Genomic DNA, 144179 nt, shown 5'->3' with positions numbered 1-144179 from the left:
CACTTCTACTTAATCACATTCACCTTCACCTATCCCTTAGTCTGTTGGACACCACACAAGATGGTCAACCGTCTTTCTTCATTCCTTTCTCCTACTTTGGATAGAACCTCATTCAATGGCAGGCCCTTCCATTCTTTTATGTTGTCTTCCTATCGCTTTCTCTGTCTGCCTCTTCTTCTTTTTCCTGGTACTGTTCCCTTAAGGAAGGTCTTTGCGAGCCCCGAAGAGCTTGTAACCATAGAGTTTTAGTTTTAAGTTTTTTTTTTTTATTTATTTTACAATAGTTAGCAGGTCGTGTTATACGACTTATTTATGATTCCTACCAGATCTATCTATATATATATATATGGCAGTAAAGTTAAAAAAGCTCGTCCCGGGTCCTAATATCCATAGGGACCCAGTATTTCAACCCCTAAATCCTCCGTTTGTTCTTGTGGGAAAATTCTTCGTGCTCTGTAGAATCTTTTTTCAATAATAACTTCGTAGATTTCTGCTGTACTGTTACTGCCTAGTATTCCAAATGTACGCCAGTCTTTCATAACCTTATTGGGTGCAGGCGTGTCGAACTGGTGAATCCACAAGGTCTACACATGTGACATTACCCCCCCCCCCTTTTTTTTTTCCCACCCTAGCTGGACATAGCTTCCACTTAACAAAATGAAATATTGATACTCTGGTCAGGCACGGATGGTCAACCCAAGGTCCAGCTTATTCTTAACACCGCCTCTGGGTCAGTGAATCACTGTGAATGCCATTGCATGACCCCAACACAGTGGGAAGTTTAGAATGCAGATTGAAACAAACTAGACGACGCGGTAGTCAGACAATGGTGTGACTAAAATAGGATCTATTTGTGTTCTCATTCACATTTCATTGGATCCCAGTCTACACTATTCATAGCACAGTCCTTTCTGTTGGTATTTTAGTTTCCATGCTTTCATTTCTTGCTGTCACCTCTAATTAATTTAGTTTTCGTCAAGAATCAACAGATTCAACGGTGATTTGACTTTGAGAGAGAGAGAGAGAGACAGAGAGGATACAAAAGATACATATCAACAATTCATCCTCGTCAGCACGGTGTAACCAGAAGCATTAGAAAAAACAAAAAGTGTCCAATCAACAGTGGTTTCGGTTTAAATTTTCAAATCTGTTTTTAACATGACAGACCCTGCTTCAGCCAGTCTAGATATGTCTTGTACACATTTAAATAGAAACTAGAACAGCGTGACAAGACATTTCAATGTAACTCAAGTACTGTTTCATCACCCCAGCAGCACAAGCAAGCATCTGAACGAGAGGGGGAAAAAAAGAATGTGTGTGTACGTTTAAGAGGCTGTTGTTTTTTTTTATCTCCGCGAAGCCGTTCAAGTCGGAACAAGTCCATTCATGCACAATGCCTCGAAGTAACGTCTGCTAGACGAACTAGGGACTTCCCCATCTAATTTTAGCAATGATGACATCAAAAACCAGTCAGCGCGCGAGCTTCCCTCAGTTACTTGATATAGTCTAGCTCGAAGACCTTCTCTCGTGGTGGTGTTTTTTTTTTTTTCAAACAATTATTTCGGCGTTCAGATCTGTTTGTGTCACGCTGTTCACCGCGGCAACAATACGAATCGCTTCAAGTATTCCCCTCCTCCGCTCCTGGCGTGTCTATTTCAAGGGCCGGTTTAAAGCACAACTTATCACAACGGATTGACCAAACTCCACAATTTCTCAGAGAACAGGCTGTAGAGTCTAGGACTAGTTTCAATGTTCTACATTAAGTTTCTAAGTCCCGGTATTGTCCACATGTGATGCAATGAAGTGACCACGTTGGATCAGCTGCTATCACCCTGACGTTTGGATTACTGTAGGACATAACGGGTTTTTCTAGCACTAAGCTCTATAATTAACCTCTTGTCAGAATAGCTCAGTGAAAAGAGAGAGAGAGAGAGAGAGGGAGCACTCGATCTAGAACCTTGGTCCAATACCTTTAGGCGTTCCCTGGTATAAAAGCCAGTAGCCAATATTAACCACAACAGTTGAACAGCATCATTCGAATTGAAAACGTGTTTTATGTTTGAATAAAAACTTGCGAAGTGAAGTAAGTGGATATGAGAATTTCTTACCATCCTGATCTATTCTTTTAGAAGGATAACACCAGAGCCTCTAGACGGTAAGTAAAGGTTTAGAATTAGATGGTAGATCTATAGTGATAGTGTAGATGTATAATAAATAGTAATCTAAAACTAATTACTCTAAATCTATAGCCTCTAGATTTAGAATGTAACTAAACTTCTAGATCTAGAGTTTTCCTTAAAAAAAAAAAATAAACAATGTCACTGTGGTGGGTTAGATTTACATCTAGATGAATTAAATCTACTTGATTTTATTCTGGTATCGTTTATATTTTTTTTATGATATAGGAAGCTTACATGGTTTGTATTGAATCTGGATCTAGACAGCACGAAGTGTCATAGACTATATTTAGATCTAGTTTAGCAGTAAAACTTTGCGTTTTAGTCTGTATATCTGGCTATCTAGTCAAAACCGTGTGAAAATGACAACTGGACCACTACGGCTGAATGAGGGACCACATTCCATGCATTTCTGAAATTGTTTTGAAGACATCCAAAGCAGACACCAAGGAAATACCAAAGCTCCCGACAGGTCTAACAATGTCCACTCAAAACATCACTGAGCTCCGTGGAGCTTTATGTCCTCAGACTGACCCCGTCTTCTGTGGGCCAAGCTTTTGTATTGCAAAATGTCTTTTGTTAGTAGCAATGCAAACCTTTTATTATTATTTTTAACGGGGGAGGGAGAGCGCATGCAGGAATGTCATCTCCTTTAACTAGTAGAAACTGATGTTGTGTCCCTTGAAAAGATTTATAGGCTTATAACTTCTTCATTTTATTGAAAAAAATGTATGTTGATGAACCATAAATCTATAAAATGTGTATTTCAAATGGTTTGCATATGTATGTGCAAATATTTGTGTATTATATTTTAACAATGCGCTTATATTTTATACTTCACAGATTCATTACAGTATTGCTTCAGTCAAGTTTACATTCCACACTACAATGGGACGTAAGGCCGGAACTCACGGGACACCTATCGAAAGCGCCATGGAAAAATATCACAGTGACATCGGCAGTCGCCTGTCTGGTGTTTTTGTTCCTCAGACCAACAGCGACCTGTCCGAAGACTTCTGTCAGTTGACTCTGGACACCAGGCACAGAAACAGCATTAAGGTGAAGCGTGCAGAGGCGCCAGTGAGCACTCCACTCACTACGTACAAGTCCTCCTCCTCTGGAGTGAGCACCTCATCCAGCACTCACAGTGAACACGAATCTGCAACTAAAGACAAAACAAGGCTGGTGGACAAACTCACTCGTGCCCTGTTTCAGAAAAAGCACATGTGCGCTCGTTGCCAGCGTCGGAGCCGAAGCTGTTTGCCCAACAAAAGCTTTACACACAGAGAGAAGCGCTACACTTGTGCTACCTGTCGCCAGCAGTCCCATGCCGTAAGACATTTGTTTGGGCAATCGGTCAACAAACTTTCCTCCAGTTATAACAAACAATCAACGACATCGAAAGGGTTATCTGAGGTTACCGCGGCATCCACAGAACACCCCCAGCACCGAACACAAAACACAGACTCCGGATACGACACTGTGACTTCATGCTCTACCGTGTCCTCAGCCAGCTCCGCCTTTACAAACACTTTCAATTCCAGCAAAGGGAATTCCCAACAGTGCGAACCCGACAGTCAATCTCAGATCTACAAAGCCCCAGAAATAACCAAACCCAGAAACGTCCCCAATATCACAAACTCTCCGCACTTTCATCTCAAAGGCCTGGCTCAAGACGGGCAACTCTGCCTCGACCCTAACCCAAAAGAACAGAAGCTAGGAAACGCCTATGACGGCTACCTCCCTGACATTGACTACGAGAGGCTAGAGAAGTATTTGCTGACCCCAACTTCAACACCTCTGCAAGACGCTACCAATTTTGAAGGGCGTACTTTTCATGAGCACCCCACCAAGGACACAATGGTGAAGGCATGCTACACCTGCAGTGCTACCAACAAAATCTGCTTCAGACTACCCTGGGAAGGAGGTTGGTTGTGTGAGGACTGTTTGGATCGAGTTCACTAACTGCTTTTACAAACAGTATAAATGAGACACATTCAATGGATTAACAACTTCAAAATACACTAGAAATAGTCTAAATGAAACATTCAAAGGATTAACAACTTCAAGATACAATCATTCACTATTTCTGAGATTATTAACATTTGTCTTTAATCTCTTGACTTTGTAATAAGTGAGACACAGGTGTACATCAGTGTATTTAGTGGATGTATGGGGAATGTAGATAACCAACTAGTTTTGTTATGTGAGCTATTGAATTATCAACAAACTTTGGGTTGAGTTACAACCTGTCACTTCTGTACTTATTCTGTCTATTTCCTTGTGCTTTTTATAGAGTTATTTGGTTACACATTTGAAAGTATTAAGAGGAATGGTGGCAAGTTATTAACAAAATTGTATTTACAATAAGATTCATTAACAGAGATCGTTAATACTATTGTTATATAGCCCACATTAAACTTACGAGATGCCCTCTGACTTTCGTTTGAACTAGCCAGAGATCTAGATCTAAGTGCAGACTTTTGGGTAACAACTAACTAGCTAGAGATCTAGATCTAAGTGCAGACTTTTGGGTAACAACTAACTAGCTAGAGATCTAGATCTAAGTGCAGACTTTTGGGTAACAACTAACTAGCTAGAGATCTAGATTTAAGTGCAGACTTTTGGGTAACAACTAACTAGCCAGAGATCTAGATCTAAGTGCAGACTTTTGGGTAACAACTAACTAGCTAGAGATCTAGATTTAAGTGCAGACTTTTGGGTAACAACTAACTAGCTAGAGATCTAGATTTAAGTGCAGACTTTTGGGTAACAACTAACTAGCCAGAGATCTAGATCTAAATGCAGACTTTTGGGTAACAACTAACTAGCCAGAGATCTAGATTTAAGTGCAAATCGTGACTGCAGAATGTTTCAAGGGGAAACTACTCCATTATTTCTTGTTATTGCTTGCACCTTTGAAGAGCTTTAATTAATTGACTTGACCCCCCCCCTTCCCCGCTCTCCCATTTAAATGATCTCGATCAGATTGTGGATGAAAGCAAGCACTTTCTGTAATTAAGATCGATATGAAATGTTTTGAAACATATGGTGTTATTTATAATGGTATCATTGAGCTATACGCCGGAAGGAGAATACAGATAGATTTAACTCTGAACGCCAGACTTTTTTTTTAGAAAAACATCGACATCTAGCTGAAAAATGTCACCAAAATTTCCTGAAATACATTGAGCATATTTGATTATGTACTTTTTATTATAGGTAGCTGTTACGTAGTACCTGATGCCTACACTTAAACTTTTGATTATTACCAAGTATAATTGTTGATTTAATGTTATAGAAAGAAATGTACCACCAAGGGAAGCAACTCATTCGCACTCCCACATAAGCAGTTACCTTACCGAGACCAAGGGGCGCCACTCCTACAGATTTTTTTTTACCTTAGGCGTTCCAAGCATACCACACGGTCCAATCCCTCTCCTTTATATCTGCAAGCTGTGTGCAGAATTAAATAAGAGCGACTTCACATTATCTCCCCCTAGATCTATTAGTACACAATCGAGGTGGGGTGCAAGCTTGTGGATGTGTCAGTATTACTGCAGACTAGTCAACCCTTGAACTAAACGCAAGTATTTCTTTTAATAAGATGTTGTTTTTTTTTATTCTAGAGCCTAGCAATAACTTGTCTGCGAAATGCAAACAACGTAATGATGTCATAATGATTTTTTTTTTTGAGTGAGACTTCTTTTCTCTAAATTGTAAATCAAAGTAATTGACTTGTGCTATGCATGATTAGCGCTCTGATGTGTACATCCTATGTCTTAAGACAAGCACACACAATGTCTATTGATGACACATTGATTGTATCCAATCAACAGGTGCAATACGTCCACTGGATGGACACACACAATCTTCTGTTCAATTAGTGTCACAGATTGTGTTTTATTGTGTATATAGTTATAATGTACAAAGACTTTTTGTGTAAATAGTTTGTTGACCCAAACATGCAAATGATCATGTTCTAAATAAAATGTTCTTTTGAAAAGTAAAAAAAAAACAACTGAAGTGTTGAGTTGCTTTCAAATATATGTTGTTGTTGTTGGTGTTGTCATTGTTTATCCTGCCTGGAATGTATAGACGCCTAAGGAGAAATCATAAAGAGTTTTGTACTGACTGTGGAATTGAGAAATAACTGCACGTGAAGGAATCTGACAGAAGATAAAGAACTTTGGGTGCACAACGGCTTACGTGTAGGACAATCGTTGTCGTGAACTTGCTTGATGAATGATAGTTGATATATCTAAGAAATCACGTATATAATGAATGATATTGGTCGTGTTCCTGATATTGTGTTTCATATGGACAAAAAAAAAGGGGGTGGGGGATATATAACGTATTATAAGCATTGTCCACTTCACTGATGATAGCGTTATAGTCACAATAGTCTAATATAGGCTACATTTCATTGACTTCATTCTGAAAAAATTCTACAACCGTTCTTGCCAGCGCTATCTAATTGTTACGAGCAATGAGATTGTTAATCCTATAAAAAAAAAACAACAGAATCATCTCTAGTAGACTATGAGGACTTTAATCTTCATTCAAAAAACAATAAAAAGTCAATAACCTTGTTTACATTTATTACTTCATTTCCGAATCCATTTCTATCTTTCCTCTTTCAACAGGCATTCGCACCATTTCACACTATGCTGCGCACGTAACACTAATAATTTTCTGCCGCATCAATTTAAGCTTTTTTTTTTAAATGTTAGTAATTTTATTGTATTCAAAGATGTCACACAAAATAGAAAGGAACCCCAAACTTCCCCTCTCCCAATGATTAAACTATATGGTAAGTGATGCTAAACATAAATACTATGACAAAAATTATAACCAAATGTGTATAATCAGGCTAAATAAACTAGAAATATTTGATAAGACTTAGTTAAAAAATGCCGCAGGAAAAAAAGTTTTCGATAAGATTCATTCACATTCTATTGTGTATACACTGTACGGTTTAAAGAAATTGTTGCATAACTTTGTGCAAGCGTTAATGTCAGAGCTGATAATCCCTACAGAAAGAAATGAAAGTGCTGTGTCACTGACCTATGTTTGAATGGATGTTATATCAACTACACAGTAGGTTAACAAGTCAATATTTCGTTCGACTAGAAGTCTAAATCTTTACTTACTTTTTCATGTACTTTGTAACCACGTATTGTGAGGGGGCCTCACTTGTGACTTTTTACATCACAGCATCTGTTACGGACTTACGGTTCTGTGGTGCTAGTAGGAAAGATTATCATCGTCGAACTCCATTTATAAGAGGGCTTGAGGGGCTCAAATCATCATCAAACTTTATCTGTGTGAGGGTTTGAGAGGCTTATATCATTATCAAACTCTTAATGTGTGGGAAGGCCCGAAAGACTCAAATCATCACCAAACTCTGTGTGAGGTCATGAGAGGGCTTCATCAACCTAGCTAACCAACCATACTATTATGTTAACCAACCATAGTGTTGTAACCCTGCCTTGCACCACTGCTTGAGATGCGCACTAGCGCACTGTTGAACGTAAACAGGAAGACACTAGAATGGAGAGAAGAACAGTGCATCAGGGACTGTGAAGAGTCTGAATGTTTGGGAAACTAAGAGGCCAACTTTTGTGCTGCCTGAAGGTTGTAGTACGGACCTGGAGCGAAGCGGGGAAGGCTGTCGTTGGTCCACATTCGGGTTAAGTAGCAAAGGACTGGTATACTTAGTAGTAAGACTCTGAGGAAGCTGAAGGATGTTATGTGTTTGCCCTAGTGAATAAACCCAACTATTTATTTCCTGTAAAACTGTGTAGAGTTGCCTGCCTTTTTGTTGAGGGCCTAACCTCGAGTTGCAACAATACTATTAGGTACGAAATTGAAAACGAAACAAATAATACTTTTTTTTACTTGTGTTTTTGACCATCGTCCACCTTCTACATTCCTCCATCCACGAAGAAAGTGTGAGCTAATAGAAGACACTGACCACATGACACCCTCCCTCGTTAACCGTCTGGTAAAGAAACAGAGAACCTTGACATCATCTGCCCCGTAGATCGCAAGATCCTATAGGGGTACTTTACTTTTTTATTTTTACAAATCAGAAGCAATAATAATAAAATATATTAACACACTTGTCAGACACTTATCACACATTGGCCAAAAGAAGGGAAGGGAGATAACATAAAAAATATACCTGTAGATGAGTCACTAGAAACTCAATCTTGTTAGCTTCCTTTTCCTAGATCTCCTTGAGACTGGTCATGTTTTATCGGGCCTCCTTGAGACTGGTCATGTTTTATCGGGCCCTATTCTGAGAGACATTCGATCCCAAATGTTGATATTACCGCTTTAAATGCAGAAATAAGTTATTCTGCAGATTATCTATGTACTGTGCATATTAACTAGGGCAATCCTTTAATGTGCTAAAAATTGTTTCATTTTCACACTAACTAGAGTCCTAGATAATGTACAAATTACCTAGATAAATTGTACATTACCTACTATGCACTCTTCAACTAAATGGATTTTACACTTGTTACCGCTAAATTACAGAAATCGGATATTCTAAAGGTGATTTAGGTACTGCGAAGATTAACTAGGGTTCTCCGTTTCATTCATCACATTACCTAAATAAGGAGGCTGCCATCTGCGCACTGGACAGTCTTTCGGATGGTTTTGATGGTCCCGGGTTCAAACCCTGCCCGTTACCCCCCCCCGCCCCCGTCTTCCTGCGGGAGGTTTGAGCAAGGATGAAATTATCTTCAAGTCTAAAGGAACATCCGCAACATGTCAAATAGGATTTTTTAAAAATCATGTGTAAAGACCTAAATAAGTTGTACATTAACTACTATGCACTGGAAAATTGGATTCTTAGTGGTGTTATTTAAATATTCATTGACGTTTAAAGAATCAAGTGAATACAAACATCAAATTAATATCAAATCAACAATAAACCAACAATTAACTTAAAAATTGAAATACAAAGAATCAAACGATTTAGATCTAATACTATCAAAGGAATGAATTTCCGAAAGATATGACAAAAAAATATTTACTTATTAGTGCCATCTACAGATTAGTGACACTTTGAATTACATAGCAGGTTCTTACATTGAGATTTGCACTCATATTTTCTAAAAACCTGACCACTACCGAAATAGTGTTTTATTACTTCAGGAACATCATTAAAAATCTCTCTGATCTCTCTTTGTAAACATTGTATTCAGACTTTGCAAACATTTGTTTTAAAAGACCCGTTATAGTACCAAGTTTATAAAAGCCATATCCAGTTTTGCTAAGAACCACAGCACAAAATCAAGAGGGTATCAGTCTTTACAAAGCGTATACCCATTCACTCTGTCTGCCAGTTTGGCCAAACGTTTGTTCACGTGATTTCTTCCACATCCATTCTCGGATCTAGATGAAACTTTGCACAAAGAAAATCTTAATGGACCTCTGGCGGACAATGGATATGCTTGACGTGAATGTGACAAAATATGCAGGTCACAGCTGGGGCTGCGTAGCAACGGGAAATACTGCATTCCTCATTAATCCTCGGACTCGAAGACAATACTTAATATTATTATTATTCATTACAAGACATGAACCTATAAAAAAAAAATAACCAATTAGTCAATTAATTACTGGTAATTAATTATTTTGCTTGATATCATGGAGGGAAATTAATCTTTCTGTATTCACAGGTTCGGCTAAATATGTAGGGCTTCGTCCTAATAGAGAATTGAACATCTTTTTTCTCCCACATCCATTCTTGGATCAAGCTGAAACTTTCAACAATTACTTATTGTGCCTGAAAAAACATTAATCAATTAAAATTAACCAATTAGTCAATTAATGATTGGTAAATAATTATTTTGTTTGATGTTGATTAAGGGAAAGAACTTCTACATTATTGAGAAATAGCTAATACGCAGTGTAGTTGTATCAACCAATTAGTTTGGATCTGTCATGTAATTTAGTTTGTAATAGATTTAGACCAACAGCAATAAATCTGTGCGACTAGAAATATTTGTACTAATTGTTTTTGTTTAGCGCTATTTCATGCATTTAACTTTCTCACTGTGCTATCATCCTATCACTTTCTCACTACGCTATGATCCTATCACTTTCTCACTACGCTGTGATCCTATCACTTGTCTGGGGGGGGGAGAATGTTGCCTTAATCGTTTGTTTTTTTTTTAAAGCATTTATTTTAAAAAATGGGAAACGACCTGAATTCGAACTCATTGACTCAAGCTTCCTCAAGCCGACATTCTAACCACTTTATTAGCGAGATGTGTCTGAAAATAGAAGATTGTTTCGTTAGTATTGTTTATTTGAAACTTACTTTAAAGCGGAGACCTATAAAAGCGACTAATTCAGCTTCATTCAAGTACAATCTTTCTTTCCCTTGTTCGAGATACTAAACAAAATAATTATTTACCAATAACTAATTGGTTAATTTTTATTATTGATTCTTGTGATGTCAGGTAAAATTTGCACAATTTCAGCTTGATCTGAGGTTAGGTGTTGAAGAAATAACGTGTAGGCCTACAAACATTTAACCAGACTGACAGAGTGAGTTGACATAAGCTTTGTAAAAAAAAGGGTTAGGGTTAAAAATATTTTACAAGTTTCTCTACTTCTGGTACTTTCATTCTTACAGAGTCACCTTATAGACATTTAGATCTTTTGCACTGAAATCTATAAACCTTTTCTTTTCAACTTTTCTTAGCCTCGTTACGCCGTTCCTATTTTTATTTTTTTTTTTGATTGATCCATAGTCTTTTGTCAGAAGTTACACACTACATTCTTACCACACACTTTCTGTTTAGGATCTACGTCACCACAAATGACGTAAACAAACATAGAGCACACGATGTACACACGTGAGCACATGGTGCTGCTTTTGACAAAACACTATAAGAGAAAACAACTTCTCAACTTCAACGGTAAGGAAAACATTAATGTACACTTGATAACTCTTGATTCCGCACATTAACGGAGCAAATTGGTTGATTCGCAGATTATCTAAGTAATGAGTACATTGTCGGATACGAGCTTTAGCGGTAAACATTGACACTGCCATGCGTACATAGAAACAGTAGAATACATCCTCGACGATTATAGGTGCTCCATAATAATTTCAAAGGTACGACAGGCCTTGAGAACGATAGAAATAGAGCACTGGCGGATCCAGAATTTTTTTTCTGGGGGGTGGGGGAGGACGATTTTTCCTAACCATTAAACTCTAACCCTATGTACACACACACACACACATATGTATATATGAATTTATAGCAGTGTTTCTCAACCTTCCACGGAGAATAATTACGCTGGCGCTCTTCCTCTTGGACAGCTAGGGGAACTGGGGGAGCGCTGGGGTTCGGGACGGAGACAAGGAAACCTTGACAATAGTGACCTGTCTGATCACTTCCCAATAGAAAATGGCGTGAAGCAGGGCTGTGTACTTGCTCCTACTCTATTCGCTATCTTCTTTGGCGTAATGCTGGGTCAAATGAAGCAGCGATTGCACGAAGGCATCTACACCAGGTTTCGTTCGGACGGCAATGTGTTCAATCTCCGGCGTCTACTATCCCATACAAAAACAAAGAAGATGGTTATAACGAAGCTTCTCTATGCCGATGATTGCGCCCTGCTAGCTCACAATGAACATGATCTCTAGAACGCGGCCAACGAATTTGAATACACTGCCGCCTCTTTCTGTTTATCTATAAACCTCGGGAAAACAGAAGTCATGTTCCAGAAGTCACCCAATAAATCCTACTCAGCCCCAAGGATCACCGTAAACGGACAGACCTTTAACGTGGTAGACCACTTCACATATCTAGGTAGTATTGTATCAAATGACGCCTTACTTTCAATGGAAGTTGATAACCGTCTGGCCAGAGCCAGTAGCGCTTTTGGACGCCTTTTGGACGCCTTCAGGCTAGAATTTGGCGGAATAAATCGCTCCGCCTGCCTACAAAAATCAATGTCTACCAGACGGTGGTTCTCTCAACCCTTCTATATGGATCTGAGACATGGATACTATGCAGAAAGCAACTAAGACTACTTGAGCGCTTTCACCAAAGATGCTTGCGCTCCATCATGGACATACGGTGGCAAGACCGCACTACAAACAGCGATGTCCTTGCGAACTCCGGTATGGACAGTATAGACTATAGAGGGACTTCTTATGGTCCGACAGTTACGCTGGGCAGGGCACGTATTCCATATAGGAGACGAACGTATGCCAAATGCAGTCTTTTTTTTTTTTCGTTTTTTGTTTTGACGACTTAACAGAGGCGCCCTATGCTCCCCTGGGATTGCACAGGATTAAGTCAGTAAGTACATATTCTTCTGTGCTGATACATTAAATGTCTTCTGCCTACATGCTGATTAGGATTTGTCTTGGTATGTTTTGTATCAGATTAATAATGTATATTAGAAACAGTGTTGAGAACACCATTTTGTATGAACACCGTGTGACTTCTTTTTCCTTGCATGCAAACCAAAGCTTTTCTAGTGTGTATGTGTATACCTATTGTGCAGGCGGCCGAATGCAGAGGGCGGCCAAATCATATTTCCAAGTTTACCTTTTTTTTTTAATTTTTAGTTGATTAAAAAAATGACTATAATATTTTAATATTTTATATAAATTCTAATAATTCCATTATCCTTTGAAAAAAAAAATCCAAACCATATTCGTACATAAGAAGCTATTTTGCAAACTTTTAGAGAAAAAATGGAGCGACGCGCGAGAAATTCCAACGGGTTTATTCATTGGCACCTGTTCATTTTTTACCTTGAATTTTCGCTGGTTGTCTGTAACCCAAAAAGGTCAAGCCACCCGCGGCCAAATGATGGAAAATTCCTAGATACGCCCCTGATCATCTGCAAGGCAGCAGTTGTTTACTTTCGGAGTTGTCTCTCCTAGATGTCCAAGCTAGACTACGGATCCATAATATATGGAGCAGCAAGGAAGTCGTACCTAAAAATACTGGAACCAATACAAAATGCTGCCTTGCGTCTCTGTATCGGCGCGTTTCGTACATCACCTATTCCAAGTCTCCATGTGGAGGCTGGAGAACTCCCCATGGATATAAGAATGAAAAAGCTTGCAATGCAGTATATAGTCAAGCTAAAATCCAACCCCACGAACCCTGCTTTCGACTCCATATTTAACCCCACAGAGGTAGAATTATACAATCGAAGGCCTAACGTCATACAGCCGTTGGGCCTTCGAATGAGAGAACCCATCCAAAACTTACCCCCACCCATTGACCAAATCTCTAAAATAGAAACCCCTCAGAATCCTCCTTGGCTAATGAATAAACCCAAATTAAATGTATCCCTCTTTAATTTCAAAAAAGATAATACAGACCCAAGCATACTACAAGTCCACTTTAGGGAACTGCAGGAGAGCTACGGAGATTGTGGCACCATCTACACAGACGGATCCAAAATGGATGGAAAGGTCGCGTGTGCCTGCTCCTTTTGGAACAAAACAATCTCCCGTAGACTCCCCGATGGCTGCTCCATCTTTACGGCCGAATTACATGCAATATCGCTTGCACTTATGGCCGTCAAAGCATCAGAAAGGAGGAAATTTATAATCTGCTCCGACTCCAAATCTGCATTGCAAGCTTTGGGGCGGATGAAGACTGACATCCCATTGGTACATAAGAGCCTGAAGCTGTTGGACCAAATAACAGCCGACTGTAGGGATGTCACCTTCATCTGGGTCCCCTCCCATGTTGGCATTGAGGGAAACGAAACCGCAGACAGAGAAGCAAAGAGAGCCCTAAATCATGCGGTGTCAGGAACCCAAATTCCCTGCTTGGACCTGAGACAAAGTATTGCCTCTGCCACCTATCGAGAGTGGCAGAACCGATGGGAGGCTGAGACTCACAGTAAACTCAGGCAGATTGTGGCGGATATCAGGTGGCGGCCCACATCCACTGGCGGATCCAAGGGGGGGTGCGGTAGGGGCGATCGCTTGCTAATAGAATCAATTTAATATCTATATCGTGTATTATTGATTTTTTAACCGATCTTTATATTATGTCGTTCCCTGTTTGCCGATTGGTGGGAGGAGGGGGCGAATACCTCTATTGCCCTTCCCACCTAAACCCTTTGAGTGGGGGGGGGCGTTTTTTTATGGAGAAATCATAGTTTGTGAACAAAATTAGTTGAATTAATATTGTGACAAGTCAAAAACTCGCTGTCAGAGTCACTCAAATTTATCACAGCATTAATTATTATTTTTCATTATTTATTTATTTTATTTTAATTATTTCCCCATCCTACCCCTAAATTATTCACCCGCCACACCTTTTTCCGCTCCAGGCTAGACTTCGTTGACCACATTGGAGATAGCTAAGGCGCGTCCTTTCATTTATCTTCCCTTGACCGGGGCAAAGATACGCACAGACTCTTTGATCTTATCGGCAGGATGTCTGACAGCCGCAGTGGACACCACCTTGTGTGGAATGCAAGTCACTCCCCCCCCTTCTCCTATGTCTCTCTTTGATCTAGGAGACCACGAGGACAAACACGCCCATTGACCTCCCAATGTGCGAATCCCATCGCTTGTCGGAATTCACCCACGTGTAAGATAATTCTAAGTCTAGGACATTTCCTGTTTCCGCTCACATTTTCCAGGCCTTTGTATATAAGGTAAATTAAATCGAGTCAGACTCTCTCTTTCTCATTCGAGCTGAGCTATCGAGTCTGGACTGTATCATTTATTCTCCCTCCTAGAGGAATACCTGGTGGTAAGCCGAACTTAATCAAAAGTTCCATCTTAATTACTTTTGTGCTATTTCCACTGGATATTATCATGTGTATTTTGCTTATTTCATTTGTATTTAATTAGTGCATTGTGTATTTCTCACTGGCGTAAGTAGAGAACATAAACATGTCCTATGTATGTATTTATGAATTGCATTAATCTATTAATGCTACGTTGCTCAATTGATCGTTGATGCAACCATGTATATATTTGTACATCTTATTTTATTTCCTTTATCTCGGTTGACCGCCTTGATAATTTTACTAGCGCACTAATACTGCGTCTGAGATATGAGTTATCTCCCCTTTACTCATTTTACTCTAATGAGAGTTGCGCCGCTTGAACGGACACCCTCTCCATTCAAGCGCGCTCCATTGTTCTCGACCCACGGTCATATGTAAACAAATCGTCTGGGTCGCTGACCACCGTCCATTCCCCCCCCCCTCTTTCTCTATCCACCTGTGTTGTTTATTTGAGATTATTATTTCCCCTTCTATGTACATTTCTATATATTCTATCTGCCATCTATTCTCCAAATCCCATTTGTCATCATCTCCCCATTGTGCTCTAAAGCAATTTTACCAATCTGACGAATGCACCTCAGTCGAGGGCATCGACGAGATGCATGAGAGACATGTCCTAACTTGTCTTTATTTATCCGCAGCCTCCCTCAGGTGTCTGCCTATTTGTTTGATATCAAGAATCACCTACTATCTTTGTGCTTAGTGCTATTCAGCACTGCACTAGCTCACTGACCTGCCCCTATTTATGTGCTTAGTGCTATTCAGCACTGCACTTGCCTACTGAGATCTACTCAACTCTACTACTTGGCGCTATCGGCATTGCCCGCCTATTCGACAGCCCACCTGTCAAGCTATTAGGTGCGACGTCCTTATAGATTCAGATCTGTGTGAGACGTCATAGCTACGCCAACCCTCTGCAACTCACTGGACCTATCCTGTCAACTACGCTGCCCACGGCAGATCAGCTCTGCCCGCAGTAACCTTGTGCCCACGGTAGCCGGCCGCCCGCCCTACTGTGCCCACTACAGATATTAGATTTTGGGGATTGAGACTCCACAAGAACTATATCACCGGCGTCCCTCTATCCGCTAGAGCGCCACCACCAGCTGCAGAACCTCAAGCCAGGACACAGCCAGCTGCGACATCAACAGGACAACCAGCTAAGTCAGAGGACAAAGTGACATGCTCTCTTATTAAGTGCTAGAGTGATGATCAAAATACCTTACTAATTAGAGATAGATGCAAACCCTCCCCCTTTTTATTGTTATATGTATATTTATGTAAATAAATATTCTTCATTTTTAACTCTATCTATCTTTCATTGCTTTGTCTCGTTGCGTGTCTGCTCCCGATTCATATGCTGATAAGTGGGGGTGTGATAGGTTTAAAAATAATCATCCCCTAGACATAAAACGCGCCAAACACACATCACATTTCCCCACCTGTCACAAATATACACATTTTATATTATGTCGCTCCCTTTCTGGTATTTTGGCCGATTCGGTGGGGTGAGGGGGGCGATTGCATGTACTGCCCTCCCCACTATAGCCCCCTGAGTGCTGGGGGGGCGGTCCTATTTTTTGTGGAGAATCATAGTTTGTGAACAAAATAAGTTGAATTAATATATACATTTTATATTATGTCGCTCCCTTTCTGGTATTTTGGCCAATTCGGTGGGATGAGGGGGGGGGGGGCGATTGCATGTACAGCCCTCTCCACTCTAGTCCTCTGAGTGCTGGGGGGGGCGGTCCTATTTTTGTGGAGAATCATATAGTTTGTGAACAAAATTAGTTGAATATTATATATAATATAAACTACGTATTGATATGTGACCCATTGTCGTACCACAATTTAATCTCAAATAGTATCATTAGTAAATTTAAATGAAAAAGGGCTGTACCGGGTGGAAGGGGCGATACATGCAATCGCATTTCCCCCAACATAATTTATATACACTATAAATTAAATTATTATATTGAGTCGCCCAACCCCTATTCTTTAATGCCAAATGCAATCTTTAGCAGAAATTATTAAAGGAGCGAGGATTAATCGTTTTCACTCTACCGCTCCTCCCATTTCAAGACAGAGTTTATTTAATTTCACATGAATTTATCATAATTATTTTAAGTAAGACTTTGCATTGGAAAAGTTAGAATTCAAACGAATTTTTTCAGTATTAGAGCCATGATTGAGATGAGTTATAAACTCAAATAATATGTTCATAGTCGCCTTTTCCCAACCTTTACTCAATCTGATATTTTTCTAGTTAAATAATTTTGGGACTATAACTCACAATGTATCCTTCAATTTTATCGAATACTATTTATTGAATAATTTTTTTTTCGGCGGCGATCCCCAAAGCCAAAATCTAAATATGTGGGATATCTTATTGTGACGATCACACTTGCCGGGGATTATATTATCAAACTTGACAATTCAATGAAATGAAGAAAGAAACATCTCTCTGTATTTTCTTCAAACTTCTTTAATAATTTCTTCAACTTTCACATCAAATTAACTTCTTAATTCAATAACAACTTGACACTTCATAAATAAAACTTAAAGATACATAAAACTTCACTTAGTATAACTTCAACTTCAACTACTAAAACTTTACTTAATGGACCCGCTAATATCACAAAACTTATTACTAATCGAGGACTGAGCGAGGACCCCGTCTAACTGACTTTCCCTCAATTTATACCTTTCTTAATCGTATGTTCCAGAATCATGGAACCTTCTCAGATAATTATTTTAGTAACTTTGACCTTCTAGAAGCTGACGTGTGCTAGTTTTTCCCTTAACCTCTTTCTTTGATTGGATATCTAAAATTAACTTGTTTACGCTGGACACTTGCACTGGTTTGAACTTGCTTCTAGAAACTGGTCGAAATAGGTCACAGACTCGACTCGTGACATTACCCCCTTGCCTTTTTAGCATTTTGTATGCAATATAAAATGCGTAAAATAACATATATGCACACACAAATCTAAAAGAATTGTTCCTATAAAGTACAGAACTGATAATTCAAATAATTGTTGCATTACATTTACATTATTCAAAATTCAAAATATTGTACATATTCAGCATATATAATTAATATTATAGAAAATACATCTTAGTTCCATACATCACTTGTTTCTACATGATATTTGAGCATGAACTTTCTAACTTTTGTAACTCAAGAAAATATCAAAATTATACAACTTCACAATACTGAAAAATACATGTCATCTCATCATATTACTTGCAAATACAGAATATCTGAGTATTAACTTACTTTTCAATATATGAAATCTAAACATGTACAAAGCCAAATTACTCTTTTCGAAAACTATTATAACAACAGTATTAATGCAAATATACTAAGTAATAAACAATTGCATGACATAAGTATTAAAATAAATCTTGACCCAGCTGTAGAGTCTTGATATATAGGCAACTTTCTTCTTTCCAGATACTTGAAACAATTCTAGTCTGTCTGTACATTTCTTTTGTTCGGGCACTTGAAACAATTCTAGTCTATCCGTACATTTCTTCTTTCTTGGTTCTTTATAGTTCAAAATACGTTTAACAATATTGTCCTGTGTTTTCAGAGAGTTTTGTTCAACTCTGCCATTGAAAAATGTCACTTTTGGTTTCAATACAAACTTTCTTAGTTTAGCTACAAATGTACTTTGTTTCAATTGGTACAGAATGTCTCTCAGTTCATGAATATGTTTCATTCTAGCTTTAAGCAACATACAACTATTGTCCTTACAAGATTCTTTGCTTTTCATATGTTCAAACAAGAACTGTCCAAAATCGACACTAAATCTTTCTTTTAGTGGCAGTTTACGTTGTAAAACGATTGAAGTAGAAAACATTGATTTCGAAAGTTCATGTATGCATTGCACTAATAAATCAGTTAAGTCTTTCTGCAGTAAATCTCTATTGTGCAAAGTTAGAGAATGAACATTTGAGTTGGCAAGTATGTCAGTTTTTAAGTTAATCACATTGTCTATAAATGTTGATATGTCAGGAACATCATGAAATATCTCAGTATATTCTTCACTAGTATTCAACAGGTCTGTCTTACTTTTCAGCTTTAAATGATCGATGTCAATGTGCTTGATAGATTCAGTTTGTTTTGATGTCGTTGGTAATGGTTCATTTATATTGTCTTCATTTTCCTCTTGAATTGTTCCTAAGCATGTAACATTTTCTTCTAGTACTTTTGATAAGTTTTCATTATCTGTATCCTCATTGTATTTTTCAAACATATGAACATGAAACACTTTGACATATTTGTTATTGTTGATTTCATAAGTTACGTTTGAAATCTTTCTGATGATAGTAAATGGACCTTGCCATGTATAAATCAGCTTGTTGCTCATGTCTGGTAACCATAACTTCACTTTGTCTCCTTGTTTAAAATTTCTAAGCTTTCTGTATTCATTTAATTCTCTTTCATTTTCAATATTGACTTTAGCTTCTTGAGTTTTTTCACATGTCTCTATGACTGTAATATTTGTATCAAAATCTTGTTGAAATGTTTTCGTATCTGAGTTATTTTGTTTTGACTTAGTGACTCATTCGAAACAAATATGTTTGAATCTATATTTGATTGACTTTCTTTGGAAGTACTTATGTTACTTTGTTGCTGAGTCGTATCACGGTTGTTGCATAAATTGTCCATCAATGTTAGACGATTTTCTTTCTTAAAGTTAAATGTAAAATTGTTTAATTCATCAACATTTGAGTCATTTTTGTCTGCTATAATATTTTCAACTGGTTCATAACTTTGTTCAACTTTCATATTCTTCTCATGAACTTGGTTTCTCTTAGAATTGTTCATTTGACAAACATGACATTGACTAACATGTTTCTTAACATCTTTTGTAATGCTCGGCCAATAAAATTTGTCAAGAATTCTTTTCTTTGTCCTCGTCACACTCGCTAGTTTGGTATGTAGAAAATTGTGATTCTTTTCAATGATGTCTTGAGTATATTTCAGTGGTAAAATGATTTGTTCAACAAACTCATAGGTATCATAATTAACACTTTTCTTCACAAGTATTCCTTCTTTGAAATAAGGTACATTAAGTCCTGGCTGCTTTTCAATTGTTTGTGCCTTCTTGTACATTCTTGTCAAAGTTGTATCTTTCTTCTGGTCAGCTTTAAATTCTTCCTTATTAAATAGTTGAAGTTCAGTAGTATTCTTGTTGTACTCATAAACAATGTAGGGTCCTTCAGTAATGTTTGTCTCTTTTTCTTCAGTTTCATTTCTTTCTTCTTCTTGTATTTCTTTAAGTTTCCTTTCTTCTTCTTCTTTTCGTGCTTTAAGTTTTCTTTCTTCTTCTTCTTGTATTTCTTTAAGTTTCCTTTCTTCTTCTTCTTTTCTTTCTTTAAGTTTTCTTTCTTCTTCTTCTTGTATTTCTTTAAGTTTCCTTTCTTCTTCTTCTTTTCTTTCTTTAAGTTTTCTTTCTTCTTCTTCTTTTTCTTCTTTGCGTTTCTTCTCTTCTGCCTCTATGTCTACTTGTCTTCTTTTGTCGTCTCTAGGCATTTGTCTTTCTTCTGCCTCTTTTTCTTCTTGTCTTTTTTTTTCTTCTCTAATCCTTTTTCTTTCTTCTGCCTCTTTGTCTTCTTGTCTTCTTTTTTCTTCTCTAATTCTTTTTCTTTCTTCTGCTTCTTTGTCTTCTCTACGCCTTCTTTCTTCTACCTCTTTGTCTTCTCTACGTCTTCTTTCTTCTACCTCTTTGTCTTCTCTACGTCTTCTTTCTTCTACCTCTTTTTTTCTCTACGTCTTCTTTCTTCTGCCTCTTTTTCTTCTTTACGTCTTCTTTCTTCTGCCTTACGTTTTTGTATATCATAATTTACTTTTTGAGTGCACCATTCCTCCATTCTTTCTTGTGGCATGTTACCGTAAGCGGCTACTTTGATGTATGCTTTCCACAGGTACGAGACTTAAGCCATTGTAATAACTTAATAACTTTTCTATTTATAAGTACTGCCTACACTAGCGATGACCGACACCTGTCCACAGGTGAGAGGTTAACTATGGCTGACCTAGTTAAATATCGATCGGTGTCTCCTCTTGAGGAATGCAAGTGGTCAGTATTTGTAAACAAACTAGTGTACAACTAGCTTTAGTAACGTTGCATTCACAGCTTAGTAGATATAGCTTTCACAGCTTAGTAAATATAGCTTTCACAGCTTAGTAAATATAGCTTTCACAGCTTAATAAATATAGCTTTCACAGCTTAGTAAATATAGCTTTCACAGCTTAGTAGATATAGCTTTCACAGCTTAGTAAATATAGCTTTCACAGCTTAGTAAATATAGCTTTCACAGCTTAATAAATATAGCTTTCACAGCTTAGTAAATATAGCTTTCACAGCTTAATAAATATAGCTTTCACAGCTTGGTAAATGTAGCTTTCACAGCTTGGTAAATGTAGCTTTCACAGCTTGGTAAATGTAGCTTTCACAGCTTGGTAAATGTAGCTTTCACAGCTTGGTAAATGTAGCTTTCACAGCTTGGTAAATGTAGCTTTCACAGCTTAGTAAATATAGCTTTCACAGCTTAATAAATATAGCTTTCACAGCTTGGTAAATGTAGCTTTCACAGCTTGGTAAATGTAGCTTTCACAGCTTAGTAAATATAGCTTTCACAGCTTAGTAAATATAAAATGTAAGGTACTGACCTTAAAACAGAAGATTTTTCCCGCAGGACGTTCTCTCTGTCAACTATTATGTGACCTGTTGACTGGAAGTTTCAATCATAAAATACTTTTTCATGAAATGGCAGTAAAATACTTTCGTTGCAATGAATGTACTTCTTGTTGAAGTTTTCTGAAAGAGGCTTTGTCGTTACTAGAGGCTAAGATTTATTTGTTAGAGGCTTTTCCTTTCAAATTCGTAGTACTTACTAGAATGTGCCGACTTTATTCTTTGAAAATGCAGTATGTGATGCTTGTCTTCGTCGGTGCCTTTATTTATAGATGCCTTTGTCCCGTCGGAGGTGCCAATATATGTGACGATCACACTTGCCGGGGATTATATTATCAAACTTGACAATTCAATGAAATGAAGAAAGAAACATCTCTCTGTATTTTCTTCAAACTTCTTTAATAATTTCTTCAACTTTCACATCAAATTAACTTCTTAATTCAATAACAACTTGACACTTCATAAATAAAACTTAAAGATACATAAAACTTCACTTAGTATAACTTCAACTTCAACTACTAAAACTTTACTTAATGGACCCGCTAATATCACAAAACTTATTACTAATCGAGGACTGAGCGAGGACCCCGTCTAACTGACTTTCCCTCAATTTATACCTTTCTTAATCGTATGTTCCAGAATCATGGAACCTTCTCAGATAATTATTTTAGTAACTTTGACCTTCTAGAAGCTGACGTGTGCTAGTTTTTCCCTTAACCTCTTTCTTTGATTGGATATCCAAAATTAACTTGTTTACGCTGGACACTTGCACTGATTTGAACTTGCTTCTAGAAACTGGTCGAAATAGGTCACAGACTCGACTCGTGACACTTATCTTTTCAAGGAACAAATCGGTTTAATTTGCAATGTATTAAGGGTCTATAAATTCATATTAAAATAATTTTCAAGTACAACATTATTCAAAAGGCCTTTTTTAATAGTATGAATAATGAGCTTCGAACTCCATTGATGAATAATGAGCTATAGAAGTCAGGAGAAGGCCCTTCTGTAATGAAGAATGCAAGAAAACGCTTTTGGCGTCGGGGCTTCGCCCCGAACTCCATTGATGAATAAAGAGTTGTACTTGTCAGGAGAATGCGTTTCTGCAGTGAAGAATGCAAGAAAACGCTTTTGGCGTCGGGGCTTTGCCCCGAACTCCATTGATGAATAAAGAGCTGTACTTGTCAGGAGAATGCGTTTCTGCAGTGAGAAAAGCAAGAAAACGCTTTTGGCGTCGGGGCTTCGACCCGAACCCCACAAGAAAACCTTATAGCGCTGTCCTAGTTGTTTTGTTTTTCGCTGAAGGTTGAGAAATGCTTTTTTTAAATTTTCATATATATATATATATATATATATATATATATATATATATATATATATATATATATATATATATATATATGTATATATATATATATGTATGTATGTATGTATATATATATATATATATATATATATGTATGTATGTATGTATATGTATATATATATGTATGTATATATGTATGTGTGTGTGTGTGATTGTGTGTGTGTGTGTGTGTGTTTTTTTTTTAATGTACGCACGTTTATGCATAGGGTTAGTGTTTACTGGGCGTTAGGAATAGGGTTTGGAAAAAAATCGCCCCCCCCCCTCCAAAGTTCTGGATCCGCTAGTGCCCACATCTAAGGGTCTGACAAGGCGTGGTAGCACGACCATGTACAGACTTAGGATTGGCCACTCTTTTGTGCTGAAGAGAGAGAGGAGCCCCCACTTTGTGAGTACTGTGACTCTCGCCTCACCGTGGAACATATCCTCGTTGATTGTCCCAGATACCAGGATGTCAGGGAGAAATATTTTAGAGCCACTAACATAAAAACACTATTTGATAATGTCGACCCTGGGAAGGTACTGGGCTTTATCCGGGATGTGTCGTTATCTACGAAGATCTGATTTATGAATTTGTGAACATGTACTATTTACATTAGATTTTTACCAAATAATTAAATTTTTACTACCTTTACTATTTTAACTGTGAATAGACCTTGATTTTAATGATATGACTGTATAGAATCTGGCCCTTGTTGTTTAGAGAGAGAGTAGTCCTTAAGGGACTGCAGGCACGACATGGCCTAAATTGTGCCGATGTGCCTAAAATCAAAATAAAAAAATCAACTCTCCTAGATGAATTATTATCCCTGGTTAACGAGCTTCATCTATCGGGTTTACATGAGTTTAAGCACCCTAAAGTCTCTTTTTTTCATTATTTCCCTGGATTTAAAAAAAAGTTTAATGTTTCAGATTCAGATGTTCCTTCAGAGTTGAAGATAATTTACTTCCTAGTCCAAACCTCTCGCAGAACGACGGGGGATGGCAGTGGGCAGGCTATGAACCCAGAACCATCGAGAAGACAGTCCAGAGCGCATACCGCGGAACCTAGTTCTGGATTCACTGCATTAAATATGCATTAATCTACTCAACAAGACAACATTTAAATTATGTTACTTAAATCCATAAACTATGTTTAAATCTAATAAGTGGCATCATCTTTTAAAAAAATGTTTTTAATGAACATATTTTCAATTATATACATTGGCCTAGTTATTCCAATATTCTCGATTATAGCTCTACAAACAGGTTGATTGATACCCCTTCAAATATTAAAATTTAGCCTGTCAATATCTGCCTGATATCAAGAAGTTCAGCTCTTGTCACTAATGACACGAATGTAGAAAATAAAAATCAGACTAGAGTTTCCGCTAAATGGGAAGTGTTCCGTTTTAGAAAAAAAGTTTGGGAAGCACTGCTCTAATGAAATAGAAATACATTTCCTTTTGTAGCCGACTGAGAATAGTCACACTCCATAGCTAGAACTACTACTAGTTTTGTAGTTACTAGTCTAGTAACCAGATAGATCTATGTCATATTTATATACTATAATACTATTACTAGTCTATAACTAGATCTAGAATAGATCTATAATCTATTATATATTCTAGATAAATCTAGATCTAGTAAGTATTATGTTTATGTGAGTAGTATACTATTACTATAATTACTATTAGTCTAATTTATTCTAAATCTAGATCAGTAGATGAGCCTAGGGCCTAGACTGAGACTGAGTACATCAACTCAAGATATTTTTATAATAAAATAATCGGTTCAAGACTAGGGCAGGGGCCTTCGATGGGAAGTTTTACCGATTTTTCTGATTTAGAGTGTAGATCCTAAGATGTGTGTTATTGAAATGATTAGAGACAGGCTTAGTGGCTTAGTTGCAAAATTTGAATGTGTCTCTAAAATGTAAAATCTAAATAAGGGGTTCTTGGAGTTGTGTTTTTAAGGTCCTGCCTGTGTTACACTGAGTTACAGTATTTTGAGTATAGTCTAGATCATTTGACACTTTGTCTGAGCATATTATTATATAGTAGAGTCACTATTGCGGAGCAGGCATGTTTGCGGAACAGCTCATCGAAATTAGTTAAAATTAACTTTATTTTGAAATTTTCTGCTAAACTACTGTAACGGTACTGCACATGGTCCATTTCTCTACATTTCCAATATAAGGGTTTTCCTTTCACAGCAGAAAATTAATTTTGACTCCAGGTTAAAGTTGACAGGTGTGGAATCGTCCATTATTTTTCACGTACCAGGAGAACCGCATAGGTCAGGGCTTAAGGCTTTTTAAAAATGATAATGACAGATCACCTGCATGATACACCTATTTTTAGGTTTATAAATGGATGTGGAAAAACTTCATGTCGTAGCCATCTACCAGGAATTTAATTTTTAAAAAATTGGGAGGTGTTAACCCAGTTTTTACCTTTTTAAAGATAGTCACAATTGTGGAACACTATAGATGTCATTTATTTGACCTGCGCATTTAGCTTAATATTTACATAGTGATTTAGATTATCTGAATTTAAATATGAAATTGTATTAGTAAACATAAATTTAAAAACATTTAGACAATAATATTACATATAATATATAATTAATGATTACCAGACATCCATCAAAAAGAGGACAAATCATAATATCAAATAATATCATATAGGGCTATATAATATTAATATAACAAAAAAGAATTAAAGAGTAGTGGGAAATAAAATCTTGTAAGGAAAATCAGGGTAATGTGACGTCAATTAAATTAAAGAGGTAAAGGATTAAAAGTGACAATGTGATGTTTTAAGCTTTAATAAAATAAAATTAATGTAAAGGATAAGGAGTTCAAGTATTATATAAGACTAATAAATATATGCTTTATATAGGCTTTGTTCCGACATTTTTACAGTGTTCCGCAATTGTGACTTCTTAAAAAATCCTGTTCCGTAATTGTGACTGACCATATCTCAGTCGATTTGAATGTAAAATTTAAATATCTGTTGAAAAACTAAACAATGCGTCTATTTTTATCGGAAAATGGATGGGCAATGCCTAGATACTTTTAGTTTTTCCATAGGTCTAACCATTACGGAGAAAAAAAAATTAAAACTAAAAGTAGCAGCTAACTGTTCCACAATAGTGATTCTACTCTATACTATTTATAAGATAGCATATTCATATATTTGATATATGACTCCTCTACTATTAAATTAAATTTACCACTGATCTTGATGTCTTTAAGGTCATTTTAGAACAAGGAACAAGTGATGGTGGGTGTGGCAAACTGTGTTTGTACACGTGTATGTCCACAACATTTTGAGTGAACCTGGCACTTTGTCTTTTGTCAAGTAAGTGATGTAACTGTCAGACCTGCAAACACATGCTCAACACACTTTTAATATAATATAGGCAAAATCGAGTTGATATGAGATAAAATAAATGCACTAGACTTTAGTAATAATAATTTTAACAAAATCTAACTCACTGCAATAACTCAACCTTTCAGTCTCACGTTCTCGAGTCATATGTCCTAATTAAGACCAATTAATTAATTTAATTTTGTTAACTATTTCAATAGATCTAGATAGACAGCTCTTGCATGCTTTATTGTATATATACACAATATAATACACATTCTTTTTTATTTATCTTTAGATCTATATTTATGGCTGATTGTTATAGCTGAAAGAGTTAGTGTGCAAAACATTAATAATGAATAAAGGTTGGTTGGAATTGGAGAGTGATCCAGGTACTAGTTTGTCTGTATAACTCTATAATAAGATTATTATTGATTATTGTTGTGACCCTTTTTTTTTTCTTTTTGGTATGACTTTGGTCATTTTTGTGAAATGTTTACCATTGCAATTTATTTATTACAATTTCATTGTAAGTTCATGACATTGTATTAGTACTTAATTAGCTTCGGTCTGTAGCTTTATAATCACCGTTTTCATGAAAGCTCTTATAGATTTATTATAATGAATTTTGTCATTTCTTTTTTCTTAGGACTTTTCACTTTACTTCTTGAAGATTTTGGTGAGTTGACTCTATTCTATAATGAAATTAATAAATATTTGAATATTTAAATTTGGCATCCATGAGACTACAATGTTTACATTTTCCTTATCTCCCTTTTGACTATCCTTCCATTTCTGATCTTTAACATTGCTAAAAATGGAAGTCTTGAGTGCCAAAAAAAAATAAAATTGGCCAATTGTTCAAAATGTTTGTATGAGCCCTTCAGAATTTCACCAGGCAAAATAAGATATCAGAAAGTTTATTAATGTCATTAGACTGTTTTTAATATTACTATCAGTTTAAAGAATTGTCATTGAATGCAAAAAAAAATAAATAATTTTTGGGTTATCAATAAAAATAAAGTTGCAGGTCAGTATGTTTACTAGTATATTAAAATTTATCTTAATCACATTATGAGCTGTTTAGAATCCATCTGTTAATTTATCATCAAGGTGTGAATGGAGTTCAAGTGGAAGAAATCTATGACTTACAAAAGCCTATTGAGGGGTAAGTATTGACTAGATATCACTATGACTTATTGAAGACAATAGTAATGCATCTTTACTTCGTGAATTTTTTAAAAAGTTAGGATTTTACAAAAATTAGATATTGCATTGAAAGTGACATATATATATATATGTCTTTTTATTGCTATTCTAGTTAACAAAGCATTGCTTTAACTGCCAGTGCTGAAAGATGAACTCATAATTAATGGCTTAGTTGTAATATTCTAATTAATGCAACCCGAATTGATGAATAGCAAGATGTCATACAGCATATCAATTTTTCAAAAGAATATCCCACATTTTGCAAAGCCCTTGTAAATAGTATTGCTTATAATCTGAGGTCTGAATGTAAAATATAAATATTGAATTTTTGAATTATAGATAGAAAATAAAAGTCTGTCAACAGTACAGTGAATCTGTCACTAGCAAAGTTCAAATTCCTGCATTCTATAGAATGCTGAGGTATTATGTGGAATGCCTAGGCAAAGTAAGAAATGGAAAATCATGTTGTACTATAGAATCCTTGCATTTTGCACTTTACTGGGAACATATCCACTTGTCCAATTTAAATAATGTGTTCTTTTAGTTTATGATATGTTTGTCTTTCTTGAAATAGATATTACTTGGTTCACATCTGGATATATTTGAGTGGTTAACTGTTTAAATACTTTTGAAATTTAAAAGATTTTAAGGCCACATTTTTTGCTTATATTTAAAATGTGTTTTGATATGATAATTTAACTCATTTGTTTTGTATGGATCTTTGAAGACCAGTTTTTGGATTCATTTTCTTATTTCGCTGGATTGAGGAACGACGAAGTAGGCGGAAAACAAACACTGAAGTGGAATCATTTGTAACTGACACTGAAGCTGTTAATCAAATATTTTTTGCACAACAGGTTTGTAAATGCTAATGGGCTGGGTTTTATTATTTCATTATTGGACTTTTTATTTTTTTTTATATCAGTTGTTTTTTTTTTTAAGTGAACTGCCACTCCTCTTATGAAATTAACAACTTCAAATGTTTATAGCAACTTCTAAATCACATAGAAAAGTTGTTGTTTTTTTACTCTTTTTGTGCTTCTGACTTATTTAAAACTAAATATCAAGTGCATGTGAAGTAAGATACCATGAACTACAAACGAGATGTTTTGAGAACCATTGTTCTACATAATTATCTGTAAATTATCCAATAATGGTCATGGAGGTAGTGTTATAGAAAAAGAAAATACGATAAGAAATAAAAAAAAAAAAATTATTGTTTGTTTAAAACAAAAAAAAAATGTTCCTGTTCCTCCTGAATAGATCATTCCCAACTCTTGTGCTACTCACGCACTTCTGAGTGTCTTGTTAAACTGTGACAACAAAGTGAAACTGGGGAAAACTTTGAACTTGATCAAAGAATTTACCAACTCCATGTCCCCAGAGGTGAGTTTCTTTTTAGTACATAGCTAGTAGGCCTATTTACTTTTCTTAGGCTTTGGGCTAAATTAAAATACTACATTGAATATGTTAAGAGTTTCTTTTTCCAATTCAGGAATATAAAGATATATTATTACTTCTTATTTTCTACAATTAGGACAAAGGCTATGCCATTGCTAATATGCCAGAGTTAGCAAGAGTGCACAATAGTTTTGCCAGGTAAATATTTTTTTGTTTATTAAGAAAAATTATTTAATTGACTTGTTATGCTGATAATGTTATTTTGTCAGCTCTATTTTGTTTGTGCTATTTTGTAATCGCTATTTTGTTGGGGTACCAAGAATATAATATTTAACTGGTTATGAATCAAGAAAAAAATATTTTTAAAAAATAATTCTTTTTTTTAATTTAATGTTTAATGGTTTTTTTTTTTATTAGACCAGAAAATAGTAAACCATTACCTGAAAAACAAGCTGGACTGTCCAGTGTTAGAGCCATGGACTCTGAAACCTTTCACTTTGTTAGCTATGTTCCTATTCATGGACATCTCTTTGAATTGGATGGTTTGAAACCTCATCCTATTGATCATGGTATGGCTTATATAAATCAGAATCAATTATTTTTTTTTTTTTTAAATAAATTTTAGCTGATGTGGTCATTATATTTGTAAGAAATAGATGTTACTAAATTACTATTTTGACCTAAGGTTAGATTAATCAGAGTTTAAGTGCACATTTTTAATTAATCATTTGGTTTAAGCATTTAGTCCTTTGGTTGGATATCCACATTATTTTCTTTATTTAATTTTTTTTTTCTTAACAATAGATGCAAACTATTAAAATGATTACACAGACCAGTCCAAGATCATTTCTTAAAACTTCTGTTTATTTCTATCATTGAAATCAAAGTCTTAAAATGTATTAGGGTTTGTAGCGCTAATAAAATCTCCTAAAATTTTGTCCTGTCAAAGTGCTACTAACCCTGGTATATTATATTTATGAATTCTCTTAAGGAGAAAAAAAAACTTTTGAGAATTGAAAACTCCCTTTACTTTGTAAAAAATAAAATTCTATTCTAGGATGCTTTAGGGTAATGTAAATCTTTTTTTTTTTAAATCTGCCATCATGAGTATAGGGCTGGTCAAGTAGTTGTCATTTGTTGCTAATACCAGTAGTTGACAAAAATATCAAGTGACCTGAACAATAACTAAAAACAATTACTTTCCCCAAAAGCTAACTGAGAGGTGTGCTCAGGAATACTCTTCAATCCTAAGTTAATTCCTGCCTTCACAAGGACTCAAACCTTTTTATTTCAGCTTGATAGCTACATAAGTCATCACCCATGATATAACACCCACGTTTCTAAGAATCCTTGATATAGATTTCATTTTTAATCAAATATATTTAAATTGTTAAAAAAAAAATTCACAAACTCTAATCACAGATTTATTGAATATTTTTTTTTTAAATTAAAGGACCATGGGAAAAAGGTGAGGAATGGACAGAAAAATTTCGCAGAGTCATCACAGACAGACTAGGAATGGCCACTGGAGGGTAATGGTACAAATTCTTGAAGTATTTTTTCATTTGAAGCCAATGTGACTTCTATTTCATTATCTAAATAGTTTTTTGTTTGTTACCTTCAGAGAACCCTATCATGACATTAGGTTTAATCTAATGACTGTTGTCCCTGATAAACGTCAACTTCTGGAACAGAAACTGACAACCTTGAGAACAAACAGAAAAATTGTATTGGAGGCCCTGCAGCAGGTAACTTATTTTATTTTTTCTAAATAGTGTTAGGTATTGAAGAGTTGTGAGCCCAATGCAATGCCTAGAAAATAAAAGTTAGTTGTTTTTTTTTATATAAATAAATTGTAGGAGTAACATGAAGGTAACAAAGGAAACATAATTGTTTATCAATGTCATACTATATTTCAAAAAGTGAATTTCTCTGAAAAAATATGTTCATAGTTTGTTTTCCTGGACATAAAATATTGTCCCCTAAGTGACCATTACACTCATGTTACCTGAGCTCTTAGAATAGAATACAATAAGATGCTACAAAAAAGGCATACTTCATGCCATGAAAGTTAAAATGCAAAATGATGGACATAAGTTTACTAATATATATTGAGTTTACTAATATATATTGACTTATCTCAACACTGGCATAAATATATATATATATATATATATATATATTTTTATATATATATATATATATATATATATATCTTTTTTAACTCAAATTTGTTTATGCTGTTCAGGGTCTATAACAAAGAAGTACTTTATTTAAACAAAAAAAAAAAAAAAAAAAGCAAAATATATTTGACTTTGAAGTGAGAAAGAAGAAGTTTAAATACAGGATGGTGTACTTTTTAAACTGTCAAAGGGATATCAGTTTCTTTTGTTTTCCACAACAATACATGATAATTGAGTTTTCTTTGTCACTGCTTTGCAGTGTTTCTCAACCTTTCATTGGGAACCACTGTAAGCCATTTCAAGCTTTAATGATGTGAGAACTGTTCATCAAAATTTCATTGTGTGCCAGTTGCACAAATAAGCCTAGTCTGTGAATGGGGCATATTTAAAATTTGTTTTCAAGTCTCAAAAGGTTGAGAACCACTGGTCTAAAGAATCCTTGTTAACAAGTGTACTCCTCTTTTATCTGAATTTAATTTGATCATTTCTCTGCACTTGTAGTTTATACATACTAATTTATTGTATTTATAACTGATAGAAAGATCTGTGTTTCTCTTTTCAAAGTACTTTTTTTTATTTGAACAGTCACAAAATTTAACTTTTATTTCTTCTTTGATTTTCTCTCCAAACTAAAAACTTCTCAGCTACTGGACGCTAAGGTAAAAACTTAACAAAAACATGAAGGAATTTCGGATTTTTTTTTAATCTTCTGATAATTTTATATAAAAAAACAGAAAAAAAAACACTTTTTTTTTTTTATTATTTAGTTTGTGTTTTGTTGATACATTTGTTCACTATTGAATATGTTAGTCTGTCTGCTCTCTAGATCACTGCTTTAGTTTCTGTTTGCTTCTATGGCCTTTATTTTGCAAGTATTGTGTGTAAAGAAAATAGAGGAAATAAAAGAGCTTCCTGTAGGTGCTGCAGTTGCAAATTCCAAAGTCCTATGATCATTCCAAAAGGATCATAAATATTTTATGGAAATTATAATGTTTATTTTGAACAATTACTTTTCATATTTAAAAAATGGATGACATTATGTTTTTTTTTTTTTTAATGATAATGATGCTTCGAAAAAGACAAAAACTACTAATGACATCCTCCACCACCTCTAAGAGCCCCAGGCACACACAATTACTAAACAAGAATACTTATCATTTATTATATCATGCTATAGTACATCTTTTACAAAATAGTATTTTAGCAGCTAAATATAATTGTGAATTCATATAATATCTGTCCCAGTAGATTTTTTTTTTTTTGCTTGAAAATTAAATTTATTTGTTTTTTTTTTTATGAAAATATCTTTTAATTATTTTCTGTGTTTTAATTTAACAAAAAATGGTACAATATTAACTATATTAATCTTTGTATAGAGTGTAAATGTTATGTATTTTTAAGAAATCTGTTGTTTTTTTCCTAAAGCAAGCCTTTTTAAATTTTAGTTATCTTTATTTTCTTTTTGTCATGACATACTTTATTTGTTTCAATGCTTTACAATATAAAACAGCCTTATCATTCATGTACAAACAACAATATACTAGAGTATATTAAGTTAACAATAAAATATTTTTTTAAATAAAAAATTCGTTTGGTAAGTTAACTAATCCAACCAATGTATCTATATATATATCAGTCTGTATTTATTTCAAATTAGGGAACACAGAATTTTTGTTTGATAAGTATAAATATTAAAGATACAAAAAAAGATTTGATAAATGATGTTCATGTTATTTTTAGTTTTTCATTTGTCTCTATTGCTTTGTTCAAGTCTTGGCTCTAGCTTTGATAATGCAAGAAAGAGGGATTTAGTTTCTCAAAATTACAGTAGAACATGAATATAATGGAATGAAATCCTAGTATCCAAGAATCAATTACCATATGTCCTGACATTGATTTTCCATTTTTTATTATTATAATTGTTCTTAACATTATAAATTAGATAAGTATATGTAAAGTCATGAGAGCAGACTATGTTTTTGGTTGTATCATCAATTCTGAGGAAAATGTATAAAGTTCACTTTGTGTCCTCTGTCTTTGAGTTTATGCCTCTGTACCTCTATTTATTGTTTGTCTGCTAAAAACTTGAAAGGTCAAAGGGTTATGGTGTCTGTCACCTTTTAGTAAGTATAAATTAAGAAGTACAAAAGCACTGACAAGGTGCTGAAATGGTACCTTTACGTGTTGGCTCATCTGCACTTTCCTATCTAAGGTTGTCATTAAACATGCACTATTTCAATTCAAATATAAATGTTTTTGAACATTTTGCCACTTAACTAATCATCTAAATTTGGGATGACTTTTTCAATTCTTTGAAAACTGTTTATTGTACCTATTGTAATGACCTACTGTGTTTCCTATTTGTGACTCCTTTTCAATCCCTTGTATTTTTTTTTTGGATTTACCATACTTAGAGACTTCATTATATAAATGTTCTACTGTAAGTGAATCCAGTGACAGTTTGTTGATACCTAATGTTTCTGTTTATTTCTTGTAGTGTTTGAGAAAATGAAAATGTCAACAAATTTTCTTTTCACCTCTTTCCTGTTTTTTTTTTTTTTTTTTTTTTGAATGCTTGTCATTTTAAAAAAAAATAATATTTTGTGGCCCCATGGATGGACCTTTTGGGGTTTGCATCTTTCATGAAAACTCTTTGTAATACTGTTTTAGATTTCTTTAATATATCCCAGAGTTTAATGTTTAATAAGAATTTTAAAAATCTATTTTACAGTTTGTATGCTCTTGTCTATCAGAAAGCTGAAATCTTGACTTTAAAATGATTTTCTCTCATTTCTCTGTTTCCTCGGAACAAGTTTTGTCACTATGCTGTATATAGCTTGTAGTTGTAGAAAATGCTCTTTTGTGAGAATGTTTATTCTATTTAATAATATTGCTGTATATTTTAAGTAGTATTTTGTACTAGAATAATTACTACCCTTATCCCAAGGTAACTTAAATATTTACTACAAGTTGTAAAATTTTACACTTGCATAATATAGTAAAACACTTGTCCTTAATAAAACTTTAAGAGCCAGCATTAGGATAGTTTAAAATGATCCAGTCTGTGGTTTAGTTCTGACATACCAGTATGACGTACTTCTTCTTTGTGTGAAAATAAAATAAATTAGAATTATGTTCTCATAGCGTAGTCTCTGGCTTTAATATCAGTTGAAAATCATTAATGTGTGTTTAACTCTAGAACCTTGCCTTCAACATCTGTTTCCTGTTTGTCTAGGTCGTGTCCCCAGCCAGTTGTGATAGATCAGATACAGAGAGCAAGCCCCATGCTAGTGAAGGCAAGAAGACTGTAACATTCTCTTCAGCTCCGCCTGTGGTGGTTTCTGTTGAAGAATCACCCTCAGCATCACAGCTTGTGGTACAAACGAATAACAGCACCACAGAAACATCAGCATCCAGCACTACTTTTGTGACTTCACTGTGTCCCCAGCCTTCTATCTCCAAGTCAGAGACTGTTTTGTCCACCTCTGCTGCAGTAAGTTTAGGCAATGCCTCAAACAATGTAAACACATCTATGATAAACAGTTGTGTAAATGGTTCAGCTCACTGCAGTGATGCAATGAAGCTTCGTTCATCCTCTTCATCAGACAAACAATGCCAAATGGCAACAGGACAGAATGATAAAAAACTAGATGATTTTCAAGTGGTGAAAGAAGAAAAAGGCTCTCCCTCACAGTCAAATCTATTGCAAACAGAGACTGGTCATATCAAAGTTGCAGATGAAACCCAAACAAAGCAAGAACCAATGGATGCCACAGAAAATACTGAACTGGCTACAAAAACTGAAGCTAAACCAAACACTGTCAAAACTGAACTTACTGCTGTTTCAGACACTAAAGTCTCGGCCAGTGCAGGTGGTGGCCTGAAGTCTGATATCACTAAACCTCTGAGCATAGAGACCAAGTTTAGTACGTCCCCCTGTGCTGCTAGTAACGAAAGCACAGACACAGCTTCAGAGATAGGCAGTGGATTTAGTTCCCCTGGAAGTCTGAACACAAGTTCCTGCCAAAGTAGTCCACAGTTCTTGGAAGGTGGTGTTGCCTCAGGTAAAAGGTTAACATTATCTAACATTTTTTTTTTTCATTTATGATTTAAGAAACAGAATTAAGATTTTCATTGGATGCTATTTATATGATATGTTAAAGAGGATTATTTTATTAAACTAGGTTAATCTTAAAGTTAAAGCAATTAAATCTTCTAAACTGGTTGTAAGTATTTTGGCTGAATGCAGTCTTTATTTAGGCCTCTCTTATGCCATCTTAGACTCATTAACAGGCAGTAAGGCAAACTTGAACTCTCCCACATACACACCCACATTTTTGCTTTCACTTGTGATAGTTCATTTTATACTTTGATCCTTACTTGCTTTCTGAAATTCATTGCACAGAAACTAAAGTAGATAGTGAAGAATCTCATTCTCTACGAAAGAAAAGGAAGTCCAATCATGTCTTCACACCCAAGGTGAAATAACATTTTAATTGGAATGAAATACTATACTATTGTAATTAAATGCTTACTATAAAAGTACATTGTGACTTATATGAATATTTGAACTAATATACATTTGAGCTATTTTATACTATTGTATTTGATGACATTTATATATAATTGAACTAATCTATATATTTTTAGCTATTTATATAATATTGCTTTTCTTGCAACTTACTTTGAATGTTTCATGTACACAGGAAACTATAGTTTTAATGTCTGACTTGGTTGTATACTTTAGGATCTCCTTGATTTATTAAAGAATGTCGAGAAAGAAATAGAACATTGTGAGAGTAGCTTAAAAGAGGAGAATGAAAAACGTAAAAAATATCAGGTGATTTTTTTTTTATGTACATCATTATTTTCTCTATTAAATTTCCTGAGGTGAGTTCCTATTTTGTGTCATATACCATTCCCCTGTCCCATAGTTTGATATTCATTTGGAGTCTCACTGATGTCCTGTTCCTTGCATTCCTTTCTTATTTTCATCTAGGATCTTGTATAAATTGAAACCTTGATGCTTACTTTTCTTTTTTTTTTCCCTGCCTGTTTGTTTAAATAGCGGTAATGAAAGTTTTCTCAGTGATTTTCACTGTTGTTACCATTTTAAAGCATCTAAGTTTGTGAAGATGTCATCGTAAGACCCAGAATGTAAAAATGTAAAAGATTAATTTTAAACTCAAGTACACTTTTACCTTGTTAGCTTTCTACATGAAGTATCTATTTGGCTTGAATTAACTTGCAGGCTATAGTCATCTTGTTAGTTTTGATTAGGGACATGAAACTAATTTGAACTACCTAATTAACTTCTTAGCGTATGAGGTATGAGTTGCTGTCATGACTAATTAGTTGCACTACATATTATCTGGTTAGATGTCCTATGGATTGAATTTAAATGTAACAAGATTGGACTAAACATTAAACATTTTCTTCTGCTGTTACTGGTTTTTTTTTTTTTTTTTACAATACTTCTATTCAAGTCAGAACTTTATGGAGGGTAGGTGGGTGGGCGTAGGTTGGAACCTTGATGTTGATCCTAAAAACTGGTTTTAATGATTTTTCAAGAAATTTAACAGTTGAAGTATATTGCTAAGAAAATAATTACTAGTTGTTGTCCTCACAGGGAAAACACTAGTTTGAAGTAAAAAACTAAAATAAATTTAAATTTGGTTAGAGAATTAAATCTAGGTCTAGATTCTAACATCGGTTTTGAAAGGTCTATTGCATTCAGGTGTTTCCTAAAGATCTTAAGACCTATCATTGGAATATTTAACACCTTTGTAAATTATTGATTAACTGTTGAACTTTTTTTTGTTTCACACTATCCTGTATTCATTCAGCTAACCTGAAATATTTGTGTCCAGATTGATGCTTGCCGAAGGACACACAACTATGATACATTCATAATGACCTTCTTATCTATGCTTGCGGAGCAAGGGGTTTTGGGGGACCTGATGGAAGAAAACATGGCTATCAAGAGACCCGGACCCAAGATGACAAAGAAATCATTACTCAAAGAGTCGGAAAAGAAAAAAAGAGCTAAAATTAAGAAAAAAGGGAAAAAGTGAATTTAGTCATTAGTAAAGTCTGGCATTTTTTTCTTTTGTTTTGTTTCACAGTTTTGTTTCACAAAGTCTGATGGGTGATACATTTTTTACTGTAAAATTCTTTTGTAACTCTGAAACATTGTATTAATTGTGTATGAAGTTTTATTGCCAAAGTATTATTAAGTATGCTGACACATCTTTGAAGAAAAAGTATATAAGCTTGAATGTCTTTTATGTCTTTTGTTACAATATATTGATATGCATTTCAGTTGAATGGTTTTGATGGATCTTATGTTCAAACAAGAATAAAACTTCAGTTTATTGCTGAAACTTCTGTTTTCTTTATAACTTAGAATATAATTTACTGTTTGTTATTTAAAAACAAGTTGTTTTCATTTATTATTAATTCAGCCAGAGTTACCAGCTGTTCATAGAAGGAGCTTCATTAATTTAGAGTTACCAGCTGTTCATAGAAGGAGCTTCATTAATTTAGAGTTATCAGCTGTTCATAGAAGGAGCTTCATTAATTTAGAGTTATCAGCTGTTCATAGATGGAGCTTCATTAATTTAGAGTTAGCTGTTCATAGAAGGAGCTTCATTAATTTAGAGTTATCAGCTGTTCATAGAAGGAGCTTCATTAATTTAGAGTTATCAGCTGTTCATAGATGGAGCTTCATTAATTTAGAGTTATCAGCTGTTCATAGAAGGAGCTTCATTAATTTAGAGTTATCAGCTGTTCATAGAAGGAGCTTCATTAATTTAGAGTTATCAGCTGTTCATAGAAGGAGCTTCATTAATTTAGAGTTATCAGCTGTTCATAGAAGGAGCTTCATTAATTCAGAGTTATCAGCTGTTCATAGAAGGAGCTTCATTAATTTAGAGTTATCAGCTGTTCATAGAAGAAGCTTCATTAATTTAGAGTTATCAGCTGTTCATAGAATGAGCTTCATTAATTTAGAGTTATCAGCTGTTCATAGAAGGAACTTCATTAATTTAGAGTTATCAGCTGTTCATAGAAGGAGCTTCATTAATTCAGAGTTATCATACCCTAAAGAACTAGCCCACACTTATGACAGGGGACAGACCTGCGGGGAGGGGGGAATTTCTTAGACGTGATGATTATTGTACTTTGATCACAAAGGAATGATTATCATCAACTGACAAGATTTGAGCTTCAAGACATTAAACATACATACAAGGAAACTGGCATAGTCACTTACATTTTCCTCCTGTGTAATTTGATTGAATACATAAAATCTTGTAACTCAAAATACAATTTCAAGTGATCATTTTTATCTTGTAACAATTAACAGTAGAAACTTTTTTAAAAAATTGGTTTATACGTAGCAGGTTAACAATGAAAATAATTGGTTTCTCTCCATGAACTAAGAAACATCAACACTATGAGGTATCATCACACTGAACATCAACACTATGACGCATCATCACACTGAACATCAACATTGTCATTAATATAAATAGACATATTTGTACAAATTAATAATTACATTGCTCATTAAAAACCAAACTGAAATGTAGAATACATATTTTCATAGTAATAATTGCATTTAATAAGAGTCTGAAGAAGTCTTGTGCATTGATGAATGTTATCTTTAAGTTGTTAAAAACTTCATATTTTGTTCCAACCTTTTTTTCTGCTTTTAATTATGTTCAAAGCCATGCAGTAATTGTAAGACTGTCTTATTAATATTGTTAATTCAGTAACATTTTTATCTAAATCAAAACAAGAATGAACCTGTGAATACATAACACTGCACACTGAATTGTTAGTTGGGTATATCTTAATTATTCAGGCTGTTTATAAAGTAAAAGTAGGTATAAAGTAAATGCTAACCACAATTTACTAAAAATAACTAATGATAATTTGGTTTGAAAAGATGTAATGTTACTTTCCTGGGCATACCAGAAGCTTATCTGATAAGTCTATGTTCATCAATGTTTCCATATCTGACCCCATTCTCTCCCACTGGCCAGGTTAGCAGATCATTGTTATAGCCAGGATACGCTCTTTTCATGTGACGCGTCTCTTGGAACACTGCATTGCCTCTTCCATTGTACATGCCTACTCCCAGTCCACTGTAGGCAGAGGAATCCCTGGTCTTGATGGGATTGCCTTTGCCATCTAGCCTGCTGTGGTCATGGTCCATGCACAAATAGAGTTTATCAAGCAGATAGCCAGTCCAGTCAGCATCAGGGTTGCTCTTGTGTTTGCCACGAGAATATCTACTTTTTAAGTTTCTATTTGTAAAAGATTGAAAATTTTTTTTATTAATAGCAAGTTGGTAATTGACTGATTTACTAGCTCTATCTTGTTACTTATTTTAGTGTGTTCTCAAATACATCACAATTCAATTTTTGTTTCAGTTAACCTTTGCCCTTAACAGACTAAGAAAAATCTATACCTGTTATCATCAAAATTAAGATTGAGATTAATGATTTCAGTTTCTGTACTTTGTTCCCTAAATATTTTCTGGAAAATGAACGGTTTTCTTTGCTACATTTATAGAATTAACTAACTGGAATAACTTATCCAGTAATTTTATTTTATTTTCAAGTCTTCAATTTGACTTAGAACTTTTTTACAGCTTAAAATACATCTTCTCTATTTAGCCCCAACCTTATTTTCTAAACTAAGACTGTGATTACTTCTGATTAGTCTTAATTCTATCAAATAAAACATAAAGATTTGATGATTAAAATATGAAAAGTATAATAAATAAAGTATGAAATTCTCACATACTTAGTGTATTTATTGTACTCTTCAAAGGTCATCCAGTTGTCCAGTTTAGATTTGATGAAAGCAGTTCCTGAGCTCAACTCTTCTTCTTGTTCACTGTGTTTAACTTTAGAGGCCAAAGGGTAGACATCTGTTACAGTGTGGTATTTAAGATGTCTCCTCTTGTTAACTTTCCCAATCTGTGTGCTGCTGGTGCCCTCACTAATGCCCTTCATTCTGCTAGGAACTGTTCTGCTGACATCTTTATCAGACCTTGATGTAATGGTGTGTCCAGATTGTGTTGTCACCAATTTATGATTTTGAACCAATTGTTTTCCCAATGACATCCTATTTGAACCCAATGTCTTTGGTTGAGAACTTGCTTTGAGCTCAGCTTGAATATGCTTAGTTGGTCTATCACCAGGGTACAATAACACTGAAACATGGACAAATTTTAAACTATATTTTCATTTTTTTGTAAAACATTTATTCACAATTAATGTAGTATCCTTTCAGACCTTGTAATCTATAGGGCAGATGATGTTTCCATGGCAGTTGATAGATGATGTTTCCATGGCAGACGATGTTTCCATGGCAGATGCTTAAGGAGGGTGTCATGTAGTGCTGGGTTCAAGGGTTCCCTAAAAATTCAGAAACTCAAAATCCCAATCTAGGACCTCCTAGTTTGAAAGCCAAGCACTTTATCACTCAGCCACTGTGCCCCGTATAATTAATATAACGCACTAATTGTTAATCTAAACCCTAAAATCTATTGGAGCTTAATTGTGTTGTCAATGGTATAATTTCATTTTCAATTACACCAAAATCTTAGCAAATATCTGCCGATATTTATAATAATAAATAAAGCTATGATAACATAACATGATAATCTTTCACATGCAGTGGTCTGAGTGGGGGGAGGGGGGGGGAGAGTAGTGACAGCTAATTGGGTAGTTCAGCAATGATGAGACATATATATTTAGAGAGAAATAGTGAAATAGAGAGAGTATAATAAATATAATATTATTTATGGTATATAAAGATTGAGCAATTAATACTTGTAACATTGACATTTTAAAACACTTGAAACTCAATAACTGCCTTTCATTTGTAACTGCTTTCATTGCAGTCTAAAAGTGTAATTAATAAGATTGCTTAAAGTAATATTTTTACCTTTATTCAAAGTATCCAGTGTGAATGGTAAGCCTCTGTCTTCAAACATTTTTTTTACTTCATAATATTCTTTGAGTTTTTCCTGACGAAACTGGTTGACTTTATCAGCAGCTTCTCCACCAAGTGTGGACTCTGAGCAATGATCATCTATTGGTTTATAGCCAATCTTGATACAACCTGGTTTTTCATCAAATACAAGTCTTTCCACAGGTGAAAGCTTTTAGAAGAGATTAACAATACTTGCTTAATGCTATACAGCACAATTTGTATAGGTCATTATATATAGAAAATATTTGTTGAAATAATACTAAGGCATTATCTAAGGAAAATAAAGAAAGCTCTCTACAAAACGATCCTAAGACCAGTAGTTATGTATGCAAGTGAAACCTGGATGCTGAAACAAAAAAAAAAAGAAGAAAAATCTGCTAAATACTTGGGAAAGGAAGATCCTCAGAACAATTTATGGTTTCATACATGAGGCAACTGGATGGAGGACTAGCACCAACCATGAAATATACCAGTTATATGAAGACCCTTCCATAGTGACAGAAATAAAAAGGAACAACGGGTCACCTCAAAAGAATGCCAGAAAACAGAGAAGCAAAGATTGTTTACTGGCAAAAACCAAAAGGCAGGCATCCCAAAGGTAGACAACAAGCATGGTGGCTTGATGATGTAGAGGCAGATCTACAACAGCTAAGAGTCTGGGCATGGAGACATAAAGCCCAAGGTAGATCAGAATGGAAAGATGTTCTAGAGCCGGCCATGGCCCTCCATGGGATGTAGTGCCACTGAGATGGATGGATCTTAGAAGCTGAATATTATGGACACATCTGTAACGTACATATTTTGCTACACTTGATACTGATGAGACTGTAAACTATACATTTCTTCTATATGACTTTGATTTGTTTAGTCTTGACTTGATTAAACCCAATAGCTTCTTCATATATTATAAGAATTATTTTGAAACAGAAAATGTATACAGTTAATGTCTAGATATATATATGACTTATTTATGAAAAAAAAGTTGTTCTTTAATCTAATCCATGTACAGGGGCTGCAAATGCTCTGTTCAAGGAATAATAAAATTAACTGTTTGAAAAATAACTTTTTCTGTAAAGAAATTCATTGGCGTTTCTTTTAACTTATATGAATCATTAGTGAATTAACATTACAAAACAAACATATTCAAAACATTCATCAATGTGTGATACCCAAATTTGAAAGTATAATTAATTTCTATTGAAACCCTATTAAATCACATTGTATAGGTTTCAGCTATTTGAAAAATGTAGTCACTGTAATCAGTTTTTCCTTCTTTTTCTTTACCTTCTCATTAGTTCTAGTATTCCTGCATAATATGATGAGTTGTATGCACAGTAAACTGAAGCTTGATGCAAAAGTGAGAAGCCAAAAAAAAACTTTTATGTAGCCAAATTTTTACTGCATACTTGAACTTCTATAAACAAATTTTTTTTTTTTTTATTGTAACAATAATTAAACACTGGGAATTAGAAACTTACATTTTTTCTCATGCTACTTCTGCTAAGAATTACTCGGTTAAGTTTGCGATTATCCAACATGGATTCCATAGACTCAGGTACTCTCATCTCTTCTCTTAAATCAGGTTCTGGCACTTCTAATGTGTTTGAATTACTTGTATGAGATCTTGAATTAGTTAGATGAGATCCTGAATAAGAACTTTTGGAAGATTTCACTCGCTAATGGAAATAGAATATTTTAAGTAAAGATTTTAAAAAGTGAACTAACATTATACATAAAGAATATAAAGTATTTATATATAAAATAAAAAACATTTGAAAAATTATGTATACTTACTGTTTTCTCAAAACTATCTTTAGTATCTTCAGTTAAAATCTGAACTTTTGGTGCTGGAACAGTATTAGTGTCATCTGGGACAGACAGTTCCATCTGAAGAAAATATGTTTCACTGTTTATTTCATCATTATCATCTATGGGCTCTACATTGGCATCATTATAGTCATATTGAAAATCTGTTTCATTTGTTAAGTTCAGAGTTGTGTCCTCAAATTTTGAAGAAACAAAAACTGGAACTGTTTTTGCAGTATCATGTTTTGAGGTTTTCAGGACATTGTCACTGAAAAAATCAGCAAAACTTCTTTCCTTGGCATAAGCCTTGTATTCCTCTTGAACATGATAAATATCTTTATCTTTGGAAGACAGCTTTTCATCAGATGTATAAAAGGAATTACTTTTTTGCTCTGAAAATTAATGTTTAAAAAAAGTTATTTGAAGTTTTTTTTTTATATTTTGACATTATCTCAACTTTAACCAAACATATTCATCAAAACTTAAGTTTTAGAAAGAATTATCAGTAGACCTACTAACAATTTCAGATGTTTTATAATAATTTTTTAAATTGTCATGAATATTTTTAAGACTATGACTGCTTTATTGATCCTTATAGAAATTTGTTGTGATTACAAGGACTATATAACTTTTGCTCAACTTTTTCCTCCCAAAAATGTAAAAAGTAGAATTAAGCTCTTTGAAAATACTTTGCTATAAGTAACTAATATTATGTACCATTGACTGATATGCTGGTTTTTCATAATAAAATAAATAACAATTATACTTAAAGAGCAAAGAAAAGGCATACCTTGTTTTTTTAAATCTCTTCTCTGCTTTCTCCATTGTGTAAGTCCTTGATTCAACTCCTGATAGTCCAACTTATTATCGGCATTTGTATCCAACGTGATCATCAAATCATCCACTTCAGATTCACTTAAAGGAATTTCTGCCTAGGAAATACGAAGGAATAATTGCATCTATATAACTTAATATATAAGCACTATAAGACAGCAGAAAAAACATGGGGCTCCACACCTATAATTAAAATATATATATATAATAATATATAATTTATTTAGAGGGACATAATGCAACTGCATTTTCCAAATAAGAAAAGTCCTATTTGTGTGTTGTTGAAAACTTTAAACTAGTAATTGTTTAAAATTTTTGTTTTACATGTTTCGGATGTTCCTTCAGAGTTGAAGATAGTTTACTTCCTAGTCCAAACCTCCCGCAGGACGACGGGGGATGGAAGTGGGCAGGATTTGAACCCTCGACCATCGATAAATCCGAACGACAGTCCAGCGCGCAAACCTCACGACCAGGCAGCCATCCTGTAAGTAATTAGTTTGTATGCTAAATAAATAATTTAATTAAAGTTATTTGTCTTTCAGGTATTAGTGGTCCATAAATGGGTGATAGAAAAGTTAGATTTTCAATAGTCAATTGTAAATCAAGATTTTGTTTTTTGCCAACTAATAGTCAATCCAATTAAAGCTGGGGGACTCTTAAATGGCAATTTAAAAATCCTGCCTTCACCAAATTTACAAGTCATGATCATCCAGTTTAGGAAATCTCAATGTTTGACCTTTTTTTAAATACTTTCTTTGGTTATGATATTATATAGAGATATAATGATACAGTAAAAATATACAAAATAGCTGTAAAGCATTAAAAGAGTTGTTAATACCTTAGAAACAAGACTTATGAATTTCTCCCTGGAAATGGACCAGCTTTTATCTTTATCAGCTAGCAGAAATAAGTCCATTAAGCGTAGTCTGTTTAGAGACAAGAACTTATCCAGAATTTGTAGACCTTCTGGTGGTGGTACAGCAACTATGGGTATTCCTGGTAAAGGTTTAGGAGGAGGAATCACTTCAGCTGGAGTTGGGGGATCTGGCTTCCATAAACAAGCAGCACGGAATCTAGCTTGCACTCGTTTTTCTAATTCTGACTTGTTAAGTTTTCTTCCAAGAAACTCTTCATCAAATATTAAATTCTTGAGATTGTCTTCTATTTTTTTTCTACTTGCTATCCTTTGCTTATAGTCATCTCTCTTTTTATCTTCTGCTATTTTTTGTTTCACTTCATCAGGAATGTTTTTCTTTGGTTCAGGGGGTGACCTTAATGTACCATTCAGTGTTGGGGGTGGAGGGGTTGAAACTTTATTCATGTAATATCCAAGTCGATGTTTTAACGGGGTTTCCATAGGAGGTGCAACAATAACTCTTGTTCGCATGGGGGGACCTCCAAATATTTTAACAGCAGCCTTATAATGTTTGATGTGCGCAAGATCACGTTGTTTAAACTGGTCTAATCTTTTGTCCAGAGGAATATGATCAAAGTTATAAGGGTCAAACAATCTTTCCAAATCAAAACTGATATCAGCAACTGAATCAGCTTGATGTTTATTTGCCATTGCCACAGACATCTTTCAGATGAGAATTTCTAAAAAAAAATTAAGCATTGGTTATTTAGATTTCAATATATAATTTTAAAGGCTTCAATAAAGATATATAAATAAAATTAAATTTTGAAATTTTAGAAGTTTATATTATTGATATTGTTTTGAAGTTCAGTTTATTCATTTATTCAATTTGTTTTCTTTATTTTCATTATGTTTACATATATATATATATATATATATATATATATATTTAAACATAATATATATATAAATGACTCTTGTATGGCCAATTAAGGGAAGGAAAGCGCTTGCAAGGTGGTCAAAGAAAGCACTTCAGGGACACCCTCAAAGCTTCTCTGAAGGCGTTCAGCATAGACCCAGCCACCTGGGAGACAGAGTCACATGAAAGAGCATCATGGCATCACACTGGGAAAACTGGCACACAGGTTGCTGAGGAAAAGAGAACAGCGCTGGCAGAAGAAAAACACCAGAGAAGAAAAGCAAGGTGGATGACACTAGCTCCAGCTAACCTGCCCAGCGGAACATTCCGGGCTCACATAGGTCTCACCAGCCACATGAGGAGACATAAAACCCCAGTGCATAGCCCTCATTAATTTCTTCAAAAAAGAAGATGATTACGTCCTACACGTATACGTCATGCATTAAGTCATGGATATAATATTATTATAATTATATCAACCTTGTCGTCTTGTACAAGTTACAAGTTAGTACTATACTAGACTTCTAGTAGTACTAGAATCTAGATCTACTTCAGACTAAGTGAAAAGTCAAGTTCAGCCTTCACCTGAATTAATAATTTTATTATTATTTAATAAAATTAAAATTAATTTATTATGAATATTAAAATACTATTTCTTTTAAATTTCAGAAATTACCAATTAGAGCTTAAACGACTTACTTCTGAAACTGTTAGAACTAGAATTATTGAGTTAGATCTAATCTAATCTTGATAATAGAGTACCCCATATATCTATCTAGACTAGATCTAGATTTAGCGATTTATAAGTAGAAGATCTAGATTCTAGAGTCTAGTTCTATCATGATTTTTTTAAGTAACGTCTGTATTATATAAGATAAGATAAGATAATCATTAAATCTATATGACTTATGTTGCTACAGAAAACAATCTCACGATGACTTATGTTGCTACAGAAAACAATCTCACGATACGTTAAACTTGACTTCACTTGAAAAGATTTACATACAAAATGCAATTGTTATATAGATTAGTGTCATTTACAATTAATCATGGTATATATAGTTCATCCATCGTGGTACTATGCGATGATGACCACATTTGTCATCCAGGGGGCTGAGGGATTTGCACTGGGGGTTTTGTGCCTCCTCGTGTGGCTGGTGAGCCCGGAATGTTCGGCTGCACACTGGGCAGGTTATTCCAGCTGGAGCTAGTGTCATTGGGCCTTGCTTTTCTTCTCTGGCGCTTTTCTTCTGCCAGCGCTGTTCTCTTTTCCTCAGCGATTAGTGCAACAGTTTTCACAGCGCGACGCCATGATGCTCTGTCATGTGCTTCTGTCTCCCAGGTGGCTGGATTAATGCTGAACGCTTTCAGAGAAGCTTTGAGGGTGTCCCTAAAGCGTTTTCTTTGTCTACCTTGTGGGCGCTTTCCTTCCCTTAATTTGCCATACAGGAGTCGTTTAGGGATGCAGCGGTCTTCCATTCTGCAAACGTGTCCTGCCCATCGCTGTTGGGACTGCATCAGAATTGTGTGGATGCCTTGCAGACCCGCTCTTTGAAGAACATTTATATATCAGTATTTGGTATTTTTTCTTGCTATTTGACATTCAGTATTTTTCTTAGACATGTCATGTGGAAGTGGTTCAGTTTCTTTGCATGTTTTCTGTACACTGTCCATTGAACAATGTAGGAAGGATGTTTGTTTGTAAAATGTTTTACATGTTTCGGATGTTCTTTCAGAGTTGAAGATAGTTTTCTTCCTAGTCCAAACCTTCATTATCGATCTCTCCGTTTCTATAGAGTGTGCTGCCAAGATATGTGAATCTGTCTACTGCATTTATATCATGTCCATTTATCTTTTGCTTGGATCCGAGTAGGCTTTCCCTGGAGCAGGCAAATATAAGACTTCAGTCTTTTTTGTGTTAATGGTAAAACCAAAGTCTGAACATGCTCTTGAGAAGTTACTGACGATGCTCTGCGGATCATTTTCAGATCAGACATTTAGGGCACAGTCGTCATCAAATAGCAGGTCCCTGAATACTGCTGATTTTATTTTTTATTTAGGTTTGAGCCTCCTCGGGTTGAATAGGCCACCATCAAATCTGTATGTTAAATTTATCCCGTTGTTTTCTCTATTTGTTAATGCATCTGTCAGCATAGCGGAGAACATGATACTGAACAGTGTAGGTGCTAGGACACAGCCTTGTTTTACCCCGTTTGATAATTCGAAGGGCTCTGATGGTTCTCCACTTTCCTGGACACGAGCCTTCATGCCATTATTAAATAGTCTCACCATAGATATGAATTTTTGTGGACATCCATACTTTGATATGATCTTCCAGAGTCCTTCTCTGGTAATAGTGTCGAATGCTTTTGTTAAGTCGACATATATTGAGAAGAGGTCAGCATTTTGTTCTTGGCATTTTTTCCTGGAGCTGCCTTGCCGCAAAGATCATGTCAATGGTTCCACACTCCTTTCTGAAGTCGCATTGGCTGTCTGGTAGTAGACCATGTTCTAGGTGTTGCATGAGCCGATTTAGTAGGGTGCGTGCGAGGATTTTCTCAGCAATAGAGAGAGGAGATATTCCTCTGTGGTTGTCGCAGATTTGTCGGTTTCCTTTTCGCTTGTATAGACGTACAATTGTGGCCTCTTTAAAGTCTTGTGGTATTGACTCTTGTTCCCACATAGTTAAGAACAGCTCATGAAGTGTTTCTATCAGGGCTAATCCACCTTTTTTGTAGACCTCTGCGGTAATGGAGTCAGCTCCAGGGGCTTTTACGCTTGCGAGCTGTTGAATGGCAAGATCAGTTTCCTTTAGCGTAGGGGGGTCATCCATTTTTTCATGTATTGGTACTTGCTGTTGCCTGTCTATGGCGCTTCATTTATAATGGAAGGTGTATTGAGAACCTTTGGCCGCCTAGAGCTATTTTGGCATAACTGTTTTTGCACATTTTTCGGATGTTTGTGAATGCATCTTTAGTGGACAGGGTGTTTGGGTTGTTCAGATACAGATTATGGAGCTTGTGTTTTTCATCTAATAGTTTTCTGATCTCAGTACTGTTTTCATCAAACCAGTCCTGATTGCTTTCTCTCCATAGGTCCGAGTATGCTTAGTGCTGTGCTATGAATAGCTTCTTTGAAACACTCCCAGCTTTTATCTACATTTGTTTCAACTTAATGGGTGGACTTGACGCAGTTCTATATCGCATCTGTAAGCGACTTTTCAATATTGTCATCTGCTAATCTGGCCGTGTTTAGCCTTTTTAGGGGTTAGGTTTTTGCGAACGTCTCTTTGGTTGTATACGAATGTTTAGTTTTGTGATGATGAGGCGGTGGTCTGTTCCACATGCTGCACCACAGCACCACATGACGGACATCATGGTAAATGCACAATCATAGACATATCTATGTGCACAGCATATATATAGGCTATTTATTTATTTATAACGCAGAAAGAGAGAGTGGAAGGGGAGAGAAATCTAGCTCCCTTCGGCTACGCGCATATCCTAATATTTGTTCGTTTATGGTTTGATGTTACAAATTTTTTATCATCAACTGTGGTTCCCAGAAAAATAAATTAATTTTGAAATAGCGATGATAGATAGCCTACGATTGGTTTTTAACGTTTAACGTCTATCATACTAAAGTAACTAAGTTAAACTATAAGTAGGCTGACGATTTCCAACATTTGTAGGCCTACCTTATCTTATCTTATTTAAAATACAGATGTTACATAAAAAAAAAAAAGATAGTCAAGTCCAATATACAAACTAACAATAAGGTTCAAATAATTCCTAATTAAATTATTAAGAAATGTTCACGTCCAGTGAACAAATAAATCTATCGCATTAAGCGCACTGTTCATCGATCCCTCGTACTTGCAGTGTATTTACTTAGCTCCAGAGATGTCTCGTGGATCGTTAGCCTGATCTGGCGTGTGATTCAGAAGAATAATGAAATGTCCGGTACCTAAAACGGAACTGGACAGTTTGCTCAGCATGCTATGTTTATTTTGATTTGAATAAGACTGTCACTTTACTCTATCTGCTAACCAACTCAGTACACTAAACTCATAGCTGTAACCTGAAATATATGTCTGAGCTAGTTGGTTGTTGTTGTTTTTTTCGAATTTTTGTTATACATGTACATGGGATCATATTGTAGCCTGGAGTAGGCAATATTTATCTTAGCAGCTAGTTATTTCTTTAAAATAATTATTTTGTTGAAGGATATGTAGGCATATGAACATTAATAACACTTTGGCAATTACAGCCTCCTCGCTAAAAACGTACAGAGCAACTATTATCAGTTTCATGACAGAAACCAGTTTATAAGCAATTACAAAACTGGTGTGGTTTTCTTACACAAGTAACCGTAATCATGTCTTAATGATATTCATCATGTTCAGACGAAGACAGGGGAGATTTCCTCGTCAAGAATTGGTGCAAAATGGTGATCTAGTCAAGAAAACGACTCCTTCAACAGAATTTGAAAACCAAACTTTCAGACGAAACAAATTTACATGGACACACTCTTCGGAGTCATTCTTTAAAAAGGTAAATATACTTTGTAATATGCCGGTAGTAATTTATTTTTCTGCTTAAAACTTTTCACCGCCTTCAATAACATCCTCCTGTCCCTTAGTCTATTGGACTCTTCTAAACATCATCTGTCGACCGTCTTTCTAAATTCCACTTCGCCTTTTCCCAAGACTAGTCTCTTTTCATGGACAGGGCCTTCCATTCCTTGATGTTGTCTTTCCATCGCGTTTGTGTTAGCCTCTTCTTTTTAAAATTGTTTTTACAAAGCGCATCTTTCATGCTATAAGCATGCTCAGTTCGCTGTGAGTCTAATCTCTTTTGTGGACCCGTGGGAAAGGGGGGGGGGGCTAATCAGGAAGCAGGTGCTGCTCAACAACAACTCTGCCCGGAACGGAATTTCAACTCGAGCCACCTTGATAGGTAGCCAAGCAGGTTTGACTTGACCTCTCAAAAACCCACTTTCTTCTTCCTGCTACTGTTCCCTGGTGAAAAGTTTTTGCGATCCCCGAGGAGCTCGTGATATGACTTTGTTTGCGTTTTTTAGACACTGATCAGAAGGTGATCGTGAGGCCCAATCACTTTTGTGATTTAGTTGTAAAACTGTTGAAATAATAAAACACGTGTGATACTTTTCGCTTCCTTAGCAGCTGCTGTACACACATAACTCTCTGGAAGGTAGGTCTTTCGAAGAATAGTCACTGCTGTAGTGACTTACTCGCCAGGCACACAAGATGTAACATTGACTCTGCATTTTATTATTTTGTGTGTTAAACTATTGCAAGAAGAGTAAGATCCTGGTGACCACCACCCTTTTTATTTATAGTCGATGACAATACTTGGATCAATAAACAAATTAACCAATTAGTCAATCAATAAGTGGTAATTAATTAATTTTGTTGTATATAGAAAAGGGTAGCTTATTTCTGTATTTTTGAGATATAAGGCAGTAATTTTGCTGTCTTTCTCATAGATAAGTTTGTTTGTATTTAAAAAAAAATATATTATGCTAGTTACACGGATACTCATAAAACGTTTTTGTTAATGTGAGCAGGTCAGGCAGGCGCTAGTGGGAGTGCATATTCTCTGCTGCTCAACATTAAAATTTACCAACAGTAGGCAGATGTTAGCGCTACTGGGTGGGCTCAATCTGTGCACCTCGGTATGGTGACCAAGGGGCTAGAGTCACCTAAGTAACCAGACAACTAACTATACTAACTTAACTAAATGAAAACAAGATAACAAACTTTAGTTTACGATAAATAAAACAAAAAGAAACATATTTATTTACATACAAAAATAAATCAATAATAAAATATAATACATACACTAACTTGACTAATAACTACTACTGAACCCATCAACTAACTAAAACCCTCTAAATCTACACCACTACAAACACTAACAAACTAACTATCTAACACAAACTGATCAAAACAACTATCTAACTAAATCACTACAACTACTACCCTAGACCTAGATCGACAAACAAACTACAATAAACTAGTCTAGATCTACAATATCCCACTACTACAACCAACCCATAACTACAACTAAAACAAGAACATCTTAGACTTAGTACACTTACTATTAGTATTCACTAAGAACAGAAACAGACTATAACTTATAACTAAACCACTAATAGGGCAACACTACAGAAACAAAATAACACTAGCTTCCCTAGAATTAGATCTAAAATAGATCTACAGAAACAATAACAAAACTATCAATAGCAGAAACAAAATAACACTAGGTTCCCTAGAATTAAAATAGATCTACAACAGCAGTTATAAGCAGCAGCTATTTAAGCAGAGTAATTTCAGCAGCTAAAAACAGTTTAAAGCAGCAGCTAAAAGCAGTAACAATAGCAGGCCGTCTCATGTACAGAAATATAAAATAATTACACGACAGACCACAAAGATCTTCGGCTGTCACACAGACATACTATACTGACCACTGGTCAACTGTACACTGAACTGTTTTAAGACAGCATGTAGTAGGCCCTACATCAATTTTATACTATCCCGCACTAACCTATATAAATATGCGGAAGTACAACTATAAAAATAGCTCTAACCTATACAACAAAAATACATTTAAAAAATAGCTAAAATTGCATATAAAACTAGCTCTGGGAGCGCAAGCTCACATTAAAAAAAAAAAAAAAAAGAGATACTATTTGAAAATGTAAAAGTAGAAAATAGCTGTCCTAATGCTGAAGGCTATCAATATTTGTTTTCTTTTATTAGTTTGTGACATGAAGACCTATTTCCATTCGGGACAACTGCTACACTCTGGACTGAATAAGGGAATGTAAAGTTAACATAATAATGTGTCCATATGTTACCGAATGTGTCTTGATACTTACTTTGCCCCAGACAACGGTGATTTAAGAAAAAAAATAGTATTCGCTCAGAATGAAATGACAGCTCATTCTGTCCCTGTCTTATAATCATCTCACAAAGATTTTGATGCATCCCGTGATGCTCTTGTACCACGTAGTGTTTATTGTCAAAAACAAAAAGAACAATATACATAAACGTGTCTGTGAGACATCAAACAATTTCTTTCACAGTATGAGTTTTTGTCTGCGCCAAAATAGGTGGGTAGTATCTTCTAATGCCCCATACTCCTATAATCTTCAAACTCAATGACATTCAACTTATTACCATTCCTCCTAGCTCTTCTCGTGGAGATGTAGTCATTATGGCAGTCCTTAATGTCTTCGATTCCGAAAATTAAAGATAAGTGCAGTCTTCTTAAGACTACGCAAACCCAGTCACATCTAATGAATGTTCATAGCAACCAGCCCGTTAATTTTTTTTTTTTATCATAGAATAGGTTCTTAAACCAAAGTTGTGGTTCAAATATGCTAGTCATTGCACTTTAGTAATGGAGCCTAGTGAATGGCAGAAAAATAGACCAACGTGTGAAACATTTGTGTGTGTGGAGGGTTGAATCTAAAAAAAAAAAGGCTATGTTGGTGGTTGACCCTCAATACCGCCACCCGGCTATAATCATGTAAATTGGTAAAAGTTATAAAAGTAATTTTGGTGCTTCTGTTTTTCTTTTTTTCGGGCCGGGAGGGGATAAAACCCCCTTAGCTACAGTAATGAAATTTGGTGACTGTAGTTTTGCGCAAGTTTTTCTTTATAAAGGGATGGAATTTAAACCAGAAAACCATTGCCTACGCTAAAACAAAACAATAGTCACAGAATAAAAAAAAAAATGGGTTGAACTCCGAACCCCAACCCCTGGCTACGCCCATGCTTTTAGGCCTACGTTTTGTTTTTAATCAATCAATAAGATTAATAGTTTAACATTTCAAGTTTTATTTGTGATTAATTTCATATAGCGAAAAAAAGAAGCAAAATGATGATTATAAAAAAACAAAAACAAATAAAAAGAAAACAATGACACAGCTAGATTCCTCTAATCTAAATTTCGACCAATTTGTGTGGACCATAACAGGATGTACTATTTTAAACAGCAATGTTTGACTAGGATAGCCTTCACAAAAATTGTATAAATAAGCGTCATATTTGTAATTCGCAACTTTATGGTTATAATTTAGGCGGTATGTCGTACGCCCTGCTGCACTGAATGAAACGACAGGTAATCTAATCTAAATTTCATCATATTCTTGGTAATAATATATTATATATTTCTACATTAAAACAACAGCAGAATTTAAAATATCAATATCTATGTAAATTTGTAAAACAAATAGAATAATGAATAAGTCTAACGACTATCACTATAACTTATAACTATTATAACTATAACGAATGACTATATTTGACTAGATAGATTTATATAAAATATAAATAATAATCATTCATCATCATCATCATGTCATAATGATAATCAATTCATATTATTTATTATTATTATTTATTTATAAAATATTCATAATCATTCATAATGATTTTTCAGTTTAAGAATGATAATTGATAATGTTAATGAAATAATGTATAATCAGACTTTAGAACTAAATAACTAATCTAATCTAACATTTATAAACATTCTTTCATTGAATTGAATCATTCTAATTTAAAAGTAAGGTAAAACTAATGACAATGAATGATAGAATCAATGAATTTAAATTTCAATGATCATGATGATCGATCTATTCTTATAAATAATAATAATAGATCTATAATTTAGTATAATTAAATTTATTTATTATAATGATTAAATGATAATCATGTAGACTCGAGATTATTTAATTATAATCTAAATAATCTACATAGATCTATATGCTACATTAACATATATTCTATCTTAGTTAGTATCTAATCCAGGGGTTCTCAACCTGTGGGTCACGACCCCCTTGGGGGTCGATTGACGATTTGCCAGGGGTCGCCTAAGACCATCAAAAATAAGAATTATTGTTATTGTCTATTCTTCTATTGCTGTATGTGGGATATTATAAAAAGGGGTCGCCAAGTTTAAAAGGTTGAGAACTGCTGATCTATTCTAGATCTAGAATTATAATCTTTCTCCAATACTAATACCAATACTCTTTAGTCTAGACTGTCTAGTACTAGTAGTAGACTCTACACTCTACCTAGAGTCTCCAGAGTAGAGTTAACCCTAAAAATCAGTCTTCACAGAGATTCAAACCAGGACCCCAGGTTCAGAAGCCAAGTGCTTAACTACTCAGCCACACCCCCCCCCCCCAAAAAAAAAAAGACTATTAACATAGAATCTAGGCTAAAGTTAACCTATCTGCCCGATAATGTTCTCTTTCGAGGCAGAAAAGAAATGAGCTGAGGTGTGGAAAATCGGAAGGGAGTGTTATATCTGACAAAGATAAATGTGAAAGGTGGAGCGTTAGTCCTTGTCTTATTTTAAATAAAAAGTGAGTTGGTTGTTTATCCTATTAATTGGAGGGTGCCTGACATGTAAATAAGTTTATTCAATCTGTAGTCTGTAGAGGGGTGTTTTCGTCATTGTATTGTTGTATATCAGTGATGAGGAGATCAGTGGTACTCCTATGCTAGATTGCATTTTTTTTTCCCTTGAAAGCTTGTTCTCTTATGAAAGTTTTCACTCGTAATAAGGATTTGTCTAAGATAGATTGAGGGTAACCACGATGCAAGAAAAAGAAATTTCAGTAGCTTTTTCAATGAGGTCATTGCCATCTTGGCGGATAGGCAGATGTTGGGAGTAGAGGATAGAGGCTCTGCAAGGTGATTTTTATCAAAGCAACTTCATGAATCTCAGGATGGTCATGGGTATTCAATTCAGTTTTTGTGAGTTCATCATGGTCATCCTACTGTTCTAACTTGACTCTTTCCTGTGTGCCCCAATGGAGCATAGAGCCACCGAATTTGGTTCTAAGCAGCTTTCTTCATCTGCTCCAATGTTATTCCACTGATGACTGACCTCTTCTAGGTTTGTTTTGGTTTGCCCACTTTCCTCTTTCCTGCATATTCCATCAAGTGCCTGCCTGCAACATTTGTAGTTGGCTTTCACACAAGTTGACAGTAGATTCCCTGTATCTGGCATAGGTAATTGTTGGCGAAGGTCTGGAGTTTTTTCCATATTTTCTACCTTCCTAAGCCAACATTTATTTAAACTTAAATTATTAACATTTCTCTAAAACTAGTCTAATAGAGACCTCAAACTGAATTCCAAAATTCATTCTTAAATAGTATTTTTATTAGATTTAAGGCCAGTACAAATGTCTTTATATGTCAAATAGAACTTTACAAATTTACTAATTCTGTTCAAATACTTTCAATTTAATACTAGAGTGAATGTCTTACCAGATTTATAATGTCTTAAATTTATATTAATAATAACATTTAAGTTTATTTTCTTCACAAACAATTCACTTTTGGTCAACAAGATTTAAATTTCATAATTTCTAATTAAATATTTTGTTTTATTTCAGTCACTTGGCCGGGGTTCCAGTTCCAAAAAACCTACATCATTAAGTACATTATTTTCATTAAGTAAAAATTCCACTTCTTCTAACCCTAGCAGTAGCACTAGCGGTGGGAGGAACAGCACACTAATAACAGGAACAGTAGTCACTAGTCCAAGTACACATATCTCTTCCACTAGTCCAAGTACACATATCTCTGCTATTAGTCCAAGTACACGTACCTCTTTGGCCAAAGACTTGAGTAGCTACAAAAAAAAATCTGGCATTTTATCACAGAAATCTAGTAAGAGCACAGCTGCCTTTAGAAGTATGCCGCCAATCACGGATGGTGTGAAGCTGGAAGTCCAAAAGATCATCAACAGCAGCAACATTGTCATATTTAGTAAGACACACTGTCCATTCTGCCAGAAAGTAAGCCATTTTAGAATTTTACCATCTTAAAACTGCTTAAATTTTACTTTTCCCCCAACTGTCAGGTACCCATTAGAGTTGGGTGGACTCAGTCGCCCAAACTAATACTTAGAGCCATTAAATGAGAGGCTCACTGTGAAGTGATCAGCCCGTTTTTGTTAACATACACACTGCTAGTTTTTCTATTAAGAATACATAAAACACATTCATCCAGTGGCGTAGCTAGGACTTTTGCGCAATATTTAATGCAAAAAAAACACTCTTTTTGGGGCCCTCCCCGAGGGGGGGTGGGGGGATTTTTAAATTCTCCCCCTCCCTCCCTTCCCTCCCTAGCTAGCTACGCCTCTGCATTCATCAGGTTTGTATTCTATTGACTAAGTGTAATGTGGTCTTCTGTTTCATTTGTATTTCTATCCTAACAAGAAAAACTTTTTAAAAAGACAATACCTCCTGTATAGAACTTAGAGTGATAATTTTTCTCTTAATAATTAGTGAATATTAAAGTAAAAAAAAAAGGAACATCCCCCCCCCCCCCTTTTTTTTTTCCAGAGAAAGAATCCTGGTTAAGCGAATGTATAGATCTACTAGACTTGCTAATATTCCGATGATAGGACTATAGATCTAGATTTAGACAATAATGGGCTAAATTCTCCTAAAAATTAATTTATTAAACTCTTGAATGAATGGGGCCTACATGGGGAATTACCTGAAGACATAGATTGTTCAATATAAAGATTTTCTAGTTCTCTAGCCAAATTGAAATTATTTTCTATTTATACTTTGAAAAATTATAACATCAAACCGGAGTTTTCTCAGTGTGGCCAATGAGCTAGTAATTCTATTTCGTAACGAAATATTCATCAACTGTCAAATTTCTAGGAAAATTGTTAGGCCGTCCAAGTACGAGTTGAATAGAGGTTTCATAGAAAATTGAACATGAAAAGAGGAAAGTTAACATTATCTTACTTTAAATGTAGTTTACATCCTTTCCCTAATATCTGTGTTAATGTTGAAGTATTTGTAGCATGATCACTGGGGTTCTGAAATACTTGGAATTGATCTTAATGTTTACATTTAAAAATTCGGGCTCAGAAACTGTTTCATACTCGGTGAAAGACTTCTTGAAGAAAAAAAAAATTGTTGAGTTTTAATTGGTTTCCAGTTTTAAAGTAATGTGTTATCTGAAGCCTGTTCTTGTAGGTTACGGCTGCATTGTTTTTTTGTTTTTTTCTAAGCTAATACAATTAGTTAGACTTATGCATATTTTAATTGAGCCAGTGAAAAGTGTTTGGTATTTTGTCCACTATTGATAACAGCAAGTAGATCTTAGTGTAAATGGTAACATGTATAATGTAAGAAGGGAAAGGGGGAGGCTGTTCACCACATAAACCCTGTTGGCATTTTGAAGGACCACTTGACCATCACTCCTTACAGAATTGTTACGTACCAATGACATTCTGCTTACAGCTTACAATTCTTCTCTCTTTGCTATGGGTTTTTCATTCTTGTTTCTACTTTGAACATCGGAAACAATGTTCACTGCAGCATGGCAGAAATTCTCAACGTTCCTGGCAATAGTCAAGTAGGCAAATACTTCATTTTGTCATTTATGGCGGGCACAACATGGCCTAAATTATGCCGATGTGCCAAAAACCCCAAAAATACAAATGTTCATTTATGGTGTTGTCGCCGGTCGTGACTTGTAGCACCTTATTGCTGGTATACTACTAAACCGCTGGGGCGTTACGTATCTTAACTAATAACATGTGAAAAACCTCGAATAGCTTCTTTGTGAACAGTACTAAAAATAACTTTTATTATACTACAGACAAGTTGATATATAACTTTTATTATACTACAGACAAGTTGATATATAACTTTTATTATACTACAGACAAGTTGATATATAACTTTTATTATACTACAGACAAGTTGATATATAACTTTTATTATACTACAGACAAGTTGATATATAACTTTTATTATACTACAGACAAGTTGATATTTAACCTTTATAATACTACAGACAAGTTGATATATAACTTTTATTATACTTCAGACAAGTTGATATATAACTTTTATTATACTACAGACAAGTTGATATATAACCTTTATAATACTACAGACAAGTTGATATATAACTTTTATTATACTTCAGACAAGTTGATATATAACTTTTATTATACTACAGACAAGTTGATATATAACTTTTATTATACTACAGACAAGTTGATATATAACATTTATTATACTACAGACAAGTTGATATGAGATCAAATAAATGTACTAGACTTTAGTTATAACCCACCACAGTAACACAACTTTTCAGTCTCACGTTCTGTGGTCGCCTGTCCTGATTAAGACCAAATGACGACAATGGCACTTATCTTGCAACATTCACAATCAATCGCTTACCTCTTCCCACCGCTTACCTCTTCCCACCGCTTACCTCTTCCCACCGCTTACCTCTTCCCACCGTCAACATAGAAAAACACACACACACTCTCCATAACATATGGTCAGTCTGGTGTATAGTTGTCCATGTCATGGTCACTACCTACAATGAGAGCAACCCATTATTTCTTATCACCCTCTAGCTCAATCCCTTTGCAACTATTCTTGTCTTTTAATAAGGACATAACTTAGGGGTCAAGGGTCAGTTTCGTGAAGAGCAGTTACCAAATCCTTGAGCTAGCTACCTTGACAGCCCACAAAGACTGTGTAATGTAGGCATCTCTTCTCTCCTGTTGTATGTATAGTATACTGTTTGACTAAAGATAGCTGTACAACTATACAGGCTGTTCAGTGAATCGAGAGAGGAATAGTGCAATCAAACTTCCCCCATCACATGCATAGATCTATGGTGCAAGTATGTGACCTACATGTTTAAATGATCCATACAGATATTATTCTGGTTTTGATATGTCACTCTACCTAGAATGACTGCAGACCAACAGACCAGATAAGATATAGCCCTGATCTAGGTCATTAGCCTGCTGTTTACATATGAACCGTTAAGTTGCAACATCAGCGATTCTCTGAAAATTGGAAGTTGAGAAGGTTGGCATTGTGTTCAGTGACTAGTGCAGTATAGAACTTCTGAGCTCATTTGCTGACTTTGGCAGTGAACATTGTTTGTGGGTCCTGAATTTGTTAAAGTGCGCAAAACATGAAAAACAACCAATCAGAGCTTCCAGACGTTAAAAACATCACGTGATTGAATCATTGCATGTATTGACAGCTCTGAGATTAATGATAACCTTTGTACTCTGAGGCTAGCACGATTTGTTTTGGTGTTTGACCACATCGATTTTCTGGGACTAGTTGGGCACACTCAACTGTAGAGTTAACCGCTCTGAGTTCATACCCCTCTGCGGGTAGCATTTTACCATTCATTGCTTGGATCTTCTTTACTGACCACTAAGTTCTTATGCGGTGCAGTCGTGGTTCACGTTGGTCGTTGTACTGCCCACATTAGTTGTTGACTAAATAAACAGGTCTACCCCATCTGTCCCATATGTATTTTTCTTTATATTAAATGGTGACTCCGATCGATTTTTAGCGCAACTAACGTGCCAAGTAGATCTCTCTATATTTCTCAATCACTGGCGCCAGTCGTTTAATGCATTTCATTTGTGAATGAGGTTATGTTTAACATGCTGGACACAAACTAGATCTACTTGACGTTAGATGGTCGATGCATTGACTAGTAAACTCTTGTAGGTCTACTAAATGACTCGTGGCAGACTGGTGCATGTTAGCTTACATCGATGAACTGCTCCGTCATTATGCGGGTTAGTTTTTTGTGCTCGTTGATTTTCTGCTGAGTCATGGCACGTATTTGCAATGCCGACAATTGCAGTGCCAATGTAACGACGTCGCTCTGACCTTTGATGTCAACTGGTCGAGGCTGTTGGTGTTTATGTTTTACTTGTTTTAAAGTATAGGAAGCCACGCCCCTTCTATCGATCTGACATTTTAGTAACCAGTAAGAGTGTTGGCGTTTACAGTAGACACATAGGCATATAGGAAGAGATCATTGTATTCAATAAAGAACACTTGTTCACATTCAAATTGAATATTTATACGAAGTGAGAATGATTTGTGTGTGGAAATGCCAGTATCAATCTGTCAGGCACTTCTAGTCACCTGGTTATTTTGAGTTCCACCTTGATGTCCTTTTAGAGTTGACGTGTCGCCTCTTTGAGACCCTTGACCAATAGAAAAGTCTCCCTCCGCCCTCGACCTGCATCCAAGCAGATGCGAATTAGTCACTCCTGTTATTTTCGAGTGCTCCGTTCGAGGATAAGGTGAGACGTGAAACCGAGTCCCACAGGAGCCTTCTCATGTTCAACCAACGAAAAGGCTTCTCGCTATCGGTTTCGATCAAATCTGTATTTCCATTCTGTCTGAGGTTTCCACATGGAATTCAGCTAAACGTTTCAGTCAGGCTCCATGATGAGGCCTGGAAACGAATTTATTTTTAAGTGCTAAAAATGGTTAAAGGAGGCGCCAACAGACTTTTTTGCCCAACCACTTTGGGTGTCTAATATCAATGACATGAATCCAGTGGGGTAGATTGTTTTCTATATCTAATTGGTGAATCCTTGAGTGTAAGCCTTTAGCCTCTTTGTGTACAGTATAGATTGGTTTACTTTCAAACGTCATCGACGTATTAATCAAATAGGAATTAAGGAACGAAACTTTAATTGAAGGGTTGGGTCAATGTGTAAAGCTGTCCTGCAAGGAGTACAGTTTGCTTAGTGTGTGAGCAGTTTGTGGCTGACGTCGTCTACTGCGTTTATTGATTTGAAACAAGAACGAGCCCGGGACATATAATGGGGTGTATTGGCAAAACCATTTGATAAAGGCATAACTATTTTCTGATCGAAACTTTGCCGTCTGCTGTTTAGATCAGGTGTGTTCAAGTTATTGTCTGTTTACACAGTAGAACATTGCCGTCTGCTGTTTAGATCAGGTGTGTTCAAGTTATTGTCTGTTTACACAGTAGAACATTGCCGTCTGCTGTTTAGATCACGTGTGTTCAAGTTATTGTCTGTTTACACAGTAGAACATTGCCGTCTGCTGTTTAGATCACGTGTGTTCAAGTTATTGTCTGTTTACACAGTAGAACATTGCCGTCTGCTGTTTAGATCAGGTGTGTTCAAGTTATTGTCTGTTTACACAGTAGAACATTGCCGTCTGCTGTTTAGATCAGGTGTGTTCAAGTTATTGTCTGTTTACACAGTAGAACATTGCCGTCTGCTGTTTAGATCAGGTGTGTTCAAGTTATTGTCTGTTTACACAATAGAACATTGCCGTCTGCTGTTTAGATCAGGTGTGTTCAAGTTATTGTCTGTTTACACAGTAGAACATTGCCGTCTGCTGTTTAGATCAGGTGTGTTCAAGTTATTGTCTGTTTACACAGTAGAACATTGCCGTCTGCTGTTTAGATCAGGTGTGTTCAAGTTTTGAGCAGTAATCACCACAGGGTGCGCTTATCTCAAAGTGTTTATTTTTAGGGAAGACCAGGAAGGCACCAAGACCAGCATTGATGGTAGCTTTGAAAGCCGATACGTCTGTATAAATATGGATAGCTGTTTTTTGATAGCTTTCGATTGTTTCAAGCGTGCCTACTTTGAGCTCCAGTGGATTTGATTCTTTTGTTAAGGTGTTATTTAGTAAATGTGTTTTGATGGTTGGTTCTTTGTAGTTTAGTCCGGGTGTAATGTTTGAAAACCTGGTAATTTTTTCTCTGTTATTGGGTAGGTGGTGTTTTAGGGCTAGTTCGTCAGTAAGTTGGATCAGAGTCCTTTGCTTTTTTTTGGTTGTTTTTCCTATTTCTCTGTGTTAGTAATTTATTTGGATGATCGTCCTCCAATCTTCTGTATCTCTCAATAGCTTCTAATGCTGCTCTGTTGCGCCTTAACTTAAGAGGTTCAATATTGGAGTCTATTTCACAGGCTGCTGTGGGAGTAGTTCTCATACCTCCACTAATTAACCGCAAGGCTTGGTTTTGGATTGTATCTAATGATGATTGATAGGTTTTGTTGGCAGCTACTTGTATGGAGAGACAGTTATCCATTACAGATCTGACATATCCAGTGTATAACTGTCTTAAGGTTTTCTTTCCGAAATTGAGGCAATTACCATAGCACTACAGACAGTGGAAAACAAATTATATGAAGGAGTGCAACCACCATCAGATATTGTTGTCTTTACAGACTCCCAATCTACTCTGCAAGCACTTAACAGCAGCACCTCAAACAGTCCAAGAGAGTTGACAACACTCATTGTGATAATCCACCAGATGATATCAAAATTAAATATCAATATTACACTATAGTGGATCCCTGGACACATTGGCATCATGGGAAATGAAAAGGCAGATAAGCTATCAAAGGCAGGTTCATCTATGGAACAACCAGATAGACCTGTTAACTACCTCACCCTAAGGTCAATGTTAGTCAACAATCACAAAGAGGAGTGTCTCAACCAATGGGCATCAGGAAACACAGGCAGAGCCATGTACAGAGAAATGACTACGCCTAACAAACTGGACAGTATTAACTTCCTCCCCCGCAATGAACAATCTACAATCTTCCAACTAAGAACAGGACACACACCACTATTAAATTACCACCTGAACAAAATAAATTGTCTGTTTATACAGTATAACATTGCCGTCTGCTGATCACATGATGCGTGTTCAAGAGGAGAAAGATCTTCCATTTAAAACTAATTAGTGTGCTATGTGTAAAGAGCTGTCGACGTTGTTCTAATCTAAATAAGTGTTCAATCTGTGAATCGTCTCCCTTGTATTTCATGGCTGGCCTGTGATTGAGATATCATGTCACCATGACACGGGACAGCTTAAACTTGACTTTCTCATTTTAACATAATTTGCTGTTTTGACAGCGGATTAATCATAGTGATTGACAAGACAGATTTTTTTTTTCAAATTCAGATATCGTTTTCCGTTTCATCGGCTTTAGAACCATGACTCATAATTAATTATGATCAGTACTATGAGTTAGTCTCAGCATCTCGTTATTTCACATTTATGTGTTGGACCACACAACACATATGATCATAGTGTACTTGGTTCACTGGGGCCAAGGCATATCAAAGTGTTCTTGTTTAACTGGGGCCAAGACATATGATCAAAGTGTTCTTGTTTAACTGGGGCCAAGACATGATCAAAGTGTTCTTGTTTAACTGGGGCCAAGACATATGATCAAAGTGTTCTTGTTTAACTGGGGCCAAGACATATGATCAAAGTGTTCTTGTTTAACTGGGGCCAAGAGATATGATCAAAGTGTTCTTGTTTAACTGGGGCCAAGACATATGATCAAAGTATTCTTGTTTAACTGGGGCCAAGACATATGATCAATGTGTTCTTGTTTAACTGGGGCCAAGACATATCAAAGTGTTCTTGTTTAACTGGGGCCAAGGCATATGATCATAGTGTTCTTGTTTAACTGGGGCCAAGACATATCAAAGTGTTCTTGTTTAACTAGGTCCAAGACATATCAAAGTGTTCTTGTTTAACTGGGGCCAAGACATATCAAAGTGTTCTTGTTTAACTGGGGCCAAGACATATCAAAGTGTTCTTGTTTAACTGGGGCCAAGACATATCAAAGTGTTCTTGTTTAACTGGGGCCAAGACATATGATCAAAGTGTTCTTGTTTAACTGGGGCCAAGGCATATGATCAAAGTGTTCTTGTTTAACTTGGGCCAAGACATATGATCAAAGTGTTCTTGTTTAACTGGGGCCAAGGCATATGATCAAAGTGTAGTTGGTTCATTAACAAAGAGAATTATTACCACTTGTTGATTTTCATTGAATACTTCGAGTCTACTACTATGGCATGTTACATAGACTTTGTTTCTTGAACCTCGATACAAATGTACCTAACGTAGCTGTGTGATGTTTGCAAGATCCTTATATAATTTGAAACCATGCCAAGGTTTAGTTTGTTTTTCTTCATAGCAGCGTTAAGTCCTAAAGAATAGCTCAACACGTGATATGTGTGTCGCGCGTAGTATTAAAGCGCTTGGATTATCCTTGTGACTCAATGAAAAGGTCGTGTGAAACAAAGTCAGAATCTAATTTTGTGTTAGAAACAAACTTCGTGTCACTGAGACTTGACAGGAGCCAAACATTTGCGAATATCCATGTATGACATTGACTTACTTCTTACACAGTGTCCCATAGCTGACACCATGCACTCTACTGTTATGTCTTAGTACTAACACTGACACAATGTCCTAGTACTGACACCATACACACTACTGATTATATGTCCAAGTATTGACACCATACACTCTATTGATTATATGTCCAAGTATTGACACCATACACACTACTGACACTATGCACTAGTACTGACACGATGCCATTATTCTGAAACCTTATACTGACACGATGCCATTATTCTGAAACCTTATACTGACACTATATCCCTATCCTTGCACTGCCACTATACATAGTTCTCGGGTCTAACGTCCAGCTACTCGCTGAGTGCACTAGATTGTATTTGGTAGAAAGAAATACTTAGCCTCGCGTTCCCGGACACTGTCAAACAGGGACTCGTTCGTATTGCGTGACTGGACAAAGTCAAATAAAGGTGCAGGCGTAAGACTCTACTCTAGGACATCCTTTTCAAAGTCCTGAGTCATCATACATTATTTCCTTGACTCTCGTATAGACATTGATATGGACAGTAACACACATTAACAATCAAAGGTACAGCACAGACACACTTTATTAATCAATGTACAGCACAGACACACATTAACAATCCAATGTACATTGATGGAAAAAGTGTGGCACTTCCCCCCCCCCCCTATAATGTACAAAGAAAGATTCATTAATAGAGTCATCTGTCTTATATACTCTAGTCATCAATATGTTTTATATTGTAAACAATTTGGCGCTTCCTAAAGACATCTTGACTTATATATTTTCTCTACTTCATTTCTAATTGACTCTCCACCAAGTCTGAAAGTTTGAACATTTTGAACGCGATAGGCTCAATGTAAGTGTGCTGACCACATTGACCTGCAAACATTTTTGCTGAGTCCATGTTGTGTTGTTGCATTGAACTCGTGTGTTTAGGAATGGAACCCGGAGGAGTAGAAGGTGACAGTAAAGGTTCTAGATCAGTGGCGTCACTATGGGGTGCGGTCCGCACCGGGTGACACCCATTAGGGGAATGACACCCGAATGGAAAAAAATGAAAAGGCCGAATGGAAAAATTGAATATCGGCAAAACTAGTAGATTTAAAAATAAATTAATCTCAAGATATATACCCAAATACTATACTGTACTAATCTAGATCTATATATTTTATTGAAGGCCTTATTGCATATATTTTATTTTCTTTGGTAAAAATGTCCAAAACGTTACGTGATAACAAGGGGGACGCAAATGCAGTTGTTTTAAAGAACAAACATTGTATTTGCATTGTAGTTATTTTATATTGTAGTATTAATTAGGTGAACGATACTTTATTACTGAATTTTAAAACAAATTAAATTATTAATTATGTGACAACGTTTTATCATCCAAGTAGAACTCTTCTACGTTAGCAGCAAATTCGATTCAAAAGTTTCTTTTCAAGAAAATATATCAATGCCTCTTCAACAACGTGATTCTAGAGTCTACTCCGTCTTTACGGCAGTACAAACCAATTTCTCTCGACTAACGTACCATCGTAATAGTGACCTTTTTTTTTTTTTTTGCGTGAACAGAACAGGCCCGCTACAAGACGCCTTTCTAAAGATGAGGATGATCTGAGGACAACAAGCCCATTAGAAACTCGCATGAACTACTGCAGCTTTTCTCGAGCTGTGGTGGTGGGCACCCCTTTAAAAGGGAGCTGACGTTCTCTCATAAGTGCGCGACGCCATGACCAATGGGGAGAGGGTGACGTAATTCAAATTATTTAGCAGGGGTATAATTTAAAAGTTGTCTGTTCATTGTAGATGGTCTTAAGACATACGTGCGCAATATGTACCTTGAACATCCCTCGTATAATAGTATTGGCCAATGCTGCCACCTTCTTTAACAGACATAGTTGGAGCAACTTTTTTTTAACTAGTATAAATAATGCGATCTGATTCCCAGAAAATACTTCATTATCGGAACGTCCCAACCCCGTTATAATTTAACACTGACATGAGCTCTTCTTACTACGGGAAGAAAAATACGTTGATGACGACACAAGCTGAGAACGAAGGAAAACACTTGGAGGAGCTAACGGCACTTCAACAGACCACATTGCTGGATGGATAGGGAACCTGATGCCTCTCTAATACCATCTCCAGAAAGAACGTTTTCAGTTATACAAAACAGTCTAAAATTATGTGCATAGCATTATTTAAGAAAAAAAAAAAGGTTAGCGGGCGGGGGCGCCAACGGTAAAAGTTTGAGAAACACTGCCTCGAATGTCTCTCACACTTCAGATACGGCCCGTTTACCTCTTCTTAATTGAATTTTATTTGACCTGCAAACTTCTTTCTCGTAGAAAAAGTACATGATATACTTAAGGAAAATGAGTTTCTAAAGCTCAGAAATTATGAAAAATGCTTGGTGCCCGGGCTTCGCCCCGGACCTTTGATGGGAGATCTTTAAATGCTCCCCGAGACCAATAGATGATTATGCAAACTTACATTTTCCCCTTTAGATGGTAGTAAAAGTTTGAATAACACAGCAAAATGTTATATCGTTTCCCTCTAAAAGTCTAACAAAAGAAAGATGTTTAGGTGATTTTAATAAATATACAGTGTAAAATATGCAAAACTATTGAAACTTTGTTATAAACAATTGGATTTTCAAATAGAATTGACTAATGTTTACATTTGTGCAATCGATAATAGAAGTAATCAGCTTACTGTATAGGCTCAACAAAATGAATTTCTATTGGGAAAAGTGGATAAAGTTGATACCTGGGGGGTGGGGGGTGACGCCTTTGTTCTAGATTAAAGTCTGTCATGAAGTTGGATGTATATTACATTAGTTATAGGACTTTCATAACAGGAGACACACGTTTTAGAATGTGTGGGCTTTAGTGTTGGTACTGTCTTGTTATTATAGAGGCGCTTGTCGAGTCTGTTGTTTTTACGCTCTACAGCTCTGGGGCAGTAATAACGTTCTTCCATCTTTTGTTAGCCACACTTCTCTCCCCGTTTCATTGACCTTTATGCTGTTCGCTTTCATGCGTCCTTTCCATTCATATAACAGTCTAGAAATAACATAAACAAGGAGGACACAATTCTTTTAGGGGTTAAAGTTGAAACAAATTGATACCATTACACTAGCTAGTGATTTTATCCAGCCCATTCATTCATTTATGAAGCATAAACTGTTTTGAGCGGACTTCCTGTGGCTCTAGTCAGTGCTCATATGAAACCCTCTCCTCCAGTAAATTTAATTTTGCAACACTATCATTGGAAAAAACAACAACACTGACACATCAAAACTGAACCGTGCTTAGTATTCTTCTACTCCAGTATAGAGAGATCTATGCATTATGTCAGACTTACTGGGCAGATAACGTCAGCTTATATTGAGGTCGACATTAACGAGATCACGGTGACTCAGCGTCGAAGGAGTTTGTTCTTGTTGTGTCATTGACAGGAACGTAAACTTGAGTTGGTATGGTAGAATGATGAACAGAGCGAGAACGTTTTAGTACTGACCACATCAAAGCCAAAACATTTGTACCAAATTAAGAAACATAACTGAGAGTTTTACGCTACGAGATCTAGTACATAATTTTAACGCCATTTACTTTGGCCAGAATGGTCACGTGGTTGCTCGACACAGTCATTGTTCGTTAAGTGATATAACCACAGGCTCACATAAGTTAGGCTTGATTCTTCCTTAAAATATTCTACCAAAGTTCCAGATGGTGGGAGGGGGTGTTTAAGTGCGAAAACGAAAGTATTATGTACACAATAAGTTTTTAAATAGCCATTTCCGGGTCATTTATTTGTTGTGAAAGAAATAGGTCAATATTAGCCCAATGATGTCTCGGAGAGTATTTCAATTAATATTGAAACGATTGGGTATCAAATCTACCTTAGATTTTAATGTTTCAACACAAAATCTAATTTTGTATCAGAAGGTATTAGCTAGACCTAGACTCATATAAAATTTGAAAAAATAATACTATAATTATCTAGATGGTCTAAATCTAATTTAATTAGATTCTATACCTTAAAAGTTATCATTATGAATGATTATGTAACATTCATTGTTACATTCACATTCATTACATTGTATTTGTTACCCAAGCCTATAAGTTGAATAACTTCAATAAGGGCCTAGTAAATTTAAATAAGTAATGTTTTGACTTAAAAGTTAATCGTATTGCTACATTATTGTATTAATACTAAACTAAAACTAGATCTAGACTAGTTATACTATTATTAGATTTAGATTATTATTTTATTATCAATTATATCTAAACAATTAACCTTCGTGTATCTTAATTTAGAATATTTTAGAATCTAGATCATCATCTCTACTAAATTTAGATCTAGACTAGACTTCACTAGACTTTAGACTAGACATAATTTAATCTAGCTAGATCAGTGATGCCCAACCTAATTCAACCTGCAGGCCATTTTAATTTCCGACACTCGTGTCTCGGGCCACATGACCGAAAAAGGTTAAAAAAAGACCAGCTTGAAATTGACCTGAAATTATTTCATTAAAAACCCGTGTATTTAGTAATTACATTAATACCTTTGGTATAGTTGAAGTTTAACCTTAATCTATTTTTTCTACCTGTCTGGAAATGGCTTTAGTTCTCTACTTAAATTGTGAGCAACTTAGTAGCTAGACACGCCATTAAGTCATGTTCTTGTCTCTTTTTAATCCCATGGATCCTCCACGTCACAATTTGCTATATGTTGTTTATTGAAACAGCCAGACTTTCTTTATAAAAAAAGTTTGTTAGCTAATTACCATATTCCACAAAAAAAGATCCGTTCAATGGTTCTGGAAGATTCTTAATTTCCTTTTCATAAAGGTACAAATGTTAAAGCTCGTGGTACCAATTTATGAGAGGAAAAGTGAGGGCCCTAACGTAGGTAAAGATACATTTTTCAACCTTTATATTTTTTAAAGGGGTGGGGAGATTTTCTACACTTTATACCGACGTTTCGGTGGGCCGGATGGAACCTCTTCATTATCCGGATCTGGCCCGCGGGCCGTATTTTGAGCATCACTGAGCTAGATCTATAAAAGATAGTTCTAATACTTCTTTAAAAGAAAATAGAAACATGATAAACTAACCATATACTCATATAGATCTATACCACATGTGGACTAATAGGTTAATATACTTACTGTATAAGAGGGCATTTGGACTAAGGCTAAGTGTTGACATTTTTGCTTCCAAATAAGCCAAATAAGGTTCATAAAAAGATGTGCCATTAAAGCCTAAGAATTTTTTCACTTGTCAAGTCCAACCATATAGTTATTATTGCAATTATTTACTTATTTTTATTATTATTGGTAAATGGGCATTAGTTATTTTTTGTTGAGCTGGCCACATAACATCATATTAATAATTGGCTTTACACACAGTCAACTTCACACTGATCATCTAATAGTTGGTTTTGAAGTGAATTTACTAAGACAATGTTATCCTTAAGACAAAATATTTTAATTTATGTTTAATTTACAAGTAAATGTCCTCTTTATCAAAAGTCTTGTCAGTGTTTTACCATGCTAACACCTACATTGGTTTAACCTCTACATCTCAGCCTGAGTTGGCAATTTGAACATTAAAAATAAAGTAAATTAGATCCTAAATGTTGCTACTAAGATCATTTGGAATAAACAAGCTCTACTTGGACACCTAAAAAAAAATCATAAAGCTAGAGAGATTTTAAACATTAAAAAAATTCATTTATGTCACAATTTTATCTTGTAGAGAAGTTAGGCCTACAAGTCACTGGTCACAAAAACAGGCACAATAACTTTTAAACACTTAGTTTTTATTTTTTAAATGTGGTTAATTATTGTTACATTTGTCTTTTCCAGGCTAAAGATTTACTAAAGAGTCTGAATGTTAAATTTGAAACATTTGAATTAGATCTGAATGGCAAGTTGTTGTTTGTTACATTATTTTTAAGTAGTGCACAGTATAAATAAATATGTCATGTAAGTATATAAATCAACAAGGCGCACCTATCGTAACATATGTTTTGTCTCTGATCAGACAAAGGTGCTGAGTACCAGGCAGCCTTGAAAGACTTGACAGGACAAGGCACAGTCCCCAATATATTTATACATGGGAAACATCTAGGGGGTTGTGATGACCTGTTAAAGGCTCATAGTGATAACTCATTGAAAGACATCATCAACAAAATGGCAGATATTCCACAGTATGACTGTGATCTTATAGTTATTGGAGGAGGATCTGGAGGTCTAGCTGCTGCTAAGGTATACATAGGATAACTTTATTTTTCTAATCACAGATACTGGTCAGTACAAAATATGACACCTATCACAATATATATATATATATATAGTTTACTAACCCTTTTACTGCCTCTTATTAAAGTTTATTATGACTTAGACACTTTTGTTTACTTGATGAGCACAGAAGTTTTTTTGCTATTGCTCTCCTATGTGCAAGTCGTGTTTAGCTTTTTTTTTTTTTTTTTTTGTCCTTTCACTTGATTTCCATACTTTGTATGTCTCTGTGATTTTATGTTCTGTAGAGTTGTAATTTTTTTGATACCTATCACATGACCATTTATTTGCATTAAAATCTATACATAGTCCTTAATTTGAGAATCTCTTTCAGTCATGCTCTGCTGTCTTGCAGGAAAGTTGGTTTAGTTTTTAGTAGATTTGAAACTTTTTAAACAAAAAAACTAGAAGTGATTAATCATTGTGAAGTATATGAATTTATTGTATTTATTGTGATTCCAGGCTAAGAAAAGTATTTTTGGTCTTTAAAAAAAAAAAGCTAGGGAAATGAATTTTATAAATTTGAGACAAATTTTGTATTCAGCTAGATTTCTTATTTATACGTTTAACAGCATTTTATTTTTTGTCATGTAACTTATATACAATATTATTCAAATGTGATGGGGAATAAAGAAATCAGTGTTTCTCTACTGTAGTGGACTTCACTAATACTTCCCATTATAAAAAAAAATGAACATTTTTTATCAATATAAATAAAATCTAATACTAAGTGTATTTTTTCATGAAAAAATTATCCAAAAAGTCAAAATAATTCAACAGATTTTTAGCTATTATAAAATTTCAGAAAATTAGTAAGATCTTAATGTCAACCTGATTTTCTAAAATTGTTAAGTTAATTTTGCATTTAGTCCTTTTTTTTTTCTTCTACAATCTTTTCTTAAAATATTTGTTAATCATTAGCTATGTATATTTATTTTACTTAAGCCAGTAAAGTACTTTAAAAAATATAATGTTAATTTAAACACAAAAATATAATTTTATATTTGTCAATGCATTTTTTATAACAGGAAGCAGCCAATATGGGTAAAAGGGTGACATTGTTTGATTATGTAGAACCATCTCCAATAGGAACAACATGGGGTAAGATCAAAAGTGCAGTATACACATAGAATATGTAAGACTATACATAAATGAAACATATACTTCTACTTAAACTAAATAATTTGTTTTGTTAGGTTTGGGTGGAACGTGTGTAAATGTTGGATGCATTCCCAAGAAATTAATGCACAGAGCAGCAATCCTTGGTAAATAGAGCTATACACTGTTGTTGTTTTTTAAACCTTGTAACTAACAATTGACTAATGTCATTTCAACATGGACTGATCTGATGTTAATCTCTAGGTGAAAGTATTCATGAAGCTAAAGCTTTTGGTTGGGATGTACCAGAAAAAGGTGAGGTTCTTATCATTCAGTGGTAATACTATATTGTTAAATTAATACCTGCTACCACTATAAAGATTTAGAGTTGCATTGTCTAATTAGATAATGTCTTTGGAGTCAGTGTCCTGGTTATTAGTAGTACTTGCAAGTCTAAAGGCCAACATATTTTGAAAGAATTTATTACTGATATTGAGAAGATATAAATGTCATTATAAGGATCCTCTGTTTTTCTTCTTTAAATCATATGCCAAGAAACATTGTACACTAGATTATTAAATTTTTATTAAAACTAATTCACACTTTCAGTTAAACATAACTGGCAGACAATGAAAAATGCTGTGCAGGTAAGAATCATAATCAATCTGTCTATTCTAGACTTGTATTTATTATTATATTTATAAGATGTTCAGTCACTAGCGGATCCAGAACTTTGTAGTGGGGGAGGGGCGATTTTTTTTCCAAACCCTAAGCATAAACGTGCGTACGGCATATATATATATATATATATATATATATATATATATATATATATATATTACAATTAAAAAAAAAACAAAAACAACAGTGTTTCTCAACCTTTAGCAAAAAAAAACAACCACCCAGCAATTTTGAGGCCTTTCTCCTGATAGCTAGGGGTTTGGGTGAGTGCTGCAAGCTCCCCCTGTGCCCCGACGCCAAAAGCGTTTTTTTGCATTCTTCACTGCAGAAAGGTATTCTCCTGGCATCTATAGCTCATTATTCATCCTATTAAAAAAGGACCTTTTGAATAATGCTTTACTTGAAAAATATTCTAATAGGAATTTACATTGCAAATACAACCGATTTGTTCCTTGAAAAGACTTAGAGGATCACAGCCGAAAAAAATTATTCGAAAAAGATTTAAAAAAAAAAATGCTCATTTGTAAGTGATACATTTTGTTCAATAAGCATGTTTGTAACTTTGTTTTGTTACAGAACTATAATTCATTGCTCTAAACAAAAAAATTTCGGAAGTGGGAGGAGAAGTTAAGTGGGCCAATTAGATTCTACTCTAAATTTTTTGCATTTTTAGGATTCAAGCATATATTGTGAGTTATAGTCTCAAAATTTTTATACAATAGAAAAATATCAGTACGAGTAAAGGTTGGAAAAAGGTGACTAGGAAAGTAATATTTGGGTTCACAACTCATCTCAATTGTTACTCTTACAATGAAAAAATTTGTATGAATTCTGAATTTTCCAAAACAGTCTTTCTTAAAATAACAGATAAATTGGTGTGCAATTACATAAACTCTGTCGCCATATTTGACTATTCTGTTTTAAAATGTTATGTTTTCATCGGGAAAGGGGAGAGGGCGGGTAGAGTGAAAACGTTAATCCTGGCTCTTTTTATAATTTCTGCAAATGATTGCATTTGGCATTAAAGAATAGGGGTGGGGTGACTTCATATAAGAATTTTAAGTAATAGCATATATAAATTATATTAGTGACATTTTTTTCAATTTTGTAATTTCTCAACTAAAACACAAAAAGAAAAAAGTATTGGTGTGTCCAATGGGTGGAAGGCGATTCCATGTATCGCCACTCCCACTTGGGACAACCCTTTTTCATTTTATATTTACCAATGATAAAATTTGAGATCAGAGTCTGTGTGCGACATAATATAGAAAAAGGTTAAAACATTAATATGTACCTTATATTATATAGATATTCAACTAATTATCTATCTTATATACTACTGATGTTACTTCAAAAAAGAAGATGATTACCAAAACACGCTACCTCTGCAACTATTGTACTGGTTGTCATTGATTAGTAGTTAAGTTGTTTGTTTTCTAATCTAATGAATGATCAAAAATTCCATCAACAGACCTACGCGTAATGCATTTTGAATGAATGAATTTTGTTCACAAAAAGAGGACCCCCCCCCCCCCACACACACACACACACTCAGAGGGCTAGAGTGGGGAGGGCAGTAGAAGCAATCGCCCCCCCCCCCCCCCACCTCACTGAATCTGTTAAGATACCAGAAGTGTAGCAATATAATATAAAATTATATAGTATTTCAAATAATGTCGTTCACAAACTATGATTTTTAAATAAAAGTAGGACTGCCCCTCCCACTCAAGGTGTTTAGGTAGGAAGGGCAGTAGATGTATTCACCACCCCACCCAATCAGCTAACAGGAGAACGACATAATATAAAGACCGGTTAAAATACCAATAACAAGTTTTAATCATATAGATATTTAATTGATTCTGTTAACAAGCTGTGATTTCTACAAATAAATTGGACCGACCACCCCCTCCCCCCTCTTTCGAAAGTTTAGGGGGGGGGGGGCAGGATTGACGCCATTGCCACCTCTTACCATCCTCCAAATTGACCAACATACTAGAGGGGGAAGAGAAACAATCTGAAAATATCTTGAAATATAAATAATTAGTATATATTATTAACATAACTAATAAATTTGTATACATATATTGTGTGATTTCTTTACTAAAATTCGTGGCCATCCTCTCCCCCCCCCCTCCCCACCAGTGTGTTCAGTATTCCTGTGCACTCTTATAAATTATAGTGGAACAGCGTTCTCATAGAATGGTATCCCCACATTTAAAATTTAATCTTTCATTCATTTCATTCAATGAAGTTCTGTTTTAATTTATTTCATTTTTTTTTGTTTCTTCATTGCATTCAGGATCACATAGGATCTTTAAATTGGGGCTACAGGGTACAGCTCAGGGATAAGAAAGTGAATTATGTCAATGCCTATGCACAAATTGTAGACAAGAACACAATTAAGGTACATAATGTTCAATAATTGATTCACAACTTTGCAAAGTAATTTGAAACTAAATGGATAGATAGGGTATAGGTTTTATCAAAGGTACTGGTATATTTTTTTTCTAGGCTATCAAAAAAAACAAAACTGAAAGCACCATGACAGCTGCTAATATTCTTATTGCCACTGGAGAGAGGCCACGCTATCCAGATATCCCTGGTGCTAAGGAATATGGAATCACCAGGTAATACTCAGGTAGCACTAGCTACACAAGAATACATTTTCTTAATTGTTCATTCTTTTTAATCAGAAGTGATTGGATGCAGTTAATGCAAAAAGGAAAGAAAAAGATTTGTTCCTTATGGAATATTAAATGAATGTGACCTCTTTAGAGGAGGCAATATAAGTTCACTTTCTTGCTTACTTTAAATAAATATTTTGTACTTTTTTTTTCCCCATTATTTTAATAGTATTGAATGAATTTTACAATATTGAATGCTCTGCAGTGATGTATTTCTTGTGTCTCCTATAGTGATGATCTGTTCTCTCTGCCTTATTGTCCTGGTAAAACATTGTGTGTGGGTGCATCTTATGTCTCTCTTGAATGCGCTGGCTTCTTGGCAGGCTTTGGACTAGACACAACAGTTATGGTCAGGTCCATCTTGCTTCGAGGCTTTGATCAGCAGTGCAGTGAAATGATTGGAAAACACATGAGCAATCATGGAGTCAAGTTTATACGAGGTGCTGTACCCACAAAGGTAAACATGCATAATAGAAGGGTTGAGTTTTCTACCCATTAAAAAAACCTTATCTGAAGTTGTCTTTTTATAACTGCGCTTGTCATCCATATCTTTACCAAAACATGCTACCTCTGCAACTATTGTACTGGTTGTCATTGATTAGTAGTTAAGTTGTTTGTTTTCTAATCTAATGAATGATCAGAAATTCCATCAACAGACCTACAAACATTGCTCACTAAGCTGACTTAAGTATGTTAGCAAAATATGAATGTATTTTATTACAGTGTTGACCCTCTCCTGAGCCTTAACAAGACATGAGACATTTAAACAAGTCTACATTTGTCGTTATCTCAACCATTTTAAATATTTTAATGGGCTAGTCAAGCTGTTTGAGAGCAGTCCTAGAGCTAAATATAAGCAGAGAAAAAGTGTCAATTTTTTATGTGATTGCTAGCAAGCCAGCCCTTGCTCTGCTACATTGTGGATGTCAAACTCTGCAAAGTTTGCTCAAAGGCAGTTGACATGACATCATATTAATCTCCTGTTTTGATCTTTGATCACATTGCTTGAACATAAGAATAAGTTTAAAATGCTCTTGAAAAGTTTTCATGATTGACATAATTTTTTATTTACTGTTTCTATCAATGTCCTGAGTGTCTTTGTAGCTTGATAGACACTTTGTTCACTTAACAGGGTAATGTTTCCATGAGACTGCTATAAAAGAACGAAATGTATCATGTTTGTTTTTTTTTTAAATGAAAACTTTTAAAAAAATTTTTAACTTTTAAAGCAATAATAATTGTTTCCTTTGAAAGATGTAGAGTTTTATATTCCAACATTTCAGATTGAGCCAGTAGTGTGCTGTCTAAAATTCTATGGTATTAAACGTAGACGCTGTCGTTCTGTAGTGAGACATCTTTTGGACTTTTTTTTTTTTATTTAAAGAATGACTCCCACAGCTTGTTCAAATTTAACTGGAAAATAAAACTTCAAAAATTTTTTTTCTAAGAAATTTATTAGGTGACAAATTGTAACACTAAATATTAGTCATAATTGTGATGATTGTCCACAGTTATGTCAGAATTTTGCAAAGCTGATATCTGTTCTTTTAACAAATAAGCGAAAAGAAAGAAAAATTTCTTTGATAATATTAAAATTTTAAAAAGATTTTGACCAATGTCAATTAGTTTTCAATGTGAACTATTTGCAAAGAAATGAAAAGAACATATTTTTTTTAAAATACCACATACAGTGACAATTTTTTATTTTTTGTTTAAGAGATAGATGGAAATGACATACTATGTAATTAGTTGTAACCTAATACTAAGATCCAGTTTAGATTGCTTGCTTTGCACCAATGTGGGCCATCCTCACAATTAGAATGAAAAGTTTTTTTAATGTTCTTGTATGGGCTAGCATGTTGTGGTATTTGACAAGTGCAGTGCATTTCTTTATATTTATGCATTGAAGACTTGACATTTCCTTATGCTGATTACAATTGAGACTTGATTTTCTATTTTGATACAATTGACTTAATTTATTTTTAAATTGTTCTTTCTTTGTTGCAGTTTATTCAAAAATATTTTAACACTTACATTGATTGTTCTGTTTTTTGAAATAGAGTGGATGAAATAATAATAGTAATAAATTTATAAAGATACAAAAGAGATTTTATTTCAAAAGCTGTATTATTTGTATCCACACATTATTTTGCATAAAGCATAATTCTTTTATTCCTTTTTTCTACACCAATATTAATATATTTATTACAAAAGATAGAGCTGTATTATAATCATTTAGAGTAGTGCAACTATAGAAAATCTTTATTTTTGAGTGAAAAATAGTTTGCTTAAAAACCAATACTGGCTGTTCATTTTTACTGTTTTTCTGATTATCCTTTACTGTCTTTCTGATTATTTTTCTCTCTCTATCTGATTATATTGAACTGTCTTCCTAATTATCTTTTACTGTCTAAATGTCTCGTTGCTTGAAACTTTTTTTTTCAAACATGGACTTATGCAGTTGATGAAAGAAACCTACTTTAGATGGTATGCAAATGTCTGTATAGCTGGCATCAATAACAAAAAGTCATTCTCCTCTTACAGAGAACTATTCTTACATGTATGCTGAGTTGGTGGGAATTGTTCATATCTTTCTTGTCCTTTGTTTTGTTTAGATTGAGCAGGTAGAAAAAGGTGAGCCTGGTAAATACAGAGTAACAGCTGTAGCCTCTGATGGTGCTCAGATAGTGGAGGAATACAACACAGTAAGTTGGGCTGCTACACTTTTCAATGTTTAGTTCTGGTCTCATTGAAAGTAATTACACAATGACTATTATTAGTGTTATAGTCTGTTTCATTCTACATTTGACTGTGTCACAAGTGCCATAGTATGTAATTGTGATTGAAATTCTGGTTTTAAGTAAGTGGTGAAGTAAATGAGCTCACTTTGTTGCCTGGCCTCAGTTAAGGAAAGTAAAGTAATTCAGTCTAAATATAAAATAGAACTTTAAAAATGTGTTCTTTAACTACTGCATTTCAGATTTTGTTTGCTATTGGAAGAGACCCATGTACAAAAGGAATTGGTCTGGAGAATGTGGGTGTCTCTTTAAATCCAAAGTGAGAAGATTTCTTTTCAATTAGACATTTTTAGGTTTGGTTTAACTGTACAAAAAAAAAATTAAATTAGCATTTTTTTTGTGATATTGAAACTAAAATGTGCTGAATAACAGTAGTAAATTTAAAAATAATAGTGATTTTTTTGTTTTTAGATGTATCTATGTTTCCTTTTGAATTTTTGCTGTTAACTTTGGAGACATTATAGGCTGGATTTCTCTACCTACATTAACTTTTTGTAACATGTTATTCTCTTCAGTAACCAAAGAGTGGTAGTAGATGCTAGTGAGAAGACATCTGTTTCTAACATCTATGCTATTGGAGACATTGGTGATGGAAGGCCAGAACTAACACCTGTAGCTATTCAAGCAGGAAAATTGTTATCTAGGCGACTTTTTAACAGCAGTTTTACCACAAAGGTAGTTTCTTCTAGGAATGAAGCTTGCATTCACAGTAGATTTTTGAGAATAGTTTAATAGCAATAGAAAATAACATTTGGATCAATATTTCTGCTTGTAACACAACAGAAGTAAAATTATTCTAAGTGCACCTTTTTTATAAGCATATATGTATATATATATATATATATATATATATATATATATATATATTATATTAATGCACTGTTTATAATATTAATAAATTGTTAAAGATCAAATTTTTATCTTATATTACAGGTAGATTACACCAATGTTGCTACCACAGTTTTTACTCCTCTAGAGTATGGTTGCATTGGCTATTCAGAGGAAGCAGCTATTGAAAAATTTGGGGAAGACAATATTGAGGTAAATATTTTTTATCTCTCTAATGCATCACTGTTGTAAAATTGTTTTGTTTGTATTTTAAAATACCTTTACTTACATTACTTTTGAACCATTTTTTGTTTCATATTTTTACTCTATATTTTAGTTGAGAATAAACTTTCATAACATCCTAATTCAGTCGTTATGTTAAAAAGTTTTTTCTTAAGTGTTTGAAATTATGATTTATAGATTTCAATCATTCAAATAATTTCTTGAATTCTGTTTGCTTATGCCAGGTCTATCACAGCTACTTCATGCCTCTAGAGTGGACTGTTCCCCACAAGGAAGAAAACACTTGCTATGCTAAACTTGTTTGCAATAAAGCTGATCATGTAAGTAGTGCATCCTTTTGTAATAACCAAAATGTAACATTGCAATAACATTAAAAGTGCCCATTTAAAAATTATACACTTTAACTGTCATCCTCAATTCTTGTTAATGAATGTACATTGTAGCTCACATGAGAACTAAATCCTCTATTATGCAGGAAAGAGTTGTTGGTTTTCATGTTCTGGGTCCTAATGCTGGAGAGATCACACAGGGTTATGCTGTTGCTATTAAGAAAGGGGCAACAAAGGAAGACTTTGATGGTACCATTGGCATTCACCCGACATGTAGTGAGGTAAGAAGTCTCTCCTGTTGTTTACTTTGATAATTTTATACATTGTATGGAAAAAAAAAGTTAAAAGTAATTAAATGCATTATTGTAAAGAGTTTTAACATTTCTGCCCCCCCCCCCCCCCCGGGGGGGGGGGGGGATTATATTTTTGTAAAAAGTTTGGTAAAAAAAATCCTTTTTATGGGTTATTTCACATTATCTACCAAATGAATACTCAAATGAAACACCATTTTGCCTGTAACCAGGATGGTTTGAGAAAAATTTTGTACACTTAAATATATGTATTTTAGACAAGAAAACAATTATATTTTTGTAAAAAGTTTGGTAAAAAAAATCCTTTTTATGGGTTATTTCACATTATCTACCAAATGAATACTCAAATGAAACACCATTTTGCCTGTAACCAGGATGGTTTGAGAAAAATTTTGTACACTTAAATATATGTATTTTAGACAAGAAAACAATTATATTTTTGTAAAAAGTTTGGTAAAAAAAATCCTTTTTATGGGTTATTTCACATTATCTACCAAATGAATACTCAAATGAAACACCATTTTGCCTGTAACCAGGATGGTTTGAGAAAAATTTTGTACACTTAAATATATGTATTTTAGACAAGAAAACAATTATATTTTTGTAAAAAGTTTGGTAAAAAAAATCCTTTTTATGGGTTATTTCACATTATCTACCAAATGAATACTCAAATGAAACACCATTTTGCCTGTAACCAGGATGGTTTGAGAAAAATTTTGTACACTTAAATATATGTATTTTAGACAAGAAAACAATTATATTTTTGTAAAAAGTTTGGTAAAAAAAATCCTTTTTATGGGTTATTTCACATTATCTACCAAATGAATACTCAAATGAAACACCATTTTGCCTGTAACCAGGATGGTTTGAGAAAAATTTTGTACACTTAAATATATGTATTTTAGACAAGAAAACAATTATATTTTTGTAAAAAGTTTGGTAAAAAAAATCCTTTTTATGGGTTATTTCACATTATCTACCAAATGAATACTCAAATGAAACACCATTTTGCCTGTAACCAGGATGGTTTGAGAAAAATTTTGTACACTTAAATATATGTATTTTAGACAAGAAAACAATTATATTTTTGTAAAAAGTTTGGTAAAAAAAATCCTTTTTATGGGTTATTTCACATTATCTACCAAATGAATACTCAAATGAAACACCATTTTGCCTGTAACCAGGATGGTTTGAGAAAAATTTTGTACACTTAAATATATGTATTTTAGACAAGAAAACAATTATATTTTTGTAAAAAGTTTGGTAAAAAAAATCCATTTTATAGGTTATTTCACATTATCTACCAAATGAATACTCAAATGAAAACACCATTTTGCCTGTAACCAGGAAGGTTTGAGAAAAATTTTGTACACATAATTATGTGTATTTTAGACATAAGAAAACAATTAGTTGTATTTGGTTAAAGTCTAATCATGTTTACATGTCAAAAACAAAAAGGGAGAGAAGTTTGAAGGTTCTTAAATTTGAAAAAAAGTAAAAGATTTAAATAAATCAAATGTTATCTTGAACCAACTGTGATAATGCAATAACTAAGATTCCCTATGATGCTTAACTTAATAAAGGATATCAGAATACTGCTAGTGAAATAAGATTTTATAAAATATTTTTTTTATTCACATTTCAAGAGTAATGATACATTTCAATTTTTCTAAAGAAATTAATAATTCTTGATCACTTGTTTTTTCTTCAGACATTTACAACATTACATGTGACAAAGAGAAGTGGTGAAAGTGCTGAAGTAACAGGATGCTGAGGTTAAAAACCTACTGCATTCAGTCTGTTGATGCTGTGGTCTCAGCTCATTGGATCATCCTTGTGTGTGTGTGTGTGTGAGTCTGTGCCTTATGAATTACATCCTTCATTCTACAAGATTTGTCAGTTGATTCAAAACTTGAAACCATGGGAGCTTCTGTCTCATGTTTATTTCACCATGCATCCAGTGAGAGGACCACAAGCACCCAGAGAAAGCAGTAGGTTATTCCTACCAGATGTTTTTGAAACTGGACATGTCAGGTGCCACTGTGTAGAGCATTGTATGACGGTTGTGTCTGTAAGCCCTGTGTCACCAGGGTGGACACGACCTGAAGTTGCCATGTTTAGTTTCATACTTGATTTGTTGAACAGACAGTGTGACAAAATAATTGTTGAATCAGTTGACATCATGTCATAAAAAACAATGCTTTTCATCAAGCTGTCATTTGTTAACAGCTTTGAGTATTTATTTTCTTACATAGATTTTGCAATATACACTTATTTGTATGAAACAAGTGTCTATTTTAAGACCTATGTGAACCACATTTTTGGTTTATGTAACTTCAGATAGGATTATATAATTGAACCTGTTCTATAAGATATATGGATTGAACCACACTCAAAGTAAATTTGAGATTGTAAATTTCATTATGGAGATAAAAGAATTCCTAGAAAAACTCCAAAATAATTACATCTGTTACAATAAAAACCTCACTGCATAATGAAATTAGAAATATCTTTCTAAGGAAAACTGAAAAAAAAGATAACACCAGTATTTTTAGTCTATATAGCATTGTATAATGATCAGTAAAAATGCTAATGTACTTTTGATATTATCTTCTTCTTACAAATGCATTGTATAGTTTTAGTTCTATTTAATTGTATGTTATATAGACAGAACATCACGTTTGTACAACTATTATAACAGAATTTCCACAAATAAATGAATTTTAAGTTTCGCACACTTTTGTTATATTTTTTTTTATTAGTTTAGTGTATTGTTACGTATCTCTCTATCCAGGCTCTCTGCAAACTGCACCTTACACCACCAACTTAAAGAACTTGACAACTCTGGGCTTCAAAATAACGTAATGGTTTAATGTCGATAAATAACAGCCAATACTGTACAATTGGCAGCACGTACACTGTACCGCCGTATCAACTCTGGCACTGGTCTCTCTGTCTCGCCTCGGACTGGTACTAAGCCGTTGTAACGAACTGTAGATCGGGAAGTTGTGACTGACTGGTCTCTGATACCTTCGCTCTTTATATAGGGTCCCTACTGGCCTTCTCGAACCGGACAGAACGCCGCTCGACGTTTCTAGGTGGTCAGATGACTACAACTCTCGTGACGCTCCTGAGCTCTGTTCACAACGTCGATCCTTCCCGGACCGCCGTGTTGACACTCGTCTCGGCTGACCATCGTAGCTCGTCACGGTTGACCGCTCGTCTAGCGCTGGCCTGGGGCGATTTGCTTCGGCTGACTACACACACACCACTACCCCCATTTGTGCCACCAGGTTTATAACAGTATCTTGTGAATTTGATTGGTAACTTTTGTATTGGTGGAGTTCAATTTTTTCTTATACACTGGTGTATACAATCAGCTCATTCCCAGGCAGCTGTATGCAGCTGATCACATGGTTTGCTGGAAATTTTTGAGTGTTATGTGGATGCGTGGTGGCAGAGTGGTAAAGCGCTTGGCTTCTGAACCGGGTTCGAATCTTGGTGAGCACTGGGATTTTTAATTTCTGAATATTTGGGCGCCTCTGAGTCCACCAAGCTTTAAGTGGGTACCTGACATTAGTTGGGAGTTAAGGAAAAGTAAAGGTGGTAGGTCGTTTTGCTGGCCACATGACAACCTCATTAACTCTAGGCCACAGAAGCAGATGACCTTTACATATGTCATCATCCGCCCTATAGACCACAAGGTCCAAAAGGGGAACTTTACTATGAGTGTAATGGACCTTTGATATTGTAGTAGTCCATTTGCTTATAGTAGGTCTTCAAATTATGTTGCCCTTGAAATCTTGCCTTTTCAGAATTAGTTTCTATTGATCAAATCCTGCATGGACATGTTCTTTTTGTGTGCTTGCTTTAATTCCATTTCTATTATAGTTCATGTCTCCTCTTCTTTATTATAGTCTTACTTCATTGGCTTTTAGTCTTTTTCTTCTATTTCAGCGTTTGATATTTTCAGTTCTTTAACCATACTTGTGATTTCTATTAGCTAAATATTTGCTTACACAAAGATCTGATTACACCCTCCTGTTCATAACCTGCCTTTTTACACCTGCATTGCTCTTACACAAACTATGTTGTTTTTTTAGCAGCCTCCGCAAGGGGAATAGCCTCTATTAGTTTTGTGTGGTCTGTCTGTCCCATATTGATCGTGTAAACTAGAAAACCTATTGAAAATCAAATATGATACAACAGCTACTTTTTTCTTTTCTGAAGCAAAAAGTTTAATTTTTTAAATCAACTATGCAAGAGTTGTTTTTTTTCATTAAAATACACAATTTTTACAACTATTCACTGTTAAAAGTAAAAAAAAACAAAACATAGCGACCATTTAGTAGGGGAGGTGACCTTATGGCATATTGTTAACACATTTATGCAAACAGTTTTGTATTTTTTATAAAAAAATGTTTTTAAAATAATTGTATTACTAAATTTTGTATTTTCTGTCATAATAGCTTTAAGGTTTTAAACAAAATGTTTACTTTTGTTTTAAAATAGAAAAAAAAAATCTAGTATCCATATAACACGAATATAATTTCAAACAACAGTTAATAGCAGTGTTTCATATTATACACATGAAGTGCAATGCAAATGACCAGACTCATAATTTAACTAAAAATGCCCACAATATGTAAAATTGAACGGGCATGTGTTCTATCACCAGTGTTAATACCATATACACCAATGACATATGGAGCCAAACAGCTGATACTCATATGAAATTAGCCAATGACAAAGCAATCATCTACCTTATTGTAGATGATGAAAATCTGTACCATTCAACAATTAATACTTTTTACTAATAGTGTATAGACAACTTTCTAATTTTAAATGTTCAGAAAACTTAAGAAATGATAATAGATTTTAGGAAACGTAAAGGCCATCTTGCAGAAATTTAGATTAACAACCAAACCGTAGACTAAGTGCAAGAATATAAATATCTAGGTAACACCATCAACAAACTGAAATGGAGTAAACACTGTCAAAACCTTTACACTGAAATTCACCAAAGTTAAGAAAGCTAAGAAAATTTAAAATCAACAAAACAATAATTAAACTTTTTTATACAGCAACCATCAGCAATCTAACTTTGCCATCACCTGCTGGTATGATAACACTTCATTGGCACAAAGACATAGACTAATTAAAAAAGCATAGCTACCATCTCTTGAAGAACTTTTTCATGAAAGAAGCCTTTCCAAAACAGGACAATCTGCACCCATTAAACCACTGTTACATAAAATCTGAACGAAGTGGTCGTCTCCTTTCCATTAGAACTAAAACAGAAAGATTTAAAAACTCCTTTATCCCACTTTCGGTCAGAGTGCTACAAGGTCATCTGTCATCATCGAGAAGTACATAGAAGTCTAATTCACAAAGCGCTGGTTGTGAGTGTGTATGTTTTTCATGTGTAAATGTTGGTTAATTTTTGCATCTATATTGTTATTGTTACAGTAGTTACACTAAGGTGGTCAAATTATATTCAAACCGAATTTCCATTTGATTGGACCAATAAAAAATTATCTTATCTAAAAGGAAAAGTTTCTTTGTTGAGGCCTTGAATGAGAGATTTGCCCTTTACAAAACAATGAAATAAATTAGATAATCATTCAACAACATTGGTAAGGCCAGGTTCACATTGAACTATATCTTCTTAACTATGAGTTCATTGAATACATATTGTTACGATTCTCCTACTATCCAGGCTCTCTTCAAACTGCACCACACGACACAACGAACTTAAAGAACCTCCCAACTCAGGGCTCCAAAGTAACAGTAGCAATTTAATTTCAAATACAATACAACACTGTACAGTTGGCAAAAATATTACACAAACTGTCCAAAATCCTAGCCTTGCTCTGCCTGACTTCACACACCGTACTGTTTCTAACTTCGCCTCGTACTGGTCACATTGCGAGGTAACGTGAAGTCCAGTCTTTCTGACACACTCGCTCTTATATACTATCTATACTGGCCTTCTAGAATCGGAAGGAACGTTCTTGACCACTCAGAATGATCACAATCGCCGTGACTTGCGTGCGTAATATTTACACACAGGTCGTTGCCGAACTGGCATGTACTGTCACTGGTCACAGTTGACCGCTCGTCCTGCGCTGGACTGGGGCGATTTGCGTCGGCTGACTACACACACACCACTACCCCCATCTGTGCCACCACCAGGTTTATAACAATATGAATGTTAACAATGTAATAATAATAACATTAATAAATCTCTGAATCCTGTGGTATCAAGTCGTTAGTCAGACTAACAAAATTTTCAGCATGCATTCTTTTTGTATCAACGGAGATAGTGTTTGTAGTTGTTGATAGTTTGTAGTTCATAGTTTCTGATATTCTTTCTGAAAATATTGAAACCTGCTTGGGTTTGTGTTTCCAAACAAACTGTCTTTGTAACATTGTTTTATTTTGTTTTTTTAAATGCTGGGTGAAAATATATTTTTAAAAATATTAATAATCATGAGAAATGGGTGCATACTGTGATAAATTTAGACATTCTGTAGTTCTTTTAGAAAAAGCAAGCACAAAAACAGAAATGAAAAATTTGACAATTTTAATTTTGTATGAATAATTCTTGTAATAAACACCTCATGAATTGTATTGATCTTTAGCTTCCCACAACAAAATTTGATCTTTGATTTGGATCTTAATACTTTTGGACTTGTTTGGAGCAGCCTGTGGAACATGAGCAAGAAATGACTCAAAGTCTTGACGGGACAATTTATCAGCTAGCCAGTTGTCTTCCCTATTAATCCAGCTCATTTGTAATTTAATGTTATGATTGATGCATGTCTGTTGTAAAATTTGAACAAGTTGATCAAATGATGAGGATGATGATGTATACTCAGGGACCACAGTCAGATTAGTGGCTAGAGTATTAACAAAACAAACAACAGTCTGAAATAAAAAATAATAATAAAGAAATAAAAGTATGTTGCATTTGTTGAAGCTAAATGTCAATAGTTGGCATATCTATCATAACTTTAACAGTCTCATGGGAGTAAAAAATCAAAAGGCAGCTTATTGTCACAATAACACAATATCCTTCTTCCTCTCAACTTCCTTTTCCATGAACAAATGGCTACCACCACACAGTACAGTTCTCCTAGTGTTGTAGATAATGCAAGGGAACACTCTGGCATTTCATAGTTCTTCTCTGTTGAATAGTGAAACCATTTTTCACTTAACCAGTTCACCTGTAGAGATCAGCAGAGGTTTTACAAAATCAAAATAGATTACAGTACGCACAAAATAATAGAACAGTAGAGTTTAAAAACAGATTTTCACTAAACCAAACAAGATTTAGCTATGACATCGGCGTATCTGTTTTAATATTCATTCCCAAAGTAGACATACAGCAATAATGTACAAATAAAACACACTTTCTACAAGCAACATCAATGCAGGCATATTTGTAGGAATGCTTTCTTTCAAAGTGCTAATCCTACATGCATACTTTATTAACACAATTGAAATTGACATAAATCACAATATATAAGAACAGGATATTTTTAAAAATTTTCGGATATCTGCACATAATTTGAAAATGGATAGATGTCAGTGACCAGACAAAATAACGCAAGACAAAATAGCGCTAACTATTACATGATGTGTATAAAAGTACCAGATTTTAGTAAGTGAAATTCCTGGGCAGAATTTTTCGTTGAGGCCTCTGTCTTTTTCAATATTATTAGATCTAAAAGTATGCCATATTTGGTGAAAGAGAGTACTTTAAAATTTTATCTCATTCTTCTTTTTCACCAATGAGATGAAACAGCAGAGTGACTCCGACATCTCTGATACCATTATGGAATATTAGATATTGAGTACAGGACACTGTACATCAAACAAACCATTCAGTGGAGGGATAACACCAAGCAATTCCACTGTCTATTGAGGGCCACCCCCTCCCCTCTGATGTCTACAAGTTAATCTGTCATTTCCTCAGAGAACACTGAGAACAATTTCGTAGGTACAATGCTGGAGAACGAAGTAAAGCTGCAAGCAAGACAAAGTACCTCCAACTGAATAGACGTGTTGTAACTATGTACGAAAACAAGCCACTGATGAGTTTCTACACGACATTGCAAAAATTTTACTTTGTGAAAGTTTTGTGTGTGTGTGTAAATCTGACAAGTATAGAAGTATCTTTGCGTGTTTTTGAAGTGCACTTTTGGAATATATAAATAATTAGAAATTATTCATTAAAGCTTATTATAATGCTTGCATAATCATATTTTAAGACACCGGTATCTAAAGTGTTTCCTGTAAAATGACTGAAAAATAATGATAACATTAAAATTGAACAAAAATTGGCTTTACTAATATCTTACGATATTTTAAGTATTTCTTGCAAAAATATTTTTTCCGTTCTATTGTGTCGGGGAACCATGGCTGTCTGAGTGGTGGAGATATAGTTGCCAAAATCTGTGTTGTGTGTCATGCTCGACTGCACATTGTCTAGATGGTATACATAATGACCACTATGCCTGTCCCAAGTGGCTGTTCCTTATGCAGACTGTTGAAATCACAAGAAATATTGTTCGAACCTAAAATTAAAGATTAGCTTAAAATTTTAATTATTTAGTTGGCAACCACAATCTTTCAATATATAGCATCTTTGACCCTGTTTCTGAATTTTATTGCTGAAATGGATGTTTTTTGAATGTTTACTGTGACTGGCTTGATTTTCTATTTCTATTATTTCATATGAATAGTTTCTATTGTTTGCATAATATTCTTGATAAAAGGCTTTATTTCACAAAGCATTTACTCAATGGAGATGAATTCAGAATTCTCAATAAAAATATCAATATAACAAAATGTACATTGTTCAATTTCCTTAATAAGAAGCTAATTTAAGCGGGAAAAAAAAAAGAAATAGCAAAATACATATAAAGGTTTACTTGACTCTGATTTGGACAATATGTCCTTTGAAGAAACATTGACACCCAGAAGGTTAAAGATACATTGTATTGCACTTACATGTTTGCCACTGCCTCTGATCAAGTACGCACCAAAGCCATTTCTAGATGCATCACAATACAAGGTAATATCAGCATTGAACTTTGTCATCACATCTTGGTTCTGGACGTTGGAGGTTTGCAAAATCCATTGCATCTGTGTGTCTCTGATCACTAAGCCTCCAATGCCTTCCTTATTTACACCATGGTTGTCTGGTGTCAGTAGTCGCATTTTCTACACAGACAAATCAAAGTTTAGTACAAAATATATTCTATTGAAGTTGTGACTATTTCTAATGTGCCAGGATTTTAACTGGTGAATTAAGGGTCTCAAAATTACACTTAATGCTTAGATAGTTTTTTGGGTGGGGTCTCATGATAGTAGACCATTGTGCTGGCACCATAACACTCTCCTCCACCATTAGTGCTAGAAACTTTACTATGTTCACAAAGCATTGTTTATGCAGGGAAGTTCACTCTTGCTATTTAAGTTCAAATCATACTGGTACATTCCTTTGTTACTAGAGAAAATTTAGAAAAAATATTAGTAAAGCAAAACACTTTATTCAATTTCCTTAATAAGAAGCTAATTTTATTAAAGCGGGAAAATAAAAAATAAAAAAAAAGAAATATCAAAATACATAAAGAGATTCACTTGACTCTGATTTGGACAATATATGTCCTTTGAAGAAACAATGAAAGAAAGACAACTCTGCACAAAATGGAAGCTGAAAAATATTTTTTTGTAGATATGACTTTTAGTCTTGTTTTTTAGATTTATATAGTGATGGGAACTAAACTAACTTTTAAAAGTTAAACTAAAACTAGTTTTCAACTAAAATAAAGTAGTTAAACTATTAGTTTACCATGAATTTCAAAAGATAGTTAAACTAAACTAAAGAAAGTTAATTAAACTATAACAAACTTTTTTTTTTGGGAAGGGGGGGGGGAGAGAAGGGGCGGGGTTGAACTAAACCTACATATAGATATAATCATCCGACTGTATGCCTATGGTTCAATCTTATTCTTTTAACATTCTAGTAATATTTATCTATAATAAAATCAGTATTAAGGAATATGTTTCTTACATAAACGTTAATGCACAATAAAATAAAATGTCTAAATAAATATGTGTGCTTGTATTTTTGCCTTGAATTAAAACCTTTAGAAAATAATGGTACTCTTTTAAAAAAAATTATATTAACTTATTATATAACGGAAAATCTTACTTATAGGCCTACTGGTAAAGTTTAAAATCTCATTAAATAACATAGATTTAGAATTTCAAATTTAGATCTAGTATCCAAAGAAATAGAAACGAAATCGTTGGAGTTTTTAAAACATTTGACCTGTATAACTATTTTATAGTGTAAAATACATACTTGACTAACCATGCCGATATGCTATTTTCTTGTCTGACCACTAAAAATACAACTAACACTATTGCATAACCATTAAACGTGCAAGGGAAAAAAAAAACAGGGTGATCTTGTCATTATGGACTGCACACTCAGTACACTATATAGGCCTACACGTGTATGTCAATCTGGCCAGGTTGTTAAAATCAGTCAGACACACCGTCTATTTACTTTCTGGGCAGGGAGGGTGTATAACTAAACATACTTGACTTGCCACGCCAGTGTGTTATTTTCTTGTCTGACCTCTCCACATTAAGCAAACACTATTGTATAACGCTTAATGCAGGGTAGTCTTACAGTATTATCAACTACACACGTACAGTACACTAGGCCTATATGTGGTCATGTGTATGTCTAGCTGACCAGGTTGTTAAAATCAGTTGGACACAGTCTATTTACTTTATGGTCAGAGAGGGTGTGGAATAAGATTTTTTTTCTAGAGTTGGTTACCTTAATGCTTTTAGATCTATATAGGCCTAGCTGTTGATTTAGACTTAATAGATCTCAATAATAAGTCTTAAGACTATAAAAGTATGTATTTGATGTTCTGTAGTTTAAAAAATATTGTTTGCTGCAAATGAATTGATTAAAACCACTAAATATTGACCTAACTCACTAATCAGATTCCCACTAGAAACAGAAATTAAACACCTCCACGTGGCTCACAAAAAAATTCGGAACAACCTCATCCATAATACTGCACAGAAGCTTTAGGCAAAAAATGTTTAACATTTTATAATACTGCTACTTTCAAGTGCAAATATTTACCCCCATAACTTCTACCATTACTTTACCCTCTTCAAATGCAGACTGTCTAAATAGTTGTTAACTGCATCATTTTTTTTGGATAATCAAAGTTATTGATATCACATGACCAGAAAACGGAGTGCGTTTCAACCCTGACCACATGTTGAAAAGTTGTACAAATTTTAATTTTAGTTAGTAACTAAAAAAAATTAATTAAACAACAATTTTAACTTAACTTTTTTTTCTAGTTAAACAATGGCCTTAACTAATTTTTTTTAGTTAAACTAAAAGTTTCTAACTTTTTAGTTAACTTTTGCCCATCACTAGATTTACAGAATGTAGCATTGTTACATAGTCTTACTTAGTGATAACTGCATAGAGAGCAAAATTGTTTAATAGTCAATAAGAAAGTTTAAGCCTAATAATAAAAAATGATACTAAATTAAAATTAACAAAATATTAGTATTCCAAATAGGGCAATGGGAGAAGAAATGGGGCACAAGTCTTTGGCCAGCAAATAAATTTGAATCCAGACCCAAAACCTGTGAAGACAAACTATCAATGTTTTTTTAGTCTCTGTGCTACTAATTTTAAATTAAAATAAAAAAAGATTTTTTAAAAACTATTCATGCTCTCACATTCGCTTCAACTTTTTATTTATGATTGCCAAACAATTCTTACCTTGAGTTTCATACAAGTCAACATATAGCCCATTAACTGGGAAGTAGGCAAAGACAAGGCTGAAGCTACAACAGTAAATGGAAAAGGCCAGCCTACATGCACTGAACAAGTCCAGAATGCTCTATTTTGCAATTTACAATCAGTGCCTTGTGCCCAATATGTCCTATCTGCTTTAAGTAAACTCTTCACTACTTCAATTAGAAAGTCACTTTTTTCATTTCTATCCTCATCAATACATTGCAGAAAGTTGCAAATATCACGACTTAAAATTAATCCTGATGAATGATCTGAAAAACTAGCACAAAATGGTTTTCTTAAAGATTTAGAATCTTCAGAAACAACATTGCAGTCTGTCTCTTGACTGAAGTTAATGTCAGCACTTTGAAATGATTCAGTGTTCTCTCCTTTTGTTTTGATTTGTTCCAGTATTATCTTGAAACCATGGCCTTTAGACTTCCCTAAGCACGCAGATCCATATTCTGATAATGTTTCCAGCATGAGCACGACTTTGCTGCAGGACACTGGACACCACTGGTTTGTATCAGTTTTATAAATCAATCCTATTTCCTAAAAGAAATATAGTAATAAATGCAAATTATTTTGGGGAACATATATGTTTTGCAAGGTCAATGAAAACTAAATTCAAATGTGCAAAACCTAAAGTAATATTAAAAGAACAAAAATCAAAAGCTTGATAGAAAAAATTAATTTAGCAGATACCCTGAACCATAGAAGCATCAATTTACATTGCTCTATTTATATCTTTAATTGGAGAACATATGGCTAACACTGAACCATAGAAACACCAATTTAAAATGCTCTTTTTATATCTTTATATATGGCTAACACTGAACCATCAATTTAAAATGCTCCATTTATATCTTTAATTAGAGAACATATGGCTAACACTGAACCACAGAAACATCAATTTAAAATACTCTATTCATACCTCTAATTAAGAACTGCACTATACAAATATCATACTGGTACCTTCAACCATGAACACATGAGTAAAAATGCTCTCTTTATAGCCTGAGTTTTAGAATGATGAATGCCTGTCACAGTAATTTTGTTTTCAAAATTGAAAATCAACTGAGCCTTCCAATATGTACTTTTCAAGCAGCTCGTTACAATGAGAGATGGTTGCAGAGTGGGATCACCTTCCACCAATGGCTTTACAACATCAATGAAAAGCTTCACAGGGTTAGGGAACTCGCCCAAGAGCTTCAAAGCTGCATTTAAAAGTAAATTATGTTTTATACATTGTAGTTACATACTATAAAAACACATACATTATAAAAAAAGTTTTAATCAATACTATATGTATTGATAAATGTATAATTACCTTCTTTATCCGGAGGATGTTGATATTTCATTAAAAACTTAAGATGAAAATGTTGCTTTTGAGATAGTGTACTCTGATGAATCACATTTTTTTTAACTAAACTAGAATCACATTGCCTTTTCTGAACAGAATTTTCCTCTTGTGGTAAAATTAAGTTTTCTTTTAAGTTAAGGACTGTTCTATGTATTAATACACTTAAAAGTTTGCTGGGATAGATTTTACCAAAAATTCTTGGGTTGTTGTCACACTCAAAGTTTTTGGAGTTTTTAGAATTTAGTGGTTTAATGCCTCTATCTAGGACACTTGATTTTTCAGAAGTGCTGGCCATTATGTTCAGATCTGTTTTTGTTGATTTCTTTCTTTTGCTGATAATTTGAATCTGTAAGTTTTCTTTTTTAACAAAATGAAAGGAGAAAGTAGTGACAGCACACACTGATTTCAGATTTTCTTGAAAATTATTTCTGATGATAACAACTTTGACTTTTCTCATCTGCTGAAGCATTTTATCATTGCACATTTTATCATGCTAATCTTTGAATCCAAGAAATCTAATACATAAAAAACAAAAATTAAAGAAAACATTAAAAAAAAAATATGAATAACAACTAATAATAATGTAACAAAATTGATAAGCCTGAGACTTTGGTAATTAATATTTGGTAGGCAATTTCAAAAGACACTTTGGCACATTAAGTCTGGTTGCATGGAGTTAAGGGTGCAAGTGTTTATAAAAGATGCCCCTTTTTACAAAATTCTATTATGACTTGTTCGCGGGTACGTTGCCCTGCCTCATCGTGGCGCCCGCGTGGAAACGGCCATTAGAGGAAGTGGTTAGGTTAAATGGGTAGCAACACAAGACTCCCGTGGGGATGCCCACGGGTAGACGAGAGTCCACCCATTGCACGGGCGGGGTTGTAAAAAAGTCCCCACGAACACGTCCCACATCCATGCGCTGTTCCTCAAAGGGACCGTTACATCAATGGCAGTTCCCACACAGCTAGCTTGGTACAGCGAAGGAAAATGGCGGAGGCTCCCGGTGCCCTCGGCCTTCGGCCATGTGCAGCCAAGCATGCGTCGGGGCCAAAGGCATTGGAAACAGCAATGTTTTACATAGGCATTGACTCGGGTCTCTCTCAAACAGAACTGTGTTCTCACAGGTTTTTTTTTTTTACTGTTTGGCGTCCAAACAGGTTTTTTTTCAAACTTAGAGCTCGAAGAGCCTTCGGCTCAGCTCTTAGACATCAACAAGGATTATGACTTGTTATCCAAATATCTGACTTCCATACCATAAATATAAGAGGAAATTAATATTAGTTTACTAATCACTAATTGAACAGAAAAGCAATATTAGACATATCCCAATAATATTTAAATTTGTCTTCAATAATGAAGTGGCTGAAATCTTTTTCCATGCTCTTTGTAAATATGTAGATTTTATTTGTGTATTGTCATTGTGGAATTTAGCTTGTGAATACTGCCTACTAGGGGCTAGTGAGTAGTGTAGAGATAGAAATATTAGATTTGTATTCTAGAATGCTTATTAAATCATCAATGTCTAGAACTATAATTATAATCTAAAAATTCTACTGACACTCATGATTACATTATATAAATACTAATACATAAATAGATTTATACCTAATTGAAGCAATTGCTAGAATATCTAATTCTAGATCTACCTAATAACAGGAAACTTTGCCAAGTCTGAGCGACAACTAAAGGGTAAAGTGATAGCAGATAAAGGACAAAACAAGAGATGGATTAAGACATACTCCTGCAAATCCACCAGAGATACTGCCAGCTGCAAGAGACATGACTATAAAGTGCAATACACCCACTAAGGAAGACATCCGCAGTGCAATCAAGCAATTGAAAAATGGCAAATCTGTAGAGCCTAACAGCATGCCAGTTGAAGTGCTAAAGACAGCCATTGATACAAGTGTGAAGTTATGCTTACCTCTCTTGCAGAGTGGAAGGAGGGCTACCTCATCAAACTCCCCAAGAAAGGCAACCTTAGTTCCTGCTCCAACTACTGAGGGACAACACTTCTGTCTATTCCAGGAAATATCCATGATCAACAAGCCGGTTTTCGAAAGGAGAGATCATGCACAGATCAGAAAGCAATGATATGCATCATTTTGGAACAGTCAGTGGAATGGAACTTCCCTCTCTATTTCAGTTTTATAAAATATGTGGACAGAGAGACTCTCTGGAGACTACTGAGACACTAAAGTGTCTGAAAATATTACAAATATCATCAAAAAGTCATATGGTGGGATGAATTGTAGAATAGTGCATGGTAGACAACTGACAGACACATTTGAAGGCTGCTTACTCTTTCCCTTCTTGTTTCAGCTAGCCATAAATAGATTGGGTCATAAAGACAGCAACAGACCAGAAGCGGAATGGTATTCAGTGGACACTGTAGTCTGTAGAAACAGCTAGATGATCTTGACTTTGCAGATGCAGAAGACACAAGCATCAATGCAGACAATTCAGCTAGAATGGGTCTTACCATAAACAGAGGGAAGAGTAAGCCCTTACAGATAAAAGCATCCAACAACACACCCATTACTGTCCAAGGTGAGGCGCTGGAAGAGGTGGAAAGCTTCACCTATCTCAGCAGTATCCTAGACCTAGACAACCAAGGAGTCCAATGGAGATGCAGATCAGAACCCATGGCCACATTGTCAATGAATCATAATCATGATAATGATTCAAATTTCAATGAATGATACATTATGGTTAACATTGAATTCATTGATAGTAATGCCCTGGGCGAATCGCAACAAAATAATGAATGGTGTTGACCACTGTTGAATAGCCTATCTTCATTTTGGTGATGGTGCTAAGTTATTTCCCTGGCCTATAACAGATCATGATCTAGATCCCCTGGTGTTCTTCAGCTGATGGAAGGCAGCTCGAGCTTTACCAATCATCCATTCCAATCATCATTGTTGACATTGTAATTGTATTTGTATGACTATCAATGACTATGACTATCACTATGAGGTGATCATGTTTTAGCTGGCGGCCGCCATATTAAAATGATGATAGCAACAGCTCCCAGGCAACCAATTGTTGCCAGATGGATTTTGTTGGTTAAAATAAATAAATTGAGTTATAGTGTGCTGCCAACTATTACATAAACAAAATCTGAATACATTTAGATAAGAGGGAATGTAGACCTATTTATTGAAACAGGAAATAGATGTACATTTTACTAGTGTGAATCTATATTATTTCTCAATATTTTATTTTGTATGTGTTGGTGTAGATTGAGTTTGTTAAGGATACATGTTTTTGTGTTCTATTGAATCTGAAAAAAAAAATAATAAAATATAAAAAATCAGTATTTTTTTTGTTTTTCACATAGATGTTCTTTTTTTTTTTTTTAATTTGATGATGCTTTATTTCATTATGTGTGTGTATGTACATATGTGTGTATATATGTGTATGTGTGTGCGTACGTACTTGCGCGTGTGTTTTATATGAAATTATTGAGAGTTAAAAAATAACTTAGCTTATCAAGTATCTTATTAATGGTAAAACAATTAATGAGACATATTAATTCCACCATCCCCTCCTTTCTCATTCTAGGCAGGGGACTAGACTAAGGTAGATTTATCAGTACCATCATTTTAGTACATTTTAGTTTAGAAAACGATTTTAAGGCGGTAGAGGAGACAAGTGCACGCTGACACAGTACTGCTAAAGCTTAAAATCCGTCAATGTGCACATTACTTAGCTAGTCTTTGGTTTGGGTTGGACATTAGGGTTGCATTAAAGAATAATCCATTTGGTTTATTGGCTTGACCACATAACAGACGTTGTTACGGATAAACAGTATCCATGCCACAGCAACAATTGCGTGGGAGGGTCAACACAAACGTTACAAAGACACCCTTAAGAGTTCTCTCAAGGAGTGTGAGGGAAACGCTTAAGCTCTGGTCCTTTCTTATTGACTGCGGCCGTGAGTGTCATGTTTCATGAAATAACGCAAGGAGCTTGGTAATTAACAAAGAACGTAGATCTAAGATTTAAAAAAAAAGGAAGGTGAGAAATGAAGCAGGTATATCTGCAGCAACCCATGCCATCTATGTGGTCGGCTTTTTAAAAGAAAAAATGGACTCCAAAGCCATCTTCAAATTCATAGAAAAATGGGAAATAATCTCATCTTCAGCTACGAAGGAGGAGCCATATATTTAAGCTAGCTAATCTGCTCATTAACTGATTAGCTACAGGTTACGTTAATGTGCAAAAATCGACATTTTTCCCCTAGATATAGGCCTACTGTTTAGGTACCGTTAATGTTAGGGTTAGGGTAGAGTTAGGTTTATCTAGGTATGCAAGCTCCTGCAAATAACTACAAAATAATAATTTAATTTATTAAGCGCTGTAAACCTTTGCAGAGCTGATTATTTTGTGTGTCAAAAGAGTTGAGTCAAAGATAATTACAACATAACGTAATACCTGGAAAAGTGGATACTGGTAGTTGGTGATAAATACGAAATTAGTCGTATTCTAATTCTGTTCTAAAGTTGCTGCTCGGCGGTCTGGAAGTTCAAAAGAAAACAGTGCCCACTTTTACTGCGCCAAATACCCATATTGTTCATATCTCACAACCATCAAAGACATACCTCACTTACTAGACGTCCCATTTTTTACCACTGGAGCAATACACCACAGGTGCGTTATATAAGTCACACTCATACAATACGCCACACACGCACACCAATTACCATTCACAAGAGGGGAGGGGAGTCATATATGGAAAATGAAAGAATGTCAAGAAGAGGGGAGGGAAGAGAAAGTGGCGAAAGAAAACTAAGTTTTACTGGAGGGGGGGGGGGGGAACAGAAGTTAGCAAGATATCCAGGATGACATAACATCCAGACGATGGCGTTTTCGGCTAGCGGCTCATGGGTGTCCCTCTTTGCTTTAAGAGTGATAAGGGGAGGGAAGCTAAACGACCTCTGCCTTGGTCCAATGAATGGAAAACGGTGTGTGTGTATGTACAGTAGATGGACTGGGTGACAAACTCAGCTCTGCTATTAACAAATGATTTTATTCTTTCTGACTCACAATCGACTGGTGTCTGGAAATATTTAAGCTCCCAGTAATTTAAGCACCCGGGACCGGAAAATCTGTCACTTTTTGACAAGGCAGAAAATTAGGCAATCTTCAATAGAGACTTAATTTAGAAGATAACTGATTTTTTTTAGCGCATGTTTTATTCCGAAAATACCAACAATAATTAATTTTCAACAGAATGTTCATGAATCAAAAGAAAAGCTGACAAACGGGGAAAATCACATTATATAATTTAGGCCTGTACATCAAAGGATTCTGTGGAGGGGAGGTAGAGATGATTCCCCGCTTAATGCTTCACATCCACCACCAACCCTTTAGATTAATTGTTCATATTATTTTTTAAAAAAAATATATATTATGTCGCTACCTCTCTCTAATGTAAAATTCAGCCACTCATAAGTCAGTAGTAAATGCAAAGTCAAGTTTGATGGTAGAGTATTGAATTTTACCATTTCAGCTCCCCCCACCCCCACCCCTTAAAACGATAAAGCAAAAGATTCTGATGATAGATACAGAGTCGGATCGGGTGTGATGACGATAAATATAATCGCCTTATCCCCAACTACCTTAACCTTTAAGATGTGCTTGTGGAAGGGAAGGCAGAACAGAATGATAAATTTGTCAAATTCAGATAAATCTAAAAAAAAAAATTACTAACCCTAACCCTGAAGACATTAAACGTCGTATAAATCAGACAGACATTTACTGATTTACACAGCTAAAACCAACCTGACTGTAAATATCCTCACATCTCAAACAAGACTAAACTAAGAATCTTTGACTCTATTGTCAAGGCTGTCCTATTGAATGGTTCGGAAACATGGAGAACAACTGAAGCGACAACAAAAATAGTACAGAACTTCATCAACAGATGCCTGAGAAATATCCTAAAAATACACTGGTACAACAAAGTAGAAAACACCAAACTGTGGAAGATGAGTGGGCAGAAAAATATAGAGGTGTAGATCTTAGAGAGGAAGTGGAGATGGATTGGTCACAAGAGAAAATGCCGATAGAGATCTAAAGACTGTTTTTGACAGTAGAAGTTCCCTGTAAGCAAGCACTGATAGTTACTTTCATTGGCCTACAGTGACAGGATTGCGCAATGCATCTGGCCCTATTCGGCACCTTCGACACGCCCTATTACAGTAAGACCTGGACTTCATCATTCTCTGGTCAATCTGTTGTTTCTCGATCAAAGGATCCAGCTATACACACCCACCCCTCCCCTACCAGCCCCATGCCGCAGTTTCACCCTTCCCCTGACCCCTCCCTGCCCTCTCCCGCCTTTTCACCCCACCCCCTGACCACCCTCCCAGTCTGCTCCCGCTGTTTAACCCCACCCCTGACCCTCCCAGCCCGCTCCCAAAGTTTCAACAATTTCTTGAGCCAGTCAGTCAGTTTCAGCGGCGCCTTCACAGTTTCAGTGACCTTGGTTACCTAGCCACATTCCTTGACTCTTAAGGCTAGATTAGAGAAGACAGTCATTTTACCTGGGATATTTCTATTAAATGAATAAATATTTATATATGAAATTCTTTTCTATAAGGACATCAGTTGTTTATTGCATGTATCCTCAAGCACATTCTAGATACAATGCAACAAGTCTCATAACACACAACATTACACTAGACTAGTCCACTAGATTTAGGCTTAGATTTAGATCTATTTAAATTCAACATTCATTTCAGCTTTATTGAAAAATGTTACAAGCTGTCAGCACCTTAAATCTTCATCAAATCATTTAAAATATAACTTCATAGATCTATATAAATAATCTCATCATATATAGGGCAATATAGGCCTAAATCTATTTAAATTCAATTTCTATGAAAAAAAAATAGGTACCTAAATTTACGCTTTATTAATGTCATTCCAATTTTAAATAATATTTTACTCCCCCCCCCCCCATATTTCTTTTTTTAAAGTACTACTTCTACTACAATAGTAAATATTCCTATTATTTCTATTTGTTTTATTTTCTCTCTCTTGCAATCCGCTATAAGCTGGCAATATTTATATAGGTCTGTGAGTCAGCTCTACAGCGCTATTAATTCTATTATTTCTATACGTTTTTATTTCCTCTCTCTTCGAGTATGGTTTCAGCTGGCGTTATTAAAAATCAACTAGGTTATCTCCCCCTGAAAATAATTTTTTTAGCATCGCTGAGGCATTGCAAAAATCTGACCAGTGGTTGCCAGGTGTAGGTACTTCGATAAACTGACCTAGATCCATTTTTTTTTCTCCCAAAAAAAATGGCTGAAAAGTGTGTCAGCACATTTTACCCTTTTTTTTTAGGGGTGGTCATTTCCATCAAAGTTTTAGCATATTGTATTTGATTTGAGGACTAATTATGATTACTTTTTGTAAACATAAGATATCAGAGATCATTTTTATTTGCTTTTGAAGCCAATCTGTTAAATTTTTCTTAACAAAGTTTATGTGAAAGTTGATATTTTTACAACTTTTTTCCTATAAAAGTTACAACAATGCTGTTTGCTACAATAATTTATCATATTATGAAATGTGTATATTTCAAATTTCATTAAATTCTCTTGGCGCACTTTAAAGATATTTGATATTAAAATTAACAAAGACAAAGAAGGGTAAAATTTTCTTTTTTAAATAAAATAAAAGTGTTTATGGTTACAACAATCTCACTAATTCTATTGAATTTAGCATGTTAATATATATATGTGTGCTAAGTTTGAACTTTGTAGCTTGGCACACTCTTTAGATATTAATTTTCAAAGTTGATGGTTAAAATCTATTTTAAGTAACAACCAACACTGTGATTTACTGGAAATGGTCAATTTCTGTCTATCACAAGCTATTTTTAGAAGCACACATAGGAATTTTTCATTTAGATTAACTTTTATAGTGTTTGAATGCTAGATCATCTGCAAATTTTAAAGTAATAGTTTAATTACTTTAAAAAATAATATTAAATATTACAAATTTTTTTTTCATATTTTTAGCTCAGCGAACTAATAATTTTTTTTCTGTGTGTTGTTTTTTTCTATTAATATACATGTAAATTAATAGTTAATAAATGAGTACATTATATTTTTAAAATGATGAGCTATTATTGCACAAAAATTCAAGTAAAAAATCTTTTAATAACTTCTAAAAAAATCGCAAGGTTTCTTTTTTATTTTATTGTCCGAAGCAAGAAATTTTTCATTTACAATCTAATTTTTAAAGCATTTAAATTAAGGCATTTTAAAATGATTAATTGCCAGTGCTCTACAAAAAGGTTAAAACTGTTTTTTTATGAAGTTTATGAAACTTATAGTCATTAAATTTTAGGAAATATTTTTCTGTGCAGTGCTATTTTTATTTATAATTTATAAGAATTATCTATCTGATGCATATAAATAGCTATTTAAATACAGTAGAATTATAATTAAACAAAATAAAACACAATACAGATCTCTGATTTGTTTTATTTGTGATTTTTGGGCTCATATGATGACAAAATCACATATGTTTTTATTTTTTGTCGAAGGCTTTTTTTTTATATATTAATTAACTTTTTTTCAAAGATTTTATTGCTTGGTCTTATTTTTTTTATTTATTTTAACAGAATACTGGTTAATGTAAAAGAGTGTGAAGTTTCAACCCCATATCTTTAAGACTTTTTATAATACAGTTAATTTAAGTTCAACTGTCAGCTGTTTCGGTCACAGTTTTTTTTTTTTTACAAAGGCTAAAGAAGGCTAATTTTTGGCCACTAAAACTGTAATAACTTCCCTCACAATTAACTCAGCAATATAAAATTGGTATCATTGGAAAGCATTTCTCAAGCTCTATCTAACTAAATAGGTTCCATTGCATTGTGATCATTTTGAAATTTTTATCGAAATACCTACCAGGTGCTGCCTAGAGACGTAAATACGCCAGCTAAAAGCGGAAATTACCCACTATGAGTAGTAGTTACTAGTAGTAGTAGTAACTCATTATGAGTATGATTGTTAGGCACTTAGACTTAGGCTAATATTTAATAATAATATTAACTAGTACTACTTTAGACCTGGAGAACCACCATTACCACAAAAAAAAATCCAGGTATTCATCAATACATCCCTCAGGAAGATTCCTATGATCCAGATCTTATCATCATCTATAACAGAGTAGAAGTAGATCTAGATCTACAGAAAGCTGAGAAACAACAAAAACAAGTGTTGGAGCATAGATCTAGATTTATGCTCTAGATTTAGACTCTAACACCAAGCAGTTAAAAATGAGGTGTGAAAGTTTTAAAAGTATCGTTCTTTTACTTTGTATCTATTTATTTATTTATTTATGATAGGCATGTGAAGTATATATCTAGAATACCGGTAATCTACTTGATAGATTTAAGATTTTACTTGAGAGTAGAATTTAGGTCTGGTCAGCTTAGAGTACCAACAAAGCGGATTTTTTCATCTTTGCAGGACAAATGGAGATTTTTCCTGTGTTTGCTGATAGTATTTACTATTCAGATCAGAGGTACTCAACCTGCGGATCTTTTCAACTTTGCAGGACAAATGGAGATTTTTTTCCCTGTTTCCCGAATAGTACCTATATCTAACAATCGTTCTTTTAATCCCTTTGATGCTTTTTTAATTAATTGTTTACATATTTTTTTTTAATGGTAGATTATGTATATAGAGAGTAGATTCTTAGATTCTAATTGAAAATAGAAGTAGATCTTGTCAGCTCAGAGTAGCAAGGAGTATCTCTGCAGATTTCGCAAGCATAGAATGTGGTGACAAATTGTTTTTTCGAAATAGACTAAAACGCTATTTAACCTTGGTTATATATTCGTGCTTATAAAATGTATTATGCAAGCGTTATTGTATTACAATATACCAATTCTAAAACAATACATAGATGTCAAGGAGATTATGTTACAATATGTTAGGCTACAAAGAAAGTTATTTTTTATTTTTTTTTATTTTCAGTATCACTTAATCAAATATATTTATAAAAAGTACAAGAAATGTTCACAACAAATATAAATATTAGTTAATTGTGTTTTTTTCTGGTAAACTAGCAACTCAAATTAAAAGAAACAAGATTACAAAGAGAGTTTGTGTTACACAAACTCAGAGGCGGCCCCGTCGAAGTCGGATCCCTGTCGGATCTGCATATTCGCAAATAATATTCAAGAGGTGATTTAATTTTGATGTAAAATGTTTTACACGTTTCGGATGTTCCTTCAGAGTTGAAGATAATTACTTCCTAGTCCAAACCTCCCGCAGGACGACGGGGGATGGGAGCGGGCAGGGTTTGAACCCTGGGCCATCCATAAATCTGAACGACAGTCCAGCGCGCAAACCGCACGACCAGGCAGCCATCCGATGGTCAAAAGTAATAATGTTTCAAAGATTCATTTGCCGTAAATTTAAATTTAATAAAAAAAATAGTAGATTAGTTTTAGTATATTAAAACATTACAATATTGATCAAAACGTTTGGAAATGAAAATCTACACTTTTTTTTTACACTTTAAGTTTAGAAATTGAAATTCTACATCTTAATCTAGTCTATTTTAGTCTAAACTAGATCTAGAAATTCTAGATCTAGACTCTAAAATAATTTTAATTAGAATATAAATCCAGATCTAGATATACTGTAATAAAAATCTAGATCTAGTTTAAAAAATCTAGATTAGATCTAAATCAAGATATCATTCCTTTTTTAAACGCGAGTCACATAACGAGGCTTAATAAACATTACTATACCGAGTTCTTTTTTCATTTCATTTGAAGAATTAATTCCATATAACGTCAGAGGAAAAAAAAACACTACGTCACACGGCCTAGCTAGACTAAAAATCGCCTTCATCGATACGAGCCATTTATCCGAGTGTTCATAGACTTTGGTGCACCGAGTGCGTTCTTTAAGCATTTCATTTAAAGAATTCATTCCATATGACGTCAAAGGAAAAAAAAACACTACGTCACACGGCCTAGCTAGAATAAAAATCGCCTTCATCATTACGAGCCTTTTATCGAGTGTTCATAGACATTGGTGCACCGAGTGCGTTCTTTTAGCATTTCATTTAAAGAATTCATTCCATCATAATTCCATGTGACGTCAAAGGAAAAAAAAACACTACGTCACACGGCTTAGTTAGACTAAAATATGTTTTCATTAATACAAGCAATTTTTTCGAGGGTTAATATACATTGGTGCACCGAGTGCGTTCTTTTAACATTACATTTAAAGAGTCCATTCATATGACGTCAAAGAAAAAAAATTCCATTACCTCACAATAGGCTAGTACCGGTACCATAAAAAAAAATGTCTTTATTTACACGAGATATTTAACGAGGGTTCATAGACATTGGTGCACTGAGTTCTAATAGATATTAATTAAAAAGAATCAAAGCCACATTGTTTTTGCGTTTTGTCTGTCAGTCGGTCTGTCCGTTATCTTGATATAAAAAAAACAACTAAAAGTTATTAAAAATTGATTAACCTTTATTTTACGTTTCAAAACATCGCAATAATTTTTAGGTATGAACACAATTAAAAAGTTTATATAATAGATTGTTCCGGATGTTTGTATAAATAGTAAAAGAAAAAGAGCATTTCAGATAAATGTAATACCGTTAATTAAATTTTTTGGATGGTCTCGTATAAAAATTAGATGTACTACAGCCACGTGGAGAGATTTTCATACCTTACTTTGGTGTTTGGATTCTGTTTTCCTTAAAAATCGGAACATAATATTAGCGATAATTAGATTTTTTAATGTTTTAGGTAGAAAGTTAAATGTACTGTAAGAGAGTAGTGAGTTAAAATATTTTTCATAAAAATCCGTAAAAACATTATTTCGTAAATGAGAAGATTATTTGTTTATTAATTAGAAGAGGGAGTTCAAACAATTATTTGGCGTTAGTAGATTTTTAAATAAATTCGAAAATTTCTGGCGACGATTTGTAAGAAACAAAATCCGGAACTTTCTTTATCGATTACAAAACTTCTATGTTATGTTTTACAAGAAAATTAAATGTCTAAAAAGTAATTTTCAGTAATCAATTCTAGTAAATTACTTTTTTAAAAGCCTTATGCGATTTCAAACAATCATTAGGCATAATTCATGTTTTATAAAACAATATCCGGAACATTTTTACACTTAATGAAATATAAGTCAGTATAGAGATTATGATTTAGCATTAATATGCTATTTACATAAAAAACGGAACAATGTGTTTTTGCAACGTTTAAGCATGGAAATTGAATGTAATATAAGTTAGAAGAGCAAACAAACATTTGTTGGCGTTGATTAGTTTTGCACAAAAAAATCCGGAACAATCAATTTTAGATACTTAAAACTATTTAGATGTTATGGGAGGAACATTAAAGGGTAAATCAGATTTTCAATAGCTTTTAGAGTTCTAGTTTTTTAAATCTAATCGTGACGGACAGACCGACCAACAGACAAAACGCATAAAAATAAGCTTCTTTTATTCGGATGGGGGCACTAAACAAAAAATAAATAAAATCTGATTTTTAAAAAAAGTTTAAGGAATTGGTTTAGCACCTGTTCATGTTGCCACGTTACGCTACTGCACGAAAATCGCTGCATAAAAAGTCCATTTAAAAAATGTGCGTGATATTTACATACAAAGTGCATTATTAGCCTTTATAAACAAACAGAAATGTTTTCTTTTAATTTTAGCAGCTAGTTGACCAGAAAAAACGTCTTTAACTATTATTTGTATTTGTTGTAAGCATTTCCTGTACATTTCAAAAATATATTTGACTTAGTGATACTGAAAATACACAAAAATTGTCCATCTTTGTTAGCATATTGTAACATTGCATCCCTTACATTTACGTAATTGTTTTAGAATTGGTGTATTTTTATGAAAAAATCGCTTGCATAATTAATTTTATAAATTAAACGGTTTGCTTTTAGAAAACCAAAAGTAGCAGTTGCACCTAAACTTTTCAAGCCGGATTTAATGATGAAATAATATTTTTCATATCTCTTCTAGTTTTCGAGATCTGAGTGTGACAGACGGACAGACGGACAGACGGACATTTTGCACAAACCTAATAGCGGCTTTTTCCCCTTACGGGGGCCGCTAAAAATTAGCTTGTTTATAAACGCTATATAATAATGCACTTTGTATGTAGGCCTAAATATCACGCAAAACTTTTTTAATCGACTTTTATGCACCGACTTTCGTGCAGTATCGTGACGGCCACGACCGTACAATGTCAAATCGGTTCCCTCAAAAAGTTTTAAATAATCAGATTTTATTTATTTTTTTGTTTCGTGCCCCCATCAGGATAAAAGCTGCTTACTTTTGTGCGTTTTGTCTGTTGGTCTGTCTGTCCGTAAGGTTTAGATAAAAAAAAACAACCTAAAAACTATTGAAAATCTGATTTAATTTTCCTTCAAATACACATCGCAATACAGTGGCGTAGAAGGTACCCGTGGGCCCGGGTTCAGGAATGCGTAGTTAATTCCCCTCCTTTCAGCTGAGTGTGACTGAACCCAAGCTGGGCTCTACAGTATCTGATGAGAGAGCAATAGCGTATCCAGAACTTTGGAGTGGGGGGGGGGGCGATTTTTTTCCAAACCCTAACACTAACGCCCAGTAAACCCTAACCCTATGCATAAACGTGTGTACAGTATATATACTGTATATATAAGCCCTCGACGTTTTCTTGCATTTTCACTGCAGAAACGCATTCTCATGACATCTACAGCTCATTATTCATAAATGATGTTCGGGGCGAAGCCCCTATGCCAATAGCGTTTTCTTGCATTTTTTCACTGCAGAAACGCATTCTCTTGTCATCTAAAGCTTATTATTCATCAGTGGGGTTCGGGGCGGAACCCCAGACGCCAAAAGCGTTTTCTTGCATTCTTCACTGCAGAAACGCAATCTCCTGACATCTACAGCTCCTTATTCATTAGTAAGGTTCGGGGCAAAGCCCCGACGCCAAAAGCGTTTTCTTGCATTCTTCACTGCAGAAACGCAATCTCCTGACATCTACAGCTCCGTATTCATTAGTAAGGTTCGGGGCAAAGCCCCGACGCCAAAAGCGTTTTCTTGCATTCTTCATAGCAGAAACGCATTCTCCTGACATCTGCAGCTCATTATTCATCCTATTAAAAAGGGACCTTTTGAACAATGTTTTATTTGAAAAATATTTTAATATGAATTTAAAGCCCCTTAATGCATTGCAAATAAAACCGATTTGTTTCTTGAAAAGAGAAAAAGATACCCCACATATTTAGATTAAGGCTTTGAGGATCGCCGCCGAAAAAAAAATTATTCGATAAATAATATTTATAAAAAATGCTAATTTGTAAATGATACATTTTGTTCAAAAGGCCTGTTCGTAGCTTTGTTTTGTTACAGAACTATAATTAAAAGCTCTAAAAAAAAATTCGGAAGTGGGAGGAGAAAATAAGTGGACCAATTAGATTCATTTTTAGGATCAAGCATAAATTGTGAGTTATAGTCCCAAATTTATGTAAGAAAAATATAAGATTGAGTAAAGGTTGGAAAAAGGCGACTAGGAAAACAATATATGGGTTTAGAACTCATCTTTACTCTAATTCTGAAAAATTTCGTATGAATTCTAACTTTTCCAAAGCAAAGTCTTTCTTAAAATAATTATGATAACTTCATAACATAAACTCTGTCGCCATATTTGACTATTCTGTTTTAAAACGTCATTTTTTCGTCTGGAGGGGAGGGGCGGTAGAGTGAAAACGTATAAGCCTCGATCTTTTTATAATATCTGCTAATGATTGCATTTGGCATTAAAGAATAGGGGATGGGGCGACTCGATGTAAGAATTTAATTTATAGCATATTTAAATTATATTAGTGACAGATTTTTAAATATTTTGTAATTTCTTATCTATAATACAAAAAGAAAAAAGTATTGGTTTGTCCGATTGGCGGAAGGCGATTGCATGTATCACCCCTCCCACATGGTACAAACCTTTTTCATTTTATATTTACTAATGCTAAAATTTGAGATTAGATTGTGGTGCGACATAGTTTAAAAAATGGGATCACATATCAATACGTAGCTTATATTATATAGATATTAATAATAATAATAATTTTATTTATAAAGCGCTGTTAACAAACAAAATGTAGGCTCAAGGCGCTGTAACAACATTACAAACTTAAACACAACTGCCGAAATAACAGTTAATCTAAAAAAGTTTTAAACAAGTAGGTCTTAATGTTCTTCTTAAAAGTGGTATAGCATGTTGTCTGTCTGAGATCAATGGGGAGTGAGTTCCAAACCTTTGGTCCGTGAACTGAAAAAGCACGCAGACCGTAGCTTTTGAGGGAGAAACGTGGCACTACTAAAAGCGTTGAGTCCATTGAGCGCAGGGTTCTCTGGGGGACATATGGAGTAATCAGTTCGCTAAGGTACAAGGGCATCTCATTGTTATATATACACTGATGACAAAGTGTGGCGACCTTGTAATCGATTCTCGCTTTCACGGGAAGCCAATGGAGCGTGCGCAAGAGCGTAGTAGCAGAATCTTGTCTAGTTTTTTTTAAGGACTATTCGAGCGGCGTTGTTCTGTATACGTTGCAGCTTGGCTATTTTGTCATCAGGTATACCCGCTAGCACGGAGTTGCAGTAGTCAAGGCGGGAGAGTATGAATGCCACAGCTAGCGTTTTTGTTGACTCCGTTGTTAAATATGGTCGGATCTGGCCTAATCTGCGCAGCTGCAGATAAAGACCTTTGCAGAGCTGATTTATGTGATTTATGTGATTTATATTATATTCAACTAATTTTGTTCACAAACTATGATTTCTCAATAAAAGTAGGACCGCCCCCCCACTCAAGGGGTTTAGGTGGGAAGGGCAGTAGATTCGAGGTATTCGCCCACCCACCCAATCGGCCAACAGGAGAACGACATAATATAAAGATCGGTTAAAATATCAATTACATGTTTTAATCATATAGATATTTAATTGATTCTGTTAGCAAGCTGTGATTTCTACAAATAAATTGGACCGCCCCCCACTCGAAAGTTTATTGGGGGGGCGGGCGGGATTGATGCTATTCCCCCCTCCAGACCCCACCAAATCGGCCAACATACTAGAGGGGGGGGGCGAAATAATTTTAAAATAGGTTGAAATATAAATAATTAGCATATATTATTAACTTAAGTAATAAATTCGTATAAAAATTGTGTGAATTCTACACTAAAATTCGTCCGCCCGGGGGGGGGGCGATCACCCCTACCGCCCCCCCCCTGGATCCGCCAGTGTGAGAGAATACATGTCAATGAAAACTGTGACGATCACACTTGCCGGGGATTATATTATCAAACTTGACAATTCAATGAAATGAAAGAAACATCTCTCTGTATTTACTTAAAACTTCTTTAATAATACTTCTTCAACTTTCACATAAAATGACTTCTCAATTCAATAGCAACTTGACTCGATACTTCTTAAATAAAATTTAAAGATACATGAAACTTCACTTAGTATAACTTCAACTTCAACTAATAAAAACTTTAATTAATGGACCCGCTAATATAGTAATATCACAAAACTTATAGCCATATCTAATCGAGGACTAAGCGAGGACCGCGTCTAACTGACTTTCCCTTAATTTATACCTTTCTTAATCGTACATTCCAGAATCATTGAAACTTCTCCCCTAATTATTTTAGTAACTTTGACCTTCAGAAGCTATTGCTATTTTTTCCCTTAACCTCTTTCTTTGATTGGATACCTAAAATTAATTTGTTTACGCTGGACACTTGCACTGGTTTGACCTCGAGCTTCTAGAAACTGGTGGAAATAGGTCACAGACTCGACTCGTGACAAAAACAAAATTCTACGTCAGAAAGTACACAATGTACACCTGTACCTCACAAGGTAAAGGAGAACAATGGACCTCATTCACCAATCGTAAACAAACATTTAGCCACGTGATAATATTGATAAAAACAACGAAAAAAAACTGTCACGTGATAGCCATTGTGTATTACGTAATTGGTATAGAAGAGTCACGTGGCTAAATGTTGTTTGTCTACGATTGGCAAATGAGGTCCATTTCCACAAGCTTTGGATCTGTCCTCTCTTGGATTTTGTGTGTTGTCTAATGCTACTCCACTTATTCTAATGCGAGTCCGAACACATCAAAGGGACACAACAAATATCTATAACAGACTTGAATACTTGATAAAAATTTGTGAATTCTTCAACTGCTGCTTATTTACAGATGGGTATGATCCGTCGTTTTTATTTAGTGGTCTATTCACTATACATTTTTCTACAAGCCCTGGCCATATTCTTCTCCTATCATGTACCCGTGAGGGACATATGAAGTGATCAGTTCGCTAAGGTACAAGAGCATTTCTTTATTATAGATACACTGATGACAAAGTGTGACTACCTTGTAACTTGTAGTCGATTCTCGATTTCACAGGAAGCCAATGGGGCGTACGCAAGAGATTAGTAGCAGAATCTCGTCTTGTTTTTCGTAGGACTATTCGTGCGGCGTTGCTCTGAATTCGTTGCAGCTTGACTATTTTGTCATCGGGTATACCTGCTAGGACGGCGTTGCAGTAGTCAAGGCGGGAGAGTATGAATGCCACAGCTAATTTTTTTGTTGACTCCGTTGTTAAATATGGTCGGATCTGGCCTAATCTGCGCAGCTGCAGATAAAGACCCTTGCAGAACTGACTTATGTGTGGGTCGAAAGATAGTGTTGAGATTCTGTAATACATGGACATAAGGAATCTGGCAGTTCGTGATAAAAAGAGAATCTGTGCTCTCGACTTTTGAGATGTTGTTCTGGGTGCCAAACTTAATTATTTCTGTCTTGTCTTCGTTCATCTTGAGCTTATTCTCAAACATCCAATCGCTCACCCTTGCAACGGTGCCACTGATTTTCGCTGCCAGATGCGACACCTCTGATGGTACTGAGGAATAGTATAACTGTGTGTCGTCGGAAAAGAAGTGGTATAGATTGCCGGTTGGCTGTATATGACACCGCTGAGTGGGTATGTAGACATAGTGAATAGTACTGGGCCTAAAACTGATCCTTGGGGTACCCCGTATTTCAAGAGTAAGCTTGTTAATTCTGTCCCGTTAACAACGACACTTATATTTCAAAACCAATAGAGTTGTTCCGGATATTGTTTTATATATATTGTTCCGGATATTGTTTTATAAAAGATAAATTACTTCTAATGATTGTTTCACGATATAAAAAAATTAACGGACTTTAAGTTTGTTATATTTTATTGGAAGCGAGAAGAAAAAGATTTTTTAAAAAAGGGAGGGGGGGGGGGGGTTCTGAAAAAAAAAACAAAAAAAAAAACATTATATAACCTGGGAACAAATCAACTGGCGTAGAAATTGTAATTCTACCAGCGATGCTCTCTCCACCTATTTAGCTTACTACTGTCATCGCCATGGTCTTGAATCTGCCCGCTACCATCCACTGGCGGATCCAGGGGGGGGGGGCGGTATGGGCGATCGTCCCCCCCACTCGGCGTTCGGGGGGGGGGAACGAATTTTTGTATAGAATTCACACAATTTGTATACGAATTTATTACTTATGTTAATATAATATATACTAATTATTTACATTTCAACCTATTTTTAGATTATTTCGCCCCCCCCCCTTTCTAGTATTTTGGCCGATTTGGTAGGGTCGGGTGGGGGCGATGGCATCAATACGCCCCTCCCCCCACCATAAACTTTCGAGTGGGGGGTGGTGGTCCTATTTATTTGTAGAAATCACAGCTTGCTAACAGAATCAATTAAATATCTACATGATTAAAACTTGTTATTGGTATTTTAACCGGTCTTTATATTATGTCGTTCACCTGTTGGCCGATTGGAAGAGGAGGAGCGAATACCTCTACTGCCCTTCCCATCTAAACCCTTTGTGTGTGGGGAGGGGGAGGTCCTACTTTTATGGAGAAATCATAGCATGTGAACAAAATTAGTCGAATATCTATATAATATAAACAGGTGAAAGTGCGATACATGCAATCACCTTCCCCCCATCGGACAAACCAATACTTTTTCTTTTTGTATTATAGTAAGAAATTACAAAATTAAAAAAATCTGTCACTAATATAATTTATATAGGCTATAAAGTAAATTCTTATATCTTGTGGGGTATCTTATCTTTTCAAAGAACAAATCGGTTGTATTTGCTATGTATTAAGGGACTATAAATTCCTATTAGTATATTTTTCCACATTATTCAAAAGGTCCTTTTTAATAAAATGAATAATGAGCTGTAGGTCAGGAGAATGCGTTACTGCAGTGAATAATGCCAGAAAACGCTTTTAGCGTCGAGGCTTCGCCCCGAACCTCACTGATAAATAATAAGCTGAAGATGTCAGGAGAATGCGTTTCTGCAGTGAAAAATGCAGGAAAACGCGTTTGGCGTCTGGGCTTCGCCAAGAACCCCACTAATAAGTAATGAGCTGTAGATGTCAGGAGAATGCCTTTCAGCCGTGAAAAGTGCAAGAAAACGCTTTTGGCGTCGGGGTTTCGCCCCAAACCCCACTGAGGAAGCTTACAGCGCTCTCCCAGGCTTGCAAGAGAAAGGCCTCAACATGACTGTTTTTTTTTCTGTTTTTTTTCGCCAAAGATTTAGAAACAGTCTTATTTTATTCTCGTATATCGAATATCTATCTATCTATCTATCTATCTATCTATATATATATATATATATATATATATATATATATATATATATATATATATATATATATATATATATATATAAACATGGGCGTAGCCAGGATTTTTTTCGGGGGGGGGATGGATTTTTTATCCCCCCCCGACCCCCCCCCCCCCGCGAAATTATTTTTGTATATGTATTTATATGTGTGTATGTGTGTGTACATAATCTTTATTACATTCTGACACTTCATTCTTTCGGAAGACGTTTATTGTGCCCTAGAATAGGTTCTTCCATGAGTTAGTGGAAAAATTGTAGATTCCCCGCCATTATTAGCAATGGGGACTGGGGGAGTGCTAGGAGCACTATTTCTGATATTGAAAGCCAACAAAATGCATATTCTGAGGTATCTACAGTGCATTTTCCTGCAATTAAAAAGTTCTATTTCAAGCTATTTCCATAAAAATCTGTCACTGGTAATGTCTAAAGCCTCTTCCCACCTCCATGAATGAGTGGCCTCAAGTTGTAATAGGATATCATTGCAACTCTTCTTATGCGTAATTCATTTTGTTGGAGAACATGTCCCGCAAACCTCATGCGTCGCTCTCTCACAATCTTACTAAGGGGTTGACTCCCAGTTCGGCTTAGGATTTCTTTGATTTAAACCCGATCTCTATATCTGACTCCTAAAATCTGTCTTAGCCATCTTTGTTGAGCCACATTTAGTGTTTTTCAATTTCGGCAGATGACTATACACTGCAGTTTATTAATGGAGCCCTGCCACTGGTAAAAATGTGTAACCTCTCTTGAATACGCTCTTGGAATTAGGTGACTGTAGTTTGCTTTAGATTTTATATCGAAAAGAGAAGTTTTATAGTCAAAATCATCTGTTGGGGGTTTTCCACCTCAGAATGCTCTGAATGGGGGATCTTAAACTCAAAACCATCTGGAGGGGTTTTAAACTTTTAAAAAAAGCCATCTGTAGAAGAGGGGTTTAAACTCAAAACCCCCGATTGGATTGGATACGCTCAAATAATTTTAGTGTGTAATTTGCTTTTTTTTATATTGAAGAGGTATTTTTAGCATCAAACCCCTCTGAATGGGGTTTAAACTCAAAACCCCTTTTGGCAACGCTCATAGCATTTTGAGTGCGTAATTTTGCTTTTTTTCTTACACTGAAGATGTATTTTTTAGCCTCAAACCCCCCTGGTGGGGGGTTAAACTCAAAACCCCTTTGGCTACGCTCATAAAATTTTGAGTCCGTAATTAGCTTTTTTTTATGTTGAAGAGGGGGTTTATCGTAAATTTTAGAGGGGGTTTTAAAATCAAAATCTTCCTTAACTGTGCTCTTGGAATTAGGGGATTTTCGTTTGCATTTTTTTGGTTTTGTTTTATAGAAGAGGAGGAGTTAACTGCAAAAAACCCAGGTAGGGGGTTTAGAACTCAAAACCCCTGGTAGGGGGTTTTAAATTCAAAACCCCTGGTAGGGGGTTTTTAAACTCGAACCCCTCTGGCAGGGGTTTTAAACTCGAACCCCCCTGGTTGGGGGTTTTAAACTCGAACCCCTTTGGTTGTGCTGGGGCAAGTGATGGTTTAGTATTAAAATCTTACCTAAAATAAACAAAATCAAAGCAAAAAATCAGTCACTAAATTCCGATCCTCCCCCCCCCCGGGGGGGATTTCATTTCGGGGGGGGTTGAACCCCCTGGCTACGCACGTTTATGCATAGGGTTAGGGTTTACTGGGCGTTAGGGTTATGGTTTGGAAAAAAATCGCCCCCCCCCCACTTCAAAGTTCTGGATCTGCCAGTGCTACCATCGCCTTCCTGTGTGATACTTGTGCTAGGACAGCCGCTTCAAACCTTTTGTAGATCTTTTTACAAATCTCCACTATGCGGCGACGTCCAAACGTTCATAAGCCTAAGTAATTGATTGTGCTTTTGGTAATGTTATAAAATCGTAATCATAATGTAGGCCTTAATAAGCCGGTTATAGTAGGCCTATCTGATATTCACTTCATATTTTCATTTTAGAAGTTAAACTTTGCCAAAGTTTTATGATTAATCACAAACAATATGTAATATATACTTCTGGGTATAATTAGATTACAAATAAATGAAAATGTATCTTTACGACTTGCATGTATTACTTTTCTATTGCGTATTCACCATATTCATGCTTCATATTCATGTGAAAATTCTAAAATCATGGCAGAGAATAGATACGAGTCTGAGCAACAATAAACTTCATTGCATAGTCAGCTTTACATGCTGGGTTTTCGGCCAAACTAGCAGGCTTGATATAGAAATGACGTTTTAGTTTGTTCGGCGTAGACTGTTTGAAAAATGTTCAAATTTGAAGATTCTAGCCCAAATCTCTCACAGGACGAGGGAGGGAGGTGGCATCAGGCAGGGTTCTAACCCAAGACTATCGAGTCCACCGATCGACAGTCCAGAGCGCATACCACACGACCAGGCAGCCATATCCCTCATATATCCACTAACAGAACTTTGTTACAAATGAAGAACTGAGGTTTCTCAAACCCTGCTTTAGCCCAACTATTCCCCTTTCAGATCTTGTGGTCTATAGGGCAGATGATGTAGAGGTCATCTGTTTCTGTGGCCTACGGTTAACTAGAGTGTCATGTGGCCAACACAACGACCAACCGCCTTTACATTTCCCAACTAATGTCAGGTACCCATTAGAGCTGGGTGGACTCAAAGGCATCCAAAGATCCCGAAATCTATAAATCGCGGCCTTTACCAGGATTCGAACCCGGGACCTCCGGTAGTGAGCAAAACGCGCACCGTGGACAAGGTACTTTATTGGCGCCCCCTCTATTTTTCATAAATATCACATAGAAATATATGCTTATAAATAAAATGTATTTAATAATAATATAGACAACTTACAAATAACTGTAATCTATAAGATAAGATATTTCTAGAATAGTTTGACTGCTACAAAATACTTCATTGTTTTACGTGCTAAAAAGTACACGGATACTCGCCTGGTGTTTATGAATTTTTAAAATCGATTTTTCTAAAATTCAATCATGAATTGGTAGTAAATATGTACTGCAACTAATATTAACCTGCATGGATGTCAAAAGCAACCTAAAACATCAAGTTGGTAGGCCTATAAATGTTAAAAAAAAATTAGCCTTATCGTTATTTAAATTTGTCACTTCTATCAAATCCTTTGTTAAATTTCATTGTAAAGCCAAGAACTAATCATATATATAACCACTATTTCATTTAGAGTTTGTTCATTTTCTGGGATCCACATAAAAAAATCACTAAACGAAAAAAAATGGGCACTTTATTTGGATCGACCTATGTTATCTCTCATCGAGAGCAAATGTCGAAAGTCTTTAGCTATGTAGATATTGCTTTTACCAATAGAATGTTTTAAGCAAGAAATAATTTTAGGGACTTATCGAAAAACACGCTCAAGATGTATCTTCAATTATAGACAAAAATAAATTCCGGTCACAAAGTCAATGTCTTCATTTCAAAAGATTAATAATGAGTGGAGCGTCTCACATGGTTACGCAGACCCAGTTGTGACCTGCATATTTTCCTGCAATTGTTCGCTATTTAAGTTTTCTTAACGTGTTCTGCACATGTCTTTTTTTTTCCTTCTGGAAATTGTGTCCCGCTGTCATCGTGAGAGCTCTCCAACTGTCTCTTTCAGAGACCATCTGCTGCCAGCTACTTTCGTCTATTCCAGTGAGGGCAAAATGGCGCCTGAGTTGATCTTTGTATCTCTGTTACGTCTGAAGAGTGGTTAGAAAGAAAAGTGCGTCGAAGTCAATGTGAAGCTTGGGTACTGAAGTGTGAGATATAGTCTAAGCATTGGAAAATGCAAGTTGGTAATGGGCTTGATCGAAAAGTGGTGTGCCTAAAAAGGGTCAAATGAACATTGGAAGGTCTTTCGGAAGAAATGTTACTGTTCTTGCTAGAATCTTCTTCTTTAATAGATAAAACGCTTCTGTTTTTGTAGATGCCGATTGAAAAACACAGCGCCTTGTACCCAACACAGTGAATACATCAGATTGAACGCGAGTGGAAGTCTCTTGTAGAATTAAAACAAGCATAACGAGAATGTATAAGACAGATCAAGTCATGAAATAATTTTTTTTCTATTTGAAAATGTTTGTTATATAAAATAATTTTAAATAATTGAAAATTTTCAGAAAATCATATTTTTTTGGCGCCCCTCTGCGTGAGGCGTCGTGCACCCTTGCTCCCCCACTACGCCTCAGCATACAGGAAAAGAATCATTAAGCCTATATTTTCTTTCTTAACATTATTGGGTTCGAGGTACATTATCATGGATTGTTCCATAATGAAAATATTATCTTCAATAATATGGATTATAAAACTTTGGCGTATTTCTAATTACAAACTGATGTGTTTTTCAATTACGTGACGACATATGTAAATCTTCACCATAATATCAATATCTAGAATTCGCTAAATAGTGTAACGTTGCATTAAGGTCACGCCATTTTAAACTGTTAAAATATTTATGCTGCGGAAAATTTAAATCATTTGTCTACAACATCTATACTCGAATAGGCTCCTCCTTTTTGGGGTTGAGCAAGCATTGGTCTAGAGAACGAAAATATCCTGCTTTCACTAACTTATTTATTTCAATATTATCCATCAATTAAATCAAGCACAACCAAGATTTCAGATATGTTGCCGACAAGCAAACATTTAGAATAGACCAGTTGATTGGTTTTACTTGGTTAACGTATGGTAGCGCTACCAAAATGAAAGGTAAAAGATTTGCTGTCTTCTTATCTTAATATCAGGTGACCGAGCCTCGCTCGGATGAATAATTTGTTAAGGAGGGATATATACCCGAAGTCATTTTGGGAATATTGCTGTAATTACGAAAATGAAAGATCGGGTAAAGACTATCAATCCGAAGAGTTGCTTTTTCGTTCTGTCAGCTCTCAACATAATTGTACATGCTGATTAGAATAGAAAGTCCCCCCAACAGTAGGCCTATAGAAAACCACAGCTCACGTCTTAACGTTTTACATTGCTTAGTTCGCGTAAAACTATTGGGCTATTGTTGTAATTACGAAAATGAGCTATCAGATAAAGACTACTAATCTGAAGAGTTGCTTTAGTGTTCTGTTAGTTCTAAATGTAATTGCACGTGGCGATTAAATATAAAGTCTCTTAAGTCCTCCTATAGTATAGAGCTAGACCAACCACAGCTCACATCCGTCTTATAGTTTTACAATCCATCTATTGTAGGCCTACTATTATTGGCTTGGAAGAAAATCTTTGCAGTGTTACTTCTCAGTTGGTTACGTTCAGACATTTAATTATGGAATTAGTATACATTCATTATGCCTTTAGTACGAAACATCAAGTGACGCAAATCTCTACGTTATAGAATAAAACAGGCACTTTGTGACAAAGTAAAATGGCAATTATTTTCTTAATAGACTAAAATCATTGCATTAGTTTTCTAAAGAAACGTTTCCGTGGGGCACCTCTGTTACGCCGAACAATATGTTCGTCCCCCATACGGGATACCTGCCCTGCCCAGCCTGACTGTCGGACTATAAGAAGTTCATAAAGGCTTTTGTCATCCATCCATCCATCCCAGTGATGCTACAGCCCGTGGAGGGATATGGCTTGCTTTTTACAGATCTCTCCATTCAGATCTCTCATGGGCCTTCCGTCAACACGCCCTAACTCCAAGCTTTTTTACCGAGGTTTATAATTAAACTAAAAGAGGCTGCAGCGTACGCAAACTCGTTGACCGCTAGATGGATATCATGTTAAGTGTGAGCAAGTAAGGCGTAGAGAAGCTGTGTTATGACCATTTCCTTTGTTTTGGTACAGGAGAGGTAGACACCAAAGCATGAACACATGGTAATAATTCACCAGCAAAATAATAATAATAATAAGGCTTGTCTTCGAGTCCGAAAATTAATGAGGATTGCAGCTGTGACCTACATATTTTGCCACATCCACTTTGTATAGATGGAATTCTTTAAGTCCGACAGTTACGTTGGACAGAGCAGTATCCTGTATGGGAGACGAATCTCAGACGAACGTATACCAGAGGAAGTCTTTTTTGGTGAGCTAAAAAGTGGTCGACGTAACACCGTAACGCTTAAAAGACCAGTTTAGGCGCCGACTTGCCTTAGCATGCGGCCTCAGAACGAGACAGCTGGAGGTCACCAGCAAAATAAACAACAATGTAAAAGGTATCTACACCACTCTACGCAATTAAAGAGTAAACAATTTATTAAGCACTTAAAACACAATAACTAATCATACATCGGCACATTTAATTTCATTACTTTTCTTTCATAGTTCTATAATAAATTAATCTACAGTAAGATGGTGCGCAAATGTTTAATTAGGTCTAATGGTTCTTTAAAACTCGTTCTTGTTTGCAAAGAAATATTTTAGTGTACTGCGATAAGCCTAGTGACGTAAGCAGCGTTTTTCCCGTTTACGTCATGGAAAATTTTCATTCATAAAACATTCTAGCCAAAATTAATTTTTCGATAATGAGGCATTTTCAAACCGATATAACGGCCGACCTCGAGTTTTCCCGATGTGGCCAATGAGTTGAGAATTTTTTCCTCACTAATATGCACATACCTTGAAATTTTAAAGAAAATCGTTAGAGCCGTTTTTGAAATAAAATTTATATATAAAATATATATACATACATACAAGAATTGCTCGCTTAAGAGTATAGGATATAGTACAGACGTCACTTCAATAAAAGAAGATAATTACGTCCTACGCATTTCATGTGTCCATCTAGTCTTGTATGTTAATCAATGACATAAACTCCGCTAAGTCGTTTATTTTCCTGGCTGATTCAGGCAACCCATTCCATTCTCTAATGGCAATTAGGAAGAAGGAGCACTTGTATGACTTTGTTCTAGCGTGTGGAATAAGTAATGTGCCTCTATCTTTGTGCCTTTCTTAGTATTTCATTAGGTTTTGTTTTTCTATTTGTAAATTATGGTTTAGTGTTTGATGTATTAGAGCTACTTTAATTTTTTTTATTCTTCTGTCCTAAAAGGTCTATACGTTTAGTGATTTCACTTATGGTGTATACTGTCTTCGGACATTTTATTCCTTTAAAATGTATTTATGATTCTCGCCTTGTAAGACAAAGCACACTAACCCAAGAAGACGCCAAACCTTTTATTTGTGTTTTAGGATCAGCTATGAATTGTGGAAAGAAGTTTCTACCCAGTAATCATAATATTTAACATCTATTGTTAGGGATATCGAGTTTCCTATCAATGAACCGTTAAAATTTAATGTTAACTTATATTACATAAAACATAAACTTACTAACGAGAAAAAAAAGATATTAGTACACCATTGAATACAATCTATCGAAGAACAATTGAGAACCCCAACTTAGGAACTATAGATGTTTTTCAACATTTTGTGCCAACGTTTCGGCGGTCCGGATGTCCCGCGGGCCGTATTTAGGGCATCCCTGTGTTACAGAATAGGATTTATATTAAGGCAAGCATGTAGGACTAGTGTAGTAAATAATGGTATCCTTTAATATATATATACATTAATAAAAACTAAAACTTCTAGGATCAGAAGATTTTTTATGAAGGGGAAAAAAGTGATCCATAAATTGACCATATTCATGACCGGATATTTTATTGTCAGTTAGAATATTAGCACTCCACCCATTCGTGATTTTTTTTTTCAAATCGCAGAATTACATCTAAACTTATAGAACATATGTTCTAATTATAAAAACAATAACTTAAAAAAAAATGTTTCTATAAGCAAGAATATCACCAAATATTTTAGAGAAATTTAGTGAAAAAAAAGGCGATAGTCTCTTTTACACAGAAGTAAGGGTCTTGAATTCGCCCTCATTTTAATATCTAGATTCATGATCTAGTTAAGGCCCAGTTTCATATCCTGGTTCCCGATCTATTGCTAGCTCAGTTTTATAGTGATTTTTTTATTTATTTATTGCAGGTTGCATTCCAAAAATTAGATTCTTGATATGTTTCAGGCACTCTTTCATTTCCGGGTTCTTCATCTATTTCAGGATCATTTTCCTATCCTGATTCTTGATCTATTTCAGGATCAATTTCATATCCTGATTCTTGATCTATTTCAGGATCAATTTCATATCCTGATCCTTGATCTATTTCAGGATCAATTTCATATCCTAGTTCTTGATCTATTTCAGAATCAATTTCATATCCTGATTCTTGATCTATTTCAGAATCAATTTCATATCCTGATTCTTGATCTATTTCAGAATCAATTTCATATCCTGATTCTTGATCTATTTCAGACTCAGTCTCATATTCAGGTTCTCGCTGTATTTCATATTTTGATTCTTGATCTATTTCAAGCTCAGACTGATATTCAGGCTCATGATCTATTTTAAGATCATTTTCATATCCTGATTCTTGATTTATTTCAGACTCATTTTTATTTTTGGGTTCTTGATTTACTTCAAGATCAATTTCATATCCTGATTCTTGATCTATTTCAGACTCACTTTGATTTCCGGGTTCTTGATATTTTTCAAATTCAATTTCATATCCTGATTCTTGGTCTATTTCAGACTCACTTTGATTTTTGGGTTGTTGTAATTTTTCGAATTCAATTTCATATTCTGATCCTTGATCTGTTTCAAGCTCAATTTCATATCCTGATTCTTGGTCTATTTCAGACTCACTTTGATTTCCGGCTTCTTGATATTTTTCGAATTCAATTTCATATCCTGATCCTTGATCTGTTTCAAGCTCAATTTCATATCCTGATTCTTGGTCTATTTCAGACTCACTTTGATTTCCGGCTTCTTGATATTTTTCGAATTCAATTTCATATCCTGATCCTTGATCTGTTTCAAGCTCAATTTCATATCCTGATACTTGATCTGTTTCAGGCTCATTTACATACCCTGATCCTTGATCTGTTTCAGGCTCATTTACATACCCTGATCCTTGATCTGTTTCAGGCTCACTTTGATTTCCGGATTCTTGATATACTTCAGCTTCAATTTCATATCCTGGTTTTTGATCTACATTCATATCTGGCTGAAATTCAAATGTTGAATCCATATGTTTTTTAGAATCATGTTCAGATTTCATTTCCAGATCTATTTCAGATTCAGGTTTGAATTCAGGTTCCATATTTATTTCAGACTGAGGTTCAAAGCTAGGTTCATGTTCAGATTCAGCTATAAAGTTCAGTCCAAACTGAAATTCAGGCTGAACATTATCTGTTGCTGTATTAGTCAATGTAGTAGTAGCTATTAATGTAGGTGCTGTAGAAGATAATATAGTTGTATCAAATGTTGTAATGTTACCAAGTGTTGATGTTGTTGTTGATGCTGTAGATGGAGTCGTTGTAGTAGGTGTTTTTGCAGTGGATGGTGTATTGGGTGTTGTATTAGTTGTTGCTCTAGTTGATGTTGTATTTGATGTTATAGTTGTTGTTGTAGTAAGTGTTGTAGTTGTTGCTGTTCTTGATGCTGTAGTGTGTGTTGATGATGTATTAGATGTGGTTGTATTTGATGTTGTAGTTGAGGTAGCAGTATGTGTTTTTGATGTAGTCGTAGGTGTTCTTGCATTCGATGTTGTAATATGTGTTGTATGTGATATTGTATTAGGTGTTATTGTAGTTAATGTTGTCTTCGAAGTTGTTGTAGTCAATGTTGCTGTAGTTGATGTTGTTGTAGGCGTTGCAGTAGTTGGTGTTGTATTAAATGTTGTAGTAGATGTTGTTGTGGCTGATGTTGTAGTAGGTATTGTTGTAGCTGATGTTGTAGCAGGTGTTGTTGTAGTTGATGTTGTAGTAGGTGTTGTTGTATTTGATTTTGTAGTAGGTGTTGTTGTACTTGATGTTGTAGTAGGTGTTGTTGTAGTTAATTTTGTAGTAGGTGTTGTTGTACTTGATGTTGTAGTAGGTGTTGTTGTAGTTAATTTTGTAGTAGGTGTTGTTGTAGTTGATGTTGTAGTAGATGTTGTTGTGGTTGTTGTAGGTGTTGATGTTGTAGTAGGTGTTGTTGTAGTTGATGTTGTAGTAGTTTTTTTTGTACTTGATGTTGTAGTAGGTGTAATTGTAGTTGATGTTAAAGTAGGTGTTGTTGTACTTGATGTTGTAGTAGGTGTTGTTGTAGTTAAATCTGTAGTAGGTGTTGTTGTAGTTGATATAGTAGGTGTTGTTGTAGTTAATTTTGAAGTAGTTGTAGTTGATGTTGTAGTAGGTGTTGTTGTAGTTGATGTTGTAGTAGGTGTTGTTGTAGTTGATGTTGTAGTAGTTGTTGTTGTCCTTGATGTTGTAGTAGGTGTTGTTGTAGTTAAATGTGTAGTAGGTGTTGTTGTAGTTGATGTTATTGTAGATGTTGTTGTGGTTGGTGTTGTAGGTGTTGATTTTGTAGTAGGTGTTGTTGTAGTTGATGTTGTAGTTGGTGTTGTATTTGATGTTATAGTAGGTATTGTTATAGTTGATGTTGTATTAGGTGTTGATGTAGTTAAATCTGTAGTAGGTGTTGTTGTAGTTGATATAGTAGGTGTTGTTGTAGTTAATTTTGAAGTAGTTGTAGTTGATGTTGTAGTAGGTGTTGTTGTAGTTGATGTTGTAGTAGGTGTTGTTGTAGTTGATGTTGTAGTAGTTGTTGTTGTCCTTGATGTTGTAGTAGGTGTTGTTGTAGTTAAATGTGTAGTAGGTGTTGTTGTAGTTGATGTTATTGTAGATGTTGTTGTGGTTGGTGTTGTAGGTGTTGATTTTGTAGTAGGTGTTGTTGTAGTTGATGTTGTAGTTGGTGTTGTATTTGATGTTGTAGTAGGTGTTGTTGTCGTTGATGTTGTAGTAGGTGGTGTTGTTGTTGATGTCGTAGTAGGTGTTGTTGTAGTTGATGTTGTAGTAGGTGTTGTTGTATTTGATGTTGTAGTAGGTGTTGTTGTAGTTGATGTTGTAGTAGGAGTTGTTGTAGTTGATGTTGTAGTAGGTGTTGTTATAGTTGATGTTGTAGTAAGTGTTGTTGTAGTTGATGTTGTAGTAGGTGTTGTTGTACTTGATGTTGTAGTAGGTGTTGTTGTCGTTGATGTCGTAGTAGGTGTTGTTGTAGTTGATGTTGTAGTAGGTGTTGTTGTATTTGATGTTATAGTAGGTGTTGTTGTAGTTGATGTTGTAGTAGGTGTTGTTGTATTTGATGTTGTTGTAGTTGATGTTGTAGTAGGTGTTGTTATAGTTGATGTTGTAGTAGGTGTTGTTGTACTTGATGTTGTAGTAGGTGCTGTTGTACTTGATGTTGTAGTAGGTGATGTTGTACTTGATGTTGTAGTAGGTGATGTTGTACTTGATGTTGTAGTAGGTGTTGTTGTAGTTGATGTTGTAGTATGTGTTGTTATAGTTGATGTTGTAGTAGGTGTTGTTATAGTTGATGTTGTAGTAGGTGTTGTTGTAGTAGATGTTGTAGTAGTTGATGCTGGTGTAGATGTAGTCATTGTTGTAGTTGTTGGTGTAGTTGTAATACTTGTTTTATTTGAAGTTAATGTAAAGGTGGAGGCTGTTGTTGTACTTACAGTTGTACTAGTAAGTTTTGAAGTTGTATTTGTAGATGATGTTGTCATTTTAGTAGATGTATTTGCAGGCGTGAATGTTGTTTTAGTTGTTAATAATTTTGTAGTAGATATTACTTTAGCTGTAGTTGATGAATGTGTTGTATTGGATGTTGTCTTAGTTGTTAAGGATGTATTAGTTGTTTCTTTAGTTGTAGGTGATGTTTTATTATATTTATTCTTGGTTGTTGATGATGTATTAGGTGTTGTCTTAGTTGTTGATGATTTAGGTGTTGTCTTAGTTGTTGATGATGTATTAGGTGTTGTCTTAGTTGTTGGTGATGTATAAGGTGTTGTTTTACTTGTAGTTGCTGTTACATTTGCATTTGTTGAAGAGGCTGTAGCGGTATTTTTAGTTGATGTAGGTCTTGAAGTACTATTAGACGTTGGTGCTATTGAAGTAGAAGTCATTCCGTGTTCAGTTGTACACTTTAACCTAAAGTACTGAACTCTAAAGAAAAAAAAAACGAAAGGATAAATTATTTTTCTATTAACTTAAAACTTATACAAAATATTTAAAAAAATAGAATGTCAGTAAAACATACAGTGAAAGGAGTGTTACAGTAAACCAAATGTTTTATATCATTTTCATAAGAATAGATTTAATATACCGTAATGGCAATAATACTTCATATAGAAACACCAAGACTTTAACTTAGTTTTACTTAATTAAAAAAAATAAGTTATCTATATATATAATTCTCTTCGTCGCTCAAGAGTTTGGACGAGAAGAAGAAGTAAAGGAAAGATCACTCTCTTATTTCTGCGGATAGTCACACCACGAAAAAACAAGAGGGGGGGGGAAGAACAAGTATTCACCGGTCACTAAGGATGGCTGCCTGGTCGTGCGGTTTGCGCGCTGGACTGTCGTTTGGATTTATCAAACCCTGCCCGCGCCCATCCCCCTTTGTCCTTCAACTCTAAAGGAACATCCGAAACATGTAAAACATTTTACAAACAAACATTTTACAAACACTAAATAGCAGCGCCGGACTTAAACATTGTGACCAAGAAGTTATGGAAAGAGAACAAGTAATCTACTATGTATATTCACCCATCACTAAATAGCAGGGAGATTTCCACCTGGGAAATCGACAGGTGGGCGCGGGAAATCTGTTTCAAGTTATAAAATGGTTTAATTTAATAATTCATACACCTTGAATTAGCGCGGGTCCTATGAAAGTGCGGGGCCCACTGCGGTCGTATAGGTTGCAGTGGCCTAAGTCCGGCCCTGCAAAATAGCGGCGCATGCTACGCCGCAGGTCGACTGGTTGGTACTATAAAGCCTGCTAATGCAGTTTGACATAAATGTATGTTGTTTCTCATGCATGCAACTGTAATTTGAAACGCAGACGATTGTTTGGGGCATTAGAACTAACATACAGCTAACATAACAGGGCACAAGATAGTTAGGAGGACATGAGAGAAAAGGCAGTGCATGAGGGAAAGGGCAGAGCAAGAGAAAAAGGGCAGAGAGATGTTTGCTCATGTTCGAACAAATAAAAAAAATTATGCAGTTAGATTTTAAAGCCGTGTCAGATTTAATTCGATAATTGCATATTTAAAGTTCCTATTGGCTATTGATGTATTTCTAAAGTTCCCATTAACTTTTAGTTTATGTGTAGAGTCACCATGACCGTTTAATGTATTTTTAAAGTTCCCTTGAGCTTTCAATCTATTCGTATTTCACAATAATTAATCTCTATTTACTAAACAATATCTGTTGATAGAATGATAGTGACAGTCCCACTTTATTTGAATTACCTACTTAAACTCAACATTACTGCAAGGAAAATTGTTAGAGCCGTTTTAAAGAACTTTTTTCCATCCAACGTTTTTAGCCCATGAAGAGAGGGGATTGTAAAATGGATTTGGATCTTTTTTTTTATACAGACATTATACATTCGTCTACTTAAGTGACTGGATCCGTTATCATAACAAATAGATCTATAAATATTGAATAATGTAAATCTTTTAAACACATCTTATCGAAACAATGTTAACCTACCGAGCTGATATTGGCAGTCCACATTTCTGGAGACTGTCAAAGTAACTGTGTACTGCCTTGCACACCAAGTTGTTCTTAAGGTTGAACAGATCTGTTGTAGTATAATATCAAAGCATATAGCAGACAACAACATTCCTCGTTTCATATGCTAGGACAAATTTGTGCTAAAGCTCCTTCTTCCCTAAAGCTATTAGAGCATGGAATGGGTTGCCTGAACTAGTCAGGAAAACCGGTGACTTGGCGGAGTTTAGGTCATTGGTGCATGACTAAATGCATGACTCGTAGGACGTAATCATCTTTTTTTTTTTGAAGTAACGTCTGTATCATATAAGATTAAAACAAAAGCTTCAGTCCAAAGACCAATGGGTGTTCAAGGTGTGAGTATTGGTAATCGCTTCATCAATATTAATAAATATTTACAAACATAATAAAACAATGCTAAAAAATGAGCAACGTTTGTTAAGAAGTAATAATGAAAATAAGCTTTGAATAGTGCAATCCAACATTGCAATGCTAAATTTAAAACTAAAGCTTACCTAACCCTAAATAAGACCTAAACAATCAATACAACTATTGTATTTTATAAATCTAGCTTACCTACATTGATTTCCGCCATTTTTCTACCTGAACTTTATGAGCTTTAGAATAAGAATGAACAAATATATTTTCAACACGTCGTTTGGTCGATTAAATGGCAACCACATCCTAGCCAACACAATGTGGGCCTATATTAAGTTGCAATTTGAGTAGCGATTTGGAACCGTTGATAAAGAGATCCACTGTTTTCCACATCTCCAAATTTGATTTAGGAAATGTTTTTTTTTTCAGTCAGAGGCGTAGTGAGCATATCTGGTGCTCGAGGTACGGTACTTTTTTGGCCTCCCCCCCCCATACACCGCTTTTAAAAAAAAAATCACATGGTTATATAAATATAGGCTTATATATAGAATTCATTTAATAATGAATAATACATTACAAATAACATAAGAATGTATTACCCAACAGAAATTTATACAAGTTTTACGAATAATTACTACACTTAGCTTCTGCAAAATACTATACTGTTTGTATTGCTAATAAGGAACAATTTGAAAATCCCCTGGGCTCACACTTGAGGGGGGCCCCAAGGGAGTGTTTTTTCCATTACATAATACTATAAAGTATTACGCAAAATACAGGGACCCCCAAAGAGGTGAAGCCCCCCAGGGCGCCCAAATGATGGCAAATTCCTAGCTACGCTACTGGTTTTGGTTTAACGGTTATGTTTAAATCGATTTTTAAAAATTCAAACTAAGAACAGTGGCAAATTTATTGCAACGAATACTGGACTGCACAAAGCATAATCCCCTTGCCCCCTCTCACTACGCCTATGCCTTCAGTAGTTAATATTGAAAAAGTTGTACAATATTATATATAATATATAGTTCATTGCTAAAAGCAAAATCTAAGTAACATATAACAATTTGCCACGGTCACCTCAACGAACGAAATAAATTTGAGAAAAATTTGAAAAAACGATTGTGTTTTTTTTTTTTTTTTTTTACAAAATCCTAAATTACCTTGTGAACAGTTGTTGAATAAACTCTCAATGTCCAAACGTGTGAGTTTCCATTTACTCAAGACAATCATGGCAATCTCAGCATCATCTCTTTCTTCTCTTTCCAGTTCATGTGGCAGCATATTACTGATGGCAACTCTTAATATGTCGTCAACAGCCAACATTTCGTGGAGATTAATTTGAACCTTTTTCTGGAGACCATTAAATGCGACAATTATTTCAGCCAGAGGTCTCTGCCTGTCAAACGTTGAAACGTTGTCTTGAATAAAAAATGGTTGAACTAAATACAAAGCCTCCAGTGCTTTTTCTGTTTGCGTCCCGTAAATTAACTTGATCAAAAGTTTCAGGTCACACAGAGTTAAACTGGTTTGAAGAGCTGATCGAAGTTTGTAAAGTTGAAATACATTTAGCTCTGAAGTTAATGAATTTTTTAGGGATTCTGACATTTTAATAAAATCTGAAGATTCGCTAGAACTTCTAGGGAAGAAAGTTGTGATGTAATCCTGGTGACGCATTGATGCCGGAGCATACTGCCCAGCAAATGAGGTTAACAGATCTTCTAATGCTTGGTAATTAGAATGTCTCTCTCTTTGACCAACAATGCTACTTTTTCCCTCATGCTTTCTAAATATGTAGCACACATAGCTAGAGTAGAGCGTGTATGGAATATTGTTAGCGTGGTAGAAATACGTCATTGGCTGTATGACGTCAGACTGTGAACTTGTTTGTGTTAGTGCAAAGACTAGTGTTACTATGAAAGCTCTCATCATTCTGAAAATTTAAAAGATGAATTTTAAACTTATTTATAAAGACCCATTGTTCTAACACGCTGTTTTGTAACAGTGACGGGCTTAATGGTAGTCTCTCTCTATAGGCATATAGTTCTAGACAGTCGTTCCCAAACTTTTTTGTCTTGTAGACCCCTTGCCACGTTTTCTGGTTTTTGGTAGACCCCTTGCTTAACTTATATTGCATTTTTGCAAATTCATCAAATTTAAAAAAAAAAACTGATTTCTAACTGTAGTGAGTTGAAGAGTGAAAAAGTAATTTAAAGCTGCATTGTAAGTTATAGAGATCTTTCTTTTATATTGATAAAATTCAAATTAAAACCAATTAAAATAACAATTAATATGTACTGCTGGAATCACCAAACACACTGGAAATGTTTTTTTTTTGGCAGACTTAAACGTTGCTACGAATATTATGTTTCACCAAGGAAATCGTTAATCTATGAAGTAGTCCTTCAAACTTTTAATATTAATTTATTAGTAGATTTGCCTTAAGTATCATTGTAAAAGTTTTCGCAAAGAGCAGTTTCTCGTGTATTTCTTGATCTTTCACGTGTGGCTCAAATATTGAGTCGGCAGAACTGTTTTCACTGAGAGCAGAAGGGGTGAAGGCGAGGAACTGGCTCCTAAACCAGTAAGCTTCGAGCAGGAAGGGCTCATTTGCCTTGGCTTGCTACCCACCTAGCTAGTAACGTTAGTTACAAGTAGACAAATCTAAGCTATTTAAATAGGTATTGATATTAAATCCAACAATTTTTCGTTTGAATAGCAGGATAAATATTTAAAGGATTAACCAAGATACAAATCATTTATTTGTGCATGAAAAAATTACATTAATGAGATGTAAAAATTAAAGTCACGACCTGCTTAAATAAAATCTATTATCGTAGACCCCCGTGAACGTCTCATAGACCCCCCAATTTATTTTTTCACTTTTGGAGACCCCTTGGAGGTCTATATAGACCACTTTGGGAATCACTGTTCTAGAGGATATATCAAACTGTTTTGGTTCATGTAGAATGCAGTCGTTTGTAGTTCGAGATGGATCATGAAAAAAAGCAATGGATCTAAAATCGAAAAGGATCAAAATATAAAAAATCAATTTAAAAAGAAATGTAGCCTAATCTAAGGGAAAAACTTCGCATTTACAACTATATCACTCAAGAATGTAAAAGTTATTTCCCTATTCGATATCAAACCGAATAATTAATTACTAATAATTAATTGACTACTTGGTTACTTTTAAAATTGATTCCTGTTTTGCTAGTTGCAATAAATAATTGTGCTTAGTTTCAATATGATCCGAGAATAGGTTTCGAAGAAATATCGTGTTCAAGTATCTACGGGGACGAAACGCTACATATTAAGCCGTATCTGAGAATACCGAATGATTCATTTCTCTTCATATAAAACTAAATAATTAATTACCAGTAATTAATTGACTTATATCACTAATAGGTTATTTCTTTTTATGGATTCATGTCTTGTCTATACTAATGAATAAGTGTGCAAAATTTCAACTTGATCCCAGAATGGGTGTGTGAGAAATAACGTGTTCAAACTTTTTACCAGACAGACAGAGTTAACATAAGGATTGTAGGTAAGTGATGGAATAACAATAAAGATCTAGCCGTAAGCTGACATCAGAGAATAGAACGCATTAGTTGAGCGTATTTGAGTGCAACTTATCAATTATTTTTTTTAAAGAAATAAATTATTTTTAGCAATAAGCTAATTGAGAAAAGAGGAGGGTTGTGAGTGGGGCTATCGATTCCATTGCAACAGAAACGGCAAACTTTACGTTGCCAGTGACAGATCCTTATGGAGACAGCTTGCCGCTGTTCCAAAAGTGGCCTTTGATTTAAATCCATTTTTGCAGACCATTCCATTTTTTCCTTGCATATTTGCACCGCTGTTGTATCCCTCTAGTACAACCATGAGCCATGCACTAGGAACAATTTTGAATATACGTGCCTGCAGAAATCTGAATTAATAGTTCTTTGTAATAAACATTACAAACTGATCTCGTTCTGACTACTCGCTTATGCTCCTATATTTGCGACGATTATAATTGATGAGCTGCGGCGGGTATATTACGATGAACAACGGAAATAATCATGATCTATATACAATTTCTTGAGAACTTTGACTGCTCAATAGTGTTACATGGTCTGGACGTGGTATGATCACGTGTTTGTTATTGTAAGTTAAAGTATAATAATAAATAAAAGCTTGAAATACAAAAGCCATCAAAACTTTTTCAACGTTCGTAAATTTTCATAATAATTATCACGATTGTATTTTGGAGAGATGTGCATTGTATCCACAATCATCTGACATAAACGGATTCAGAGTTGCCTACAAATTTATCCAACAAATGAAGCAACTCAGCCCTGAATATTTTTCATGAGTTTAATACAAAGTAAATAATCCGAAATACAAGTCACTTAAACAATGGTTTGAAATAAAACATAGTAAGCCAGTGTTTCTCACATTCCTGGGTGGCGACTCCCTAGATAACAATATTTTCGTTGGAGCCCCTTTTAGAAGCTGTAGCCCAGGGAGCAATGTAGGCTCCAATAGTGAGGTCAGTGAGGTTTTTTTTTTTAGAATGTAGTAAAAAAAAAGAAACTTAGTCACAACTTTTAGGTTTTATTTTTCATTTAGCCTTCTTTAACTGAACACTGTGTATAGAAATGATAGAAACCAAATTAACGTCTTGTTTACATAATGTGTAAGCCTTGTAAAAAGTTCCTCCTGAAGGTAGAATTGAAGATACGGCAGGTTTCCACTCAAGTCGTCGAGGGGTCTGAACATTTTTTTCGCCGCCCCCCCCCTTTCCCGTTGTTGGTTGGTTGTTGGCTTGCAGCTCAAGACAGCTAGTACAACTGAACCGTTGTAGCGTTTGTAGGCGTTTTATATTTGTTAATAACTAAACTTTAGAAAACTTGAACAAACTTCTTTGTGAACAAGAACTCAATATAACTGTTATTATTCAAGATTTAACTTGAGACGAGATATAGATCTAATAGTAATAAAATAAACTGATATCAATCGCTTAACCTCGTCTTACCGCCGCCTAGGAAACACACACACACTCCATAACACCCCTTTTTTGACTTTTTAATTATGTAATAGATCTACTTATAGTGCGCGCTATTCGACTCAAACAAATATTTTAACAACCGCGAAAATTCAAGGCCAGAAATGAGTAGGTGCCTATAGAAAAACCCGTGGGATTCCCTCGTACACTGCTCTATTTTTTTGGTTCTAGTTTCCAAAATAATTTCTTATGTACGAATATCGTTTATATTTTCAAAGGATAATGGAATAATTAGAATTTATATAAAATATTTAAGAACATTTTTTATTTAACTTATTTTTTTATAAAAGTCACCTTGGAATAATGATTTGGCCGCCCCCTAAAGTCGGCCGCCTGCGTGCAATGCACACATTGCACAATAGGTAGCGGCGGCCCTGTATATATGTGCTAAATTTAAGTACTTATGTCCTGTATTTTTGTTTTGTAACCAAGCAAACAATGTAGGCCTACACTGAATTTGTTTTATTCTAGAGAAGTTCTGAACGATAGCTACTTAATTATTATAGTATCTATGTTAAAATACCTGGAACTACTTTTAGATATCCTTACACCAACTACTGTCGTATTTCATGATATTTGTATACGAAACAACAAAATAAACAGGTCTGGGATGTTTCGCCACATTCAATAAATGGGTACTTGTTGATAGAGATGTTAAGACAAAAACTTTTAGCATGCACAATAATCAATGTCAGATCATTAGATCAGGATCAGACAAAAAGACTCTTAGATCACTTTTGAATGGTCAACAGGTAGGCTTTTGAAGTTGGGACGAAGTCAATTTCAATTTATTATACCATTGACATTTATTTCAAATATGAAAAAAAAAGAACTTTTATATTTAAGATGAAAGACCATTTTAGAAGCATCTTAAAAGAATAGTAGCTTTTAATTTCTTCGCTCACTTCAGCTAGTGGCCATAATTTCAGAGGACGTTCTATTCAACAAAGAATGGTACTATTCACTAATCTCGCAGTTAGATAAAGGCAAGACTATATATCACGTTGTAATCTAAAAAACAAACTATAATTCGAAGCTTTGAACAAAACAAAAATTCGAAAGAGGGAGGAGAAATTAAGTAGACTAATTAGAGTCTACTCTAAAATTTTTGTATATCTAGGATTCAAGTATACATTGTGAGTTATAGTCCCCAATAGAAAAATCTGAGACTGAGTACTGATTGGAAAATGATGACTCGGACAAAACTATTTGGGTTCAGAAATTAATCTTAATTGTAACTATTATACTTAACAGTTTCTCAATAATTCCAAATTTTCTTAAACAGTCTTTCTTTAAATAATTATGACAAATGTATGGTGCTTTGCTTTCATTAGCCCTGTTTGACGATTCTGTTTTGACAGTCATGTTTTCGTCGGAAAAGAGGTAAAGTCTCCATTTTATAATTTTTGCTAAAGATTTCATTTAAGATTTTGAATAATGGGAGGCGACTCGATATAAGAATTCAATATATATAATAAGGCCTATATATATATATATATATATATATATATATATATATATATATATATATATATATATATATATATATATATTGGATTTTCTTGCAATCTTTACATCAAAACCCCTTCTTCAGACATCTACAGCTCATTATTCATCCTATTCAAAAAGGACCTTTTGAAAATGTTTTACTTGAAAAATATTCTAATGTGAATTTACAGGCCCTTACCACAATGCAAATACAACCAATTTGTTCCTAGAAAAGATAAGATACCCCACATATTTAGATTTAGACCGATAGAATCGCCGCCGAAAAAAAACAATATTCGAAAAATAATATTTTTTTAAAAAAGCTCATTTGTAAGTGATAAATTTTGTTTAATAAGCATGTTTGTAACTTTGTTTTGTTACAAAACTATAATTCAAAGCTCTAAACAAAAAAATTTGAAAGTGGGAGGAGAAATAAAGTGGGCCAATTAGATTCTACTCTTAATTTTTTGCATTTTTAGTATTCAATAATATATTGTGAGTTATAGTTATACAATTGAAAAATATCAGTTTGAGTAAAAGTTGGAAAAAGGTGACTAGGAAAATAATATTTGGGTTCAGAGCTCATCTCAATTGTTACTCTTATAATGAAAAATTTCATATGAATTCTAAATTTTCCAAAACCGGGTCTTTCTTAAAATAACAGAAAATATTTGACTATTCTATTTTAAAACGTCATGTTTTCGTCTGGAAAGGGGAGAAGGCGGTAGAGTGAAAACGTTAATCCTCGCTCCTTTTTATAATTTCTGCTAATGCATTTGGTATTAATTAATAAGGGGTGGGGTGACTCGATAGCAGAATTTAATTTATAGCATATATAAATTATATAAGTGACTTTTTTTTTAAATTTTGTAATTTCTTAACTGAAATACAAAAAGAAAAAAGTATTGTGGTTTGTCCGATGGGCGGAAGGCGACTGCATGTATCGCCCCTCCCACCTGGTACAACCTTTTTTCATTTTATATTAACTAATGATAAAATTTAAGATCAAATTCTGTGTGCAACATAATTAACAAATGGGTTGAAACATCAATATGTACCTTATATTTTATAGATATTCGATTAATTTTATTCACAACTTATGATTTCAACATAAAATAGCCCCCCCCCACAACTCAGAGGGCTAGTGGGGAGGGGAGTAGAAGCAATCGCCCCCATCCCCACCCAATCGGCTAACAGGGAAACGACAACGGAATTTAGTGACTGAATTTTGCTTTGATTTTGTTTATTTTAGGTGAGATTTTAATACTAAACCATCACTTGCCCCAACACAGCCAAGGTTTTCTGAGTTTAAAACCCCTTACCAGGGTTTTTTTTAGTTTAAAACCCCTATTAGGGGGTTTTGAGTTTAAAACCCTACCAGGGGGTATTGAGTTTAAAACCACTTCCAGGGTATTTTGAGTTTAAAACCCCCTTCCAGGGGTTTTAGAAGTTAAATTCCCCTCTGCTATAAAACAAGACCAAAAAAAATGCAAACGACAATCCCCAAATTCCAAGAGCAAAGTTAAGGAAGATTTTTGATTTTAAAAAATAAATAAATTTAAAAAAAGCAAAATATACACTCCAAATTTTGAAGGGGTTTTGAGTCCCCCCCCCCACCTCTTCAGTAGTATTTAAAGCTAAAAAATACCTCTTCAATATAAAAAAGCTAATTACGCACTCAAAATGTTATTAGCGAAGCTAAATGGGTTCTGGCTCAGTTTTGAATTTAATCACCCCCTCCACTCCCTTTCAGCGGGGTTAGAAGGTAAAAAATACCTCTTTAGTATCAAAAACAAAGTTAATTATACACTCAAAATTCTATGAATGTAGGCAAAGGGGTTTTGAGTTTAAACTCCCCCCCCCCAGTGGATTTTGAAGCTAAAATATACCTTTTCAATATAAAAATAGCATATTACACACTGAAATTATTTGAACGTAGCCAAGCCAATTGGAGGTTTTAAGGTTAAACCCCTCTCCTCCTGATGGTTTTGAGTTTAAAATCCCCTTACAGGGGCGTTCTGAGGTGGAAAACCTCTATCTTCAATATTATTCTAAAGCAAACTAGAGTTACCAAATTCTATGACCGTAGCTAAATGGGGTTTTGAATTTAAAAAAACAACAAATCGAGAGATTTTTTAGTTTAAAACCCCCAACAGATGATTTTGACGATAAAACTTCTCTTTTCGATATAAAAGCTAAAGCAAACTACAGTCACCTTAATTCCAAGAGCGTATTCAAGAGAGGTTACACATTTCTACAAGTGGCGGGGCTCCATTAATAAACTGCAGTGAATAGTCATCTGCCGAAATTGTAAAAATACTAAATGTGGCTCAACAAAGATGGCTAAGACTTTTTAAGATTTTAGGAGTCAGTTATAGAGATCGGGTCTAAATCAAGGAAATCCTATGCCGAACTGGGAGTCGACCCCTTAGTAAGATTGTGACAGAGCGTCGCATGAGGTTTGCGGGACATGTTCTCCGACAAAATGAATTACGCACAATAAGAGCTGCGATGACATCCTATTAAGTACAACTTGGCGCCACACATTCATGGAGGTCCTCAGAGCAGGTGGGAAGAAGCTTCAGACATTACCAGTGACAGATTTTTGTGGAAACAGCTTGACGGCAAATGCGCTGAACGGCGCGGGAGGGTCTAAGTCAGTAAGAATAGCACATAAGGTTTTTGAAATAAAACTTTTTAATAGCAGGAAAATGCACTGTAGATACCTCAGAATATGCATTTTGTTGGCTTTCAATACCAGAAATATCTTGGCGGCGGGGGTCCGCCCCGCGCTGGGGGAGCTCCCATGAGCTCCCCCAGACCCCTTTGCTGCCTATGACGAGGAGTCTACAATTTTTCCACTAACTCCAGGAAGAATTTCTAGGGCACAATAAACGTCTTCCGTAAGAATGAAGGGTCAGAATGTAATAAAGATAATGTACACACACACATAAACATACATATATATAAATATATTTTTTTCCCGGGGGGGCCGGGGGGGGAGAAAAAAAAATCCCCCCTACCCCCCCCCCCCCCGAAACAAAATCCTGGCTACGCCCATATATATATATCATCCAATCATCCAAACGTCAGGCTAACCAACCAACTCAAGAATAAAACGAACTCGTAGTACAGATACTTACTACTATGGCCTCCTTCAGTCGCTATGGATCATCTCATGGAATGGGATTAATGCCTAGGCATTAGCTGTGGTCGGAACGATGTCGCCCACACATCAGTTCCCCCCTTTCCACGCAGCTGATGTATCCAAAGGAACGGCAGTGCCGATACAGTTTGGGTTCAGAGGCATCGCAGGTTCTGCCAGGGTGTAGCACTGGGTGCTGCAAAGTGCCTTAAGGTCACCAGCTCCTGATTTTTCCTCAGGGTTGACCACTGGCGGATCCAGAACTTTGGAGTGGGGGGGGCGATTTTTTTCCAAACCCTAACCCTAACGCCCAGTAAACCCTAACCCTATGCATAAATGCATATATATATATATATATATATATATATATATATATATATATATATATATTCGATATATGAGAATAAAAATAAGACTGTTTCTCAATCTTTGGCAAAAAAAAAAAACAGTCATGTTGAGGCCTTTCTCTTGCAAGCTTGGGGTCTGGGAAAGCGCTGTAAGTTTTATCGGTGGGGTTAGGGGCGAAACGAATTCTCGTGACATCTACAGCTCATTGATTATCAGTGGAGTTCGGGGCGAAGCCCCGACGACGAAAGCGTTTTCTTTCATTTTTCACTGCAAAAACGAATTCTCGTGACATCTACAGCTCATTGTTTATCAGTGGGGTTCGGGTGGAAGCCCCGACGCTAAAAGCGTTTTTTGGCATTCTTTACTGCAGTAACGCATTCCCCTGACCTACAGCTCATTATTCATTCTATTATTAAGGACCTTTTGAATAATGTTGAAATATATGCTAATATGAATTTATAGTCCCTTAATACATTGCAAATACAACCGATTTGTTCTTTGAAAAGATAAGATACCCAACATATTTAGATTAAGGCTTTGAGGACCTCCGCCGAAAAAAAAAATTCGATTAATAATATTCAATAAAATGTAAGCATAAATTGTGAGTTATAGTCCTAAATTTATTTAAGTAGAAAAATATGAGATAGAGTAAGGTTGGAAAAAGTCGACTAGGAAAAGATTATCTGGCTTTTGAACTCATCTCAACCGTGACTGTTATATTGAAAAATTTCGTTTGAATTATAAATTTTCCAAAGCAAAGTCTTTCTTAAAATAGTTATGATAAATTCATGTGAAATTACACAAACTCTGTCTGGAAAGGGGAAGGGCGGTAAAATGAAAACGATTAATCCTCGCTCCTTTTTATAATTTCTGCTAATGATTGCATTTTGCATAAAAGAATAGAGGTTGGGTGACTCGATATAAGAATTTACTTTATAGCATATATAGTGACAGATTTTGTTAATTTTGTAATTTCTTACTATAATACAAAAAGAAAAAGTATTGGTTTGTCCGATGGGGGGAAGGGGATTGCATGTATCGCACTTCCACCTATTTATATTATATAGATATTCGACAAATTTTGTTCACATACTATGATTTCTCCATAAAAGTAGGACCGCCCCCCCCACCCAAAGGGTTTAGATGGGAAGGGCAGTAGAGGTATTCGCTCCTCCCCTTCCTATCGGCCAAAGATGAACGACATAATATGAAGACCGGTTAAAATACCAATAACAAGTTTTAATCACAAAGATATTTAATTGATTCTGTTAGCAAGCTGTGATTTCCGCAAATAAATAGGACCGCCCCCCCCACTCGAAAGTTTATGGTTGGGGGGGCGATTTGATGCCATCGCCCCCTCCAGACCCCGCAAATCGGCCAAAATACTATAATGGGGGGGGGGGCGAAATAATCTAAAAATAGGTTGAAATATAAATAATTAGTAGATATTATTAACATAAGTAATAAATTCGTATACAAATTGTGTGAATTCTATACTAAAATTCGTCCTCCCCCCCTTCGGGGGGGGGGGGGGGTCGGCCGAGTGGGGGGGGGGGGGCGATCGTCCCTACCGCCCCCCCCCCTGGATCCGCCAGTGGGGTTGACTCCCGAAGCCTTTCCCATGATATGGCAGAGGTTTGAATTCAGATTTTTCCTTCTCCTAGGTGGGTAGCCAGCCATAGCTAACGAGCCCCTTCTGCCCGAAGCTTACTGGTTTAGGCGCCAGTTACTCGGCTTTGTCCCTTCTCCTGTTAGTGAGAACAGTTCCGCCGGACTCAATATCTGAGCCGCACGTGAAGGCCAGGAGTTGGACTAGTTGTCAGAGGCTATCAGACCATGAGATCATAAAAATACACAGTCAGATAAAAGCAGTAGCCAATACAAAACCCAAAAGAAAAATCTTACTCTGGAATAAATGTAACCTAACACAACTACACCAAGCTGCATTAAACTTTCAACAAACATTCTTATTAGAAAAAGACATTAACCAACCAGTCGATGACCTCTGGAATTTCATTAAAAACCATCTTAAAAGCATTATAGAAAATCATATACCAACTAAATACATGTCAAACAAAATAAATTAATGCTGGTTTAATAATAGACTAAAAAAGCTTTGTAAACAGAAGGAAAACCTATATAGAAAATTTAAAGAAACTAATGCAGAAAGAGTTTACAAAAAGTATATAAAAATTAAACACTAACCCAAAAATTAAGCAGACAGCTGCAGAGTGAATACATAAACAATGTAATATCTAAAGATAACAACAAAAACCTATGGTCATACATTAAGTCTAAGAAAATGGAAACCACAGCCATAGCGCCATTAAAAGATGAACATAACATAATACATAATGATAATGAAACTAAAGCAAACATCCTAAACAAATACTTTGCATCAGCATTCTCAGCCACAGGAGACAAAGACATATTACTGAATTTGAACCAAGTAGACAACATAGAAGATATAGTAGAACAAGAAAATGGAATTCAAAAACTATTAGCCAACACCAAACCAAATAAAGCGTCAGGACCTGATGGTATTCCAGCTAGATTACCCAAAGAACTAAGCAATGAGCTAGCCCCAGTGTTCAAAATACTCTTTCAGGCTTCACTTAACCAGGGCAGAGTACCAAAGGACTGGAAAGAAGCTAATGTCACCCCCCTATTTAAAAAAAGGAGAAAAATCTGACCCAGTAAACTACAGACCAGTATCACATGTAAAATCCTAGAACACATAATATGTAGCAACATCATAAACCACTTAGACAAACATAATGTCCTCACACCATACCAACATGGCTTTAGGAAATATAGATCATGTGAAACACAACTAATAGGACTAATTGATGATTTTTCAAAAGGTTTAGATAATAGTGAACAAATAGATGCTATCTTACTAGATTTTTCTAAGGCTTTTGACAAAGTTCACCACCATAGTTTGCTTAAAAAATTAAAATATTTCGGCATTAATGGTTCACTGCATCAGTGGATTAAAGATTTTCTGATAGGGAGAGAACAAACTGTAATAATAAATGGCTCTAAATCAACACCGATAACAGTAAACTCAGGTGTGCCTCAAGGGACAGTCTTGAGTCCACTACTATTTTTAATTTACATAAATGATTTACCAAATTGCATTACTTCAGGAACAAAAGTCAGATTATTTGCAGACGATTGCATAATATATAGAACAATAAAAACAACACAAGACACAGATATTTTACAAAGAGAATTAGATGAATTACAGAAATGGGAATCAAATTGGAGCTTGTCTTTCCACCCAGAAAAATGTCAGTTGTTAAGAGTAACAAAAAAACTAAAACAAATTAATTCCACTTATCTTATTCATGGCAAACCAGTAACACAGACTAAAAACGCAAAATACCTAGGTGTTATAATAAATGAAAAACTGTCATGGAATCCACATATTGATGAAACTACAAAAAAATCAAACAAAGCATTAGGATTTATTAAAAGAAATTTCTATAAATCAAATAAGAACATAAAACTAAAATGTTATTTAACCTTGGTTAGGCCAATAATAGAATATGCATCCTCCGTTTGGGACCCCTCAACTCAAGAAAACATTAAGAAACTGGAACAGACACAAAATAGAGCAGCGAGATTCATAACAAACGAATATTCACATTTGACTAGAGTAACACCTTTAGTAAAATCACTAAATTTAGAAAGCCTTCAGGACAGAAGGCTCAAAAGTAAAGTAGCAATCATACATAAAACACTGAACCACTCTGAAAGACACAAAGATAAAGGCACATTCCTCGTCCCATATGCTAGGACAAATTTGTACAAATACTCCTTCTTCCCTAGTGCTATTAGAGCATGGAATGGGTTGCCTGAGCTAGCCAGGAAAACCGGTGACTTGGCAGAATTTAAGTCATTGGTTAATATGCATGACTAAATGCATGACGCGTAGGACGTAATCATCTTCTTTTTTGAAGTAACGTCTGTATTATATAAGATAAGATAAGAAGAAGAAGATATTTGAGACGCATGCCTTAAGGAAGCCATTAGTGGAAAGCTTACATCCATTACCTTCTTTCTTTTCCTAGTATTGATCCCTGCCTGAAGGTCTTTGCGAGCCCTGTGGATTTAAAGTATTAGCTAGCGTTTTTTTTTTTTTACAATGGCTAGAAGGTCATCGCCATTATGATCTAGTTTTTGGATTCTAACAGCGTTTACATTTGGCTTGCTACATAAAACTTGAATCATTGGGTTCGGGTGTGAGACCGATTCACCACTCAAAAGTTCTAAATCTCCCTTTGGATGGAACAGGAAGGCAAATATGGACTTTTTGTATAACAAATCTTTCATATGTGCTGAGTGCGCTGTGGTCAAATCTCTTGTTTGAGGACATGTGGGCAATAGGTCAATGGCTGGTCGTATAATGCAGGCCTATCGGCGTGCAATGTACTTGTATCAATATTGAAGCTAATAAAACTGAAACTTAGTTGAAAGAATAATGAGTCGTACTCGTTGATACACGAGAAGGAGATAATAAACTTTAGCCTTAAATAGACTACATATAAGGGCCAACCATATGTAAAACCTAGGTCTGATTTGGAGTAGTTTTGCAGTTTTTCCACTATCTAATCGATAAGAACATACAGACTAAATAAAGCTTCTAAAAGGAAATTATGTTTGAACTATGACCTACAATCTTTACATTTAAGTTTGACTATAACCTAGCACTAAGCAAATATAGTTTTACATCTTATACAAATTCTACATAAATGAGTTTTAACTGGTTTGCATAGACATAAATATGTTTGTTTGACAAAGGGAGGCCATGCAGCATTTAAATGTCACGTAGGACTAGACACTTACATACAAACACTATTGAAAATAGGCTTACGTGTAAAGGAAAAAAATAGTAGCCTAGAAATTCAAGATTGTGTGTGTATGTGTGGATTCAGTGACAACAATAATCTAAATATATTAACAAGCATAATTTTTTTCAACTGTTAAAAAAAAAAGGGGGGGGGGGGGGCTAATTTGAAATGAATCTTTTGCATACAGTTCTTACTTCTTACATTACACAAACATTTGAACGGAATAGAAGTATGAAACTTTGCTCACTTAGGCCAGAAATAGATTGCCATCAAAGAACGCAATTTCTTTACATCTACTTTACTAATAAGGCTTGTCTTCGAGTTCGAAGATTAGTGAGGAATGCAGTATTTCCCGTGGATGCGCAGCCCCAGCTGTGACCTACATATTTTGCCACATTCAGGGCAAGTATAACCATTGTCCGCAGGTGGTCGATATAGATTTTATTTTCGCCGTCTGTGTTTGTCCACGGCAGCGGATTTTCTTTCGGTCTCAAATGTGTAACCCCCGGCCCCTTCGTGAGTAACCTGCAGCTGTCTCGTTCTGAGGCCGCATGCAACCAGGTGCTCTCTTCTATGCCGGATAAGGAAAGTTGATGCCAAAGCTGGTCTTTGAAGCGTTTCTGTCAACCACCTTTTAGCTCTCCAAAGACTGCATTCGTGCCCTGCGTAACTGTCGGACCATAAGAAGTACCTCTATACTGTCCATACCGGCGTTCGCAATGACATCGCTGTTGATTTTAGGCACATCGGCACAATTTAGGCCATGTCGTGCCTGCAGTCCCCTAAGGATCCCTCTCTCTCTAAACAACAAGGGCCAGATTCTATACAGTCACATCATTAAAATCAAGGTCTATTCACACTTAAAATAGTAAAGGTAGTAAAACTTTAAATATTAGTTAAAATCTAATGTAAATAGTGCATGTTCACAAATCAGATCTTCGTAGATAGCCCCACTTCCCGGATAAAGCCCAGTACCTTCCCAGGGTCGACATTTTCAAATAGTGTATTTAAATTAGTGACTCTAAAATATTTCGCCCTGACATCCTGGTATCTGGGGCAATCAACGAGGATATGTTCCACGGTGAGGCGAGAGTCACAGTACTCACAAAGTGGGGGCTCCTCTCTCTTCAGTACAAAAGAGTGCGTGATGTAGGTGTGGCCAATCCTAAGTCTGGACATAGTCGTGCTACCACGCCTTGTCAGACCCTTAGATGTGGGCCGCCACCTGACATCCGCCACAATCTGCCTGAGTTTACTGTGCGTCTCAGCCTCCCATCGGTTCTGCCACTCTCGATGGGTGGCAGAGGCAATACTTTGTCTCAGGTCCGAGTAGGGAATTTGGGTTCCTGACACCGCATGATTTAGGGCTCTCTTTGCTTCTCTGTCTGCGGCTTCGTTTCCCTCAATGCCAACATGGGAGGGGACCCAGATGAAGGTGACATCCCATGACATCGCTGTTTGTAGTGCGGTTTTGCCACCGTATGTCCATGATGGAGCGCAAGCATCTTTAGTGAAAGCGCTCAAGAAGTCTTGGTTATTTTCTATATATTGTTCATGTCTCAGAGCCATATAAAAGGGTTGAGAGAACACCGCCTGATTGATTTTAGTAGGCAGGCGGAGCGATCAGAACTCTCGCCTGAAGGTTTCCAAAAGAGCTACTGGCCCTGGCCAGAGGGTTTACTTTACTTAACACACAAAAAACAAACATACTTACTAGGCACTAGGCTACCTTTTCAGAAATTTCCAACATTTTTAGGAAGAAAAGAATACTATTTTTTTTTTTGCAAGCATTTAATTTTTATATGGAATGCATACAAACAAATCAAATATTTATAGTGTTAGAAACTAAAGCAACATAAAAAAAATTCTAACAAAACAACTTTATTTTAAATATAAAAACAATATAGCAATGAAATGTTCATATAAATAAAAAAATGTATTTGAAAAATTATAAACCTAGCATGAAATGTGACTTGCAAGATATATATATATAGACACAAAACTTTGCTAAGATCAGACAAGATATAGTTACCCTTTCAGTCTGTCCAGATAAAGAAATTCAAAGCTACACAATATTGGCAGTACCAAATGCATCAAATTTTTTTATGTCAAAACAAAACATCTTACAAAAATTTGGCTGATTTATTGTTGATCGGTCTGACAATGTTTTCATCAGAAGCTAAATACTTTGCTATGGCAGGCACAGATGCAAATCTGTTCAGATATGCTTTCAGTTTTGGTCTCTCCTCCAACAGACTGGGCTCCAATAGTTTGTGCACATCTAACATTTCAAAAATGTGGAAGTCGCACACAGTAATCTAAAATGACACAAGAGACATATCAATAAATAAGGCAGAATTGCAAATTAATTTGTTTAAAAAGAAAA

General features: G+C 35.0%; 7 protein-coding genes across 16 annotated transcripts in view; 3 read left to right on the top strand and 4 right to left on the bottom strand.

Annotated features, from left to right (window-relative positions):
- Positions 1-1590: 1590 nt before the first annotated feature.
- LOC106050829 (uncharacterized) lies at positions 1591-6201 on the top strand. The gene is made up of 2 exons (XM_013205878.2): positions 1591-2155; positions 3021-6201. Exon 2 carries the CDS (start codon positions 3066-3068, stop codon positions 4140-4142), a length of 1077 nt encoding a protein of 358 aa, XP_013061332.2. The 5' UTR covers positions 1591-2155; positions 3021-3065; the 3' UTR covers positions 4143-6201.
- An 18302-nt stretch (positions 6202-24503) lies between these two features.
- On the top strand, positions 24504-37592 carry LOC106066159 (ubiquitin carboxyl-terminal hydrolase calypso-like). Of its 3 annotated transcripts, none has more exons than XM_013225126.2 (16): positions 24504-24688; positions 26312-26407; positions 26715-26808; positions 27066-27095; positions 27530-27584; positions 28353-28482; positions 28889-29011; positions 29163-29224; positions 29444-29595; positions 30480-30558; positions 30651-30774; positions 31854-31868; positions 34445-35273; positions 35615-35688; positions 35957-36049; positions 37080-37592. In XM_013225126.2, exons 3-16 carry the CDS (start codon positions 26772-26774, stop codon positions 37281-37283), a joined length of 2007 nt encoding a protein of 668 aa, XP_013080580.2. In that variant the 5' UTR covers positions 24504-24688; positions 26312-26407; positions 26715-26771; the 3' UTR covers positions 37284-37592. The 3 variants fall into 3 exon arrangements, with proteins under 3 accessions (XP_013080580.2, XP_013080579.2, XP_013080581.2); XM_013225125.2 differs by having other exon boundaries at positions 26302-26407; XM_013225127.2 differs by lacking the exon at positions 31854-31868 and having other exon boundaries at positions 26302-26407.
- Positions 37402-46570, bottom strand: LOC106066161 (uncharacterized). Its single transcript, XM_056026299.1, has 8 exons — positions 46335-46570; positions 44699-45456; positions 43817-43958; positions 43015-43418; positions 42699-42896; positions 41173-41389; positions 40024-40435; positions 37402-39521 (listed from the first exon to the last, which is right to left on the bottom strand). The coding sequence occupies exons 2-8, from the start codon at positions 45437-45439 to the stop codon at positions 39194-39196; spliced, it is 2442 nt and encodes an 813-aa protein (XP_055882274.1). The 5' UTR covers positions 45440-45456; positions 46335-46570; the 3' UTR covers positions 37402-39193.
- Positions 46571-53636: 7066 nt separating this feature from the next.
- On the top strand, positions 53637-82683 carry LOC106066162 (thioredoxin reductase 1, cytoplasmic-like). Of its 2 annotated transcripts, XM_056025743.1 has the most exons (18): positions 53637-53785; positions 56073-56477; positions 70542-70602; positions 70720-70943; positions 72005-72077; positions 72173-72241; positions 72339-72389; positions 72684-72721; positions 75055-75159; positions 75267-75382; positions 75671-75896; positions 78055-78144; positions 78420-78496; positions 78753-78912; positions 79171-79278; positions 79533-79628; positions 79784-79918; positions 81660-82683. In XM_056025743.1, exons 1-18 carry the CDS (start codon positions 53774-53776, stop codon positions 81720-81722), a joined length of 2109 nt encoding a protein of 702 aa, XP_055881718.1. In that variant the 5' UTR covers positions 53637-53773; the 3' UTR covers positions 81723-82683. The 2 variants fall into 2 exon arrangements, with proteins under 2 accessions (XP_055881718.1, XP_013080585.1); XM_013225131.2 differs by lacking the exons at positions 53637-53785; positions 56073-56477 and adding an exon at positions 68460-68613.
- Positions 82684-86517: 3834 nt separating this feature from the next.
- On the bottom strand, positions 86518-102443 carry LOC106066163 (uncharacterized). Of its 2 annotated transcripts, none has more exons than XM_056025744.1 (6): positions 102263-102443; positions 93136-93683; positions 92781-93022; positions 91791-92357; positions 88967-89179; positions 86518-87177 (listed from the first exon to the last, which is right to left on the bottom strand). In XM_056025744.1, exons 2-6 carry the CDS (start codon positions 93650-93652, stop codon positions 86974-86976), a joined length of 1743 nt encoding a protein of 580 aa, XP_055881719.1. In that variant the 5' UTR covers positions 93653-93683; positions 102263-102443; the 3' UTR covers positions 86518-86973. The 2 variants fall into 2 exon arrangements, with proteins under 2 accessions (XP_055881719.1, XP_055881720.1); XM_056025745.1 differs by having other exon boundaries at positions 102281-102443.
- An 18095-nt stretch (positions 102444-120538) lies between these two features.
- On the bottom strand, positions 120539-132581 carry LOC106075950 (mucin-2-like). 2 transcript variants are annotated; one of them, XM_056028061.1, is made up of 5 exons: positions 132480-132581; positions 128067-128836; positions 126508-126598; positions 124802-124950; positions 120539-122200 (listed from the first exon to the last, which is right to left on the bottom strand). In XM_056028061.1, exons 2-5 carry the CDS (start codon positions 128833-128835, stop codon positions 120978-120980), a joined length of 2232 nt encoding a protein of 743 aa, XP_055884036.1. In that variant the 5' UTR covers position 128836; positions 132480-132581; the 3' UTR covers positions 120539-120977. The 2 variants fall into 2 exon arrangements, with proteins under 2 accessions (XP_055884036.1, XP_013092275.2); XM_013236821.2 differs by having other exon boundaries at positions 120539-124950.
- Positions 132582-143656: 11075 nt separating this feature from the next.
- The window catches only part of LOC106080319 (glutathione S-transferase Mu 4-like), a 5018-nt gene continuing 4495 nt past the window's right edge, over positions 143657-144179 (bottom strand). For all 5 annotated transcript variants that reach the window (XM_013241658.2, XM_013241657.2, XM_013241659.2 and 2 more), the window contains exon 8: positions 143657-144111. In XM_013241658.2, the coding sequence (XP_013097112.1) occupies positions 143917-144111 (195 nt within the window). In that variant the 3' untranslated portion in view covers positions 143657-143916. The remainder of the gene's footprint in view (positions 144112-144179) is intronic.

Source organism: Biomphalaria glabrata, chromosome 4 (genome assembly GCF_947242115.1).
Source record: "Biomphalaria glabrata chromosome 4, xgBioGlab47.1, whole genome shotgun sequence".
Lineage (NCBI taxonomy): Eukaryota > Metazoa > Mollusca > Gastropoda > Planorbidae > Biomphalaria > Biomphalaria glabrata.
This window is presented reverse-complemented; position numbering and strand designations above follow the sequence as displayed.

Excerpts from the sequence above, each read along its gene's own strand:
- LOC106050829 (XM_013205878.2), top strand. The coding sequence starts at position 3,066 with ATGGGACGTAAGGCCGGAACTCACGGGACACCTATCGAAAGCGCCATG.
- LOC106066159 (XM_013225126.2), top strand. The coding sequence starts at position 26,772 with ATGAATAAAGGTTGGTTGGAATTGGAGAGTGATCCAG. Across the intron at positions 26,809-27,065 it reads GGAATTGGAGAGTGATCCAG|GACTTTTCACTTTACTTCTT; the intron begins GTACTAGTTTGT and ends CTTTTTTCTTAG. Across the intron at positions 29,596-30,479 it reads ACCTCATCCTATTGATCATG|GACCATGGGAAAAAGGTGAG; the intron begins GTATGGCTTATA and ends TTTAAATTAAAG.
- LOC106066161 (XM_056026299.1), bottom strand. The coding sequence starts at position 45,439 with ATGTCTGTGGCAATGGCAAATAAACATCAAGCTGATTCAGTTGCTGAT. Across the intron at positions 41,390-42,698 it reads GAAGTAGCATGAGAAAAAAT|CTTTCACCTGTGGAAAGACT; the intron begins GTAAGTTTCTAA and ends CTCTTCTAAAAG. Across the intron at positions 40,436-41,172 it reads ACTGGATACTTTGAATAAAG|TGTTATTGTACCCTGGTGAT; the intron begins GTAAAAATATTA and ends TCCATGTTTCAG.
- LOC106066162 (XM_056025743.1), top strand. Across the intron at positions 70,944-72,004 it reads GAGGTCTAGCTGCTGCTAAG|GAAGCAGCCAATATGGGTAA; the intron begins GTATACATAGGA and ends TTTTTATAACAG. Across the intron at positions 72,242-72,338 it reads GCACAGAGCAGCAATCCTTG|GTGAAAGTATTCATGAAGCT; the intron begins GTAAATAGAGCT and ends GTTAATCTCTAG.
- LOC106066163 (XM_056025744.1), bottom strand. The coding sequence starts at position 93,652 with ATGTGCAATGATAAAATGCTTCAGCAGATGAGAAAAGTCAAAGTTGTT. Across the intron at positions 89,180-91,790 it reads TGACTTGTATGAAACTCAAG|AAAATGCGACTACTGACACC; the intron begins GTAAGAATTGTT and ends TTGTCTGTGTAG. Across the intron at positions 87,178-88,966 it reads TCAGAGGCAGTGGCAAACAT|GTGAACTGGTTAAGTGAAAA; the intron begins GTAAGTGCAATA and ends TGATCTCTACAG.
- LOC106075950 (XM_013236821.2), bottom strand. The coding sequence starts at position 128,835 with ATGATGAGAGCTTTCATAGTAACACTAGTCTTTGCACTAACACAAACA. Across the intron at positions 126,599-128,066 it reads ATTCAACAACTGTTCACAAG|ATCTGTTCAACCTTAAGAAC; the intron begins GTAATTTAGGAT and ends ATACTACAACAG. Across the intron at positions 124,951-126,507 it reads GGACTGCCAATATCAGCTCG|AGTTCAGTACTTTAGGTTAA; the intron begins GTAGGTTAACAT and ends TTTTTTCTTTAG.